Source organism: Haliotis cracherodii, unplaced genomic scaffold (assembly GCF_022045235.1).
Source record: "Haliotis cracherodii isolate W230 unplaced genomic scaffold, xgHalCrac1.p SCAF_1, whole genome shotgun sequence".
Classification (NCBI taxonomy): Eukaryota; Metazoa; Mollusca; class Gastropoda; order Lepetellida; family Haliotidae; genus Haliotis; species Haliotis cracherodii.
The window spans coordinates 7,295,620-7,415,580 of record NW_027266264.1 but is presented as its reverse complement, the minus strand read 5'-3'; the positions used below and the strand labels follow the sequence as shown (position 1 = coordinate 7,415,580).

General features: G+C 39.4%; 1 protein-coding gene across 1 annotated transcript; it reads right to left on the bottom strand.

Annotated features, from left to right (window-relative positions):
- Positions 1 to 651: 651 nt before the first annotated feature.
- Positions 652 to 119,577, bottom strand: LOC139453994 (uncharacterized). The gene is made up of 4 exons (XM_071235471.1): positions 119,493 to 119,577; positions 103,852 to 105,291; positions 878 to 1,048; positions 652 to 677 (listed from the first exon to the last, which is right to left on the bottom strand). The coding sequence occupies exons 1-4, from the start codon at positions 119,575 to 119,577 to the stop codon at positions 652 to 654; spliced, it is 1,722 nt and encodes a 573-aa protein (XP_071091572.1).
- Between the last annotated feature and the right edge of the window lie 384 nt (positions 119,578 to 119,961).

The following is a 119,961-nucleotide window of genomic DNA, read 5'->3' as shown; positions in this document are numbered from 1 at the left end:
CTCATTTCTACTTAGCTTAAACCACAGAAAGAATAGATCCAATCTATCTCTCCTCATTTATCCTATATGTACTTCTTCCTCTAAATCTGTCAATCCACACATTCATCTCCTACAGATTTCAGTATATTATCCTATTTTTTAACACATCTCATCTCCATGCAATCTTCAGCCACAGACGCACAAAAGTTGAAAAAGCTTTTTTCAATCCCTAAAAGAATTGTGCACGAATGTGCCGTAAGAAAAGAATTTGAGTGTATGCAATTGAGAGCTCAAATAGCACTGTCAGAATATCCGATAATTACTCACACGAATAAATGTGCCACACATAACTAGCCGATCATAAATTCATTCACACTACATAAAATGCCTTTAGGAAATAAATCTGTCTTTTACACAAACCATCTGTTCCTGAATTACAGCAAACGCCTTTAGAACTGACTAAGCATAAAATTCAAAACATAAATCAACATCGAAAAGAAGCATGTTTGGTTATTATGTTAACTGCATCAATGATAAACAATTTTGAAAAAATATTTCTCCCTAAAGAACACGAATGAGCTGTTGGCAAATAGGCTTTCTTCAAAGAATTGCCTTAGGCAAAGTTCTAGTTTGATTTCAGTGCTGAATAACTTACACATGATCAATCAAATACTAGGAGGAAGCCTCCTCACGGCCGACTGAAACATCTTGCAGAAATGAGACTGTTCTTATCAAAACCTGAATAGATATCTGCTGGTATAGATTTGGTTAGGTCTTGTTGGGAGCAAGACAATAAAAGTGTTCAAATTGTATTAAGCCGGGTGTGAAATGAGTTCAATATACTACACTACTTTTTATAGAGATATTTCATAATTATTCCCTGACACACCAAACTGACAACTATCTAATTCCTGGGCTGTATCCAGCCTTGACTTGGAGAACAACTGAGACTCAGAGAACAACTGGGACTCAGAGAACAAGTGGGACTCGGAGAACAACTGGGACTCAGAGAACAACTGGGACTCAGAGAACAACTGGGACTCTTGAAGGACATCTGCTGCTGCTGCTGCTGAAGGTGTTTTTATTTGCTCACTCCTCACACCACAGGCACAGGAAATACTAGAAGCACTGATATTGTAACATTCATCAATGTCCTTCCATTGCTTCAATACATCGATCGACCTTATGGGTAATCACATTTTCCTGAGGCAAGAGAGTTAACTGACTTTAAAAGTCCAGTATCCACCCTTGCCGAACCTGAGGCTGGAACGTGGGGCCACCAGTGGCTATAGCGAGTTATGTCCCTTCTATGCCTCTCCTATGGACCAATCAGAATCTACCCCTTGTATCACATGCATTTGCTTCAAACAAAATGGCGGTGTCCAGTCAAGACGATCTCATCGATAATCAAGATCTATATTGTGATAAAAACAATCTTACATCCCAAAGTGCATCAAATCACGTGAGTACCTTGATCAAAAGCATGAAAAGATTTGGAAAATATCTGTTGACACTGAGTTGGCGGTGCACATGCTTTGGTTTAAATCCTACAATCGACTGAAATCTGCATGGTGCAGACATTTTACGAACTGGATTTTTATTTCATTGCGCAATTTTGATTGAACTATGCTTAGACTCGTTATTCAGCCAAAATCTAACTCCATAATACCAGCCTAGTTCAGCAAGGGTGGAAACTGGACTATTATAGTCAGTTAATTCCCTTGCCTCGGGAAGATGAAGTAATAAAAACAACTGCATAAGATCCAACATTTACTTAAATCACTTGACTGTACAGTTGAAAGTGCAACTGTAACTAGCAATGAATGATACCACCATGTTTCACAATAACGTACATGACCTTGGCCTTTGGTAGCCATCAACATTTTAGGCAGTAGGATATGTAAAAATACATGCAAATACAAAGTTTCATGCCTGTTGAGGTAAACATGCCTCAGAAACTAACAATGATGTATGTTATATAAAACCCTGAATGCAGACCTTGACCTTGACCTTTGACCATGACCTTTTCAAAGCAGGGTCCCAACCCAGAGAAGGAATACCTAACAAGTGAGTGTGAGTGAGTTAAAGTTTAACGTCACATCGGCAATATATCAGCCATATCGTGACGAATACCTAAGAAGTCTCATGATAAATCCATTCATACCTTGTGACCTTGACCTTGGACCTTTACATGACATATGCCAAAAGAATTCTGTTGTACCATGTGGAAGATTTCACTGGACGAATAATGTCTAATCTCAATAATCTTTGTGTAGAAGACAGTGGGAATCTTCAGGATTAATCACTCATATATATCTGCATTCTCCTAATTAGGTGCCAAAGTACTCAAACCGAAACCTAGACTTAGAGTGGCATGCCTTTGCATGTGTTTGTGATGGGTGCCACTGCTGGGGCAGGATACGCTCACCTTTTCACAAACACTTGGTATTATCACTATTTGATTGTGACTCATAAACACATGCTTATGATATAGTTGGAATCATACTGTCGACTCTGCTTTATGCAGAGAATGCTATTGGATATGGAAAGGGGTTTTGTCACTTTTTTGACAATTCAATCTAGTGCATGATTTCAGTTGAAAAATACGGAAATTTTGGCATAACAGTTTTAACTTCCTGTTTCCAAACAATGGTCTTCCAGATAGATGTTTTGCAGAGCTTCTAAAAGAACATGTTTAAAATATTCTCAAATGTCAGTTCTGTCCTTTTTCACTCAAAAATGAATTCGTGACCTTAAATAGCAAATATGTGAAACGTAATCTTTTCTTGACATTTTACATAATAGCTTGGTTTTTTTATTTACAATAAGAATGCATGTACACAAATGGCTGACAAAACGTGCATTAATGGCTTTGTAAAGTGCACATGGAAATTAATGAAAAAAACCTGTTTTGCTGGATTTAATAATTGACACAAAGCATTACGTAGATGTAAATATGAAATAACAAAACAACTGCAAAAGTACTAGTCTGGATTTGCTAGTTTTATCTCAGTGCTCAATACAAAATGTACTTTACAGGAGGTAATTTGTAGGCACTTTCAACAAGTCCAAATTGACATGGCGGAAACAGGCTAGAGGCATTATGCAAATTAGCCTGGCAAAAAGTTATCAAAACAATAATAATAATAACAGCTATGTAACAGTTGTTGTCTGAGAAGGAAATATGTTACTTTTACGTTCTGATATTTTGACGATGATTCACTATCCCACAATGCCACTCACAAATCACTAACCACTGACAAATCACATGCACGTGGGTTTCAAGCACCTGTTTTCACCTGTCGTCAAGGTGTCATAGGTCATGGATATTCACCTTGATCTACTAACACCTGATTATGCTCAGTTTCACAATAGTCTGTTTTGTTCATATTTTTACACACTTTTACCTTTGATATGCTGTATTTGTGCCAAGGCCCAATTAGTACTAATTGAGTTGTTTGAAAATTTATATATTTTGTTTATTAACTGCATTTATTTAGAATCTGAGACAGTTTTTTTTCATTTCTGTGAGTACTTTAGTACTTAATCTTCTTCATGATTTACCGAAAATGGATTGATAGCCATTGAACATAATGTCCTCATATAGCCCCTTTGTATCTGTGCATCATCTTAAAGCCATATATACCTAATATTACATAAGACAGGAGCATGGGTGGTCCAGTAGTTGTGCAGAGCTGCGTCTCTTCAGAAACCATTGATCATGGGTTCAAATCCCGATTATGTTTCTAAGTTCATCAGCACTATAACCATCCTCATGGGTTTCACCAAAGTGGTAAACATCTTGGACCTGCATCACTTAAGGTTTTCCTCTCACATTAAGCTGACATGCCGTGAGATAATTGATTTACTGTTCATACTGGCACTAAACACAACTCACTCACTCACTCACTCACTGACATAAAAGATAAAGATTCAAGCTGATGAATATCATAGCTTCATGTCAGTGCTTCTCTTATTTTAGTAAATGTTTCAAAAAACAAAAAATCCAACCAATTTTTTCTCCTAGCATCATTAGTAGAATAATTCACATATTTAGTGATGGAAGCCATGCCAGCCATTTTGAAAGCTGAATTTGAACAAGAATTAGAGCAGATCCAGGATGTCATCATTAGGTGGGAACATGCATGTGAAAGTACAGCTTCATCATTCCTCTGCTTTCTGAGATGATGTTTCTGGTGGTAGGAAATGCATTTTGAGAGAATTTAGGAGCGTAGTCAAAGTGTAGAGGTCAAATAAAGATCTAAATTTAAACTATTGCAAAAAAACAGAAAATAGGTATTGAGCCCTGTGACTATAACTTTTAAAAACTTCAAAGTCATTTTTCTAATCGGCCTCAAGTCTGCAGAAAATGTCAGTAAAATTTCCAAAATTTGAATAAAACATTTCCCAGTTCACAAGTTGTAGGGTTTCATAGAGGTGATTCACTGATAACATTACTGCTTAGTTTAACATTACTGCACTGAATGCAGAGCTGAAATTCAATGTTAAAATACCTCTGAATTTAGGAAAATACAAACTTTTAAAAAAATCCCAATATTGAACAAAATAATGATTGTATCTCAATTTGCCTGCCAAGGGCACTTAGTTTGGAATCCTAGAAAAATCCCTGTTATAGGTCATGCTTCATTTGGGTAGGAGAAATTAACCAACTTTAAACAAAACCAATGGGGAAACCAATATTATTGCAGTGACATTTAGCTATCTAATTCTTTATTCATGGACATGTGTAGGCCAGCGGCCCATGGTACAATATTTGGTCCATCATTAACATTTATAGGCTTAGTGTTTGGAGTCTGTCATTCATAGCATGGTATATAAAAGTTGCAACATTTCTAATAACAGTTTCATTGTTTACCGCCATAAGCATATTGAATTTAGCAAGAGTAGGATGTACAAAATACTTCTGTGGTAAATACTGAAAACGAAGTTCATCATAAGCATTACAAATTAATAAAAATTTATATTCATTCTCGACATATCTTTGGTTGCAACTATTGCACAATCTCTGCTCTCGTGGAGTATTAACGTATCTACCAGTATCAATGTGGAGAGTGTGGGAGCTACAGTGAAATTGGGCTAGTGCAACACGAAATTTGTTGACAGTGATAGCAGACAAATACAACTCTAGACTAAATGAATTTTTGAAAAGTGTATAATGGAACATTTTAGAACTATTTGCTAAAGACCAATGCCAATCCTGTTTGTAGGCTATTTAGCTATCCTTTGCCTATACATAAAACATAACACATTGACAACTGTTTTTATTCCACAAAACAATTATTTGAATTAAAATATCCAGAAACACTGATATTATGTTATATATAATATGCAAACTATGGACATTTTTCTTATTTAATTTATACCTACCTACCTACCTACCTACCTACCTACCTTCTTACCTACCTACCTACCTACCTACCCACCCATCCACCCACCCACCTACCTACCTACCTACCTACCTTCTTACCTACCTACCTACCTACCCACCCACCCACCCACCTACCTACCTACCTTCTTACCTACCTACCTACCTACCTACCTACCTTCTTACCTACCTACCTACCCACCCACCCATCCACCCACCCACCCACCCACCTACCTACCTACCTACCTACCTACCTACCTACCTACCTACCTACCTACCTACCTATTCTTTCAACCTTCAGAAGCTAGCAAATAAACCTGTTTCTTGTATGTAGGAAAGAGATTTAGCTGTCAAACTAAAGCCTGCCTTGTTTAAGCCATGCCCTGGTTCCAGGAAAATCCATAGACTCTCAACTGTGGAATCAGTCACCACTGGCAAAACTGCCTACTTTCTTTTTGACAAACATTTCGGATAGGTTACATCTATGTGCTCAGATGCCAGAAAGCCGTGTCTCATCATCAGAAACTCTTACATGTAGACCATGGGTTATTTACTCAGTCAAATAACAATTGAGTAACAAGATGACATCCAGTGTAAAGCTAGCAAGAGTTTTTATGCATCCATAAAAAAAACTCCCCCATAAGTAAACATTTCATATATTTTTGAGCCAAATATCAACCAAATACTCATACCATTTTATTTACTTAATAGATCCCCAAATGGTTTGGCTTTGTGACTTGGTTGACTGCATGTCATATCCCCACGGAATGTTGCTCACATCCTTAACCACTGGTATGTTTATCAGATTCAGTTAATTACAGGTTGCGATCACCAAGATTTATCGTTTGTATGTTTATTTGTTGTTTAACACCACACCCAGCAATATTCCAGCTGATTGACATCATTAGACAGACAATCCAGAGATTGACGTCATTAGCACAGATCCACGTAATTGGGATACAATGACATGCATGAACCAAGTCAGCGAGCCTGACCATCCGATCCTGTTAGTCACCTCTTATGACAAGCATAGTCGCCTCTTATGACAAGCATAGTCACCTCTTATGACAAGCATAGTCGCCTCTTATGACAAGCATAGTCAGTCGCCTCTTCACAGATCTCACCTAGACTTACAACCCCTTGGTGACATCATCACAATTTTCAAAACATTTTTTTTTTTAGCAAATATTTGGACTCAAGTTGGGAGATTTTATGTATTGGTTCACGATCAAGTATGAGGTATTTCTTTAATAGACTTATCTCCTGGGTCTTACTATTCCCACTAAGACCAAATCTGAGGTCATGAACTGACTTATAAACCCACATCTAGTTTGGTATACACAATAATCAAATATTTTGTATTTATTTGAAAAACCTTTTCCCCTGCAAAACCTGCTATCAGGTTCTGCAGGGAAAGTAAGATCTTCAAATGTATATTCAAAGTGCTCCTGTCTTTCAACTTGAATGAGTCCAATTTCTGAAAGGAAAAAATACCTAAAAGAAGAATGGGATGATGTCACTGGAGGTTTATAATTTCCCTGTAAGACCTGTATCCTCTCAGGTCATACTATTCCCAGCAAGACCTCATTCTTGGTCATGAACCTTCACGTAACTACCAGCCTATACACGCATGTCAAACTGAATGTATCACCCTGCAAAAGGTTTCATTGAAAAACCACAACAGTATTGATGTAAGCCTCAAACAAAGTATACACCTTGTTTGGATTAGTCTGGCTTTAAAAAATGTAGTAAAAACATCAGACCCTCCCAAACACATACTACTCCAGTGCATCGTGAATATTTAGGAGATTCTTGAGATAGAGACTTTTAATGTCTACCATCATGCACACTGGCTTTCAGGAGTGCTGTGAGGTAACCTAGGTGGATGGATGGATGGATGGATGGATGGATGGATGGATGGGTGGATGGATGGGTGGGCAGATGGATGGGTGGATGGATGGATGGATGGATGGATAAAGGGATGGATGGATGGATGGGTGGGCAGATGGATGGGTGGATGGATGGATGGATAGAGGGATGGATGGATGGGTGGATGGATGGATGGGCAGATGGATGGGTGGATGGATGGATAGAGTGATGGATGGATGGGTGGATGGGTGGTAGATGGATGGATGGATGGGTGGGTGGTTGGGTAGATGGATGGGCAGGTGGATGGGTGGATGAATGGATGGATGGATGGATGGATGGATGGATGGGTGGACAGTTGGATGGGTGGGTGAAGGGGTTGGTGGGTGGTTGGTGGGGCGGCGATGAGTTAGTGAAAGTTGTTTAATGCCTCAGTCAGCAATATTCCAGCTATACATGCTGTTCTGTAATTAATCAAGACTGGACCAGCGGAACCAGTGGTTGAAAACATGAGCAACAGTCAACACCATTGAGGCAGTGTGAATGCTGGTGAAGTGAAATGGGGTTTAACATCACATTTAAGATTATTGTACATATAGTGGGACAAATATATGCACACATATAGTGTGTGCATGCGTGTATATGCGTTCTTGTACTACTACGAAAAAACTCCTATTATATAGTGCTAGCCCACTGACATACCGTGCCACAGTTTAACATGGATACCCCCCACACAGTATACTGACTGTGCTAGCCAGTCCTGACTTATCCCCTCAATGCTGATGGACAGGCACTATAACAAGTACCATTTCTTAACACTTTTCCTATGATGCAGCTGGAGATCAACACAATGAGTGAGTGAGTTTGGTTAAACACTGCTTTAAACAATATCACAGTCATATTCAGCCAGTCAGCCAAATGTGGAGGAATGCCAAAAGTGATGCAGGTCTTGACATTACCGCTTTGGTGAAACTGACAAGCATGGTGATGGTGCTGACAAACTTAAAAGCACAATAAGCACAAATCTGGGATTCTGGTTTCTGGACTTGTCTAAGGGACAGTACTCTGCACAGAGAACTGTGGTTCCCTAACATCATGATGACATGCAGTCTGCCCACCTGATCCTAAATATTCTCCTCATATGACAAGTAATGTGCTCGGGACTTGTGTCGACCCACAGTGACCTTGACGTACATACACTGGCCAATAGCCTTCCTTAACAACATTAGAGAGATATGTCATGAGTCAATTGCCTGATATCCACACACTACAGTCCTTGAAGCCGAAATACATCGAACATCAAACAATGAATATTTAATTTCTAATCTCATAACAGCATTAATTGTATTATCACAATTTGACAGGAATAACTTCATGTGTACGTAATATAAAGTTTCTGAAGGTGAAACTGTCATATCCCAATTAGAGTTTTAGTGTAGAACACAAAGGTTAACTGACTACAGAGTGAGCGAATGACATTGATCGTGTGAGTGAAAGAGTTGGGTTTAAAGTCGCTTTTATCAGTATTCCAGTTATATCACAGCGTGTCAGCTTGATGTGGAAGGAAAGCCCGAAGTGACACAAGCCTCAAAACTAGGGGAGAAATTCAGGTACATGTGCTACGATCATACTTGTTTTTCAGTTTCAAATGATGGAATATCAAAGCGTCTAGTGTATAAAGTCTGTTCTTTGAGAGATGTTTTCTCTCCCTGTCATACTAGCCAAGGGAACAATGTAATGTATTGGATTGGATTGGACTTGGGAATCAACAAACAGCCCAGTGGAAATTAAAACTATTAAACCATGCAGCGCCAAGAAGGTGAAACAATTTGACTGATATGTACTTTTTTCTCTATGTCAAATTGCAGCAGCATAGTGTACTAACTACTTTAAAACATGTTTTGTTTGTTTATTTTTGTTTTTGTTAAATGCTGCACTCAGCAATATTCCAGCTTGATGATGGCATTCTCTAAATAATCGAGTCTGGAACAGACAATCTTTTGATTGACATCATGAGCATCGATCAAAGCAATTGGGATACAATGACATGCTCGAACCAAGTCAGCGAGCCTGACCACCCGATCCCGTTAGTCACCTCTTACCACAAGCATAGTCACCTTTTATGACAAGTATGGGTTGCTGAAGACCTATTCTACCCCAGATCTTCACGGGTAACTTTAAACATGTATATCAATATATGTGTATGTGATTATTCACTTTGTGGGCATGAGTTCACATGCAAAATCAGGACATTTGGGTACATAAATCATAGTAATAATATCTTCAAAACCAAACCAAAACTTCATTTGTTTGTTCAGGTGATCATTTGACTTGCCTTTGCATGTGTTTGTGATGGTGCCACTGGTGAGGCAGGATCATACTCAGCTTTATGCGAACACCTCGTACCATCCCTGATCAATAGTGATGATCTTCATAAAAATATGCTTATGATATGGTAGGAACCGTACAATGTTCTTTGCTATACGCAGAGATTTCTTATGACCATAGAAAGGATTTGTTGGTTTTCATTAAAACAAATCAATATAATCTTAAATGCAAATTGTACATTCAAACAAGAGTCAACAGAAGATGACAAATAGCAAATGCACCACTTCATCCCATGGTTAGAACATGTACCAAGTTTGGTTGAAAAGCATTTCTCAGTTCTCAAGTTATATGCTCCAGAAACGAAATATGGACAGATGGACGGATGGAGAGCTGGACTGACGGACAGACAGGCCAGACGATGACTATATCCCGCATTATATGCCGAGGGCACAAAAATTACACAATTAGTTTTATTCTTGTTCTGATACATTTATTATATGTACACTATTAGTGTGAGTAAGTGAGTATGTTTCATGCTCCATTTTACCAACATGTCAGCCATATCAAGGTGGAAACACCAAGAACATGATGAATGGATTTTACAAACTGTATCCAATATGGGAAGTCACAAACACTGTAACTACCTTCCCTCCCTCTCTTTGTGGCATTAACATGGTACTTGTATGGCTAAAAACAAAGTTTCATTGACATTACTTTATGGCTAAAAATGACCATATGTGTAGGTCATTCAGAAGCTAGAATAAACCGTGTGATCTCAATGAAGAAACGGATACAAAACCTCCACTCATCTTGATATTGTCTCTGGGAATGAAATGTGCTATTCCGTTTCAGGACCGACATGCCAAATGCCAGATTTAAGACCACAGAGATTGAAATTCAATAATCTTTGGAACAGGAAGAGTGAGTGAACTCCTAAATCACAATGAAACTTTAACACAATCTGAAACACTGTGGATTTGTCGAGACACATGAAAGATACCAGACAATTTAGATAGCTTTTTTGGAATTCTATAGTTAGCCAGGATTTACACACATTGGTAGTTAGGAGGCTTTAAGTTTTGTTTTGAGAAAGTAGTACCAGTAAGAATGGCATCAACTAACAAGAGCATCTCATCCCTGCTGATGGGACTCAGGTTCTAGCTGAAAGCATGGTACAGGGAAAATAAGCCACAATCACGAGTCTCACTTCACAATCAAGTCTTAACTGCTTCCCATGTAAGGAGGTGAGACAAAGCCCATCCCTGTGACTGACTGGGCACTATGGGAAATGAGTTGACATTTAGTTGTTGAACATAAGACAGGTACAAAGCAGCTTCTGGAACTGTACAGAGAATGTCTTGATACCTTGCTTCCGATGTCTCGAGAGTTTGACACCGTTTGCTGTATAGGTAACACGCCAAGTCTTTGGAGTAATCAAATCACATAGAGACCTAACGGTGAAGATCCGGATTGGAACTGGTCTTCAGCAACCCAGCTTGTCGTAAGAGGCGACTAATGGGATCGGGTGGTCAGGCTCGCTGACTTAGTTGAAGCATACCATCGTATCCCAATTGCGTGGATCGATGCTCATGATGACAATCACTGGATTGTCTGGTCCAGACTCCATTATTTACAGACTGCCATCATATAGCTGGAATATTGCTGAGTGTGGCATTAAACAACAAACAAACAAACAAACAATCAAACAAACAAACAAACAAACTTAGACAGCATTATTCCATAGACATGATAATAGCTGTTTCATGACCTTGACCTTCTCTCATCATGGATGATACTTATCCATGGTATCATCACTTCCTTCAAATTGTTTTCTGAAGGGTAGGTCTTTGTTTTGTCTCTTCCCATATCAGATGGAGGCAGGTCCTTTACTTGTTAGGCAGTAGTCATCAATTTTACTGCAGCCTATAACAATCATGCCAGGACCATACATACCAGCGACTGTAAGCATGAGCTACAATCCATACATTCCAGCATGACAACATGTAAGACACAAAGCCAGACTTCCTGATTCGTCAACTCATTCAACGAGTATAGGTGACTTGATATTTAGATATTTAGATTCAAAACCCTGTTGAACACCTGAATGAACATTTCGTATTTTCTAAAGAAGAAGGAACAGACAAAGTGATGCAAGTGAAGAGTTCGTTTGTTGTTTAATGCCAGACCTAGAAATATTCCAGCTGTATAATGGCAGTCTGTAAATAATCGAGGCTGGACCAGACAATCCAGTGATTAACATCATGAGCATCAATGTACACAATTGGGATACGTAAATAAGCAGTTGCATCCTCAAGTGTACACCCTGGTACTGAGGCACACAACTCTACACAGTGACCTCCAGTGTATACCAGGGTACTGAGGTACACAGTGACCTCCAGTGTGTACTATGGTACTAAGGTACACAACTCTACGGTGACCTCCAGTGTACACCATGGTACTGAGGTACACAACTCTACACAGTGACCTCCAGTGTGTACCATGGTACTAAGGTACACAACTCTACACAGTGACCTCCAGTGTATACCATGGTACTGAGGCACACAACTCTACACAGTGACCTCCAGTGTATGCCATGGTACTGAGGTACACAGTGACCTCCAGTGTGTACCATGGTACTAAGGTACACAACTCTACACAGTGACCTCCAGTGTATGCCATGGTACTGAGGCACACAACTCTACACAGTGACCTCCAGTGTATACCAGGGTACTGAGGTACACAACTCTACACAGTGACCTCCAGTGTATGCTATGGTACTAAGGTACACAACTCTATACAGTGACCTCCAGTGTGTACTATGGTACTGAGGCACACAACTCTACACAGTTACCTCCAGTGTATACCATAGTACTGAGGCACACAACTCCAAACAGTGACCTCCAGTGTATGCCATGGTACTGAGGCACACAACTCTACACAGTGACCTCTAGTGTGTACCATGGTACTAAGGTACACAACTCTACACAGTGACCTCCAGTGTATACCATGGTACTGAGGTACACAGTGACCTCCAGTGCGTACCATGGTACTAAGGTACACAACTCTACACAGTGACCTCCAGTGTATGCCATGGTACTGAGGTACACAACCCTAGATGCTGACCTCTATTGCATCTCTTGGCCAACAGGTTCTCCCATTGTCCCCAAACATGAAGATGATTGGCCTCAGGTAATTGCATCTTTCCCGCTACTCCACAATGAAATACATTATCTTATACATTGAATCCCTTTGTTTCCCTGGATCCTGTATGACATATCTTGTTAAACAGATCCCAGCATTAATGATGTCTCTACAGTTTCACAAAGTGGTCTATAATAATACAAAAACAATAACTCTTCTAAAATTTCAAACGATGCTAGACATTTTGGATTAATTCCTTGAAAACTAATAATTAAATATTTTGAAACAAAACATGAATCATCTGATGTTTTCCTAGTTTGGATTCATCATTAATGACTGTAAACATGTAATGATGATAACTGCCAGAGAAACTTTCCGTGAATATCATCTTCTCATTTCCTATAGACAGGAATGGTTTCCAACACAGTTTCCTTGAAGGTGAATCAAGTACTCACTACAAACCAGGAGCGACTCCTAAACGATGACAGTGGTTCAATATCAGGAGAAGGATAATGAGTTTGTTTCTTCAAAGCAACAAAATCCACAAATGATTCTCTCAAAATATTGAAGTGTTGATTCAGTGCCTTTAAATACAGACTGTGATTATAGCTTGGTGTTACACTCAGTGGAAGAGCAACACTATTGAAGCAATTCAGTTATTTTCAAATGTAATGTAATTTGTAAATGTGTGTGATGAAATCTAAATAATGTTGATTGAAGTCCATACTTTTTTAGGCTTTATTTCAACATATGAGTATGTCTCTTGACAATTTCTTTTTCTCAGTCCTACACTTGAACAAAAGCATGTCAATATCATATTCATTCAAGATCCAGTTTTATTAATATTTGTCTTTGTCTCTTCATTCTGCTTTTCTGCATTGGTTTTCAAGGAAGCAAATAATATTCAATGAGTGGTGTCAAGTGTGCCTACAGCTGTTTGATGGCACTGAAAAAAGGACAAAAGGACAATAATGTTTTACAATTACAATGTTGATACACATAACGCGATTTCATATTCTCATAGCTAGAATATTGCTGAGTGCGGCGTTAAACAACAAACAAACATCATAGCTCACTCTATGAATCACTGGATTGCATGACATCACACTCCGATGGCATCTTGTTCATAATATCAACCACTAGATTGTCTGGCCCATAGTTTATTATTTACAGACTCCCTTGCAATAGCTGGGATACTGGATTCAGCTTAAAAACACAATCACTTCCCACTCCTTGCCTAAAGAATCACAAATTACTGTAATACCAATAACTTTTTACAAAGAACTGGAACCACTTGCATGGAGAGCGTTAGGTTCATGTCCCATATTCATCATACTACAAACATAATCACATATTCAGAGAGGAAACAAATCCATCTGCATCTACAATGGGACACAGTTGCTGTAACCCATCCTTTACGCCCATGCCCAATCTAACACAAAGCAGATAAACACAGCAAAAAGCCACGGTGTCTTCGGCACATTGTAGAGAGTCAGCAAGTCAATTTAGATCGAAATAAATTCTGGACCCTGACCTACAAATAATGCAATCTTCCTGGATCAATTTATAAGTGAATTTCCTATATTACACACACAACTTCTGCAGTTAGAACAGAATGTCTATTTTCCCAGAAATCAATCTGATTGATGGGCTTTGATGCTGACACACATCTACACTTCGATCAGTTGCTGGGAAATAAATTCTTGAGAATTAAAATTGAAGAAAGGACTGATCCTTTCACTGAGGCCTGGCGTCCTGATTAAGTGCTACCACTGGTTTCAGATATATGTCTCTCAGACAAAACCAGTTGAGTCAGGTTGGCACCAGACCATGAACTACATTGCAATACTTGAGAAATAATAAGAACTGGTACATTTCAGACTGCAGTTATACTCATGGTGTAAAATTCATGGTCTGGGAGTCAAATTGCTTAATCAGGGAATTTTTCATGTTTCATCACTTAAAAAGGTTGAGCAAAGTCAATATATTGACAATGCATTGAACAATTTCATAAGCTTGTAAAACATGGTGGATATATTTTCCGTATTGAAATATTAGACTTTGAAATTGTCACAGTACACATTTTATGTTGAAACTGTAGCTCAAATAATAACTTGATTTAGAGATGACAAAAAGAACCATTAGAAATATCATAAGGAAAAGAAAGATTTAAGCATCATGTTTGCAAAGCTATATTGCAATAGTCAGACTTTATTTGTTTGTTTATTGTTTAACGCTGTACTCAGCAATATTCCAGCTATATGGCGGTGGCCTGTAAGTAATCAAGTCTGGATCAGACAATCCAGTGATTAACATCATGAGCATCGATTCACGCAACTGGGATCCGATGACATACATCAACAAAGTCAGCGAGCCTGACCACCCGATCCCCTTAGTCGCCTCTTACGACAAGCTAAGTCGCCTTTTACGGCAAGTATGGGTTGAAAAGAAAATCTCCAAACAATCTTTATGCTATTGCATATAGTTAGCTTATAATTAAGAAATTGGTTTGGGTACCAATTTATTATTAGCATGCAGGGTTTGATGCAGTCACTTCAGTCTGCTAGGTTTGAGGAACTGGATTACTAGCTAATGTTACGAAGGGTATGCCAGAAAAGCAGTCCTTGTAGTCCCTCCAGGTTTTACAACACATGGTATGTACCTCTAGGCAAGTTCCAGAACCAATTTAAGCATTAGAATAAAAATCGTACGTCTTTGTAAGATATATAGAGGTTATCAAGTGAGTGTGTTTGGGGATGGCAAATATCCTGTATTTGGAATAAAACTGTGGAGCTAAATACATTGTGTTTATTCCTAATGCAGAATATTTGACATCCCCCAAAACACACAAGCATGATAACCTTTTTGTCATAATATTATGTCATTCTTAAATTCTTTCACGAAAAGAAGTATTTTTATCTCCCACAAAAGTTGCAAGTTTTAGTCAGGGATTAGTGAGTGAGTGAGTGAGAATGGTTTTATGCCGCTTTTAGCAATATTCCAGCAATATCACGGCAGGGGACACCAGAAATGGGCTTCACACATTGTACCCATGTTGGGAATCGAACCTGGGTCTTCGTCGTGACGAGCGAATGCTTTAACCGCTAGGCTACCCGACTGCCCCTTGTCAGGGATTAATAAGACAGTGACGACAGTCAATATAGTTCCAACTGAAACATGTCCTATAGATAGTGGCTTAATTAACTTATCGGAAAAAGGACAATTGCCTACAGATATTTTTTTCAAATTTACCAGTGATTGCCTTTCACAGCAATCTACCAATTCACCCGCTAGAGTAATTGCCCTTTATCAAAGGGTAACTACTCTTGTCACATTGGTTCTGAGTCTGCCTGCCTTGTCAACACACTAATGGGACTTAAAAATGTAAGATATCCCACACAACAACAATTCTGACTTGTTCGCCAACAGATGACGCCTTTTTTCTGAAAGTAGTTCCTACTTTTTTATCCATAAATAAACGCCAACACACAAAGTCAGCGATCTAACCTGCTCAGCCACTGAGGCTTCCACAAAAATGAAAGTCTGACAACTGGTAGGAGGGTCAGAGGGGTATTCAAAGTACGTGTTCTAGAATACCAGTTATCAGACTTTCATTTTTGTGGAAACCTCGGTGGCTGAGTGGGTTAGATCGCTGACTTTGTGTGCTGGCAATTAGGTGCCTCACTCTTGCAAGTGTGAGCTCGAATCCCGGATGAGACTCAACCCCAAAAAGTACAAGAATCTGTACTTTACTAAGAAAGTGTTATCCCAAATATAACATTTGTTATACATGTATCAGATCAATGTAGTGGCTTCTTTATTAACAGTTTATACATTAAGCCATCCAAACATTGACTAAATGGATGAGCCGTTTCAGAAAAGGTGCCCAAAATAACTTGATGGCAGATATCCCCAAAGCACTACATAAATGAATGCTGTGATAAGTGTCTCCCTCCTGGCAACAGCCATTCTGACAGAATCTCTTCACAATGATAGTTTCTGTTCCATGAAGTTCTGCACTGGTAAAATCATTTCTCTTACACATGCTTCCATGAAAGTGATCGTAGCTTTTTCTAAAGGATATACGGCCTCCATTCAAACATGGACAGTTTAATCAAAATCTAAATGACATAAAAAAATCAATTCGGACATTTCTGAATGAACTTACAGCAGGATTACATGTCATCGGCAGAAAGAAAACAGATAGCAAGTGAGCAATGTGGCATCAACAATTCTTTTCTTCAAATAGCCAAACAAAAAGAGTAATCAATGAGCCAACTCCGCCACAATCTCTTCAAATTGCATGTGTGTGTGTACCTCCATCATGAAGTCACCACTAATTCAAAGGAAGCATATTCCAAAAACCTTTTCCACTATTTGTTGCTTTTCACACATAAAACCAGCTTCTTCGTCTTTTCCAGATTAACGAGTAAAGTTTTCCTGAGCTCTTGCCGAAAACATTCATCTCAGACCTGGACTTGGTAGATGAAGGAGATTACATCTGAAGAATGATATGAAATGGGACAGCGCCACTGTTCAAACACCATCTTCTCAGTAAGCCATAGAGAGAAAAACTCCATTCCATTTGGATTCCATATATATACCTTCAGTCTTTGAAGTTAATCCATGGCAGTTGACTGTGTTTACCTTAAAGTACAGTGGTTCTGTGCTACAAGACTTCCAGAGAACACCTTCCATGATTGGGTTCCAATCATTGTTGCTTCTTCCACTTGTGGATCATATCAGAAAAAACGTCCACAAACATGGTTTTGTATCCCTCGGAGTATCACATATAGGAAGGTTGGTGGGTGCAGATGTTTTGAAGCTATCATGTAGACTTCTCAGGCTTTGATCTTAGGAAATGTTGTACTGTATTAATTCATTGGAATGTTATCAGGGGAAACATTAACAGAACAGAACCTTTGAAGAGAGATTGAATACTTCAATCTCCTATCATGAAATGGGTGACAATGGTTCTGATATATGTTTGGGTTAATTGGACAGACTGAGTATACGGGTGAATTTTGTTTCAAAATATGAAAAAATGGATGTAGGCAAAAGCATATGCTTAATTTGAACAGACAAAAGACAATTCTTTAAGATTCAATTTTCTATGCAGTAAAACCTTTTTAACCTGAGAAGATCCATAAACTAGAAATATCACTGTGTCAGATGAAGCACCAGTCTGGTTCTGGCAGTACACTTAATGGCCCTTTATGGTAATATCTGCCTTCAGATAACTTCACATATATAGCTTATGTTCCTGATGCTTTGAACTAACAAGAATTTTGTGATACAGTCAGAATCATACAATCTACTCTGCTTTTGGCAGAGAATCTCTCACCGCCTCCATGGTCTTCTGGTAGAGCATCTGCCCAGAACAGTAAAAGGTTATGTTGTTCAGCTGTGTCATACCAAAAGACATTACAAAATGGTACTTGGTGTTACCCTGCCTGGCATTCGGCATTAAGGGGCTATAACAAGGACTGGTCAGCTTGAAGTCGGAATACTGTGTCTGAGTGGGGTAGTCATGTTAAACTGCATGGTATCTCGGTGGGCTAGCAGTATCAAATCGGCATTAGTCCTGACTAGTACAATAATCCACACACACATGCATGTATGTCGCCATATACATGTAATAATCTTGAACGCGATGTTAAACCCCATTTGAGTTCACCTTGTAGCTTACTCATGGTTATGGGAAGGGTTTTGTCGCAAGCAGAGTTAAATGCTGCTCTGAATACAATTATTCTGTATCGCAAGATGTCAGCCTCATCTGAGAGTAAAACCCGAAGTGATGCCAGTGATATATACAAACAGGAAGAATTTGTTTTTAAACAGTTCATGTCATCAGAAATGACCAATTCAAAATTTTAAGTTATTAAATTGTCTGTATCTCTTTATTATTGCAGCATAATAAGCAAGCATGAATCTCAGCTGTGTAACATACATATCAGTGCTGGTTTTCTATGATGCAGAACCAAGGATGACATGAAAAACATCATGAATGTTGATCACAAGAATGAATAACATTCATTTAAAGGGACTCTCACAAAAACATCACTGTGACCTTAACCTTTCACATATGTCAGGTGTATCTGAATAGTACCTGCTGCTATAAGGCCACATACTTAATATGATGTGCCTGAGACAATTTTCTTTATGGTTTAATGTGGCGGCATCGAAACCAATAAGCAAGTTCCAACCAAACTGTAAAGTAACCCTTCGTTAGCAGTGCTGCTGTATAGCTCTATGACTACAAATATGGCAATGTGGGATGCATCTCATGTTATCTTACTATCAGAATGATTTTCTCACTGCATGCATTATTTATACAGATCATGAACAATCCATCTTAACACAATACCATAATCTGATCAAAGCATGGCAACAGTATTATGTTACAAAAGAATTGGATCATGGTAGTTCCACTTGCATCACTCACTGCAGCAATGAAAACATAATCCAAGCAACAAATGCTGAAAGATGCAACATGACTGGAACATTTAAATATCAATTCGTCACCTACCTGACATGCAAAAACAAGGAAATTAATTACACCCATAGGATAAAAAATGGGTGCAATTTCAAAAGAAAATATGATTCTATCAGCTTGTCATTTATGAAGTCATCCATATCTCAGAAACATTCTACTCCTAAAAGGTTTTAGTCTGAATTGTCTCCTGTGACCTGAACAATTACATTACAGTGTTTGTCATCTTAACCATTCCATTCCATATGATTGCTAAGCCATTTGTCAAATACACTGATGCAACGCAATCAAAGGACCAGACACATCAAGGGACCTCACAAATCTAGCACAACTCTTGCGATGCAAATTTCTGGAAATTGACCCATGTTAGACAACGCATCAACGAATTTCACAATAGGAGAAGCCCAAAGTTTATAATTCATTACACTATTCGGTTATTGCAGATATGTGAAGCAATGAAAGAGTATGAGGATGAATCAAAGACTGCAGATAAGGACTGCACACACATCCTGTATCTCTTTTCCTGGCAGAGCTTGCTGAGTTGAGATGCATTATATCCTGAAACATCTGCACATACTGTATCAAATAGCCATTATCAGGAACACTCTTGGTACCCCTTGATTCACTCCGGTCATTACATGGGGTCAATATATGTCCATTACTATCAGACCCTTGACCAAATAGACATGTCTACAGCAACATGACACCTGTTATCTTACAGTTGAAAGGACTGGGGGGACATGAACTTTACTTCAGTGAGTGGGTAGTTGATGAAGGGATGGATGGTAGGACAAGTCTAAATTTACTACCTGGGTACCCAACCCCCTAAGATCCTACCCTACCCGGGTACCCAATGTAGGTTTCATAAGATGGGTACAATATGTCCGATTGGGACTTCCCCCGCCGTGATATTGCTGGAATATTGCTAAAAGCGGCTTAAAACCATACTCACTCACTCACTCACTCCGATTGGGACTAGTTTGACCATAGCCCCATCAATATGTCCTTAGATACTCATATAGAATGATCTGATCATGCATACACTGAAGTTGACCGAAGCTTTATCTTAATTCAAACACATGAAAGTAAAAAGGGATGTGTGCATAGTGAGAAAGAAATGCGAACATTAGTGACTTGTAGTGTAACCATGGAGTTCTAGATAACTTTTCTCGTTAAACAATATACCACATGACTAACAACGGGTCCTGGTATAGTCCTGTGGGTACCCGGGTCCTACTCAGTACCCATCCGACCCGAGTACCTGAGTTACCTGTCCCATCCGTAGGTGTTAGGTGGTTGGTTGAAGAGGAGGAGGTTAGGTGGTTGGTTGAAGAGGGACTTGGATGGTTGGCTGAAGAGTGTTGGGTGGTTGGTTGAATAGTGTTGGGTAGTTGGTTGAAGAATGTTGGTTGAAGAGGTGGTTAGGTGGTTGGTTGAAGAGGGTCTTGGATGTTTGGCTGAAGAGTGTTGGGTGGTTGGTTGGAGAGTGTGTTGGGTAGTTGGTTGAATAGTGTTGGTTGTGGAGGTGGTTAGGTGGTTGGTTGAAGAGGGACTTGGATGGTTGGCTGAAGAGTGCTGGGTAGTTGGTTGAGTGGGTGGTTAAGTATTTGGTTGAAGAGTGTTGGGTAGTTGGTTGAGTGGGTGGTTAAGTATTTGGTTGAAGAGTGTTGGGTAGTTGGTTGAGTGGGTGGTTAAGTATTTGGCTGAAGAGTGTTGGGTAGTTGGTTGAGTGGGTGGTTAAGTATTTGGTTGAAGAGTGTTGGGTAGTTGGTTGAGTGGGTGGTTAGGTATTTGGTTGAAGAGTGTTGGGTAGTTGGTTGAAGTATGTTGGGTAGTTGGTTGAGTGGGTGGTCTAGTATTTGGTTGAAGAGTGTTGGGTAGTTGGTTGAGTGGGTGGTCTAGTATTTGGTTGAAGAGTGTTGGGTAGTTGGTTGAGTGGGTGGTTAAGTATTTGGCTGAAGAGTGTTGGTTAGTTGGTTGAAGAGTGTTGGGTAGTTGGTTGAGTGGGTGGTTAAGTATTTGGCTGAAGAGTGTTGGGTAGTTGGTTGAGTGGGTGGTTAAGTATTTGGTTGAAGAGTGTTGGGTAGTTGGTTGAGTGGGTGGTTAGGTATTTGGTTGAAGAGTGTTGGGTAGTTGGTTGAAGTATGTTGGGTAGTTGGTTGAGTGGGTGGTCTAGTATTTGGTTGAAGAGTGTTGGGTAGTTGGTTGAGTGGGTGGTCTAGTATTTGGTTGAAGAGTGTTGGGTAGTTGGCTGAGGGGTGTTGCGTAGTTGGCTGAGGGGTCAGGGTGCATGGATGGATAGTTCAGAGGGTGAATTAATGTACTGTGCCTCTTTAACAATATTGCAACAATGTGCTTGGGCTCCACAAATTGTACAGATCTTAGAAATTAAACACAGGTCTCTGTTGTGACGAGTAAAGGCATAAACCACGGGACTTCCTGTGTTGAAGCTGTTATAACACTAGTAAACTAAATCCATAGCATAATACTTTCTCTGCATCAACATGTGTGCACACTTGACTTCATGAACATTAAGAAAAGGTTGCATATACATGTTTGAAAATGTTTTTGCTGAAGATACATAGATTTCTAATGGTGTATGAATTTATGAATGATTATGTTTGTGTGTTGTTTAACGCCTCTTATATAACAGCAGCCTGTAATTGAGTGGAAGATTTGTATGAATTAGTGTGTGCGTAAATAAATGGCTCCTAACTTGAAATGTGTTCTTATGTTATTACTTCATAAATGAACTTTATCTTACAGGGACCAATTTGGTGTCGCACCGTGTAAACACAAAATGGAAGCGTGTGCTGGAGTTGCACACTCGACATATCATCGTAGAAAAAACGCAGATAAACACGCTATAATTGCAAATATAAAGTTAGTGTGTGCGCTGGTGATGTGCTTCATTCAAGGTTGATTTATAAATGGGGTATATGGCTTCGGGTCGATTTTGAAGGTGTGTTCGCACAGTTGGGGGTCGCATTATAGGTGGCAATATAAGGTAGCCATTTTTAACATCTGTTTCCCCTACTACTGGGGTCTGCTGAGTGTAACAAGTAAACTGGTGGCAAACTGCATGTGTGGGGTAGCCTAGTCGTTAAAGTGTTCGCTCATTACACCAAAGCCCCGGGTACGAGTCATGTGCTCAGGCAGTGATAACACTGATATCTCTGACAGTACATCCTTCCTAGAGATCCCCAATCAGAATACCACACATATACAACAGCTATAGGCAAACTGATCTCCATTTTATTTAAACCCAAGCATGAGAAGACCTGGGTTCCATTACACAAAGTGGTAATAGTTTAACAAAGACTTGCAACAGTTGTAGCGCTAAGATTGCTTCATGAACCAGGGCCCTGTTCTGTCCCGTGTATCGGAGAGAGAAGATGGCCCAGATGATGATTGGCACAGCACTTACATCCTGGCAGCTCATCTCTGCTTCACAAATAGGTACCAATTCTAGACACTGCCAACCACTCAACATTGTCATTAGCATTATAACCGACACACAACTATGGGACAGATTTGTTGAATTGTTTGGATGAGTGACAATAAGGATTGTCTGCAATCCTATTTAGACATGTCATAATGATTTTGTCACCCTCAAGGTGACACAGAACAAAGTGTTCTGTTCTACTGTCTCGACAGCAGATATTGCTTGTGACTATATTGAGATCACCAATAGCTAGTTCTCCTGCATCAATCTACAAGGAGTTTCTTCTACTGAAAGATATTCTTCCATTGTTGACATATCTAGCTGTTTCTTTTTGAATAGTTTAGCTATTTTGAATAAATAATTTATTTTAAAACAATCATTTTAATAAGCTTTGTACATGTTCAAACAGTAGTCCTTTGTCCGGTCTGTGAGCTCTCACATGATTCTCACTGTTGGTAATCGTGCGACACAAGACACACAACCCACCTAGTCTGGGTGCCCCTTGATAACACTCTCTGTCAGTAACCAGCTGGTGAACAGGGGATATAGACTTCACATACTTATCAAGATGTCACCATGGTATTAGGGGTGAAACGATACATCAGTGCACAGGTGCATCGTGATTTTTTATGTAACAATTCGATACATGATACATCTTTTTCTGTATGAATACAAGAGGATACTAGGACTGGGACGGGTAACTCCGGTAACTCGGGTACCCGGGTCGGGTGGGTACTGAGTAGGACCTGGGTAACTCTGGTTACACTAAAGTCACTAATGTTCGCATTTCTTTCTGACTATGCACCCATTCCTTCTGATTTTTCATATGGTTGAATATAAACATCTAACTTTATTCAACTTCAGTGTATGAATGACCAGATTGTTTAATACATGTATCTAGATACGTTTTGCCAGGGCTATGCTAAAAATGTTCCCAATAGGGCATTTTGAGACATCTCCTGAGACCTACAGTGGGTACCCGGGTAGGGTCGCGTAATAGGGTGGTGGGTACCAGGGTAGTAAATTTGGACTTGTCCCAGCCCTAGATCTAGAGGAGCCACTTGTTAAAATGAATTAAACTCAATTAATGATTACCACCACCACCCCAGAGTTCTCGTTTTTGCAAAATGCTATAAGTAGCTTTCAACTTCAATACTAAAAAAGCCGCTACAAACATATGTCTACAGTTAGCTTTCCCTTTTGAACAGCTAAATATTTATGGTCAAGAAGTTTCAATGTGATTTGACGTAAATATGCATATATCGCATAACGTGTCCTGTACATCGTGATGTGTATCACATCTTGATCTTGCTGTATCATTTCACCCCAACACAACATACATGTAAATACTCATACTTATACATATCTATGTCAATCGACTATGACTTTGACAGTAGCCATTTCGTCCTTAAGTTTGTCGTTTGTCACATGATCTCCTTCATCTCCTTGAGTAAATGCATGCATGCATGCAAACATACAATACAAAACAATCATTTCATAAGACACTGTTACTGAAGCACAGACATTTTGTGATCTTGCAGATAGTGAAATGTGAAATAATGTTCCCAAAGGATATCAAATGGCCGCCAAGGTCTAATGGCATCCCACTGTTTCATACATCTCTCAGCTTCAGAAGAAGTGCCCATTTCATAGTGTTATCACAATTCATAAAGAGGTTATCAAAACTTAAACGTGAAACTGGGATCAACAATTGACATGTCCATTTCATCATACTACACATGGAGAAAAGCATTATAACAAATCTCGGTGCAATAGTCGAGAAAGGGATTTTCAACTTGAGCAAACTGGAGACACATGATCGTCCATGCACAGTTTCAGTTCCGTGTGTTCCCATGGTTTCAGAGGGGATGTTTAAGATGGATGTAAGGGCATTAGACACAGGACATCACTGCCACTGTGACAGACTAACTTGTGACAAAGTAGACACAATTTATGGATAACAACTTCTATAATACTGTAAAGGCGATGTTTCGGCATAGATCCTTACACTGTTGTCAAGCATTCTTGCTTAACAACGGTAATAAAGATCTATACCGAAACGTTGCCTTTACAGTATTAAAGATACTGTTAGCAGTCTTGCTTGACAACAGTAATAAGGATCTATACGGAAACGTTGCCTTTCCGTATTAAAGATACTGTTAGCAGTCTTGCTTGACAACAGTAATAAGGATCTATACGGAAACGTCTCCTTTAAGTATTAAAGATACTGTTAGCAGTCTTGCTTGACAATGGTAATAAGGATCTATACCAAAACGTCGCCTTTACAGTATTAAAGATACTGCTAGCAGTCTTGCTTGACAATGGTAATAAGGATCTATACCAAAACATAGCTTTTACAGTACATATTAATGATACTGTTAGCAGTCTTGATTGACAATGGTAATAAGGATCTATATAGAAAAGTCGCCTTTACAGTATTATAGATACTGTTAGCAGTCTTGCTTAACAACGGGAATAAGGATCTATACCAAAATGTCACCTTTATAGTATTATAGATACTGTTAGCAGTCTTGCTTGACAATGGTAATAAGGATCTGTATGGAAACGTCGCCTTTACAGTACATATTAAAGATACTGTTAGCAGTCTTGCTTGACAATGGTAATAAGGATCTATACCAAAACGTAGCCTTTACAGTACATATTAATGATACTGTTAGCAGTCTTGATTGACAATGGTAATAAGGATCTATATAGAAAAGTCGCCTTTACAGTATTATAGATACTGTTAGCAGTCTTGCTTGACAATGGTAAAAAGGATCTGTATGGAACGTTGCCTTTACAGTACATATTAAAGATACTGTTAGCAGTCTTGCTTGACAATGGTAATAAGGATCTAAATAGAAAAGTCGCCTTTACAGTATTATAGATACTGTTAGCAGTCTTGCTTTACAACGGGAATAAGGATCTGTACGGAAACGTCGCCTCTACAGTATTAAAGAAGTTGTTATCCATAAATTGTGTGTACTTTGTCATCCGTCAACTTCTAAGTAATGCCTATCAAACAATTCAGATTAACTGGTGTTTAGAAATGTGCAACATTTGCAGTATCACAAAGCTAGCAACAACATAAATGAAGTGAAATTGGTGGTTCATAGAGAAATTAATTCACCCTGTGATGTTTAAGTGAAACTTTAAAAATCTTGCAGCTGTTTGAAGTTTTAATCAGTTCTAGTTTTTCACAATTGTTTGGGTATCAAATTACAATTGCTGTACACGGTCGTAATTTTCTATGCTTCTGTTGAAAATCTATACTATTAATTACATTCACATAATCAACTTGTTTCTTGTGAGTTAAAGATTGCAAAGCTCTTTGTTCATGTTTTTACATTAAGATGGTAGAAAATGACATTTCGCCAAAATTAGACACAGATGATTTCCCTCATGTGGAAATTAAGATATTCCTGAAAGGCATATTTTTACTGATTTCATCAATTCTTTGCTTCATGTAAAAACATGGGCATTTAAGAAATCTCACAGGATTAATAAAGTTTGCTGAGATTGAAAGACAAAGCCCAAATGAATAACCCTAGACCGCATTTAAATGAAAACATAAAGATGAAATGATGCAAATGAACCAGTATCTTGTGTATAATATGTTTGTAAAAATGGCATGTTAAGTAACCAAGTTCCCAAACTGAGGTAGAAGTAAGTTTTATTATCATCCAAGATAATGTAAAAGATCATAATGTTTTGGGGGACTTTTTTTTGCAGTGAAGATTGAGCACACAATTTTATAAAACATTCCGAAATATATTCCTTATCCCTAACTTTTTCAGTTTAGCATATATTTTCATAAATTTCACAAGTTTGTTTCATTTGAATATATAAATATGTATTTTGTCTGGATAGAAATAAAGCTTGAATCAGTACTCATCAATTGAATCTACATACAGTAAAGTACATTTATAATGAACCCACTCATGACGGACAGATATAACAAACTGTTTTGTCGGTCCTGGACATTTTCTGTATATTTTATCATATCAAATTGATGGATATAACAATACGCTTATAACAAAACAGATATAGCAACAACACTTTGTGGTACCGTGTGTACTCTGTCAATAACAATGTTGATGTTTGTAACAAACTGTTAATCCCTAAGTTGGTCAGGAGTCACCAATCAGTCTATCAAAACATCCAGCTGTTCAAAGCAACAATAAATCATTTGTCGGCAAGAGATTAACTGTATTAAGTACTGACCCCTTCCCCTTAATTAACAATAGAAAACAGTGATTTAGTATAGCCTTTGCAGTGGATAGATTCTGTCTTTAAAACGCAATGATCAGATTCAGGAAATTTAGTTGAAATGCTTATAATGAACTGAAATTGGTGGCCCATTTGAGTTTGTTATGACCATAGTTTACTGTAAATCCACACAAGACATCTTTTGGTCACTGGCCAGAATATTTTTTACATTTTTTTACCCTATTTGACTGAACATTCAACATAATCCATTACACAGATATGAAATAACTATACTTCCATCAAGTCATGCAACACTGGGACAATAGATTCCTGGATTTGGTCATGTGATATGAAACATTAGCTTAGTAACTCCTAAATCTTCTGTACTGGGCAAAATGATAATCTAGCTGGGACCTTGGATACAAAACCTTCTTGAAAAAAGCTGATTAATTGATATTTAGTTTGTTTTATGAAGGTGGTTACCAGGTTGTGCGCAATTCTTCAAATTTCCTGAAAACACAATGACTGGGACCCTGGTGGAGTCGACAGAACAGTTTGGAAGTACAGGTTCCTGGGAATATTCAGATATAAGGCTTCCTTTGATAAAGACAAGATTTGTAGTTTGGTGAACTGTTTCCTGAGTAAGGCTATGACTATACAGTGTGTTTGTTACAGGAATTATTGGATTCTAAGGAGAAGATATGGACAGCCTCTATCTGCTGCAGCCTACACTTGTAATTTTGGCTTAACACCCAAAGATTGAAATATAAAAAGTCAAAGCAATCCTCTTGCAAATTGGTCTCTTCCTCTCGTGAGCCATGTATTCCAATCTCTAAAAATGAGACATTTCAAAGGATATCATTCCTGGACCAATTCAGGATTTCTTTATCAAGCATTCACTGAAAATTACCAAACAAAAAATTATCATCCCCCATTGTGCTTCCTGAAGATCCAGATGTGAAGAATCCTTGAATACCGAGATTGCATCTGGACTTCAGAGGAAGGAATGACAGTTAGTTTCAGTATTGTGACAGTCGTATCACATATACTGATGGCTGAAAGTGAAGCCAGATGTACAGTTGTATATTTTGTACATACAAACTGCCAATCAGCCAGTAACATTCAAATCAACGTTAACAAATTGTCATGAAGTCATTTAGTCTATAATACTATCTACACAAAAAGTAATTATAGTCAACAGGATCTTCTATGGAAGCTGTTTTTTACTACCTACACAAATTGTCATTCAGTCCACATGAACAACCTTCACCAGTTGACACTAAAACACCACAACCTTTTCCATTATCATAAGAAATGTCCGCAAAAAGCAGAGTCCATTTTACCCTCCGACTATATTTCATAAGATATGAAACGACAACGCCAGAGAAAAATCAGTCTTGATTATCTACCGAAACAGATTCCATTAGGCATAAAGGGCAAATTGGCAGTCAAAATCATATTTTCCAGTAAAGCATGTCTTTATGAATCACTATCAAATAGTGATGACCACCTTCTATACAAACTAGGTAGATTGCAAGCAATTGAATAAATGTCAATTTGTGTAGAATCTCGAGGTCATTCAAACTACCTGCAATCTTGAAAAGCCCATATGAAGTCTTGCTAAAGCCATAATATGATCAGTTGATTCCATTAAGTTTATTTTAGATTTGTCCTCTATGATGCCAGTTCTGATGATAGCAAGGATGTGAAACACACTGAACAGACATTACTGGCTTGATACAGGTGATTATTTTCCTGCACTCAGTATTTGTTATCTATTGTCTAGTTATAATGACATTTTACAAACACACCCTGTAAAACTAACTGCAATGTGACTTGCCTGATTCAAAACAAATAGCTTTTCCAGCTGCTTAAGTTAATGTTAAGCTGGCAGACCCACGCAGTGTATTGTACCTATTAGCATATGCATATTGACAGGCATCAACATGGATAATGACCAAATAGTATTACATCACCCCTGACCTGTGCATATCTGGGTTAGAATCGGTCTTCAGCAATGCATGCTTGACTTCAGAGACGACCATACTTGTTATAAGAGGCGACTAACGGGATCGGGTGAACAGGCTTGCTGTCTTGGCTGATCGCATCCCAATTGCAGAGATCAATGCTCATGATGTCCGTAACTGGATTGTCTGGTCCAGGATTGATTATTTACAGACCAGCGTCATATAGCTGGAATATTGCTGAGATAAACAACAAACAAACAAACCAGCAACTTAATGGATTGGTAATGTTCAGGGAAACGAGATTCTATAAGAGATTTTCATTGATAAATAACGTTTATTCCTAAAACACAATAATATTAGAGCAATATCAATAGTAATCAAAACATTTTGCCGGAACAAGTTCCATGTATCATTATGCAGAGATGTATTTATATGGTGAAAGCACTCACTTCATAATGGTCGCGCCATACCAAAAGACATGAAAAGATCGTACTTGTACTTGTTGTTACCCAGTCTGGTGCTCGGCATTATAAGCGGCTAAAAGAACGACTGGTCAACTCGGAGTCAGTATACTGTGTCTGAGTGGGGTATTCATGTTAAACTGCGGCATGGTTTCTCAGTGAGATAGCACTATAAATCGGCATGAGTCCGGACTAGCGCAGGCACACACACACACACACACACACACACACACACACACACACACACGCTGCAATAATCTTGGACGCATCGTTTAACCCAATTTCCCCTCACATCGCTTTATAATGTGCAAAATTGGCTGCACTGGAAGCACTCATAAAATTGTCAAATGTATTTTGGTATTTTTTACAAACATGTGAGTGTGCAAAACAATAAAAACTAAAAGATCGACAATGGCAGTTTTGAGAAATTTATCATTCAGCTAGCAAGGCAACACACATGACAAAACATACAATAAAACATAAAATAAGGGTCTTACCAAACATTACTTTTTGAAATATGAACACAATAACAAAAACGTTTACTGCTTATATAGGACTGTATGTTAATGTCACATTATTAAATAATCTCTGTCCTAAAGGTGTTTTTGTCATCACTGATATTCCTTTCTTACACTAAGACCTCTTATAGCTAAAAGGGATAGAATTATTATTAAACCGCCCGCATGTTATCAGAAATCAGCGGGCCACTGTAACTTGATAATGCCCTCATATTGCTTGACAACGGGCCATTATCTCGCCCGTTGTTAGGTGACGTCATAGGATAAGGATAGGTGACATCACGTTCAATAATGGCGTCATCTGGTTTGTTCTATGACGTTTCCATGTTTGTAAAAGTGGATCTGTGACATTCGTGTTGATTGCAGTAAATGTTTCAAAACCTATATTGTTGTTTCCTTTTATTTGACAACAAATTCCATCCATCTTAACTATAATAACAGTAACTCTATTTTTCATGGCATTATCATTTGCAGAAGCCCTCAGTCTTTTCAACTGCCCTCCTTTGTCGGGCAGTTAATGGAAGACCTCGGGCTTCTGCAAATGATAATGCCCTGAAAAATAGTGTTACCCTTATACAAACATCCATGGAGTCCTGACAAAGACATGCACTATCAGCCTATCAGCTAGACACCATACAGCCACAATGAAACCAAATTTTTATCTCCAATTCCGAAACACATGGTAGTGTTCCCTGGGTTGTATAAGCAAATGTTACCTTTAAAGTTACACAATACTTTTTCTTGATATGTAAATGTTCTTATTCTCTGTCCAAATCTAAATCATTTGAAATTCGGGCTTAAGAGAATTGCTAATGAGAGCTATCAACAATTTACAGATTTTTGTTCCAAGGGGAAAAATCTGTTCCATATTTCATGAGATCATGGCTCGGCTATCTTGAAGTGAGCCCATGAGGAAAGCCACTCTGTCCCTGATAATATATGCAGAGTTGTTGTTGAGACTGGAAGGTGTGAATGTGCTTCTCAGAACACTGATTTCACTGATACATATTTGATAAATTTTGCACAGACTAATCATGTAGGCTGAATACTGATGTAGACAATACATGTTAAAAGGATTGTGTTCAGCCATTGTCATAGCCTGGTCTTGTTATGAGGAACTTGCAGAGACCAGGATCGATATAACGATATATGAATTTCTGATAATGCATATTAATTCTCACACTTTGAGATGATGGTGATGATTATGATTTTGCTTGTTTGTTGTCTAATGCCGCACTGTAAATAATCCAGTCTGGACCAGACGATAAAGTGATTGATGTCATGTGTATCGATCCACACTATTGGGATATGATGACATGCATCAACCAAGTCAGCGAGCCTGACCACCCGATCCCGTTTGTCATCTCTTAAGACAAGCATATAGTCACCTTTTACGGCAAGCTTGGGTTGTTGAAGACCTATTGTTCATGGGTAGTGATGATGATGATGATGATGATGATGATGATGATGATGAGTGCGTGCATGCGTGCACGTTTGTCTGGACTTTTAGTTTTAATTGTTTTGCACACTCACTTGTTTGTAAAAAATACCAAAATACATTTGACAATTTTATGAGTGCTTCCAGTGCAGCCAATTTCGCACATTATAAAGTGAGGTGTGAGGAAACTGGGTTTAACGATGCATCCAAGATTACTGCAGTGTGTGTGTGTGTGTGTGTGTGTGTGTGGGTGTGGGTGCTTGTAGTAGTCCGGACTGATGCCGATTCATAGTGCTAGCTCTCTGAGATACCATGCCACAGTGTAACATGAATACCCCACTCAGACAGAGTATACAGCCTCCGACTCCGAGTGAGTTGGGTTTAACCCCGCTTTTAACAGTATTCCAGTTATATCGCGGCGTGTCAGCTTAATGTGTGAGGAAAGCCTGAAGTGATGCAAGTCTCAGACGTTAACCACTTCGGTGAAAACCACGAGCACAGGTATGGTGCTGACAAACCTAGATACATAATCGGGGCGAAAAGGGATTCGAACCCACAATCATAGGTTTGCTGGAGTGCCCAAGGGATGCAACTGCATACAGCAAATCGCGGCACCTTGGACGACTAGACCTCCAGCTCACCTGAAGTTAGAAAGAATAATGGTGGCCATGTTTGAAATTTGTCAAGATTCTATCACCATAGCTGGGATCAATCATACAATGGTTCAGCTCAATGGGCCATGTAGTTTCAGGGGAGTTTATTTGGCTGTTGGTTGTCTATAACTAATCCTGTCTAGACCAGACAATCCAGTGATTGATATCATGAGCATTGATCTACACAATTGGGATACGATGACATACATCAACAAAGTGAGAGACCCTGAGACCATTAGTCACCTCTAATACCACAAGCCTCTTACGACAAGCAATGGTTGCTGAAGACATATCCTAACCCAGATCTTCATAGCTCATTTCAGAGGAGACGTAGAAAAGATAGTTACGCTTTTGTATGAAGGTCAACGGCACTAGATTGATCAAATATCCAAATGTGCTGAAAAATATATATACCAGATATCAGATGCTTATGACAAATTTCAAATTTCATGAGTTCTAGTCAGGTGAGTTAAAGAGTGATTCAAAGCTGAAACTCTTAAAATGTCAACAAACATTTTTGTGTTGTTGACATACCAATATGGGCAAATCTGGACTTCAAAGCTATCAAATAAATTTTAGGTGGACAACTGCAATATACACCATTCACATACGAAATGTGGCTTCAAATCTGATATGGATGTCATATTGAATGTCACATGAGAAAATCTTAAACTTAAGTGCAACAACCGGTTTGTGGGACGATGTAGGCAATGACTAAGCATCATTGGTCCAGCTGTGTCAGGAGACAAGCTATTTCCAGATTGCATTTCAAAGGACACTGGAAGCATTGCCGAAGCGCAAAGCTCAAGTGGACATAAGGCCCAGCTAGGTGGGCTGAAAAGTATTAAAGAAAGATAAATTTCAATGAAGGCTAAGAAGAAAACATTTATCACTCTGAATAAATTCATTGGTCCAACTATTATCCATCAGCCATGAAAAAATCATTACCCAAGTACATTCATGATGTACTCCAGTGCATTTGGGACACACGTAAAGCCACTCACATGGAGGTCAATCAAGTGAGCCCCAAAACTCATTATCATACAACACACTTCTACAGCAGCAATAAATCTTTACAGTTCAATAAGGCTAATTCTTGTATACTCTTTGGGGAAATATGAACTTTGACAAAGGTCCAATATGTACTGGTTGATGGTCCCAATGTGAGAGGGTATCTTTATTCATATGCATAAAATTGAGCAGGGTGGTCTAAGATGATGAGCCATTGTTCTTTGTCATTAAAGTTAATATGAAAACAGACTCTTATAGGAGTCAGGATAAATAGAGTTATCGCAGCACTGGATAAACATGCTTGTTCCATAGAACCAGCTCAGCATGGATGGAATTGTTGTAAACCTCATGGCTTTCTATTTTTTATTATTCATTGATCACGTTTTTGCAATTTCTTCATCTTTTACATCGCTGATATAGTGATCCTTTCATATAATAATCATCACTATTTTGCCATTTACGCCCAGTGGAATCTGTTTTGGCAGATAATTGAGACTGATTAGTCTCTGGTGTTGATGTTATAACATATTTTCTCTGAAGGTTTCTTATTTTGTTCTTAAAAAGTGGATTCCACACAGGTCACTATGTTATGGCTGAAATACTGCAGTCTGCATCTTAACACCCCATGTATTTTGTCACTCATTCAGTTTCAGCTTCCAAAAACATGTGCACATCTATCTTGAACACACAACGTGCTAAGAGACATGCGTAACTAAACAACCATCTCAGTCATCAATGACATCCAAAACTTTCTGGTAAAGTAATACAGTTGTAACATGTAATATGTAAGATGTAATATTCCTCCAGACAGTCCTCCGGTCTTCACCATGCAACATGCATGTGCTGTCCAGTATGTGTTCTATGAAGGAGTACAATGTGTCCTATGCATGACCTCCATGGTAAAGGAATGGCAACATGCTGCAGCAGTTACTATCAGACAGTCAGCTCTTACAAGTGACTGTAACATTCCACTAATGTCTTCATGGTAGCTGCAGCCCAGACATGCAGAGAATGAGACCGAACTTGGCACCATTTCTGCCATGCATGGGTTTCACTGAAAGTCTATACCTCACTGCTGCCAAACAGTATCCACTTACCAGAAAAACAAGAAAACACTTCCGTGGTATAAGCTGATACACAAAAACATTTTATTACCTCAGTTAAAGGTCACTGAGTATTCATTGAATCTTACATCCTTTGGTTGAACTTACCAAATGCCATTGGTACCGGGAGAATTTAACTTTATTACCTAAGTGCCATAGGGGTTTAATTTGGGAAAGACATTTATTTCAAAATGGAATAACTAAGTTGTATGTTGTTCAAACTTCAGCATGGACTGATGTTATCATACTGCTTGAAGGTGTGGGAATTATGGACATGTGGGAATTCGTTTCAGCAAGTGTGTAATAAAATCAATGTCATACAATTACCTGTAACTGGATTAGGAGGACAAAAAGGCAAAGAAATATTCAAAGATTATATTAAGAACTGTAATAACATGCAAAAACTGTGAAGGTAATCAAAACGTGGGCAATGTTTTTCTCCCTAGGTCTCAATTTGTTTGTTTTACATGTGTACTAGAGCATACTGACACTTTGCTGTGATGCATGGAGAGGCAGTGAGGGCAGATGGGACGTACTGTGACAGAAGTGCGAGACCAAAGGATGAGGCTTCAGAATAGAATGTGAGAAAGTGGTTATGTTTGGTGGGGGTTGAGTTGGGGTTTGGGTGGCGGGTTGGAGTTGGGGTGCTTGTTGGGGATTGTGGGTTGAGTTTGGGGGATTGGGATGAGTTTGTTGATGAGGTTTGGGTTGGGGTTTTGGTGTTGGGTTTGGAGGTAATTGGGTTTGGGTAAGGGTTTGGGTTGGGTTTGTCATTGGGGTTGAGGTTGGTATAAGACACTGAATTATGGAACTGCATGGTTGCAAGATGTTGAAGAAAATGATGCAACAGGATGAACTGACCTCTTCTATCAGTTTGTAAGTAAAATTGACATGTGAAGTTGGTTATGAATGAATGTTGTTTTACACCATAGTAACAGCTAGTATCAGAGACCACACATCAGTATATGACCACCTTTAATATTTGAACTATAGCATAGCATGCATGATAAATTCTGTAACCTGCTAAAGCAATAGTAGATTGCATAAGCAACACTGGAAGCAATCAGGATATGATGAAACACATCAGCAAGATCCCACATTAATCATCCAGTCCTCAGTTTCATTGGTATTTGGTACTTGAGGGCCATTTTGACCCATTTTCAAAGGTATTGGTGAAGTAACAAAAATCTTGGTTTGTTCTCATAATGATAACTTAACACTCTACATCAAATGTTCCCATGCAAGACAACAACTCACTCGTAGTTCAACCTTACTTATAACCTCAACCACAACCTTAAAAATAATTTACCAAAGGTGACAGAATTTTGTGATTCATAAACAACAGTTATACAAACCAGATGTCTTCAAAGAACGACTTTATTGATCTACAGGTGTCATAAACACTGTTCTCTCCATTGACTGTCAAGACAAGGACCTGCCCTGACATACACAATAGCTTTGCACCCAGTGAGTATTTTTATGACAGGCAGTGTTCGGTGCACCTGTTGAGAAGAGGAAGACGACATAGAAAAATGAGAACACCTGCTGATGTACCGGTACTAATTAGTTCTTGACAATTACTCTTGGACAATATACATAACATGACACAGGGATGAAGAAGGGGGGGGGGGGGGGGGGGGGGATTTGGTTTTGTTATGATGCTGTCAAATCAGGGCCAGATGGTGTCACAGAATATCTGTTCCCGTTGGGAGATTGTTCTGTTGTACAATTTTTTCTAGGGGAATTATTCCCATGGAACAGTGTTTTACTGGGAAAATCGTCCCATGATACAGTATAACTCACAATATTTGTTCCGGATAGAACTAATTCCAAGAGGAACTCATCATCATTGCAAAATGTCGGAGGAGTGATCAATGGTGACACATCAGACCATTTTGACCATCTGATCCACATTACGTATGTGGAATTGCCATAAGGGAATCAAACCCAGACATTGATGTGATCAATGCTTTATAATTAACTACTAGGCTACATCTCTCTTTGCAACATGTCCTACAAGAGATACAGTCTGAGCATCAATCATTGACCCAGCTCCCTGTTGCATGTAGTTTTGGTACTGTCAATCTGCAATCTCTAATGCAGGTTTAAAAACTACAGGTGTCAACTTCACTGCTGGACCTTTGGCCCATGTCCTGCAGAAATGGCAGAGGGCCTGCTAAGATTTAGTCAGTGGCCTGGTGGACCAGTATACATAGCATATCTACACACAAACATTGGAGTATATTGTAACAATAATATATATAATTCTGCCAATAAACAAACATCTAGGCTTGTTTTGTAGTATAAAATTTTGTGTCATGTCAGTTCAAGATCTGTTCAACATAAAACAACCCTACAGGTTAGAAAATTGATTTGAAATTATTCTATACCCCTGAAATGGTACAACAGACTGTATCTGCATATAATTTCTGTGTGAGCCAGGCACCACCCATAGTGGGTACCCCTTTTTGCGAACACCTGGTGTCATCACTGATTTTCAGTGATTCATTCATATAATTTTCACTTTAATTGTGCCTTTGATGCCCAATGGAATCTGTTTCAGTTGATAATCAAGACTGGTTACTCTCTGGCGTTGATGTTTCACATCTTGTAATATGATGAATTCATGCAAAAACAAATCCAATTAAAATTTTACAAAACATGTGTTATTAATTAGAGCCCTTTATGTATTTCCAAATCATAAGCAAAAATATCTCATTCAGTCTCAAGTATGCTACTTAAACATAAAACATGTCAAAGATAATATAACTCAGGATAATAGCATAATTCCCCTACTCAAACTATAAGCTGTACAAACAATCTGTAATTACTCAACTGGTTAAAATAACAACCATCCATAAAATTTCGTTTTTCTTCAACTTTACCACAGGCAGGGTTTCCAAAAAACAAGATAATGACATAACCAGAATTATCTCTGTTTCTGCTTTGTTACCCATCAAACATGAACTCTGCACTCTCAAAATTCCCCAACATGCCTGCGTTGATGGAAGCTGTCATCGCTGACTTTCACACATCAAATATATTCAGCTATGATCTTACGATAGACCCCTCTGCCCAGAATACTGCTCTTATCTCACTAGCCAGTCTGTGCTATAAACCCTCAAACAATAGAGACGTCTTTTTGCCCTAGCGGAACAATAAAAACATGGTTTCCGCTAACACAACTGCTCTTATCTTGTCTTTCATCGGAATTGTTGACCCCTGATTCCCTTTTTGTCTAATGATAACATTTCAGCTTCTGGTTCTTGAGGAGATGTGCAAATTCTGATCAATCAGCCCAAAGTACTTTTTTAACCTTTGTTCAAAATAGTTACATTTTTTATGCTATTGTTTTGATCTGTGCTGAAATCTAATCTACCAATTTTGGTGAAATGTACAACAAAAAGTAGAAATGACTACTTGAGACATTTTTTGTAAACGTCTTAACAGATTATTTTACATTTTTTCTGTGGAACGTATTGCAATAAAAAAGAGAAAATGTGATTGATCAAGTCTCTGTTCATAGTTCCAATTGGTAGGACATTTAAGATCCCGACATGACTTTTCTACTTAGCAAACTAGATTAAAAGTTCCTTGTGAATGGCTGTGAGAATCTGTCTGGAATAGCAAATATTTTTCATCTTTGATATCTCATACGATATGTCAAAAGATTTCCCATTTACATAGGATATGATGATAAAAGGAAAAGCAGTTGAATCAGATGTTATCACATATATCTCATTTACAGGATTCCACAGAAATCAATAATTCTCTCAAATAAATCTATTGATTAAGAATGAAACCGAAAGCCTATACCTCCTTTTTGCATTTATTTCACAAATATATAGTTCAATAATCTGTTTTCCAAAATGATGAATTTTGTATCTGTCTAAATATAGGCCTATGATGTACCGATAACCCTTTTTTCCTGCCTATTATAATCAATAACACACACGATGATACAGAGTAACGGCATTGCCATACCACCAAATTCTTTATAAAATAGCTTATTCAGAATCCTTTTTAAGAAATATATGAAGATATCCAAATTTTGTCTTCACTTAAAGAGAAGGTATGGGTCGCTTGTCAGGGCCAGCAAGTTTGTTTTAAGTCATTTAAACCCTGCTTTGAATGTCTGCTGACTAATTTCTCTATGTACATCAATCAAGCAGTTAATGACATCCTCGTTACACAGAGTCGATGTTTCACTTTCACACGGAACAGTAATTACAATGTCTAGATCTACAGACAGGAAATGGACAACAGATTGTCGAGCATTGTCATTCTACAAAGGGAACAATGCTTGGGCTAATTGACGGTCCTGGAAGCTTTCTTAAATCATTCAAAGCCCACTTAATTTGTCTACATATTCTAATTGTATGATGTACTAGTTAATGGTTATTTCTCAGTTTGACATATGTAATTGACTATTTTACTATGTTTAGACACTGAAAATAAACCATAGTCTAGACCTTCTTTAAGTTTTGTCAGCAATATTCCTGCTATGAGATAACGGTCTGTAAATAATCAAGTCAGGTCCAGACAATCCAGTGATTGGCATCATGAGCATCGATCTACGCAATTAGGATACAATGACATGCATCAAACCAAGTCAATGAGCCTAACCACCCGATCCCATTAGTCGCCTCTTTCGACAAGCATGGGTTGCTAAAGACCTATTCTCTATACAGATCTTCACGGGTTGTCTTCTTTAAGACTTTTCCTGCCGCCTACAATTAAATATATGCTTTCAGTATGTTTGACACTCTATATTTTGCCATATTCTTTTAAGGGTGAAACGATACACCGATATTCTGTTGCATCGCAATACTTGACCCACGATACGATATACGATAAACGTGGGCCCATATATCGCTACGCCACGATACGGAAGTCAAATCTCAAGTACAGCGTTTCCTTGGTATTGTGCCTTTCAATAAACCGCTAACTTAGTTATAGCGTGCTAACGCTTGGCTCCCAAAAACGTACTTACATTTTTAATAAGCTCAGGTTTTACACCGACAGATGTTTTTCCCCATCTCATAAAACATTATCAACTGATCACCGCAAGCACATAACACCGAAAATACCAGTCAGCAAATCCGAACTGAAGTACGCAATTCAATACCATTATTATACTATCTTGTTATTACAACGTGTTCATTGTATATCTGGACTTGTGTTTGTAATATATTTTATTAATTTTATTCAAAATTTCATTTAATATTGTTTTCCTTAAGTTATGTGAAATTGTGTGTGAAGAGATACAACAACCACGGTCAGATTACCGGTTTTTGACGCATTGAATCGAACTTTAGTTGCTAGAGAATGGATACATATATTAAAAATGCCATACTTTGACTCTTTAAAAGTCATATTTGTGGCAATTTGGCTAATATATGTCAACATAACGTTATCGCAATCGAAATACATGTAGCACAGGAAGTCCCTAGGGTGACTGGTCAAATTGTTCCATACGTAAAAATATCCTGCAACAGCAATCACCAGTACCAAAATGCTACACTTGTGGTTCTTATAATTATAAATATATGATTATATAGTAAAAGCTGCAACTAAGGTAACACGATATTGGAATAAATTATTCCTGATAAAACAATAATTTCAGATACAATTTCTTCGACCATTGCATCAAATTCTTTGAAGTTGTATCACTGGTGGAGTACATGAATTATTTTCTGGTGTTTGAACTTTGAATTGTTTTGAAGGAAAGTTGAACAACTTCAGTAGTCTTGTTATTATAAAATCTTGACATGCTTTAAGTCTTGGTTTTTTCATCATTGCGTATCGAGATACGTATGGTATCGTGACCAGAATATCGAGATACGTATGGTATCGTGACCTTCCTGTATCACTGCAGCCCTATATTCTTTCCATCTACACCATCTTAGTCTTAATAAATTAATTTCTTGTTTCTCATGGCTATAGAACTGACCCTGTCCCCAAGGGTTATTTACTTATAAGAATTTCTTAAAATGAAACATCAACAGCAGACAAGAAATAACCAGGATCCATTTTCCAACAAAACTGATTCCATTGGGCGTAGAAGGAAAATTGAGGTGATAATTATATGAATGGATCACTGAAAATCATAGGTGAAACATTTGTCAACTCAATTTTAATTTTGAACCAGACCCTGAGTTTTTGTTCATGTCATGACATTCATACATAGTGTATCAGAAGGGGAACCCAGGTGTTGTGCCCATGGGAACGGTGCTGTCACCTCATACTACAACCCAGCTGTTGGTGCCTGATAATGGCCAAAACAATGGTCACATGCAGAGTATTAGAATCCAGTTGTGTATTTTTAAGGATTTGGAATCTTCAAAGAAATAAAATACAAAAATAATTTTTTCTCCCCTACTCATGATGGCTTTGAGAATATAGTGCCATGGCACTGTAGCTCACCTAGATATGTAGTCAACAGATTGAAATGTCAAGAAAAACAGCTACTCAATATGTAAATATTTTCTGCATAGATATTGAAGAGTCAAAAATAAAATGTAGTGTTTTGAATAAAATATGCCATCATAAGAAAAAATAAACTTGCCAAAGTTCAGCTCTGTTAACCTGGCTTTTTAAACATGGTCTGGAGAGACGTTTACAGAGCCAAATATGCCTTTTGGGAGAATTTAAGAGCAAGGTCAAAACAAAGTTTAAAAATTGAATATAGAATATGTGTTGAATCATGAAGCTAACTAAACAAACACCAAATTTCATTAATTACACTGTAGCTCACCCGGATATATAGTCAATAGTTAAAAATGTCAACCCAAATCGCATCTTATTAAAAATTACTGTCAGCTTCTGCATAAATAATGCAGACAAAAGTATTAATAAATAAAAAACGAGTAACTAAAGTCCCACAATGAACCCAAATCTGCAAGAATAATGAACTTTTTGATACAATTGTTGCAAAGTACAATTGCACAAAGATGTCCAGCAGTTAAGTTTACTTTACACTAAGTTTTGATTCCCAGACTTTTAACGAGAATCTATGTTTTAGTCATACAAGTTTTCCTATCGTTTCACTAAAACCCACTAAAATCCTAATGATTCTGTGCAAAATATGATGTCATCATGCGGGGACTCATACATGGCAAAGTTAAGCACCCCAGGCAGCAATTTCAGAGGAAAAGACACAAACATCCATTTTGGCAGAATTTATGAGCATGACATTACATTTTCAGCATTAAGCACTTTTTTTTCATTAGAAGTGATCATCAACGGGTTTTCAACTATAACTGCCTTCACAAATCTTCAACATCTGACTGATCTCTTAAACAAATTCTTGTGTCATCATTGGTGTGAATAAATATTTGAAGGTTCATTTCATTGGTCTAGTTGTTTCTGAGGAAATGTTTACAATGGATGGCGCACACCAGACAAACAGGCCACAACATACTCACTTGTCTTTCAGTCAGGTGAGCTAAATATGATTTGGTAATTACTAGTCCTTTCAATATGGCTGCCATGGTGGCCATATTCAAAATCTGATTCGAATCTTTGGAGCAAATTGAGGTTTCATCATTGGTGGGAACAAGCTTTATTGGTCCAGGTGTCGATAGACGCCAGACAGGCAGGTCATGACATAAGCTCACATGATTTTCAGTCAGGTGAGCTAAAACATAATGGCAAAAAAAGAATAATTTCTTTTTACCTGGCCTAACCTTATATAAACCATGATCATGTTTCAGGAGTTTGAATTCGAAAAATCAATGTCAGCAAAATGTCTCTTGCTTCAACAAAATTTATACATAGTGATGTGGCAACCTTTTTCTTTTTCCTTAAGTATTGCCCCTTTTTCCTTAAGTATCGTCCACAGAGTAAAAACATTGATGTCACTGTAGTATTTACATGTAATTAATGTACTGCAGTTGGCATATTCCGAAAACATGGGATAAAAAAGACTAATGCAGCATTTGATAAATGTCACAGGTGAATAATGGAAACAAAATGTTTTTGCCTCAAACAGACACAGAAATGTTGTTGAACTCTTTAGTCATGAACTTGTCCAACCATAAAATGGGGGTTTGGTTTCAACAGAATCTGGGTCCAGCCACCAGTGGTTGATGAACAATGATTCATGCAGTCCAGTATGTCTACAAACTATCATGAGGTTCTCCAGGACCATCTGAATCTCCATAAAGTCCTTATCTAGATGGCTTTGAAACAAACTACCCTAATTCCTATGGTTTCAATATTGCTCCATATACAGCAGGTGGTAAGTTTGTTGGTCGTGCCATGTGAGTGAGTGAGTGAGTGAGTATGGTTTTACGTCGCTTTTAGCAATATCCCAGCAATATCACGGCGGGGGACACCAGAAATGGGCTTCACACATTGTACCCATTTCGGGAATCGAACCCGGGTCTTCGGTGTGACGAGTGAATGCTTAAACCACTAGGCTACCCGACCGCCCCTCATGCCATGTGAAGAATCATAGGATTACTGAATCAACTAAATTCTTTATTTTCCCTTATTTTTTCACTGTTGTTTTCCATATGAAAGTGAAGTTGATAGTATTTTTCTAACTCCACCCTTCCCTCCACAGCTGGTGTCGTACAGGCGTGCATCACAGTCAGGGTGCTTCCTGTTCCTCAGAGACAAGCTAGTACCTACCAGATTACAGACATAGCGTCAAATCATTAATCTCTTATATTCATTTTATCCAAGCCATTCCTCATATCAGTGATGCTGAAATTTCCTCAGAGGACAATGCCAAATAGACAATGGATGCTTATATACACACCCTAGGCAGTTTATTTGTGTATGGAAATTATATAATGGCCAAGAATGGCTCCAGTGGCCTAAATTGTTTTCCAATCAAAATGCCATGAATATTCATGTGTGTGAACTACCTAAACTATATATTTTAAGATGTATTTGCCTTGTGGTTTTTTGACAAGATGATTTTAGAACAGCAAATATGGCAAGTATCAAAAATGATAAAAAGTTAAGGGAAGATGATAACTTGATCTGAATGTCTTCAAAACTAATCTCAAGTCCCTACAGGCTAGCTCGCTATAACATGAAAGGCACTACAGGAAGACAGACAGGGACCCAGTATGTATCTTACGGTTATTGTTCAAAGAGCAAAGATTTGGTGAATGTTTGTACAGTGGATTTATTGCACTATTGCTGGCATCTGTGGTGCTAATGTTTTTCACATGATCCGTTTGTTAATTAAGAAAAATGAACGAACTTGTGAACGAAAAGTGTTGACTGTTTCACCAGAACATGCGGTACTGCTGTACAAATTCAGTATTTCTTTCTTTGACAGACCATGCATGACCCTGGATAGATTAACTCTGAAACAAATGAGATCATATGCATTAAAACAATTCTCACAGAATCAAATAGAGTCTGATCCTGTTGTCTCGAACTCCTAAGCACTACGGAAATAGTTCCATTAATCCGGGCTCGACACATTCAACATGGCCTTTAATATACCATCAGGACTAGCCATCGGAGAACAGAAAGCAATCGCATGAAATGTTTGTGGTATTAAACTTGACTTAAATTCTAAAATGTGCAAAGTCATGTTTCTCAAAGTAATTTCCGGTAGTTCGACCTATCAGTTTTATCTTATTTCTAATTTTTGGGTCTATATTGAATTGAAAACAACCAGGAATTCGACAATCCAGTGCAACACATGTCGATCAAGGTAGTATAAATAAAGTAAGAGTTTGCATGAATCGGACTGCGAGATCAGGGAAACTGTACATCAGCATGATCATGGTGCAACCGTCACACCATGTGAAAGGAAAATTCAAAGTGACGCAGGTGAAACTAATAAGCACAGGTAACATGCAAAGAAATCAAGTATCAAGAATCTGGGAAATGAACCCAAGCCAACACATCCTGGCATGGATAAGGGAGACAATGCTGCAAAGAGAATTGCAATGCCATTGAGCACTGAACCACCTGACCCCTGCACTTGATATAGATTTGTTTGTTTGTTGTTTAACGCCCCACTCAGCAATATTCCAGCTATATGATGGCGGTCTGTAAATAATCGAGTCTGGACCAGACAATCCAGTGATTGACATCATGAGCATCAATCCACACAATTGGGATACAATAACATGCATCAACCAAGTCAGCGATCCTGGCCACCTGATCCTGTTAGTGAACTCTTATGCCAAGTCGCCTTTTACGGCACGCATTGGTTTCTGAAGACCTATTCTATCCCGGATCTTCACAGGTCACTTGATATAGAACATACATTTATCTCTAAGTGGAATACTACTGTTGGTTCAACAGGCATTCCTTAAGTAAGTTAGATATTAGTAATACATACAACTTGGACATCAGTCATAGCCTTGCTCCAAGGCTGTACTGAAGGGGAAAAGATGTCATTGTGCTTAGTGTATGGTAATAGATAGCAAGTCTTGAGATATACAAACAAGGATACAAATCTGTTATAGGACTAAAATAAATTGATACATTTCTATATATTTAACTTAATTTTTAATCTAATATATACTGAACCACAAAAGAAAAGTCACCCCAAGTAACATTGCATGAAAAGTTGTCATTTAAATATCTGGGTATTTTTTGGCAAAGTTGTCCGAAAAAATGAAATTTGATGACAAAAAAACAAAGTAGATGACAATAAAACCAATAGCCCAAATGCATCACAGCAACCTCATGCACATGAGTTCCGTGCAATGTGAAATGCACATGCGTTCCCCCATTTCTTGCCCTATAAAAATCCATGCATATTGGATAAATTTCATTTGTTAATGAATTGCTGCCACATGCCAAGATTGACAAGAAATCAGTGACACCAAGCCCTTGGACCATTGCAAGCTGGACAAACCGACCTGCAAATAGCCAATGCATTTCAAGTCCAAGTAAGGACCATTTATAGGCTCCAGCAACGGTACCAGACAACCAACACTACAAATGACTGACCACGTAGCGGGAGAACAAGGGTCACCACCAGACATCAGGATCGTCAGATTGTGCGACAGCATGTTCGCTTTGTTACTGCTGCAGAAACTGCTATGGGGACACACCAGCGACACATTAGTGCGGACACCATGCATCAACAATTGACGAGCAGACCACACCAAGGACCCATTCTGAAACCATGTCTTTGCCTGGACCATCTTCAGTGGGCAACACAGCACCAACATTGGCGCCACCAGCAGTGGAGAAGAGTCCTCTTCTCAGACGAGAGCTGTTACAGTATCTCAACAGCAGATGGCAAAGAGAGAGTCTGGCGATGCCGTGGGGAACGCTATTCGGATGCTTGTGTTGTTGAGGGAGACACGAGGGGTGGTCTGAGCATCATGGTGTGGGGTGGAATTGGTCTTGCACAGAGGGTCGGCCCTGTGGTCTTCTAGAACATCGGTCCAGAGCGAGGCAATGGTGTCACAGCAGCTCGGTACATTGATCAAATCTTGAGACCACACGCCATACCTCATTTGGCATGTCGCCGCAACCATGAGTTTTAGCATGAAGTCATCAATGCACATGGCAGACACACAAGATACTGACTTGTTATGCCATTTTCTCAGAGACTAGTGTTGTGTTTCCCTTTAAGAACATTTGACACTTTAATTTCAACCTTGATAAACAGTTTTGCCAAGTTTCATCTTTTTAATATGTCCGAAAGTATGTTTTGACTTTTGAAAAATACCAATATATTCCTTCTACAGATAAAGACGTTAAGAGGGTTTTAGATTGGTAATATAGACAACCAGAAAATGAACATACATTGTGGAAGTCATTCTTGAAGGTAGTTCTCGAACATGTCCACAGAGATTATTGGAAATGTGATATACCACAGCCCATGCAGACAAATGTCAATACTCTCCAATGATAAAGTCTTCATTTCCTTGAGGGATTGTGTCTTATTTTATTGTCAGTAATCACTATAAATAGAAGATAGTAATTGACATAGAGTATTTCATTTTCATTAAATCAATTAATTGTCATATTTTTGGGTCCAGAAAACAAGAAAGGAAATTGTTTATTTTTATATGAAATAATGTTGTACAATTGTTCAAAATATTTGTTCAAATCAAAAATTAATTACAATCAGTGAAACAGTTCAAAATGCGCTTATGTAGAATTCATATCAAAGCATATATATATCATATCATACTGTCACTTCCCTTTAACCAAAACATATAATACCATTAACCAATTATCTATGTTTAAATTTCTCATTATCATAACTCCAGTATGAATGTCCCTGCATTTAATCTGAATCACACATTTGTCATAGTAATAAGAGCTATTAATGACAGCCAACAGTCATGTGGATGCTTTGGCGGTCAAGTTTATCTGCACAGGATGACAGTAAAAAATGTTCTATTTATAGGGACTAAACTGACTGTATCTGTATTTGTGATCAGTTCTACTGCAAATCAGAATAGAAAAGAGGCTAAGTGTTCCAGGGTCATTCTGTTAATCAGGGCCCCAGTATAATGGCTACAGAATGAGTATTATTGAATTAGATTATAATTAATATTATGTTATACACTGTTCACTGGACTATTTGTTAAAGAATCTCTAATCAACTAAAGTTTGATTTGTTTGTTGTTTCATACTCAATTCAGCTATATTTTCAGCTATATATATATATATATATATATATATATTGGGCTGTACATAATTCAGCCTGGACCAGACAATTCCATACCAATTGGATACACAATTAACCAAGTCTCCATTAGGTTGAAAACAATTCTATTTGGCAATCTCCACAAGGTTAATGCACCAATGACTGCCTTAACATCTTATCAAAGTTTCAAAATGAAAAAATAATTTATTTATTTCATAAATTAAATTGTGATTGAAAGTCACCAAGAAAACAGAATAAATTCTAAACAATGGACACATTTCAATTAAATCATACCCATGGGTACCCTGCAACCAAATCAATAAATACTTTATCAAAGTATAAAAGTACCTTTATCCCATGAAATCAAATCCTTTAACATCATACTTATCATTTAGTCTTCTGACAAGTAGTATCTTGTAGAAATACCATTGTTATCAAAATGTGGAAGTGAGATTGGCACCACAATGAGCATCTGGAGACCTAATGTAAGATGCCGTGAGTTCCATCAGTACTTACCATCATGGTATTGAGGACAATGATGGGTCCCTTGGCGCTTGATACTCAGACAAAACAAAGCCAATCTCTTTACACTGAACTCATATCTATAGCAAACATAATTGCATTCTCCTTACTATATAGTAGTCGCATCACATGGGACAAGGGGCACTGATTCACTTCTTCAATTCATTGTTGCTGTCTGTGCATTTTTCAACCCTCAGCAAATCTATAATTTGGTGCTTAGGGAATGTCTGATACAAGGTAGTAATAAAATGTATGCAATTAGACTTAGCATTAAGACTAACAGAGGGTAGGTTGCAATATATAGGGCTAAAACCACTTTCTCCAGCCGAGCATAGTGAATCATTCTTCAGATTCGATTAAGATCCATGAATCCTAGATGGCTTCTTTACAGTGCTGTATTTGAATACCTGTCCACACGCCTTAAGTGCTGGCTTTCATAGCATTAATGCAACAATATAAGCAAGTTGTACACTTGTAGCCCTAACATGGCTTCATGGAATAATGTCCTCACAAGTATTGTTTCAAGATTGTAATTTTGACATGGCCTGTTCTTCTGCGAAAGTGAAAGAGCAGATTTAGACTTGCAGTACATTCATCACTTCATGGACCCATCTTAGTGCGTTGATACACTTAACTTTAACACCAAATGCTTGATGTAGACATACATCACTTCATGGACCCACCTTAGTGCTTTGATAGCTTTAACTTTAACACCAAATGCTTGATGTAGAAATACATCACTTCATGGACCCATCTTAGTGCTTTGATAGTTTTAACTTTAACACCAAATGCTTGATGTAGAAATACATCACTTCATGGACCCATCTTAGTGCTTTGATAGCTTTAACTTTAACACCAAATGCTTGATGTAGACATACATCACTTCATGGACCCATCTTAGTGCTTTGATAGCTTTAACTTTAACACCAAATGCTGGATGTAGAAATACATCACTTCATGGACCATCGTAGTGCTTTGATAGCTTTAACTTTAACACCAAATGCTGGATGTAGAAATACATCACTTCATGGACCCATCTTAGTGCTTTGATAGCTTTAACTTTAACACCAAATGCTTGATGTAGACATACATCACTTCATGGACCCATCTTAGTGCTTTGATAGCTTTAACTTTAACACCAAATGCTTGATGTAGACATACATCACTTCATGGACCCATCTTAGTGCTTTGATAGTTTTAACTTTAACACCAAATGCTTGATGTAGAAATACATCACTTCATGGACCCATCTTAGTGCTTTGATAGCTTTAACTTTAACACCAAATGCTTGATGTAGACATACATCACTTCATGGACAAATCTTAGTGCTTTGATAGCTTTAACTTTAACACCAAATGCTTGATGTAGAAATACATCACTTCATGGACCCATCTTAGTGCTTTGATAGCTTTAACTTTAACACCAAATGCTTGATGTAGAAATACATCACTTCATGGACCCATCTTAGTGCTTTGATAGCTTTAACTTTAACACCAAATGCTTGATGTAGACATACATCACTTCATGGACCCATCTTAGTGCTTTGATAGTTTTAACTTTAACACCAAATGCTTGATGTAGAAATACATCACTTCATGGACCCATCTTAGTGCTTTGATAGCTTTAACTTTAACACCAAATGCTTGATGTAGACATACATCACTTCATGGACCCATCTTAGTGCTTTGATAGCTTTAACTTTAACACCAAATGCTTGATGTAGACATACATCACTTCATGGACCCATCTTAGTGCTTTGATAGCTTTAACTTTAACACCAAATGCTGGATGTAGAAATACATCACTTCATGGACCCATCTTAGTGCTTTGATACACTTAACTTTAACACCAAATGCTTGATGTAGACATACATCACTTCATGGACCCATCTTAGTGCTTTGATACACTTAACTTTAACACCAAATGCTTGATGTAGACATACATCATTTCATGGACAAATCTTAGTGCTTTGATAGACTTAACTTTAACACCAAATGCTTGATGTAGACATACATCACTTCATGGACCCATCTTAGTGCTTTGATAGTTTTTTTACTTTAACACTAAATGCTTGATGTAGACTTGAAGTATTTACATCACTTCATGGACCCATCTTAGTGCTTTGATAGACTTAACTTTAACACCAAATGCTTGATGTAGAAATACATCACTTCATGGACCCATCTTAGTGCTTTGATAGTTTTTTTACTTTAACACTAAATGCTTGATGTAGACTTGAAGTATTTACATCACTTCATGGACCAATCATAGTGATTTGATAGACTTAACTTTAACACTAAATGCTTGATGTAGACTTAAAGTATTTTCATCACTTCATGGACCCATCTTAGTGCTTTGATAGCCTTAACTTTCCAACCATATGTCCCATGTATGACATGAGCCTGCAGTGTGTAGAGACCCAGTCAACACACATGTTGTAAAGACATCCCAAAGTCATCAAACTGAGTGTTCTTCTTGGGTGATCACCAATCCAATCACCATCCCATCTCATCTCTAAAAAACACCCAATTCCCATATAAATCACTTATCAAGCAAACAAGGGGTACCGAGGCATTATGAAACATGTACATTCCAATACTTGTTGGAGAATCCTGACACATTCCCTTGCTAATTTCTCTTCCACAAATCTGAGTATGTGGATGCTGTTTTAGATACTTGTCTGTAGTGTTCAGGCAAAAGTACACTGTCTGCAAAACAATCACATCTGCAATCACAGTCATACTGTGTGACAGGACAGTCAAGAGTTGCCCATCCTTCATGATGATTAACCCAGACAATATATAAAGCGTATGTTGTTTAATGCCACACTCAGCATTATTACAGCTATATGAGTCATGGTGTGAATAACCGAGTCTGGACCAGACAAGGCAATGACTGATATAGTGGCTAACGATCTATGTCAAGTTACAATCACCTGTATTCAACCAACTTACCAACCCTGATGACTTCATCCAGTTGCCTATTATGACCTGCATAAGTTGTACGGGACCTATTCCAACCCAAATACATAGGGAAAATGGAAAGTGTTTGAAGCATATGGGTCCTTGGGTCATGGGGGATTCTGGTCATAGAAGATTAATCTGAAGACCTACCATTTTTTCATCATAAGCACTCTAAGCCCTTGACTTCATCTGAGATTTCAAAAAGTATATGAAAATCTTAAGCAGACTTTGGTGGTCATTAAATCTCCATTCAGTACCCAGACATTCAGGTACTGGAGTGAGTGAGGGAGTTTGGTTTTACGATGCTTTTAACAATATTCCAGCAATATCACGGAGGGGGACACCAGAAATGGGCTTCACACATTGTACCCATGTTGGGAATCGAACCTGCGTCTTCAGCGTGACAAACGAACGCTTTAACCACTAGGCTACCCGAACGCCTCCTCCAGGTACTGCAGATAATGCATTGGAATCAAGGGCAGATCCAGGATATTTAAAAGGGAGGGGTCCAAAATAGTCTTCATCTCTCAGATACATTTACATTACATTTGGTTTTCAAAAGAGGGGATGGTGCATCTGGATCCCCTGCCCCACAATCTCCCCTACCCCCCACCCCCAACCAAGGAAGCTTATTAGACTTCACATACATATTATCCTGGACCTTTGGATGTGTGCCTTATCATATAGTGTTTTGATGGAAACCAAGAGAGAATAATTGGAAAGTGAAAACAACAGTCAGGCAAGGATGGCTTAATAATTTGTCTGCATTTTTTAACCATATGGTGCCTCCAGGTATAGAGTGAGGGAGTACAGTTTGTGGCAGAGGACACCCATGTGGGGAATCAAACCCACGCCTTTGGCATGTCAAGTGAACACTATAACCATTACATTACCCCACCTTCCACAGATTTAAGGTCACAATAAGGGTTAATCTGTAACTCAAATCTGTAATCATAGAATGAAATGACACAACACTTTACGGCTGGACCAACCATCTACCTGAGTGTTTTCAGGAATAGGGCCATGTAATAACCTATATATAAAGTTATCATTTTGCCAAAGGTCAGTTGAAATGAGGTTTAACATCACCTCCAAGATTATTGCACTTTTATAGCAATGTAATCTTTTTCTGCGGAATTATTTTTATTGCAAATGTAGGAATTGTGTTTGTGCTGGCTTCATTTCTATTCGCTTTATGGACGGGGTGTATAAATTTGCGTCGATTTTAAAGTCCTGTTCAGGAGGGGTCACCTTATACATGGGGTCACTTTATCTAAGGCAATATTACATTCCTCCAACAGACATGGATCTGGAGGTTAGGATTTCTTTTTTTTCAGTATTAATCTTGGCAAATAGGTACATATATAAAAATACTTCTGGTCACAAGTGGAATGATTGATTGTATGTGGTAACAAGAAAAAACAGGTACTTGGAGATGGGGATGGGGCATTTGTTAGAGGTTGTGGCTGCAACATAATATGTTACGTTTAAATCACCAGCTCTGATTGACACAACTCCCTAACCAATCACACATCAGTAGCAAGTGCCAGTCACATTCAAAGCTAGACAAAGCAGCTTTAAATGTTGATGGATGAGAAACAAATCACCAATCTTCCAGTGATAGCGACAGACCTAAATCTGTCTGTAGTGTCAGTGCTTATGGAAATCAACAGTATATACATGCAAACCCTTACTTATCAAACTCTGGCCTTGGTCTAACAGTAAATGTTAGCAGTTTCAGACTGAGTATGGCATGTGTTGGTTAAACAATATAATAACCATCTTATAGCCCATTTACATAATTACAACATCATAACAGTTAATGATGGTAACAACTTCAGAATCACCATATTGCATACATCTATTACACCATGCTATTATTGTCAGGCCTATGGGGGATAGCAGGGTGGATCATGTTTTGAAATCTTAATTAACTTGTGGGTGTCAGGTCAGACATGCCAGGATGGCACTGAATGCTAATACTGATAAATCTGTCTGCATTTGAATAAGACAAAGGTATTAAAGGGCAAAGTGGCAAACCCCTTGAGTATACACAATATATACATAGTGCTGTCCAGCTTCTAACTCTTGCAATGAAGGAATGTGTCTGAACAATGATATATGTGACCACTATATCTCTAAAATAGACATCTGTGCCACATAAGCCTAAAGCTTGTCACTAGGGCTCATCACACATGCAACACATTCCTTCAGTTGCTACTAGTGGACATTAATATGTTAAATGCAACTATGTATTGCTCACTGATTAGGACTCCTCATAAAAAATGCTAAAATACCAGAGAACCTTTTGTAAACCCCAATTTTTAAAATGCCACAATTAGATGTTAGTACCTAATTGTTTGTAAACTTTGAACTGGAAATAAATCATTTGAAAAGGATATCCAATGAAAAATTTGAGTTATTTAAATGACTGATGACAAAACAATCTGAGTAGATATATATTGTCATACATATAAATAATCATGGCAGATCAATACATCCACAGATCAAGCTGGATACAAAGCAGTTGTTTTCAACCTAACAGTATTCAGACTAAACTACACCAAACTGTTGTAGCATTGATTGTTCTGAGGTCCTACAGATGGATTTGAAGTAGGAAATGATTGTTGCATAAATGGTTTTATGAAGAAACGTCACCTGACATTACAAATATCCCACTATATTCACAGCCATCAATTTCCTGTTGGCTTTTATTCCTTTCTCACGCAGGATTATACCGTTAAGTGCTGTGGAAAGATTGTCAGCTGAGAAAAGATGAAAATCATTTCGGTCCTCCATGTTGACAAGCGCTAGTCTACACAAATGAACCCGTCAATATTTTTATGCTAGGATATCAGTTTGTCTGGGGTGAGATAAACTTGGGCTATTGTGGAGATGCTGAAACAGTACAGAAATAATCCTTGTCACCAATCAAGGCGAGACGGTCGTCAACAGAAATATGAGCATGTGAAATGCGTGTTGAGTTGTGTTGCCGCGCCAATGCTACAACAAGTTTCAAACTTTTCAGACACAACAGCCAGTTGATAAATTATGTCAATGTAATCATCTCTTGTAATGTATACCATGGTCATTAAATCATAAAGTCACCATGGAGCTTGATGTCGACTCGCCATCGTTCACATGTTATGATTTGGGTGTTTCTCTGACACTACATAAGCAACGTCGGAAAGAATCAGAAACGACAATACTGTATATTGATTGATCTCAACTGTCACAAATTCCCAAAACACTTACCAGCGCTTGTCAACGTTGTCGTAATCCAAAAACTGGTCTTTTCACTCAACGAACACTCGCATGATTACCGTGGGCGCTGTGACTTGTGAAAACACAGCGTGCATGAGACAACGGCACTTACAAATATGTCTACACGTTGTTTCCGAGCTTTTAGTGGAACCACGTGTTAATAGAGTATCACCGAGCCACGAAGAAAACAGAATGCCTGCTTGGCATGGCGGTGCTTGCCCAACGGTTTAGTTAACTCTTTGATAGTTCGTTTAACTCGTGCTAGACCGATCACAAATCTATCAGAGGCAATTTCGAGAAGCAGCGAGACCTAATAGCTCTCCCAGGTTCTTGTGGTTAGATGGTCAGCTACTGGCGTAACCTTTCTCCGCACAATTGATTTTAAAGTTAAAATGTTAGGTTTTAAAAAATCTAACCCACTTTCGTTTCAATTTCGCATGACACAGCCGAGTTCTTGGAGGAATTGGCCTGTGAGGTTCGCTGAAGGTAACGTTAGTCAATTCCTTCTCGGAAATAGACAACTGAACGATAACTGAACGTTATTGATGAACGATAACGTGTTTTAAAATAATATGAGACTTTGTTGTACGTTTCTGCCTCTCTGTCGTGGGATAAATTTCAAACAGCTGTTATATTTGTATTTAACTGTTGAGTCGCTGGTTGCTTGCCCCTGATTGCTGTGTTCAATAAAACATGTATATGCCCAGGAAGCCTAGGACAATTTCAGCTGAGCTGTGTCGTTTCTCGTACAGTTAAACACTAATGTTTGTATCCTGCTTGCTGTGCGTCATTGTGTAAAAAAACTATTCATATTTGATTTGTGAACAATTGATAATGGATAGATTACATTTCTAAGAGGTCAAGTGGATGGAGCATCTGCCCAGAGAGTGGAAGGTCGGATGTTCGATCGCCGGTCGGGTACGTCATACCAAATTACGTTAAAAAATGATCTTTGTTGTTACCGTGCCTGGCGCTCGGTATTAGGTGATGAGACTAGGATTGTGTCGCTCGGAGTCAATTTTAATAACACTGGCACTGGTCCGGTATAAGTACAAGATCGCACACAAGCGACAACACATGCACACACACGCACACGCACACACACACACACACGTCGCAAAATATGTGCAATAATTTTGAACGCGACGTTAAGCCCCATTTCACCACACCTCGTTGTTTTAAGAGAAGATACAATTACATAAAAACCCAAAAAGATTTGCAGGTATGCCCAAGGGAAAATGATGTGATGATGTTGATGCCGACACTTTATCCCTTTCTACATAAGTTATTTTCAACATTTACGATACAAAAAACTGTCGACCTGTGATTTATGCCCAAAACGGAATCTGTAATAAATGTTTAATTGGGAAAGAAAATACCACAACGGTTCAAGTGACAAAACATTGACATATCCTGTGTTTTTTAATGTGTTCGATGCGTCACTGAAGGGTCTTCTCATTTCAGAGTGGATGTGGGGAATCGAAGTCAACCGATATATATGACGTGACACGGGCAGCCTAGAAGTCTAAGGAGCGCCTCCGTGGTCTAGTGGTAGAGCGTCCGCCCGGAGAGCGAAAGGTCCGGGGTTCGATCCCCGGCCGCGTCATACCAAAAGACGTTAAAAGATTATACTTGTCGTTTCTCTGCCTGGCGCTAGGCATTAAAGGGCTAAAACAAGGACTGTTCGGATCGGAGCCAGTTTACTGTGTCTGAGTGGGGCATTCATGTTAAACTGCTGCATGATATCCCGGTGGGCTAGCACTGTAAAATCGGCATCGGTACAAGCACACACACACACACACACACATGTGCATGCACGTCGCTATATACTTCCAATATTCTTGGACGCGACATGAAAACCCCATTTCACATCACCAGAAGTCTAAGGTGTCGTAATTTGTTTGTTTGTCTGTTGTTTATCGCCGGATTCAGCAATACTCCAGCTAGATGACGGCGGTCTGTAAATAATCGAGTGATTGACATCATGAGTATCGATCTTCGCAACTGGGATTCGATGACATGCATCAACCAAGTCAGCGAGCCTGACAACCCGACCCCTGTAGTCCCCTAGTTCGACCTGCACAGTCGCCTTTTACGGCAAGCATGGGTTACTGAAGACCTATTCTACCCCAAATCTTCACGGGTCAGGTATCGTAGAGTTGCAGAGTTGCGTCCCTTAGATGTACCAGAATTAGGAGTGTTGGTTCGAATCTAAGATACGCCCTGTTAATGGTTCTAGCTTTGTCAACCCCATAGCTGCTCTCACCAATGGGCAACAACAGACATGCTTCACATCCATCTTACCTCCCACATTAAGCTGAAATGCCGTAAATTCGTCGTAAAACCCAACTCACTCACTCACTCACTCGTATGTGTCACAACGAACACGGCAACTAAATTGAATTGAAGTACGTAAGGTGTATACTTACATCTGTGCCATACACGTTAATTCTGTCACAACTGCGTAAAAAAGCACCAGTTTCTCATTACTGATCAACTGCGCCATTCCTTCTTATACAACATACCGTTTGGGGTATCCGGTCACAAGACCAACCGTTGATAGCTAGTCTTTTACAACAAGACGCATCGTCGTTGTCCACGACGCAAGAAAAGCTCCCAACGTGGGCGACGTGTCCAACTATGACTCCGTGCGAGTTTTATAGCCGTAACTTAAAAAAAATATGACAGAATGATTATAGACAATGCACGGTAATATAAGATCATGGATTTAGAGAATCAGCAAGACACTCTTTACTTTGCGTGTCAACATCGCCTTGCAATGAAAGCATGTAAGGGAGGCTTTTGAAAATTCTTTTCAGCGTAAAATGTTAATTAGACTAGGACATGTTATCGATACTTGGATCTCTACTTGTCTCGAGCAAGTCTGTTAAAGATTACGGAAGTGACATACGAAAGTCAATATGAAGTCTTCGGCCAGGGACTAAATATCGAACTTTTACTGGGATGGTACTCCGTGAAATCGATCAAATGTGGTTCTTGAAATATGGTTTTGGCACCTGTGTAACCATGGCAACGTGACATTTTGAGAGCCGAGAGACGTAAATTGTTCTATCTGCTGGTGCCGGTATTACTTGGCACGTATTTAACCATAGCGAATGGTGAGGTGAGGTGAAATGTGGTTTAACGTCGCGTCCAAGATTATTGCATTTATATAACGACGTGTGTGTGTGTGTGTGTGTGTGTGTGTGTGTGTGTGTGTTTTGTACTAGTCCAGGCTGATGCCGATTTATAGTGCTAGCCCACGGATATACTATGTCGCAGTTAAACATGAATATCCCTCTCAGACACAGTGTATGGACTCCGAGCCGACCAGTCCTTGTTTTAGCCCCTTAATGCCGAGCGCCAGACAGGGTAACAACAAGTACCATCTTTTAACGTCTTTTCGAACCCCTGACCTTCCAGTCTCCGGGCGGACTGGACCGTGGAGGCGGTCCTATAGCGAATGGACATTTAGCTAGCTGTTACTTGATGGTTTGGGTGTCGGTTCGATTCGCCCCGACTGTTTTCATGTAGAGTTCAACTCATATCAATGTACAGCCATTACCTTCGGTTGATAGATGTAAAGGATGACAGATGACTCACTGCCGCCTTCATTTAAGATAAAAACTGAACTGATGGACCTCTTCATTAAATCTTTTCCTTGATCTGGCTCACAATACCGTCTCTTCTGGAAAATTTAAGGAGACTGCATAAAAAGTCCATATACCTCATTGAAACTGACCAAATCCCATCCACTTAACCACATAAGCTTAGATGCCTCGAGAAATTAGGAGACAAATTCGAAATTAAACCATATCTGAAAGCAACCACCTCATAAGAAGACCGCTAAGAGGTTACAAGGCTCCCGACCTTTAAATTGGGAGAGGAAAATACTTAAACACTCCAGCAGCAGAAAGAATATGTACTTTCTGTAATATTAATGAAATAGAAGATGAGGAACATTTTCTGTTGCAATGCCCTCTCTACAAAAATGTGAAACTGGAACTAAAATCACCACCCGCCTTAGCTGTGCACCCAGTATCACTCAAAATGGTACTAAATCCACCAGCGCCTTCTGCAAAAATTATCTCATATTTCATTTACAAAATGTTCATGTGAAGAAAATATGCATCTTTCCTCTTGACCTTAAAAATATTTGTATTCCATTGTGTATATCAGTGTTTATAGCTATTCATTATAACTAGTCAATTTCATGCTTTGTACTCAGACCCTGTGGATGTTTATGTGCAATAAATCTTCATCTTCTTTGTTGATCGGTCAGTTCAGATTCAGTTTACATCCTTTAATGTTCCCAGGGGTTCACGCTTAAGGCAAAGGCTGGCTAAGACAGTGATAGGATGCAGCTTACTTGCACATTCTGCCCGTGCTGATTGAGTGTTAACTAGGCCAAGCTTTCTACACAATCATTCCACGTGATATTGAATCCTATATTCAACTGCTCGGAGTGTTTGTTTTTTTAACACCGCGTTCAGCAAAATATTCAGCTGCTCGAGTGTTTGGTTGTTGTTAAACGCCGTTCTCCGAATTATTCCAGCTATATGACGGCGGTCTGTAAATAATCGAGTATGGACCAGATAATCCAGTGATTAATATCATGAGCATCGAGCCACGCAATTGGGATAGTCAAGCATAGTCGCCTTTTACGGCAAGCATGGGTTGCTGAAGACCTATTTTCTACCCAGGATTCTTCACACGGGTCCAATAACATGTAAGGTGTCTGAGAAAAAAAGGGTTGGGGCACCCCATGCTCTCCCCCCCAGCACCCCCCCCCCCCCCCCCCCCCCCCCCCCCTAGATACTACAGTGGATCGTCATACAAACAGGTGATAATCGAATCTGAAACTCTGACAGACTGGTGGGCTCATATCGGGCTCTCACACACAACGCTGCACTATGTACACGTGTATAGTGATACGTGGTGTCTGTTGATAGTTACTCAGTTTCAGGTGTAATCCTATTTGCCCCAACGTGTAGACGAGCACAGTAAGTGTTCGGAGTTCACCGGCCTAACAAATTGGCCGCGAGACTATCCAGTCTTCATCTCTCGTCTGTTTTCACACTTAATGTTTTAAACAAATAATAAAGTAATTAGACGCGTCTCTTAATTTCGACCCCCTCACAGAAATAGATTGCTAACGCGCAGACGGGAATGCAAATGGGAATTTAGAACCTCTCTAGATTCTAAAGAAGCATTTTAAAGCCCCTGTACTGTTATCAGTCGGGTTAATTAGATCCAAATTAAACGTGAACGCAGCCAGCTACCCTCTTGCTCAGACGCTCCCACTCTGACCTATGTTCGTACCGACCACTATGAACTGACACTGAGGATACACGTGTGTTCCTTTGGGACAAGCCACAATTAACAAAGGTGGCGGCGGAGTGGTAGCGGTTGTTTTCTATCGCATCACCTGTTCACGTTACCAGGACTCCAGGGACGTGCAGATAAATCCTCCATTAAGCTAATCCTCATCAGATTTGTCTGGACATTAAAGTCTTGGTGATCTCAATTTGCAGATTATCACAGATGCCTGAATTTCAAACACGGCTTTGTTGAAGACACGCGAGAGTGGTAATTCCGAACACGCGTTAGCCTTTCCGAGATATAATCTATCATGTTTTCCCATTTTGGATTCAGAATAAGTCTGTTGTGATATCATCATCCAATCAAAGTGCTAATATTTCAAACGCGAGTATTTCCCATTCAATGGAATTAGCATGTTTGTGACGTAAAACCACAAATGGCCACATTGACAACGTATTAGTGGTGTTCCCTTTCTGCACGATTTCATTCCCATTTGGCGACAACCGCAAACATCCTAAGTCTAACTAATATACGCATACAGAAGAGGCGTTTGTGGAAACAAGATGTAAGAGCTGCATCAATGGAAAACCCTAATAGTTGTTGGTTGGGCTTTTAGGGGATGGTTTGGTTACTAAAGTAGATATTTCCATATTGTGAAACATGTTAGCATTGACATTGTGGTTAACAGTAAACCTGTCCGAGCAGACGAATGCTTCATCAACGAAGCGTTTGTCGAGAGTTATAGGTCCCTGTGCGTAGATACAAAACACTACATTACACTTTTTTTTGTGGAGGAAAGCGTGTATACAGATAAGATAATATTTATTGCAGAAACGTTCCATAACGGTACAGATGCAAGTTTAAAAGACAAGACGTTATGATTCATATATACATATATTCAGACATACATAATTTACATTCCTGTAGACACGTACAAAAACAAAATAATCAATATTACATATTTGATGATATTTTTATACATAAAATGTCAACGGTTGATTATGAAGGAGTATTTATTGTTTGAAATTATAGATATGGATACACATGCAGTTGATATTGACTGCTTCATTATTTGACAGGATGTTGACACATTTGTATTAATAATTTGTATTCATAAAACATTTGAGAGATTCTACCAGTTGTTCGCGTTGATAGATTTGTTTCAAACGGAATCTCTTTTAAACCTGACAGCCATGTTTCAGATTTAAACGGTTTCCTGGATAAAAAACGCGTACATTATTACAGTCAATAGGTGCTTCCGAAATGTATGGCCAATCAGGCCCAACTAATAGGCGAGTGTGGAATGATCAGGTTTGTTGTTTAAGGTTGCTGTCAGCCATGGTGCATCTCTACCATGGCGGGCTGTAAATAATCAAGTCTGTGTCACACGGACCCCACGCTTTCGGTGTTTCGCAGTCAACCAAGTCATCGAGCATGGCCAGCTGCTTCTAACGACAAGCACATTTTGAAATTTTACCTTCACTGGGGGTTTGCTTGACAACATACACATAAAAAGTAAAAAGAAAAAACTATACACTTGCTTTGTAGATTTTCAAAAGGCCTTTGATTCAGTTGTCAGATCACTACTCCTAACAAAGGTATTATAAAATAAAATCTCAGGAAACATATTTAAAATAATATCATCACTATACAGTGATATCTCTTATAAAGTGAAAACTGACAAGGGCATTTCACAATCCTTTAAATCCAACATTGGGGTACGACAAGGGTGCATTTTGTCTCCCACATTATTTAATATATTCCTCAATGACCTTCCACATTATATCAAATCTGATAGCAATAATATAACACTCAATGGTTTCAACATTTGACATTTGTTGTTTGCCGATGATTTAGTTCTATTTGCCGATTCCCCCCCCAAAATTACAAGTGTTACTTGATGGACTAAAGGTATTTTGTGCCACAAATAACCTAAAGATTAATATTGATAAAACAAATGTTGTAGTGTTTGGAAAATCAATTAAAACAGAAGAAAAGAATACTTGGACCATGGGTGATACAAAAATACTAGTTACAGATAGTTATAATTATTTAGGAATACGCTTCGAAGCAAATGGTAAACTTAAAAACAGTGCTAAACCTCTCTTGAAAAAAGGCCTAGGGGCCTACCACAAGCTTCAGTCCACCATTTTTAACCAAGATATACCCTTAGCTCTTGCTTGCAAACTATTTAAAACATTAATCAAACCAGTAATTTTATATAATAGTGAAATCTGGGGTGTAGAATCAATCCTCCTGAACAACTTTGATTCATTTATCCCCGAAAACTGCAGCTCCAATTTTGTAAATCCACATTAGGTGTCAACAAAACAACACACAACTGGGCAAGCCGAGCAGAACTAGGACTCTACCCTCTTATCTACACAGTATAAAATTAAAATAAAATAAAATTTGAACCCTATCTCAGTCACTGTAAAGTAAAAGAATATCGAGTTAACTTTTCTAAACTAAGATTAAGTAAACATAAATTAAATATTGAACTTGGAAGACATACAAAGCCACCAACCCCACTACATCAGAGGCTATGCTCTACATGTTCAACCATTGATGACGAAAAACACTACTTACTTCACTGTATTAAACACACTCAAGAAAGAAATACACTCTTTGAAAAATTATCGAGACAAAATGGAAATATAAATGTCCACAGTCATGAAGATAAATTATTTCACTACATCCTGTCAAATAATGAAGCAGTCAATATCAACTGCATTTGTTTCCATATCTATAATTTCAAACAATAAATACTCCTTCATAATCAACCGTTGATATTTTATGTATAAAAATATCATCAAATATGTAATATTGATTATTTTGTTTTTGTATGTGTCTACAGGAATGTAAATTATGTATGTCTGAATATATGTATATATGAATCATAATGTCTTGTCTTTTAAACTTGCATCTGTCCCGTAATGGAACGTTTCTGCAATAAATATTATCTTATCTTATCTTATCATAGAAGGTATATGTGTAACTTATACTAATTCTTGAATATTTTAAATAATGCGATAGTGTCCAAATAGTCTATGTTTAAGCTGCATTAAACCAAAGATGCTCACAAGATATGTCACGATTCAACAATGCTCCGATCCATCGATACTATTTCCAAATGATAACTTACCTGAATCGATTCATAGTTTAATCCCGTAACGTTTGACACATGGGCCCATTCATTCATATTCAATTTATGTAATTTCGGATGCTCATTTTAGGTAACTCGCGAACAGGGAATTTGCTATTTTATTTGATAACAGAAAATAGTGTTCACTTCAGTTTCATCTGTGATAAAGTATTGATTGACAATAGACTTTTTTATTTATATCAGACAAAATCTTTTGGAAATATTGAAGCATTTACAATACTGTTAATACTCTATGAAATATAAAAAAATATTCAAAATTGCCGCGAAATAAGTATCGCGATATTTATCGTATCGTGAACAAAGTATTGCGATAGGTACCGTATCGGGAGATAGTTTTACGAATGCTGGTCAAACAATTTTAAGCCTAACAAACAAAACTAACAATTGTGAAAGTTTTTATAATTTCATTTTTCAATATAATCTCCTGCTTTACATATCGATAGTGTAGCTTTTCAATTCCAGTCTGGAAGAAGTTTTCTGAAGCGACCATTCACGGCAGCTTTAAGGTCATCGTTGTCGTTATAGCGCTTTCCACGAAGTGTTCTTTCAGTTTAGGAAACAGGTGGAAAACACTTGGTGCTAATCGAGAGGTGTGAGAAGAGGCATTGTCGTGAAATAGTAGAAGCCCGGAGTCAGGATTCATTGCCGCTTTTCTTTGATTGAATCTCTCAGGCGATGAAGCAAATCAGCATAGTGGGCACCGGTAATTGTCTTTTGACTTTCCAAGTAATCAACGAGGATCACACCCTTTGCATCCCAGTATACAGTGGCTTTAACTTTCTTCACTGATCTTGAAGATTTGAATTACTTTGGTCCCGTAGAAGTGGAATTTCTGCCATTCCATGCACTGACGGTTTGACTCGAGGTCATAGTGGTAGAGCCATGTTTCATTACCCGTTACTAATCTCTTTTTTAATTTGACGAAATCCTCCTCAATTAGCTCTAAATTTTCTCTGTCAGTGTCAGTTCTGTTTTCCTTAAGGTCAGAATTTAGAAACTTTGGCACCCAACGAGCAGATATGTTATTCATCTGTAAATGTTCATGAATAGTTTCAATGGATCCATGGCTTACACCTGTGTCTTCCTCAAGTGCAGCAATGGTAATACGTTTGTTTTTTTCTATCTCCTTGATTGATGGACGTCCAGACCTAGGGTCATCATCAAGGCTTGTTCTACAACCCTTAAACATAGCTTAACAACATTTAACAGTGGAATAGCTAGGGCACTTATAGCCATACACTTGTGACATGCGGTCATGAATTTCTTAGGGAGTACTTTTCTCTAAAGTCAAAAACTTGATGACTGCTCGGTACTCACTATCACGTTCAGCCGCCTGTCACTATTATACAAACGTCCTTAACATACCAAATACACTTGCAATGAACTACTGAAACAATGTTCTACATTGACTAGTTCAATTTGTGATGGCCGACAGTTGAAAGTTAGGCTTAGAACTTTTTGACCAGCCCTCGTATCGTGATCTGTAATGCTCACTCACGAAGTGTACTGGAAAGACAATATTGGTTAATGTGTCTATTCATTTACACGTATAGACTGAAGGTGATCAGCTTACAGCTTGGACTTAGTTGAGCCAGTGTTTCAGACAATTTATAAATGCCACGATTGTCTTCAGGACACAAAGCTCCTTTGGAATTGTTGTCAAATGGCAGCTGAAAAAGGTTTGCCCTTTGATACCACTCCAGATTCCTTTTATACTATTGCAGATTAAGCTAATTAAAAAGTCAATTACTTAAAATTGTTATCTTAATTCGGATTTCTGTCATTCTCATGGGGAACAAACTACAGATAAATGTATACTGAAATAAATCCCTTACAATGCAGTACATTAGTTGTAATAATGAATTATCCAATGTGTAAAACATAATTGCATGAGCATTAAATTAAGCACCACTTAATGTTTCGGACGTGCTACATTAATAACTGATTTGTGTGATTCATTCTTGGGGACACTACAAATGAGTAGTAAACTGACAAAGAGAACGCCTGGCACTGTCGTCACACAAATAATGAAGCTGACACGATCAATAGGTACCGCTCACCCCGTGACTAACATGAAACAAGAAATGATGATTCGACTGGTATCATAGCTATGTTTTGGACTTTTAGTTTTCAGTGTTTCAGTCCAATAACGTTTTGATAAGGTTTTTAAGTTAACGATTAGTTGGTGATTTCTTGGTCAAATCAAATTTTCAAGTGTACAATTCTTTTACTCAACAGTTCATTACCTCATAAATAGAGCAGTGTTACCTTTTCAATCTCCCTTGTTGGCCCATATCGTCATTATGTCCGACTTAAGGGGTTCGGGTAGTCATCCCAGCTGACTTTGGGTATTGGTGACATTGTGCTCTGAATGTGTGGATCGTAGCCTACTATGCTTTACCATGGAATTCTGAATACGTACATGCCTCCACGGTATCGTTGAACCATTGTTATTTATAGTCATCTCCTTTTAGTTTGATTACTTAAGTAAATACTAAAATTAAATACTCAAGTTATAACAATTAGAGGGCGGTCAGGTAGCCTAGTGGTTAAAGCGTTCGCGCGTCACGCCGAAGATCCGGGTTTGATTCCCGACATGGGTACAATGTGTGTGATTTCTTGTGTCCCCCGCCGCGATATTGCTGGAATATTGCTAAAACCTTACTCACTCACTATAACAATTAGATTAACATAACGCTACAACCAAGCAGATGGCAAACCGCTTGTATGGCCACCGCTGTTGGCAATGGTGAAGGATTGACAATCGTCGACATCCTATGCATCTAGAACATCCCTGTTTCACACTGCATGAAATAATTAGGTATGACACGTAAGCATCCTAGTGACATCCCAACAATATTGAGTTTAGGGTTGACTGTGAATTCTTTTCGTTTATAGCCGATTCTAACAAACGTGTGCACATCGATTGTTCTATCCTTACCTCAATAAACCCCAAAATAGTCCTCAGTCAATATTTATAATTAAATGTTCAACAACGAAAACATGTGTTATCTACAATAGTTTAATGAACAACAATTTTATATATCAGAGCCTTACAGAAATGACGAGATTGATAAACATTAAAGGTGTAGGAATACATGTTGGGGCGTGACATGAATCAGGTATAATTTATGCACATAAGATGCACACGCGCCCACAAAGTCAGTAGCTAATCAACGAAGAGTAGGATTAAAACAAAGTTCACATGACCTGTCAATCAAGGCAAAAGGCGAGAGGAAGCGCAACAGTCAGACTGGAACGAACCAGAACAAATATGTCCGGGAGAAGGCGGTTGTTTGAAATGACATGGTCAGCTACCGCCAGATTCGAACATTAGTTGGAAAAATGAGGGTTAGAAATGAAACCCGAAGACATGAAATTTGTGGAATCCAGGCGAGCGGAGTACACACAGGTGAGCGAGCCTGCACGTTTGCAGTCGGCCGTCGGTCTCAAATGGTAGTTTGGACAATGAATATGCATCAATTTCGCTAAATGTCCTGTACATGACGATACTTGTGAGCAAAGGGAATTTCCTCGACTGTAATATTGGAAGAAAATTTCCGTAGAAATAAAGGTAGTCCGCTTCAGTGGGAGTGGCTTAATTTTTTACATTGATTAGGAAATAAATGCAATAACATTGGACCAAATTAGCTAACCTGAATGCAGGAATTACAATGAACACAACGAAAGTTAATTATGAAAGGATAAAACACAAGGCTGAGGTTTTGGTTGGGATTGTTCACTCTTGAGGTAGCAGAGAAAGGGTTTGTAAAACCTTATCCCCCCCCCCCTCCCCCCCCCCCAATTGACCACCGGAAAAATGCCATACGATCATGCAAACGAGTTTTTTAAGATAAATGACTATGTTAGAAGCTCGTGTGTAACTGACAAGCTATAACATATGGAAAAAGGTTGGCACCCTAGCGTATTCTGTCATTGTTAATGCAAGCACTCTAGCATATTCTGTCATTGTTAATGCAAGCACCCTAGCGTATCCTGTCATTGTAAATGCAAGCACCCTAGCGTATTCTGTCATTTTAAATGCAAGCACCCTAGCGTATTCTGTCATTGTAAATGCAAGCACCCTAGCACATTCTGTCATTGTAAATGCAAGCACCCTAGCGTATTCTGTCATTGTTAATGCAAGCACCCTAGCGTATTCTGTCATTGTAAATGCAAGCACCCTAGCGTATTCTGTCATTGTTAATACAAATAGTAATACCCTCTGTATACCCCTAAGCCACCTGACTGAGATTTAACGACCTTACGGGCTTATGCAATGTTTGTACTCATAGGTACCGGTGCGAGAGCCTCTACCGACGGCATGAGTGAAAAGGGTTTATCAGTGTTCCAGCAATACCCGTAGAGGGGAATGTCCGAGTAACTCTCCATTCCATTAGAATAATGAAGCAGAGATCCCGCACGGGCCGAGGCCCATTATACTTAAGGAATGGGGAGTTACGAGGATATTCCTCTACTTAAAACATATTCCTGCTTTTGCACCTTTACAAAATATTCTTTCGTGGAAAATATTTGAAAAATAAACCAGAACTCTTTGTTTTCTCTGTTCATACTGCTGAGTCGCCCTAGCGTGATGCACGTGGACAAGAGGAAACATGGAGCCCCGAACAAGGATTTGTGTTTTTCACGTCAAAGGTTCATCTGATTATTATAAAGATGAACATTGCTATAGCCATAGGTAAACTGCTCTAACTCAGCTTTAATTACTTTTATTTTTGGTGCTCTAAGCATTATTCAAAATTATGAAAATATTTAAATCTGTATAACTGACAAACAACTTTCCATTCCTGAAAAATAAATCGAAAGCGACAGTGACCCGGCTGTTAGCCTTACTGGTGAAACCCACGAGCACCTGCAGGTGAACGGGCGAGAATTCACAGACCAAGGGTCATATTGGGGCTGAATCTTGTATTCGAACCACAGAGACAGCTAACGGATCCCCTGTCTCTCCTTAGTGTGGGGACAGCCGTTAAGATCCGGGGTAGAATAGGTCTTCAGCAACCCATGCTTGCCGTAAAAGGTTGTGCTTAACCTTTGTAGTGATGGAAAATATTTTCCTAATCGATTTATAACTCTTCGTTGACACTCGAGTCACATCAATTAATTCTGCTGTTTGTTTAGATATATTTTGTGGCATAGTTTTAACTTGGACCATTACATTAGTTTTCTCAATCAACGAAAATGAGTAATTGTTTAATAAATGCGTGCATGAAGTAGTTCCAATCAGTTACTGGTGATTCTGAATTCGAAATATGAGTTTGATGTTGTTTATCGACACCATCAGAAGGAGGTGACTGTGTCGTAAGAGGCGACAAACGGGACCGGGTGGTCAAGCTAGCTGACTTGGTTGATGCAGGCCATCGATCCCATTTGCGTGGATCGATGCTCATGATGTCAATCACTGGATTGTCTGGTTCAGACTCGATTATTTACAGACCGTCGTCATATAGCTGGAATATTGCTGAGTGCGGCGTAAAACATCCAACCAACCAACCAACCTCATTGTGGTGCGACCAACTGGATTCCCCATGCCTATTGTCATGTTTATAAACACTTTAACACTGCGTCTTTTACGATGACATAACATAGGGGTTTGTGTTACCCGAAGTTGATCTTGTACCGTGAATATAGAGCAATTTGAGGGTTTCATTGCATCGATTCTTCATAACTCATAATCAATACAAATTAATATCGTAAGCGAAAACATTATTGGTTATAAACCTAAGTGCTATTTTTTCATAGCTGTTTTTGTATTTTTTATCACATTTATGTCATAATTTTGCCTCGCTGAAAATACTTTTCCGGAATTACAACTTGGAGAATTTCAAGGCAAATGAAACAGTTTATTCGACTCGTCAATGCACTCGCTACTTGAATCGGTTTAATGGTTGCGGCGGAAGCGTGATAAGATCCATTGAATGATGTGGTCATATACTGAAAATATTAAAAACGTATACGAAATCTGGTTCATTTTCATAATAAGGTTTGGGACTCACAAATTCAGTGGCTCTATTGTCGCTTATTCTGCGTTACAGTTCGGATGATTTATTTTTGAGAGCTGAATTGGCAAAAAGACGACAGCGTTATTCAAATATTAAACCCGAGACGCTATCCGTTCACACTGTGATATGCTTCATAAAATACTTTGCCAAGTCTATCGTACAAACCTTGAAAGAAATCGACATTATCGTCATTTTTACACAATGTTCTCCGGAAACTAACGATAAAGCCACGACTCATCGCTTGATGTTTTACCTTTGAGCTGAAGTAACGAATGCACTGACCGAGTAAAAAACCAGTTATACTTTGAAATGGTAGAATATAACGGTTGGTGATTACTCAGAGTACCCAAAGCAAAATAATACATATTTCAAAGTTGTTTTTTGAATTACGTGCAACGTTAGTCTCTTGGCAGACGAGACAGATTGGCACCTTGGTGTAACGTCGTAGGAAAATACATAGCAAACAATTTAAGACTGTGATAAAACTGCCATGGTCAACGACTTCCCATCAAAATTAGCCATTTTCTTTAAAGGATTAATGCTGGTAGTTCTCTCCCTTGGGGGATTGCTGGTGGCGTTACTTTCCTACGTCGATAATCAATCGTGGAAAATAACAAGGCGTGGGAAATATTCGAATGATATATAAAGAATGGCGTTTGAATTTTGTAAGAACGTATTGTATAATGTTGTATTTTGTAAGCACCAGTCCAACTACTGCTAAAAATACTTAGGAAAAATCACGACCTGACAACTGAACCCATGTATCTGCATAATCCGTGCATCCATAACACCAAGATGGTGGAATGTTTCAGAGGCCGATCCAGGATTTTGAAAAAAGAGCGGTGCCAGAATACCCAAATCACGAAGTGACTTGCAGTTAACATGCAAGGTGTCTATTGGATACGCCAGTGGGTCTACTCGTAAGCTACAGCGTGTCGAGTCTATCAAGATCAAAACTCCAGCCAGGTCCCCTGATTATTTGATCTTCTTCTAGACACTGAACGTTTACTCTTCAGTTCAGTCCGATTTTTCTTAAGTTTGTTTAGCAGTATACTCAATATGCTGATAAATAGCGAAACACAGTTTGATAGATGTACTCATTCAGTTAGACGTTCATACCTTCTAGCTTTCTTTTACATCACCGTTCGGGGATCACCCACAGGGACTGCGCAGTAATATCGTTTCATACATTCTTTGTTCTCAGCCCTTTCACTTCAAAACTTTCCATTATGGCACTTACACGTTAAAAAATGAATGCTTATAGCATAAACTACGTTTGAGAGACTGTAAAAGAAATGCACAATTTTCTTTCAAATTCTGGCTTTTTCTATTTTCGCAAGATCGAGTCATAATCAATGTGGTAAGAATCGGTGGCAGATCTGCTGTCTCCACAAGACATACATATAAAGAAATCCGATAGCTAAATGTGCAGAATTTCAAAGATGCATTCAATCATGTGAATAACATATACTAGATATTTGAGTAATCGAGGACACAGGCGTACGGGTTTCTGAAGGGATATGTACCTCGGGTCAATAGGCTCGCATGCAAATTTGTTTCAAGTCATTCAAGACAACTCGGTTTGGCTGCTGACTCAAATTGTAAAGAGGAACATCGGTTGAGGTTGAGTTGGTTGTGTGAATTTATGGGGGACAGTTATGCGAGTGGGTTTATTTGGGGCAGTAGAGCGAGTGGGTTTATTTGGGGACAGTAGAGCGAGTGGGTTTATTTGGGGACAGTAGAGCGAGTGGGTTTATTTGGGGACAGTAGAGCGAGTGGGTTTATTTGGGGACAGTAGAGCGAGTGGGTTTATTGGGGACAGTAGAGCGAGTGGGTTTATTTGGGGACAGTAGAGCGAGTGGGTTTATTGGGGACAGTAGAGTTAGTGGGTTTATTGGGGACAGTGGAGTTAGTGGGTTTATTGGGGACAGTAGAGTAAGTGGGTTTATTGGGGACAGTAGAGTTAGTGGGTTTATTGGGGACAGTAGAGTTAGTGGGTTTATTGGGGACAGTAGAGTTAGTGGGTTTATTGGGGACAGTAGAGTTAGTGGGTTTATTGAGGACAGTAGAGTAAGTGGGTTTATTGGGGACAGTGGAGCTAGTGGGTTTATTGGGGACAGTAGAGTTAGTGGGTTTATTGGGGACAGTAGAGTTAGTGGGTTTATTGGGGGCAGTAGAGTAAGTGGGTTTATTGGGGACAGTGGAGTTAGTGGGTTTATTGGGGACAGTAGAGTTAGTGGGTTTATTGGGGACAGTAGAGCTAGTGGGTTTATTGGGGAGTGTAGGGCGAGTGGGTTTATTGGGGACAGTGAAGCGAGTGGGTTTATTTGGGACAGTAGAGCGAGTGGGTTTATTGGGGAGTGTAGGGCGAGTGGGTTTATTGGGGACAGTAGAGTAAGTGGGTTTATTGGGGACAGTAGAGCGAGTGGGTTTATTGGGGACAGTAGAGTAAGTGGGTTTATTGGGGACAGTAGAGTTAATGGTTTTATTGGGGACAGTAGAGCGAGTGGTTTTATTGGGGACAGTGGAGCGAGTGGTTTTATTGGGGACAGTAGAGTAAGTGGGTTTATTGGGGACAGTAGAGCGAGTGGGTTTATTGGGGACAGTAGAGTAAGTGGGGTTATTGGGGACAGTAGAGCGAGTGGGTTTATTGGGGACAGTAGAGTTAGTGGGTTTATTTGGGGCAGTAGAATAAGTGGGTTTATTGGGGACAGTAGAGTTAGTGGGTTTATTGGGGACAGTAGAGCGAGTGGGTTTATTGGGGACAGTAGAGTAAGTGGGGTTATTGGGGACAGTAGAGCGAGTGGGTTTATTGGGGACAGTAGAGTTAGTGGGTTTATTTGGGGCAGTAGAATAAGTGGGTTTATTGGGGACAGTAGAGTTAGTGGTTTTATTGGGGACAGTAGAGCGAGTGGTTTTATTGGGGACAGTGGAGCGAGTGGTTTTATTGGGGACAGTAGAGCGTGGGTTTCATTGGGGACAGTAGAGCTAGTGGGTTTATTGGGGACAGTAGAGCTAGTGGGTTTATTGGGGAGTGTAGGGCGTGTGGGTTTATTGGAGATAGTGGAGCGAGTGGTTTTATTGGGGACAGTAGAGCGAGTGGGTTTATTAGGGACAGTAGAGCGAGTGGGTTTATTTGGGAGTGTAGGGCGAGTGGGTTTATTGGGGACAGTAGAGCGAGTGGGTTTATTGGGGACAGTAGAGTAAGTGGGTTTATTGGGGACAGTAGAGTTAGTGGTTTTATTGGGGACAGTGGAGCGAGTGGTTTTATTGGGGACAGTGGGGCGAGTGTTTTTATTGGGGACATTAGAGTTAGTGGGTTTATTGGGGACAGTAGAGCGAGTGGGTTTATTGGGGACAGTGGAGTTAGTGGGTTTATTGGGGACAGTAGAGCTAGTGAGTTTATTGGGGAGTGTAGGGCGAGTGGTTTTATTGGGGACAGTAGAGCGAGTGGGATTACTGGGGACAGTGGAGCGAGTGGGTTTATTGGGGACAGTGGAGCTTGTGGGTTTATTGGGGACATTAGAGTAAGTTGGTTTATTGGGGAGTGCAGGGCGAGTGGGTTTATTGGGGACAGTAGAGTTAGTGGGTTTATTGGGGACAGTAGAGTAAGTGGGTTTATTAGGGACAGTAGAGCGAGTGGGTTTATTGGGGACAGTAGAGCGAGTGGGTTTATTGGGGACAGTAGAGCGATTGGGTTTATTGGGGACAGTGGAGCTAGTGGGTTTATTTGGGACAGTAGAGCGAGTGGGTTTATTAGGGACAGTATGGCGAGTGTTTGGGGAGCAATGGGGCGAGAGGATTTAAAGGGGACAGTAGGGCTATTTGGCTTTTTTGGGCAATAGGGCGAGTGGTTTTATAGGGGACAGTAGGGCGAGTGGGCTTATGGGCGCGAGAGGGTTTATTGGGGACAGTAGAGCGAGTGGGCTTATGTGGGCAATAAGGCGAGTGGGTTTATGTGTGAGGGTGGGACGAATGGTGTTTATGTGTGAGGCTGGGACGCATGGTGTTAATATGTAAGGTTGTGACGAATAGTGTTTATGTGTGAGGGTTGGGTGCCGAATGGTGTTTATGTGTGAGGTTGGGACGAATAGCGTTTATGTGTGAAGATGGGACGAATAGTGTTTAGCTGTGAAGGTGAGACAAATGAGGTTTATGTGTGAGAGTGGGACGAACGGTGTTTATGTGTGAGAGTGGGACGAACGGGGTTCATGTGTGAAGGTGGGACGAATGGGGTTTATGTGTGAGAGTTGGACGAATGATGTTTATGTGTGAAGGTGGGACGAATGAGGTTTATGTTTGAGAGTAAGAAGAATTGGGTTTATGTGTGAGAGTGGGATGAGAAAGGTTTATGTTTGAGGAGGGTGAGTGAGGTTAAAATGTGACAGCAGGCTGTTCGGGTCTATTTGTGAAAGTGGGGATAAGGTGTCTGCTAAACTTAACCCAACACAATTATGGATGTGGAGAATCAACATCTTTTCATCATGACGAAATAAATCATTAATACCATTTTGTATCCCTATTTTCACGATCACCCGCACAAAGCGATCACATTAGCCATGCCGACCGAAAATCCAATACTTTAACCTAGGCACACAGTTGTCGTAGTTATAAGACTTCATATAAGAAATATATGTTTATTGCGCTCGTGTACAGAAAATAAGTATGTCCTGTTATGACCACATCTATGTTTTCCTTCCAGGATTAAATGGTTAAGGTCAATTTAAGTGTAACCATCTATCCTAAAAATATATATAATTAAAGACAGAGTTTTGTGAAGAGTATTTGGTCTACACTAAATGCACCTTCGACATTCAAGCATATGCATTCTTGGGTTCATCTTATGTTTTTCTGTCGGTAAGTGTAACCGCTACTGACATATGATATAAACCAGACATGATGCACATAATGGTGTCTAGTCAACATCTGAAAGACGGATACTTTACTCCATATATAGTGTAATCATTCCTACAGATACCTGGGAACTATTCAATAATATAGGGTCTTGCGTCCAAGCACCTGACTCCAAGGACGTTCTTCCAAACAATGAGGCTTGACGTCCTTGAGCTCTTATACATACATTCATTGGCGGCAAAGCTCAGGTGAATATTATCCTGTTTTATTTATTACCCTCGTTGTCAACATCTGGAGACACCCCGAGCGATGGTGTCTTCATGATTATTTGTGTGTGTGTAATAGTGTAATAAATAACTCAAGTCACCGAAGGTTTACAGCTGACACACGTCAAACCTGGCTGCGAAAGTCTGTTTGATAAAGACGCAGGTTTCTAAAGAACCAGGAAGATTGTTCCACTATATCACGGCATATTGTACAGCATTGGTAGTGAGTTACTTTCATTTAACGCCGCTTTGAACAGTATTCCATTTAATTTACGGCATGTCAGCTTGAAGGGGAGGAAAGCCTGAAAGGATGCAGGTCTTACACGTACCAGTTTGGTGAAGCTAGACTTGCACAAGTCTCTTAGGCAATGCGAATAAGTTTCAATAATAATTTCTAGATAATATAAATAATAAGAACAAGTTGTCCCTTTGAGAGACTGGCGTCCATGTGTTCGCTTATCTAGACTTGCCTAATAGTATTATAAGTATAACATTACTATACACCCATTGACTTATCATTCAGTACAACCTTGGAGCAAGGCTATGGTGAAACCTACATGCACGGGTATGGTGCTGACAAACCTATAAACATAATGGGGTGAACCTGGACTTAAACCTACGTTCATAGTTTCCCGGCGCGCTCAAGGGACGCAACTCTGCACTGAGAACACACTGTACGCGTTTGTTCGTGTATGCGCGAGTTGTTGCTGCTTGTACAAGTCCAGACTAATGCCGGTTTTTATTGTCCAAGCCCACTGAGATATCAAGTCACAGTTTTCACACGGATACTTCACTCAGACACGTTATACTGAGTCCGAGTTGACCAGTCCTTGTTATTCCGTTCATGACGAACCTTAGACAGGGTAAAAACATGTACCATCTTTTAACATCTTTTTGTATGACGCGGCCAGGGGATCGAACCACCGTCGTGACTGTCTCCAGGCAGATGCGTTATCCACCAGACCACGGAGGTGGTCTCCAACTTTTACAGAAAAGACTCACTTCATATGATGAACAACCAAGAGCGTATTAACCAAGGTTCCCCGGCTAATGTTGCAATGCAGGTCGGCCCAGGATGAATGCGGATGGCCCTTTATGCATAGTTTTAACGAAGACGTCAGGAGCAATGAACAAGAAGCGTATTGACCATAGTTTCGCGGCAACTGTTTGGCAATCATGGTTCTGAAGGTCAGTAGAGGAGTCTCAGTGATGAATGCCCCCCGCCCAACAGTAAAAGGCCACGTGAACAGATACCATTTATCTTGTCAGCTTCCATCTGAGAGGGAGTCCATATATTAGGCGTTCAATAGGGAGGTACGTTACCATATCCAACAGCGCGAACATCTTGATGGTCGGGCTGTGTGTTTGCAACTGCAGACAGAGTCTACTTGGAAAACAATACGTCTTGATCGTGGAATATTTAACGGCCTAACACAGAAGCGGTGTAGATAGACTGTGGTTTTAGACACGCTTAATTTCTAATTATTTAGTCCACGTATTTGTTTCGAACGTAGCATATGTTTTTGTCCAAATCCTTTTCAGACGAATTATTACTGATTTTAATAAACACACTAATTTGATCCACACTACCAAAATTGTGATTAGAATCGAAACACCAACCTGAAAACATGTTCCTTGTCCCATAGTTTTAGGATCTAAGCATGTTGAGGATTTTGTTGTACAGCTGAACGTGTATAGGGTTATTTTGGGTAAAAACCGTACATGCTAAACGCATTTCTTACAGTGTATGAGTTGGAGACAATATTTATTTCCTTTACATATCTACCTCATCATCACATATACCCAAGCTTGCTTCTGATTTCAGTCTGAACTTCAGTTAACCGTTTGTTGGATTGTCTGGGTTCGGTCCCCCACATTGGTATAAGATATGAAGCCAACCCTTGATGTCTCCACCGTCATTAATATGTACTTCAGCTGAAACCCTCACTCAGCTGGCCGAGTCTCACCTCTGTACACATGTACGTAACGTTAGACCATCAGACAAACTCTGTCATGATTGTGGGTGAAATCTTTCAACGTTAACACCTAGCACAAAGAGTTATCAATGAGACCAGTGATTAATGACATGTTTACTACGTATCCAGTGCGTTCTTTAGAAGATGTATATCCCCGTTGTTGATTAGTGTTATTTATTTGTTTTCTTAAACTTCAGTTTAAATTGAAAAACAAATCAACGCTCAACACGTACCAGACTTTTTAAGTGCCCTACGTTATTCTCAAGCTCATTTTAAGGTGTTTAGCAGTTTATCTAATCGAATGCACCAAACATAGGCGAAGCAGTCAAGCCACGCGAGATTACACGAGATTAGTCGTGATAGGAAGCCACACGCAACCCCACTGCCCTATCACAACCGTTGAAGTGTAAAAGCGTCATCATTTTTGTTTAATCTCGCATTTGAATTCACTCGGAGATAAGATACAACTATATTAACTTCCTAGCAAGCCTCTTCACCTGCTAAAAGAAGCTCGTAAACTCTCGAATCGTTGAATGGGACCGATTCAGCTTAAGGGAACACGAGTTTGCCAAACGCTATCTACAATGTACCAACCACCATCCTGTCAGATTGGGTTACCATATTTTCTGCCAATCTTGATCGACACCGAATCAATTCTTTGGGACCCCCTGAAGCACGTTTCATTGAAATTTTAGAAATAGTTGGACCACCTTGGGTCAAATCAATGCGGAAACCCATTGCTCTCACACATCCCTTTTCTAATCTGCACAAGGGTAGAGAAGAGAGGAGCTTCATCTCTTTACCCACCCCTCAGTCGTGTGCACATCTCCAGAAATATGATAGTGAAGTAGACGCACAGTGTCGAAAGGTCGGGAAATTAGTTATGGATCGTGTCAATCTGAATCCGAGGTATTAACAGTTTTCATAATATTTTGCCAGGACTGCTTCTTTCGTTTTCCTAAAATTAGATTCCCAGTAATTTAAATCATGTGCTTTGGTGTATGATGTATATCTTTCAAACGTATCAGTATCGAATTTATTTATTTCTGTTAGAAAACTAACAATATTATTTACCAGCACTTGAGGGTTATGTTGTTAATATGCGAACCCCAGCACTAAGTCAGAATACCCTAGCTACAGCTGGCCTTACGTTAATTAAATTAACAATATTTTCAACGCCGTGTTGATCAATTTCGGGATGAATGAGACCCCACATGTGAACTAATAGTTTATACACTTTATGATCGATATTGGCAATATTGGTATGGATAATGTTCGAATCGTTAAGTAGGTTGATTATCCATGAATACTTGGCTGAAACTGAAATAATTGTACGTCATATACCGGAACAAAATCTACGTGATGACGTCGTCATTTATTGCTAAAGAGTTGTCTTAACCATAATGTACTTCTACCAACTGGGATAGCCTGAGTCGAATTTGAGAATACTTTCTCTTTGCTGCACCTTTAGATGCTACAAACGGAAGGACAACAAGAACAGCACTTTGCAAAGGCGCTGTGGAAAACCCGGTTGCTCTGCTAGTACAACCACAACCTCTGATGGCCAGTTTACCAGTTAAAGATCCCAATAAACAAAGAGTGGTCACAGTGGGAATTTTCACCGTAACCAATAAAAACACGGTGGTCACACTGGGAGCGCCACACTGGGAATCAATCATTATTATCCATGGCCTATACGTAACCTGTATACATACAAATCACTTTTGTGTACTAGAAATGTTTCCAGGATAAAAACGCTGTCTAAATTTATTTGCATTGTTCATCGAAATATTAGAACTAAAATTAATGTAAAACGTAACTCCCATTGACATCATGTTTTTCATTGTTGTTTTTTATTGTTTTGTTGTTGTTATACACATATGTTGTTTTACCACCGTCGGTGGTGATTTGAGAAAAAAGAGTTGATGAAGTGTTTGCAGTGACATTTTATCATTTTGGCGTCGTCATAGAATGACCACAGCCTCAAAACACAATCGGAATATAACGAAGCGGCATATCCAACGAATAAATAATGTTTTTTGTTTATGTTCTAAGCGCTAAAAATAATAATAATAACACTCATGAAATGTACTGTCTATATTTCACAATGTTTAAGGTATATTTTCAAATTTGAAGCCTCGCAGACAAACATGATGTCCAATACAGTTCCCAATTTTGACTTGTACCCTATATAACAGTGCTTTAATTCAGGTGATACTTGATTGTCTTTGCATGTGTTTGTGACGGGTGCCATCGGATTCATAAACCCATGCTCATGATATGGTCGGTGTTGTACCGCGTCTATTTCAATGGGTCACAAACTCCTACATTTTTTAAGACACTGTTTATATATAGTAATACAGCGATTGAAGTATAAAATCCGGAACCGAGATAAAAATGGAGATAAATCCCACCGGGAGCCAAACACATTCGATCATCGCCTAGTATTGTCATGGAAATGTTATAACGTGATTTGATCTTTGTCCTCTTATACAGTAGGTAAATGAAATGCGCGTATTAAAACAAAATACAAAATATCTAATTTTGTTGAGATTCAATCACAATGAATATCAGGCAATGATAAGGGTTCGTAACCAGTTCAGTTAAGACCTTTGTAAGACGCTCCGAATATTTTTCTTTTGATTTAGAGTACTTAAAGTTTCTTAACACGAGTCGGTGTGGCGACCACTCTCTTTAGTATTTATCGACCAAGGGTTTATCATTGTTTAACACCCCGAAAGAACGGATTCGGGGAATATTTTTTAACGGCAATCACCCTAAAAAATCCCCTTTAGTTGATATGGATTGAACACTAGTTTCGAAACTGACACGGTATGTTTATTCTGCTCTGATAGAAAGTTTATGGTAATTGATGTCAAAGCGATGAGAGATGTTTTGCGACATCCATTACGAAACTTGCGTCCATTTTTGACGTGTTTGTGATTGACGCAGTTTAATTGGCAGTGCTTGTGTATCTCTATGGCAGTATTTAGGGGAACACACTCGTTCACAATGCTGAAAACGCTCTCACTCTCCGATAGCGTTTAGTAGATAGCGCTAAATCGACAGTTTTTATTTGCGGGTCCAATTTTGGAGATCTACTTGAGAGTAGAATTACTGGAGGGCATGAGGATTATGCCGCGACATCATTCACATGATAAGACGGCCTTTATGGAATCTATAGAGCAATTATTTGATATACATCACCGGCAAAAATTTGCAATGCCCAAATCCTTTTAGAGTTGTGGGTAATGGCTTGCGTTTTAAAAAATAACAGGTCTCTCCACGTCATTCATTCTTAAGGTTAAATATTGGTATTCTTGAAGGTTTGAATTTGTGTATAAATAGTTCTAATTGGTAACATGATGAGAAGTTTGAAACCATCCGAGAGTGAGTGGAGAGTTCGATACATACAAGTGTTTAGGGAAACAAGAGCATGAACAATTTCAGTTTTTTGAAATGTCAAGGAATGTGAGCTTATTAAAAAGACAAAAGCCAAAGGGATGTAGGTCGTAGGCGCTTACCAAGGTGTAGTGCTGACAAACCAAGCATCATAGGGCGCATCTGAAATTCGAACCCACGCCCACCGGATCATGGTCATGGACCATTGGGCCACTCATGATCTCAAACAGAAACACAATTGAGGTCAGGTAGCTGGACCCCAGCCAGCCCTGGTTTAGTATTGACGTCCAATGCTTGATTCTAGACACGAGCTCGTCTCCATCAACACAGTTTGGTGTCGTCAATATGCGTGAACTCAAGGTGCTTAACAACGTAAACAATACGACAAAGCTTGTCGTGAGAGAAAACCTGTTTTCGTTCACATAACACAAAGGTTTGCCTGCACCAATCCTGAATACCACGATTGTTTCAACTATTCCACACCACGTATTGTTTGTCTGATCCAGACTCGATTTTCACGGACCGCGGTCATATAGCTGGATTCTTGCTGAGTGCAGCGTTAAACAACAAATAAACAAACAAACAAACAAAGTAAACAATACGTGATGTGGAATAGTTCAAACAATCGTGGTATTGGTGCATTCAAACCTTCGTGTTATGTGAACGAAAACAGGTTGCTGCCGTATGAGCTTAATTGTTTTAGCTTTTGTTTGTTTGTTTATTTCTTTATTATTTTACGTCACATTCAGCAATATTAGACGACTCTGGACCAGACAAACCAGTGATTGACATCATATGCATCGATCTACACAATTGGGACACGATGACATGCATCAAACAAGTCAGCGAGCCTGACCACGTGCACCCGATCCTGTTAGTCGCCTCTTACGACAAGCATAGTCGCCTTTTATGGCAAGCATGGGTTGCTGAAGAATTATTCTAACTCCGATCTTCAAGGGTGTTCAGCGTCATGGTCACATCGAAATCCTGTACCCATTTTCTCTTAGAGATGTTTGTCTACATCGCGTGACCGTTGGTTTTACGCAATTATTTCCGCACAGTTATTTCCCCGCTGTTAGAAAATCGAACCTGTCACAAATACTTTCCTACAGTCTTTATCTTATTGGTGTCATGTTTCGTGTTATCCTTGCATTGAAAAAACCCAAATCCCCTGAAGGCTATTGTCATGATTCTCTATGAAATTATGTCGTATTTATCTATTGATTGTGTCAGTTAGAACAATACATAATGACAAGTGTTCAAATGTTATTAATTGCAATAACAGGATATTGTGTCAGGGCAGTATATCCACGAAAAGTTGAATCATTTGAGCAAATTGTTTCGCTGTGACAATTCAGCAAAAGAGTAGTACTTGATCATTTCTCAAGTTTGTCAATTTTCCAAAGGTCACAGCACCTTGTTTATTTTACTGACTTGTTATGGTGGAGCATTTTGCTCAGTTGACTCACGTTTTGTATGGATATATCTGTATGACATCATATAATGACCACAACACAACACTTTACTACAACGCATTCTTTCTTTGTGAGACTCAGAACTTGTAAATCAACACTCGTATATGAAGTCTTCAGAGGCATTCAGAAGTTGGAAGAACATGATTATATGACAGTCTTGGTTTGCGGCTGCGTAATATGGTGGTCCGAGATGTTCCGAAAGGGCAGATTTCATGTCAGAATGTTCAACAGAGGACCTGTGTTCTTTTATTCGCGGGGCTATGGGGAGTGAAGTCTCTCCAGTGTATTTGTGTCCACAATGACATGATGTCTCATACACACACACACAAAGTTTAGAGTGGACGTGGTGGGACCTTTACTGTTGGTGTGAAACATGTTTTTCAGGGTCCTGTCGGAAATGAAAGTCACGCCTTTGTTGGCTGTTAGTGAGCACCCTGCTGATCTGGTGAATGGTAGGGCCTTGGTATGGGTCAGAATATAGGAACTCAAGACCGCTGTTGAAACATCTGACATGAAATCTACCTTTTCGGAACATCTCATAAAAAATCCTGATCGTCATATTTCCTGGCCACAAACCAAGATTCTCCATACCAACATCAGCAATTGGGAAAAGAGGAAACTTCAAGAAAGCATCGGAATCCAAAGAAAGAAGCTGCCATTAACAGCGACCAAGGCATCTACCTACCCAGTGTGCTTATCGCTTGTGTCACAATAACCAGCACCTCGTCGTCACAACACCTCCAGTGAACTTCACAATGTGTGAAGCCCATTTCTGGTGTCCCCCGCCGTGATATTGCTGGAATATTGCTAAAAGCGGCGTAAAACCAAACTCACTCACTCACTCCAGTGAACTTCGCTGAATCTTCTCCTGTTATTCCCATTGGCTTCGTCATTATATTGTTATCGTTGTACATTCATCCCACCTTGTGTTGTGTAAACATATTATTCCTATCGATTAAAAGTTAAAACGACACGTGAAGATCCGGGGTAGAATAGGTATTCATAAACCCATTCTTGCCGTAAAAGGCGACTATGCTTGTCGTAAGAGGCGACCAAGGTGATCGGGTGGTCAGGCTCGCTGACTTGGTTGATGCATGTCATCGTATCCGAGTTGCGTGAATCAATGCTCATGGTGTCAATCAGTGGATTGTCTGATCCAGAGTCGATTATTCACAGACCGCGGTCATATAGCTGGATTCTTGCTGAGTGCGGCGTTAAACAACAATCAAACAAACAAAAAGTATGAAACATAACTCTTCCCTTACAAAATACCCTTCATCTGCATTATATGTGGGCTTATACCCACTGATGCTGCCTTTGCATCACACTGAACTGACCCGTGAAGATTCCGGGGTAGAATAGGTCTTCAGTAACCCATACTTGCCGTAAAAGGCGACTATGCTTGTCGTAAAAGGCGACTAACAGGATCGGGCTGTCAGGCTCGCTGACTTGGTTGATCCATGTCATCGATCCCAATTGCGTGGATCGATGCTCATGATGTTAATCACTGGATTGTCTGGTCCAGACTTGATTATTTACAGACCGCCGTCATACAGCTGGAATATTGCTGAGTGTGGCGTTAACCAACAAACCAACCAACCAACAACCAACCACACTGAACTATTTCAACACGTATTACCATCTATATCGCATTCAATATGCATAACATGGGCAGCTTCGTATAATAATTTTTATACCAAGTCAAAGAATAGAGCTTTAAGAAAAAGAAATAAAAACCAAAGAATGCCGAAGACTAAGAGAATATTTTCATATGGTGTTATGTTTTTTATTATCATGAACGCACTTCCTGATATCAATAATTCAAAATAAAAGGATTTGCCTACCTCCTTGGAGACGCCATAGCCAGACAAGAGTGCATCTACTCGATTTGATTACGATGCTTTAACTAAATCTATCACTTATGCTCAGATTGTGTAGAAGGGTTACGCAAAGATTAGTTGATTTCGACATTCTAATTATGTCGTACTTTCCCTTGAAGAGTGTTCAGGTACCCACACGTGGCGTAAACGGACAACTCAGGGTCTTCATTGGATCCCAACACAGACAATCTGTAAACAGCACGTACTGACCAGTCGATATGGAGTAAACATGTCCTCGAAACTTTCGGGTCTAGACTTCAGAACCCTTCCATAGGTCAACATTTCTCACAGGACTAATTCGATACGTCGACATTCTAATGACGAGCCAATAAATAGCCACAACACTGGAACATGCCTGCATACTAACCTCCGCTTAGATGTCCATTAGGAATCGTTACCGTAATGGTCTACACGTTTATGCTTTTTTTCCGATTTGAAAGGAGATTGAAACCTTTAAAGCAGGGCAGTGATATTTCCATTGCTAAAATGGTGCATGGGTCGAGTTTGGGGTGACAGAGGTTGTATCTGTGGTTGGAGGCTAATTGAGGAGCAGCATATGTGTTTGAGGAAAGGACCAGGAGGTGAGAGTTGAGCAGGGTGAGTGAGCGAAGTAATTATAGAATTCAGATGGATCTGATTAATGGGTGGACGGGTGTCTGTGTACGTCAGAGTGACTGAGGGAAATGTTAGAGGTGGAGTCTGGAGTGGGTGCGACATCCTTCCTACACCGCTTTTAACACTATTCCAGCCATATCACAGTGGGGGACACCAGAAATGGGCTTCACACATTGTATCCATGTGGGGAGTCTTCGACGTTTCCAGTCAACACTTAAATCACTAGACTACCCTAACACCACTACGGTAGAAAATAATGGGTAGCAGTGACAGACCGTTTGTTTTTCACGTTTGTTATAGCTCAATACTTCACGTTTATTATATTAGCTTTGTCGCAGTATGCAAACCGTAAACAATAGCAAGGATGGCTTCACAAACATTGTTGTTTCAGGGAATGGACCACTGAACTGACCTGTGAAACTACCTACACATTACCCTGTGAACTATGGTTGGGACAGGTGGGAGGGATACCAATTCTGAGCCTCTCTAATTGTATCTATTGTATCTTACTAACTTACATTATAGTGGTGTGTTTTTGCAGGATAAAACGCGTGGATGGTCCTTTGCAGTTAAAGAATAAAGCAAGTTCATTGTTGATAGGATTTGGAATTGCGGGAAAGTGTGTCTCTGCGGGAGAAGGCGAGTGTTTGTTTGTGAGATGTGTGACATTTGCATCTGGCTACGGACCTATCTGTTTGAAAGAAGTGTGAGTATTTTGGGCGGACGTTAATGGTCAGCGTTTGTGTTCATGATTCGAAGGTTAGGTAAAATATATTCGCCATAATAGGCCATACTAGGCCAGATAGTAGGTTGCAATACTACAGAGGAAAGAAAGCAAATACCATGCCAGACGATGTAAACATGTCCAACACACATGTAACATTTAGTTGTCATTATAAGGACACCCATCCATACAACATCAGCTGATGGAATAATTCGTAACAGAGGGGCACAGATACACTCCATTTCAGAAACTGTATGTCAATATAACCTAATTGAACATTACACAAGACGATACCCCTGGTATTACACAGACATCAGATGAAAGCTAAATATTGTCTGTAAAGGGTCACGCAAATACACCGTGGCCTCCTCCGTCCGACAGAAGTCCTTTTGTATCTGGGTGCGCCCCTTATCCCAGTGGAGGAACTACTTCAGTCTCCATCACGAATTGGTTCTGGGGGAACACTGCAATTACAACCCCTCTCTGTGGAGGACATGGTGTACTATAAACGAAAGCTCCACTCGGATTCAAAGTCAACTTATGTTGCCGAAACTAGTTTAGACTGTATTTGTGGATCCGGTTTTCATTTGTTTAGCATCAGGTCTTCTTTAGTCCAGTTCCGGATCTAGATGTAGCTGGTGTTGATTCAGGATTTGTCCTGTCAGAATCGACTTCTTGCTGGCAGCCTAAAGATGGTTATTATCGTGGAAAAAATATTTTTCTTCAGTTATACACCTGAATCTTCAATGTCAGTGTAAACAATATTGATTCACTTTTAGTAATGCCAATGTACATTGAAATGAGTGAGTCAGCCAAATGATAACGTAACAGAGTGAAGAAACACGCACGAGGCACGGGCCGGTTGGCAGGCCTGCACGTTTGATTCTGTCATTCAAAACCTCTTTTGTTAGCCACCTTTCATAATATTACAGATAGTTTCATAAATGTAAGAAATAATAACAAATTATTAAATCAAAGCGGCAACAAACATTTACCTAATCATAAGAAATCTATGATAAACCATTGGTCGATAAATACTTGAGAGTGGTCGCCACACCGACTCGTGTTAGGAAACATTAAATACTTTTTTCAAAAGAAATATATTCGGAGCGTCGTACAAAGGTCTTAACTGAACTTGTTACATACACCAAATATTGTCTGATATTTTTTTAATTGATTCTTAACAAAATTAGATATTTTTTAAATTTTCGTTTTAATACTTGTGTTTCGTTTATCTATTGTATAAGAGGACAAAGATCAAATCACATCACAACATTTCCATGATAATACTAGGCAACGGTGGAGTGTGTATGACTCCCGGTGTGATTTATTTCCCTTTTCATCTCGATTTCGGATTTCATACTTCAATCGCTGTATTACTATATATAAACAGTGCCTTTAAGGAAATGTGGGGCGCTGACTTAAACAAAGGCAAAACCGTTTCATTATCAAAAGAAAACTCAGCTTAAAGCAGAGTCTCTTATATGATTCCGACTATGCCATGGGCATGTTTATCAATAACTATGAAAAAGTCCTGCCCCACCGTTGGCACCCGTCATAAACACATGCAAAGGCAAGTCAATTGTTGAACAAACACGAGAATCATGGTACAAGTCAAAGTAGGGAATTCCATCGGACATCGTCAAACTTGCAAATGTCCTCCATATGTTTACCAGACTTTTTCAAAGCTTTGCTGAAGCCTTGAATGTTGTAGCCTTGATCAAACAACTTTTGAGCAAGAGGCCCTTTGAAATCGTCGTGAAAAGAGCATTCTTGACTGTACCCCAGACGATGTGAAATGTAGACACCAAAGTCTGGAGATGCTGGAAGCGCTGGACATAAAGGGAAAGTTGACTAGTGGAGGGTTGAAGTTATCCCTCTTGTCATACATTCTTGTGGAGAGTTTTTTTAGTCTGGTTTGAAAATGTGATAATGTCTCTCCTCAAGTAGTACCCCAATTGTAATATTTCGGGAATCGTTTTAATTTGTCTCCTATTATAGACCCTATATCAGTAGATGTTGGCATGAGCACATGTACAGTAAAGTCTAGACTAACATTAAGTCTCTGAAATATTATATTACACAATATCATTCTTGACTCTAAATATAAAATAAATTTCCCTATGCTGATTTCAGAATGTGGAATAGAGCTAGCCTGAGCTGGCTAGACTTGCTTTTGTATGCATTTCTAGATTATTATTTTTCCATAAAATAAATATATTCGACGGTCATGGTGCAGGACTAAGTAAAGTCGTGTATGTCGTGTATGTTCAGCCCAGAAACGACTGGAACTAAAAAGGGACTGAACTCCACAACCACGACTCACTATTGTCGTGTGTGTGTGTGTGCGTGTGTGTGCGTGCGTGTGTGTGTGTGTGCGTGCGTGCGTGCGTGCGTGCGTGCGTGCGTGTGCGTGCGTGCGTGCGTGCGTGCGTGTGTTTGTGTGTGTGTGTGTGTGTGTGTGTGTGTTTGCAGTCACTAGGTCCCAAGAAAGTGTTTGTACCATACACAGTGTTTGTGTGTATATACATGTATATATGCGTGTGGTAATTTAAACACTTTCTTGGGATCTGGTTTTGTCTTATTAAATTCTTAAAAGAACAACCTTGTGCTCAAGTCTATATAGTTTCAACGAATTACAATAGACGAATATTTTTATTCTAGTGAATCAAGTGCATCTAAAATCAAATCACTCCAAAGGTTCTCACACAGACAATCGATACTTATTTTCATTGCATAACGATTGCATTGAGAAACCTCTGTTTTTCACAAGTCGCACGACTCGTATCGTCTTAAGTATTTTGGTCAATGTTTAAAAGAGGAACTTGTGTTGGCAGGAAAGGGCAGGTTTATCGAGTTATGTTACTATTTATGAAACCTGGTTAGTAAGTAGTGGTGAAGACAATACGTAGCTGTCTCAAAGTGTGGCATCTACAGCCACCAGTAAACCTCTGTGGCATTTCAATCGATAAGGTTTCAATACTTCGTGCTTTTATTATATTTTTAAAGCACATATTATGTTTGCTATATATAAATTTAAGCAAAAACAGTAAATATTGTTTTCTCAACCCTTTGAAATACTGTGGAACGAGCTACATGTAAATCTCTTTCCAGTCGATAATAAGACAAAGCAACGCACAGCATGCAGAATCCTGATCGACACGAGTATGGTGTAATATCGGGCACGAGTATGGTGTAATATCGAGACTACGAGGGTGTTCTATCGGCACGAGCCTGGTGTAATATCGACACTAGTATGGTGCTTTATCGACATTAGTATGGTGTAATATCGACACTATCAGGGTGTAATATCGACATCAGTATGGTGCTATATCGACATTAGTATGGTGTAATATCGACGCTAGTAGGGTGTAATATTGCCATTAGTATGGTGTAATATCGACATTAGTATGGTGTAATATCGACACTGGTATTTTATCATATAATGGGTGTTTTTTCGACAGAATAATCCAACGGTGAAAACGGTATCTTTTGGGGTCATTGACGGATAATTACGCAAATATTACAGGTCAGGTATTAATTACTTTCTGTGTTTACAAACACACATGACGTCGCCTTTATCGTTCGGTTATCGAGTCAAAATTGACAGGCTGGGATCTGGATATATTACTGTGATGATATCATAATTAAGAATTGACTTCAATATATTTGGAGTTTATGCAAGTATATACGTTAAAAACTGTAGAAAATACTCAATCTCTGACAGCAATGAGCGCAATAATGAAACAAACCTGTGTTGACCAATGCGGCTTGGCGGTATCTTCCCGAATTTAAAACTGTTGAATTTGTCCAAAAGTGTACCTTTTTTGCCCGGTGTGGAACATTTGACTGCATACCGCAGCACTATGCCAGGCCAGGCACTCTTACAAACGTGATGTCGCACAGACTAGAGTAGCTTCCCTTTCGTAAAGGGCAATTACTCTAGCGTTCGGACCGATGTATTGCCGCGAAAGGCGATCACTGACAATGTTGAAAAATTATGTGAAGGCAATTGGCATTTCGTCTCTATGACATTTACGCCTATGTAAACAAAATTAGTTTCAGTTGGAACTATGCTGGCTGCTGCCATGTCTGACTAACGAATATCAGTGACCCAGTGCCATTGTATTTATGTGCATATTCCAGGAAAACTTGCAAATTCTAGATATGATATTGTTTATCGGAGAGGGTAATATAAATATAGTAGAAAAGATACAATATAACAATGACATTATTAATTTTGTTAATGAGGGTATCACGCTTCTGTTTTGGCAATGGAAAATATCATGTCTAAGGATTATGTCAACAAGTCGCACAAAATACAATGTGGTTTTCTAACATAGATTATTTACCATCGCAAAACACTCTCGCGTCATAACTTGTTTAACATTATGATTATCCTCGATTTGCGATATTTCACTAAATTAGCGTTTATGATAACAACCCATACATAATATGATGGTACGAGATGAGGAAGAGACTTTACATGAAAGGGGAGCAAAAGCCAAACGTGAAATAGTGAGAAATCCATTGTCACCTTTATGTACACTCCAGAGCTGGGAGTGGCATTTACGTGGTCTAGTGGATAGAGGGTCTACCTGGAGAGCGGAAGTTCGGTGATTCGATCCCCGTCACCGTCGTACCATTGGGTGTTACAAAATGGCACTTGTTAACCTTCCTGGCGCAGTCTGTATAATGTGTGTGAGTGATGTATTCACGTTGAGCTGTATTAACCTAATTTTAGAATGACGTATTTGTGCTTTCGGTGCAGGGAAATATCGATGTACTGTTTCAAACTTACCAGTGGCAGAATAAAGGTTTTTCTATTTTAGGACTGGAAACCATCTTAGATTGTAAACGTTCTTCGCCTTATGGTTACATATAATTTCTGTTCCGAGTTAAAGATGATAGTTGAATTTACGACGAATGCCAGCCACTGGAGACAGATACCTCTTGTGGCATTTCTCTGGCGGTAGTTTACCTAACATTACCAGATAAATGTAAAAATGCGACGATCTGTTCACAGAATAAATATGTGTAAAACAATTAGATTACTTCGTTGTATTATTTCTTGCTCTTGTCAGGCCCATATCGATGTCAGAACATTATTGTTTCAATGGTTGACGGACGGGTGATTTCTTTATATTGAAAACATTGCACCAATCAACCTTGCGGGTGCAGGTTAAAGTGTGCAAATGTCGTATTGGAGTAACACGCATTATATTGATTTCATTTCTTTCGTGAGTATACAAAACATATAAAAATACACATGCGACTCCCTCATGCTGATTCCTATTTCGAAAAGGCCAAAGGAACCTATGCTTGTCGTAAAAGGGCAGTGGGGAATGGATGGGATGGTCAACACGTTGACCTGATTCATAGCGTTGGTCATACTATCAATCACTGGTTTGCCTGTGGCGTTAAACAACAAACAGACAAACATCATAAATGCCTACTCCATATTCCAACGATACATTATAATTATTACACATTGAAACTGTTCTATTAAGTATAACAAGTTGAATATACAGGTATACAGCTTTACTAGTATATCGTGGGGCACGGTCGTCTAAGGCGCCGCTGTGGAGAGTTGCGTTCCTTGGGCAATCCTTGGGCAACTTGGATTCGAATCCCGGTTCACTCCGATTATGTTTCCAGGTGTGTTGGCACCATGCCAGTCATGCTGGGTTTCACCAACGAGGTAAACGTCTGAGACCTGCATCAATTTTGGCTTTCCTTCCACATTAAGCTGACAGGTCGTGATCTACATGGAATACTGTTCAAAGCGGCGTTAAACCCAACTAAACAAGAAGTAAATCGTGACTCACGCGATCACATCGTCGGTTGACAAGTAAATTATTATCCTGCTGGTTTGTTTGCTTATACCCGGTGACGTATAGCACTATGAATGAAATATAGTCTAAATCGGCCAGAACATTCTTTCGTATTTTCACTGGAAAGTACATAGGTAAATAAGGATTAGTTCAAGCGCCAACGGCTCGGATCCATTAATCAATATAACATTACTCCACTTGAAAGAACATACAGTATAAATCAAGACAAGAAAGGGAAACTTTGCGTGTTTATACATATTGTCAAAGGACGAAGAGCGGAAGAACCTTATGTATGATTGAATGTATGCTAAAGGTATAACTATTTAAGGACAATTACGTGTTAAGTGCTTGGTGGTGCATGAACGGGAACCAAAAACGAAAGACGTAAATTCGTCTTAAAGGTATATTTTATGATTGGAATAAACAATAAACAAGAAAGCTATTTTAACTTGCCTCTTTATCTTGATACCAAGCGAGCACATAGTGGTATTCAATAACAGACCAAAGAACATCCAACACTTTTGAAGACGGTGCTGGGTTGTGACCTGTGTGTCCATTATTGCTGTCTGCGAAGTATAATTATTTTGACAAAAATAAATCGATTGTTTTTATATGAGTGAGTGAGTATGGTTTTACGCCGCTTTTAGCAATATTCCAGCAATATCACGGCGGGGGACACCAGAAATGGGCTTCACACATTGTACCCATGTCGGGAATCGAACCCGGGTCTTCGGCGTGACGAGCGAACGCTTTTACCACTAGGCTCCCCGACCTCCCCTGTTTTTATATGATGTTCTGATCGCGAGTGAGCAAATGAGTGAGAAGGACCAACGTCGTTTTGAAACAAGATTTCAACTATATCAGGGCGTATCATCTAAGTGCACATTTACTGCTGAGGTGACATCACGGGGATTGTGCTTACAAACATAGGGAGATGATATCGTGGAGATTCTGGGGTTGGATTTCCCCTTCAGTAGATCGAAGCGTGGCAAAGGGACACAACTCAGGACAGCGTATTAATGTGCATCACACCACTGGGCCACTCTTTGTCCTCGAAGACCTCGAAATTCATCCATGTCATCTATTTGTAACATATATGTGGCTGCTGACTTCAGCGAGGGGCCTTCTTGAGTAATCTGTGGTTTTCCGCCTCAGGAAAACCGATCCATTAAAAATTTGGATCCATTGTTTTGAAAAAACTATCCTGTCAGAAATAAGTGATAAAATCAATAAATCAAGTCTCAAACTGAACTTAACAGAAAATCGAAAAATACATCCTAATCCGATATGGACAAAACATATCTGAGTAAAAACATACATGTATTGAAAAACCAACAACTAAATACACCTGTTTACAAGGCAATTCCCAGAACCCAGAGAAGTCCATAACTTTAATATAATAAATCCGTGACTCTCCACGAGTTACCACCGTGCTCTGTGGGATAATTAGTTTATGCATGTCGCGAGAGGCGACTGTATGGTTATAGAATATTATCGAAGAGCACCAGCTTTTTGCTTCTGAGGTCCAATTAGCCGTCACACTGCACTACCGTATTACGAGTGATGGAGCTGTAAACCTAATGTGGGAGAAACGTTGATGCGGGGCGTGGTCGTTCACCACATTTTGGAAAAATCACCTGCGTTAGAATGACCAAACATTCTTATTGGGAATTCAGGGTTCAGACCCGCAATTAGCAGATCCTGGCACGGCTGTGGAACGCGACTCTGTTGAGCGAATTGCGACGCATTTTGCAATTAGGCCACCAATGCTCTTTCTCCCCTGTACCAAGAAACGCCTTTGCGTATGTACATGTAGCATATGCACCACTATATTCCAGAGTCTCAAGCATGGGGAACCATTACTCAAGGAGTCCAGAGGACAAAATGACACATAAAGATATATATAAAGATATATGCTTACGTCGACTTCCCGGAACCCATGGCTAGAACGTCTACATATATACAAACAGATATAGGGATTACGTCTACATATACACAAACGTATAGAGATTACTACACGAGTATCTGCCAGATACCTCATATTTACAACGAGCTGTAAGATACTTGATATTTCACAGGCGCTGGTGCAGCAATCCCTTTCTTAAACTATCGTTTAGCATCGAATGGATGCATATTTTGTCTATTCTCATGATCGTGTGCCGCATTTTAATGTGGCGCACTAACAACTTTCAGGTATATCTGTGGATTGTCAAGGCGATCATAATAATAATGTAAATAAGATAACATAAAAAACATTTTGTCAAACACTCTAAAATCATAAAGTTTCGACAAAGACGTTGGTGAATTCGAGTGAAGCACGAAGAACTTATCAATGACTTACAATCAGGAAAGTAGTCCGTCATAATCAGACCTTAGGTCATCACCATGGAGTAGCCAATCACGGACCAGTAATTCAATGTTACGCATGTGTTAGGTACCAGTTATCTTAAACTGGTTTCTCACCACAGGTGTGGAAGAAATTTTATTCCTTTAAGGTGATGTAATCATTCGGATATATGTTCCGGACGATTTCAATGGGAACGCAATCTGTTGCCTACCCTCTGCCCACCATAGATGAGTGCCTTGAAAGCCTTTGACGTAGTTAACCAAAATGTTTCACAAATTTGTTCCTGCAAAGAGGGTTTTTACCAAATGCCTATAGATCCGGACTCCAAACAGCATACAGTCTTCAAATGCCATCTGGGGGCATGGGTGGCCCGGTCGTCTGAGGCGCCGCGATTCCCTTTGGCACGCCAGAAACCTATGATTGTGGGTTCGAATCCCGGTTCGTCCCGATTTAGTTTCTAGGTTTGTCAGCACCTTACCCGTGCTCGTGGATTTCTCCGAATTGGTAAACGTCTGAGACCTGCATCACTTCAGGCTTTCCTCCCACATTAAGCTGACACGCCGTGATATAACAGGAATACTGTTAAAATCGGCGTTAAACCCAACTCACTCACTTACTCACTCAAATGCCATATTGGACTGTTCCAGTTCCGCCATCTTCCAGTGGGTCTAAAGAACTCACCAGCCCTCTTCCAGAGAGTGATGGAAACAGTCGTGAACGTTTTAACATGGAAATCATGCCTCATATATCTGGATGCTTGAGGAATAACGGGTTTTTGTGGACGCACATCCAGTTGAAGAGGAAAAGGGGCTCAAATAGCGTCAGTTGTTCAAGTGAGAAGTGACAATATACATGTTGTAGGGAGCAGGTATTAACTCAGCATCGACGTGAGTGATAGTACATTGGAAAAATAAAACTGAAATGAATACTGATGTAAGGTAATGAATCTTGACCACAGACGTTGCTGCAGCCGCCAAATAAACCCCAAGTTCAGCTAACTCGTTTGGTTTTATATTTTATGGTTTGTCGCTTACCAATTTTTGTGGATAGGTCGAAATAAAGATGACAACACATTTTCGTACAAATGTAGCTCAACATTCTTTTTTTTCCTTGACATAAAATTGTTTGGGTCGATCAGACTGCTTGTTTGAAGACTTCTTGTTGAAGCACATTTTTGATAAATGTGTTACATAGACATAAATCCTACTATGACTGCTTGATTCAGACTGGCCAACATACATTAAGATCAGGTATCTAATTCGATTCGATACCTCAAAATTACAATGTCTTTTTACACACAAACGCTGCGTATGAAATCGAGAGCCTACACATCGATGCATATAACAATGACTGCCAGCAACCCATTTGAATAGTATACGTTTGATATCAGAATGATGAGTCTATTTCAGAGCAAACACACTAAAGTAAAACACTTACTAACCACTGTGTCAGGTCTAAACTATTATCGGTCTAAAAAATTGATCAGTACCTCAAACTCAAGTGACGCACAATGCTGACTCGTCTGCAGCTACACACGGCGGTATTGAGCCATTGGGTGGTTCTTTAGGCAATGGGGTTGTGCCAGCAGACTCATTTCCACCACCAACTAATTCGTGAAAATAACTTTAGTTTATAATTTTGAGAAATACATTAGTGCAGCGTTTTTTTGTGTCGCTATTTCTATAACCTGTCAACCCTACAATGGAACTGTCATGTTGATTTCCATGAAACATGGCAATTATGTAACAGGTTGCGATGAAATTGAATATTTTTCTATGGAGGGTTATATCATCAATTCTTGTTTAAAGAAAAAGATATGCTTTTTGAAACCCTTATTACGACGTATTCAAGAACATAATTACTAAATCTTGAACTTGAGTAATATTTTTGAATGTTTATCACTAACTGAAACCCAGTTTTCTGCACGTTTTAAGAAAGCTGGCCCATTAGCCCATTAGTAACTGCGCTTTCCATACATCACTGTTTTCAAAGGGCTCAAGATTGTAATGGAAATAATAAACATACTGTGTTTGAAATGCGAGATCGTATAACTGTACAATTTCAGAAGGTTTATCCCCAAATTATGTTTCCGATATCTTTACAATGTCAATAAGTGTCATGTTGCGTTTGAGCAATTATCATTTAAAATATTAACAGTTACTACTTGTTTGATCTATTCGCAATAACTTTGTTTTCTAATACAAAAAAGGTAGTGGGGCGGTCGAGTTCGATATCCGACATGGGTACAATATGTGAAGCCCATTTCTGGTGTTCCCCGCCGTGATATTGCTGGAATATTGCTGAAAACGGTGTCAAACCATACTCACTCACTCACTCGCTCACTCACTCACTCACTAACTCACTCACTCACTCACTCACTCAAAGGTAGAGCTGCTGGGCAACAATAATTCTATATAATAACTATCTTTATTTATTTTTGGATTGTGGAATTAGGTATTTGTCGGCCAAGTCCTTTATCTGAAATATACCAAATCATGTAGAGCAGTTATGTCAATGCCGTATCTTGCTTTTCTCGCTATTTGGACCTCTACTCAAGACGGTGCTACCGAAAGAGAGGGTATGTCGTATCGGCTATAGAAAAGCTGTCCTCATCACATTGCAGTGATGTGTGAATGTTCATCGTTTGCTGTCCTTAGTAGGACTGTTAATCAGGGTTCAAGAAAGAAGACACATTCACTGTCAAGTCTGACCATAGTATCGGGTTACATCTACATGAGTTTTTATAGCCAATAATAACTTATGTGCAAAATTACCAAGTCCCCTTTTCTTTCCGAACTGTCAACCCGCACTCACTTTGACCAATTCTAAAAACAACACAGCTTAGAAACCAGATAAAATCCTCCTCATGAGAGTGTTTCTGAACATGAGTAGCAGATGTTAGGAAAGGCATGACACCTGCCTCCAGAAGCAACATCGCGTGTGTCATCCTATATGAAACTGTGGAATACGTTACACATTCTACAAAGGAATATTGGAACCTCTCCATTTTATATCCAGTTTAAAAACGGTATTTCCCATTCAGTCTCCGAAAAATAACATTATGCAAACACAAAACTAAGATATGGTGGTATTAAAACATGACTTATTTCAAAACGGCTTACACGATGACCGGAAGTGCCTATGTGGACACCAATGTGCATGTAACATTTTCTGATTAGCTAGACATGAACTGATGTAGTGACCATTGTTAATTGTGACAGACACTTGTGATGTCAGTTAACATTGACTTGATGTTAGTTGGTAATACAGCTTTACCTTATCATATCAACGAAAACATCTTTAGGAATGTACATGCATGTATACATGTATATAATACAATTTGGTTTGAGTGAACTATGTTGTTGTACATACGATTCCCTATTTGTCTTCTTTTCGTTCTGTCATTTAAAGATGTATTAAGTGTAAATACATGTAAATGTATTGGGTGGTAGCAGAGGGCGATCTAAGCTGTGGTAACTGGCGCCAAATTCTTCTTATGTGAATAAAATAAGTTTAAAACTAAAAGCATATTTAATTAAATAACCTCGGACGAGATAGTGATACATTTATCATTTTCTTGCTGAAGAAGTCTGACCAAGAAAACAGAACTTTTACTCAAGAAACCAAGGTCAATAAGCATCAGCAGTTTTGAGTGTTTGTTGGGATAAATCAACTTAGTAAATGTATGTGGCAAACTCTAACGGACTTAGTTGCAGTTCGTGGTTTTTCTTTCACTCACAAACGTTTACATATCCGATAATCTACCACATAATCACACAGACCAGCACGCATGTAACTGATATAGTGTATCCAATGCTGATCCCGTAATTACATGTTAAAGACGTCGGATATCATCATTACCGTCGGTACATGCGCATTAGCACACATTGGAAACGTCTGAATGTCAATCAGCGAGCCGTTGCCATGGCCAGATACAAGTAGGAAACTGTTATTTAAAGTAAAACAAATGTATTTCTCTTTATTTATGCATGCATTTGATTTTAACCATGATGCTTTCAGAAAAGACAAGATATTTTATGAACGACAACTTCTTTATTCAATTATGATGCGACGTTTTGGTGTAGATCCTCATACCAAAACTTCTTTATTCAATTATGATGCGACGTTTTGGCATACCACAACTTCTATTTTATTATGATGTGACAGTTTGGTATAGATCTTTATATCGTTGCCAAGAAAGAGTTAAGAATAGAGAAGTTGAATAAAGAACAACAGAATCAAGAAGTCAGGTCCAGACAATTCAGTGTTTGACATCATGAGCATTGATCCTCGCCACTGGGATACGATGACATGCATCAACCAAGTCAGCGAGTCTGACCACACGACCACGTTGGTCACCTCTTACGACAACCATGGGTTTCCTAAGGCCAATTCGAACCCGGATCTTCACGCTAGACGTCTCCAGTAGCACACGGTATTTGTCATAAGAGCAAAAAAAACGGACATCACGGGGTCGGCCCTGAGACTTGCGTGTCATTGTACCCCTGCAGTGTGTATGTTTATTCCTACTTTCAGTCACGGGTTTGCCTTAATCAGACTTCATTGTATACACAGATTCGAGATATAGCTGGAATTTTGCCGACTGTGGCGTTAAAGAGATAGGCAACATTAGAAAGTTTCAGTTTGAACAAAATCTAAATAAAACACCAGTTAAAAATAAACATTACATACTTTATGTAAAGTTTGCATCCAGATTAGCTGACAATATATGACACATATGAACCCCACAATTAATTTATGTATATTGACATCCGCGAGCTCCTGATGTTTCATAATGCCTCAATGATTCCAAATCACCCTTTGTGTTTCGGAAGGGACCACTGAGATACACCAATCTGTTTTTTTAGGAATATTCACATATTTTTCACGATGATTTGAGTGACACGTGTTTGTATATTTTGACGGTGAACATAATTGAGAGAGGTAGGTCCAATATATTTCTGGATAGGTTCTAATGGATTCGTAAACAGAGGGGACTGAAAAATCTGATATCACAAATTTCTACATCGACAGCTTCACTTAATCCGATAGCTCGACCTGATCAATTATTAAATGACAACTCTTTCCATCATTCTCCAACAGACGGAAACTCGCAGACGATAGTTGGCCGAACAGACGACACGGCTAGACGAATGTGCAAATAAATAGCTATTGTGTTTCCCGAATATACTACCCAATGTCCAGCGATGTGTAGAAATCAAAGAAAGTTCAAGCCGAGAAATTGTCGGTGAATTCTTTGATGAATGAGGTGCTTAGTCGGGAGACAGACTTTTGGAGGAAGGTTTGTTGACCACGACACAGATCCAGTCAGAGTGTTCACGTGGCCAATGATTTCCGAAACCTGATTGCAAGTTCCCCAGACACACATGTCAAATCTGTTTCGCAGACTCCACCTTTTCCGACGGAGAAAAAAGAGAATGTGTTTTGGACAAACGAACAGGTTCTATTTCTGTTCTTTAAGCAAATTTACTTGAGTAGACGGGATTCATCTGTAAATTTGCTTAGGTCTAATTTGCTCATGGTAATTGTTTTTATATCACCCATCCCGGAAGCTGCATACTGGTATTTCTGCTGAAGAAACAATTGGGGAAAATAACTTGGAGCAATATACCACGGAAGCATCAATACAAGTTTCTATACAGCATGAACTTTTTATGCACATTATAAGTCCTAATACAACAAACAAAGCATACATGATTTGTGCTTGGAAAACATAGCGAAGCTACTTTAATTGGTTATGACTGTATGCTCAATTAACTGTGTTATTACTATATGACTGTATTAATCTAATATTTTTCAATTAAAGATGTTTTGTTCCAAGAGTAAAAAAGTGAATCGAGTGATTGTGACGTGTAATCTGGATGACTGTATGTCATCGTACCCGACGGTGTGATTGCTTCGCCATCGTTCAGTTACAGTCTGCAGTGACAGGTTACAGTGAAGGGCCGCCGACTGTGACGTAAAAGCCCGTCGTTGTGACCATCTCCGCATCCCTGTAAACACGTAAACTGTAACTGATTCCCATCTCCTTACCGATGGGTGCACATTACGTTAGACTGATGAAGAAACATGTAAGGCCTGTTACTACCACGTTTCGGCGTCTCAAGATAATTCCCAGTAATGGATTGGTCACAGATAAAGTGTCCCTTGTGAATGTCTAATACTTTCAAAACATGATGCATCTAGCTGTAGCATACAGGGGCAAGTATACATGCTTATGTTTTACTGATTTCGACAACTCTGTTAGCATTTACCTCCCTCGATGACGCATTCGTTAAAGGCGTATCAATGGTTCCCCGTTGGCGTACAAGGATCCTGTGATTGTGGGTTGGAATCCCACTGTCGACAGTGCTCTTTGGATATTATTCACCAACTGTAAACGTCAAGGACCTTCAGCAATTCTAGGCTTTCCTCCCATGTTCAGCTGACATGGCAATCTAACGACAGGTTGGCGTGATTTAAATAAATATTTTCTAAGATAGCGATAAGCCTACTCTCTAATTAAATAAATTTCATATAATAATGCTATGAGAGTCATTCCTATGATTCATTATTATTGGACATTTGACCTCCATCACTTAAGTAAGTTCTGCTGTTGTTCATCGTAAAATACTTCATACATTTTCTACAGACCAATTTATTAAAAACCGTAACACGAGGCTTTGCCTATAGAACACGAAGGTCACGATGACCTTCCATCTTTATGTGACACTTCACAAGTAAGTTCGCTTCCTTGTATAAGTACATCAATGCCTTTTTTTTTAATTCGGATCCAATTTGTAAATTAACGCTGAAGAGAGGACATTTCATTCCTGTTTTCTTTCTGCAGTTGTATATTCTGACGGGTATGCATGACAAGAATGAATTGCTGGAGTGTCATGGTATTTTTAAAATCAACATGATTTTTGTGCAACTGATGATCAGAACAAGACAAAATGTGCTAGGTTAATGCGCAAGCACATCATAAATCCCACAGGAAAAGTTGATAAAAGTTATCGTTAGTTGTTTAAAATGAAAGTTTCCAAAGTTTATAAGAATGGTGTCAAAGTTACAACAAGTTCTGATTTCGCATACATTTTAATGATCTCGCGCACGGTAATGGTGTGGCATATATTGCTATTTAGTGAAAGAGTTCAGTCTGTAAATAACTTTCTAACTGTATATAGTCTGAAGTTGACTACATTGATCGTGGCTCGACAGCACACAATCTCAGCCATGTACCTTGAGGTAGTGTTACCATTGTAGATGAAGTCTTGGGCGCCGACTGTGCGCCTCCCTGACATTCACGTCGGGGTCAATGAGTTATCCTTTTGTATCTGGTTTCTCGATTTCTTTTAACTAATTCCTGCTTCACCTTTGTCCTAACGCAAGTTGTCATCTAAATGCCAATAATTCAGTTGAGTGCTAAACCTCAGAAAGGTGGTTTAACACCAAACCGCTTTCTGTTTCTATGGATCTGAATTTTATGTTACTATAAGGAACGATAATTCCCTTAAAAGTTACCATCTTTCTTAAAATGATGTTCGTTTAAGGTGGCTGGATGTGATATTTATTCCAAAATGGACAATGGATATTTGCAGATTTGGAGAATAGATTATCTAAAAAAAAATTCTTAAATTATGTGATTCGTCTGTCCTTGAAAAATTGAAGGACAAATGTTGCTTAAGAGTAGTCAAGTGGTATCTCATTGGTAGCCGGGTGGTAGTCCATTACTAGTCCAATGGTCAGCAAAGTGGTAGCTCAGTGGATAGTCATGTCCTTACTTCAGTCAAGTGGTAACCCAGTGGTAGATTAGAGGTTGTCATATCATTGTCAAGCGGTATTCCAGTGGTAGCCCAGTAGTACCCTAACAGTAGTCCAGTCATAGCCTAGTGGTAGCCAAATGTTTGTCTAGTTACAGCTCAGTGGTAGCCAAGTAGTAGTCCAGTTATCGTAAAGCGGTAGCCATTGGAAGTTCATTGGTAGTCCAGTGATACAGCAGTTATGGTCCAGTGGTTTCCCAGTTAAAATTCACTGTTATCCTTGAGGTAACTTCATGGGTTCCAGTGGTATTCCTAGGCCAGAAGTCAGTTCGGATTCAATAACACACAACTCATGTTTACTGAACAACAAAAGTTCCTGTGCCATTGAATAAGATTTAATGCAAAATTATGTTTTTCACCAAATCTGAAACAATTTCGCTTTGCAACAGATAAAAGACTCCTGGAAGTCTTCAAATGGTTTAATTTGCCATACTGACTTCAGAAAATGCATGATTTCATAAATAAACATGAACATGCCAAAATGTCAATTTACAAATCAAAAGCGTGTGTGTCCACGTCTGGTTGCGATGCAAGCAACACATCTTCGTCTCATGGAATGGGCCAGGCGTCGCACAACGTCCTGTGGGATATCTGTCCATATCTGCTGGAGCATGTTTCGAAGTTCCTGGAGTGTGGAACACGTGGTTGACGTCGTAGGCGCCGATCCATCTCATCCCACATGTGCTCGATTGGTGAGAGATCAGGGGAGCGAGCCGGCCAGGGGATGACATTCACGTTGTTTTGTTGAAGAGAATCCTGAACAAGTCGAGCAATATGAGGCTGGGCGTTGTCAGGTTGAAAGGTAATACCTGGGCCATGACGACGCAAAAAATGGTAGAACAACAGGGCCGATGATCTCGTCGCGTTAGCGGTGTCTTTTGGGATTTTCCTCTACCACTATCAAACGGGTCCTCTGTCTTGCTGTAATTCCACCCCATACCATAACGCTCCCGCCCCCGAGCCGATCTTCTTCCATGACATAATGATTGACGTAACGTTCACCTCGACGTCGGTTCACTCGAATCCGTCCATCGCTGAGGCTGAGGTGAAAACGAGACTCGTCAGTGAATAGAACTTGGCCCCACTGCATGGCCGTCCAGCGTAGACGCTGTCTGCACCACTGTAGACGTGCTTGACGGTGGTTTCCTGTCAAAATGGGACGTCTGGCGGATCTTCTGGCAACAATCCCTGCATATCTGAGGCGACGACGTACGCTTTGTGAAGATATTCGAAGAAGGCCAGGGATGCTTCTTGCAGTCACTGTTGCTGGCTGGAATCGATTTCTTAGGTGTGTTGTTCGAATCCAGTTGTCTTGTCGATTATTGGTTACGCGTGGCCTGCCACTCCGAGGATGGTCTCCGACTGCATTCGTTTGTTGCCAACGTTGCCATAAACACCAAATGGTGTTTCTGTGGACGTTAAATTGTCTTGCAACATCACGTTGACTCGATCATGCTTCAAGCATACCAATGGCTCGAAGACGTTCACTTTCGGACAATCGTGGCATTTCGTAATGTTGAATAATTGCTTAATTTTGTTGTTTTTCTGAGTGGTTGTTGTCAGCACGATGTTAGACAATGCATACGGAATCCCGTTAACGCACAAGTTTTTTAATCCATTCTTGGGTAGTGAAATGCATGGGGCTTGCATAAAAGTCAACTTTTCTGCTTTTCTTTAGCAGTTGCGTTTTTGTGACTTGATTCCATACATGTACTACAATATTGAAAACCAAACTTTACTTGTTTGAAAAATTCACTAAAATATTGGTGTCACAGAAACTTTTGTTGTTGAGTATATATTTAGTATGCGTTATCGGGTTTTATTCCCATTGATAGGAATGAACACACGATGCTATTTAAATGGTGGCTTAGTGGGTTAGATCGCTGACTTTGAGTACTGACGATTAGGTGCCTTACTCTGGCGGTGTGGGTTCGAATCCCGGATGGGACTCTACCCAAAAAAGTACTAGAATCTGTACTATCCTTAGAAAGTGTTATTCCAAACATAACATTTGTTACATTGATAAAACATTTTAGAACCATTCCGGAAATGCGTTCCATCTGATGGGCTTGGGCCTTTATTTCTCCTATAAACATCTAGTGTAAACTATAAAGTGCTGGACCGCCTACGTGGTCTAATGGTAGAGCGTCCGCCCGGAGAGCGGAAAGTCCGGGGTTCGATCCCCGACCGCGTCATACCAAAAGACGTTAAAAGATGTTACTTGTTGTTACCCTGTCTGGCGCTCGGCATTAAGGGGTTAAAACAAGGACTGGTCGGCTCGGAGTCAGTATACTGTGTCTGAGTGGGGTATTCATGTTAAACTGCGGCATGGTATCTCAGTGTGCTAGCACTATAAATCGGCATCAGTCCGGACTAGTACAAGCAGCCACATACACACACATACACGTGCATGCAGGTCGCTATATAAGTGCAATAATCTTGGACGCGACGTTAAACCCAATTTCACCTCACCTATAAAGTGCTATTTAAGTGGTTTAAATCCATACTTATGATCCACGTATACGGATAGGAGGAGAGGCATTATATATCTATTCTGTATTGTATTTTTGGAACAAGTATTAATATTTTTAGAAACTGACATTTCTACAGTGTCCTTTGCATATCCAAACACTTGTCCACGTTATTCAAAGAGACATAAGTGATACTGTCGTCTTAATCAATCCTTGTTTAGTTGGTCATAGTACCAGTAACACCTAAATGTTTGTAACTGCTCAGAAAAACGAATTTCACAATGTTGCCAGAAAAAATATATACAGGGTAGTGTCATCACCAGATAATAACCAGTCTCGATTTCCCATCGAAACAAATTCAAATGGACGTAAAAGGTGAAAAAGACGTGACAATTACATGAATGTATCCCTTAAAATCATTGATAACACCAGGTGTCCGCGACAAGGGTATGATACAATACTCCGTTCTGGTCCCCGGCAACAACGACAACAACAATATCAACTTGACAGGGGTTGGCCCTTGTCATTTTAAAGTGAACATCTTGTGAGCTTGTACTTTCCAGTCCCACAAGAATGGTCAATTCGTCGTGAATATCCACCATGTCATGTCACAAACGTGTGTATTATGTTATCAAAACTTCCAACTGCACGGGGCTATTGCAGGGGAAATTGTACTGATTAATTGTCACAAACAGAAGGAAGACGTCTCTGGAAATAATTTGATGTTGAAACATGGAATTGTAGAAAAGGAGAGAATTCAACAACACAGGTTCAAGAATTTCAATCGTTTGGATTGATGAAAGTAAGACAGGATGTTTAAAGTGGATGTCGTTGCCACTTGGGAGATCAGGGCACATGGTGACCAAATGGTTTGTCAAGATTCATAGAGCAGTTGCTGAGAAGAAAGACAAAGTTTCAGATAAAAATATATTCTATTGTTTCAAGTATTTTAAACCTCCGTGATTAAGGAGGAAGAAAAATAATTATCTTTTTTCCGGAAATAATTTCCAGATGCAGTGTAGATCTTAGTTCAGGAACATGACCAGCCTGACCTGAGGTAGCACAGACACAGAGAAGTGGCAATTTACACCCCTATACCGTCTCAACTCGACCCCGACCCTCAATCGGTAACCATTACTCTCTTCAATATTGCTACGTGTTTACATATATCTTTACATCATTAGGTATCCGAGGAAATGCTTTCTACTGATTCTGTACAAAATCAACTTGTGTCCTATGATATCATTTGCTACTTTGGAAGCAGACAGTTAGGAAATAAATAAAATCTTATTATTGGGAGAAGTGATGTGTCTGCGATATGACACCGCAGTTAATAGCAACGAATTCGGCTGATTAAAGATAATAACTTTGCTGGGGACTTAAACCTTCACGTTCGCGTCTTCTAAAAGCGACGTGTAACGGATGATGTCATCGTGACCCGGGCGTCCACAAGGGAATGGGCATTTAACAGATTTCGTGCCATACTTTAATGCTGACATTTCCAACTTAAGAATTGTTATTTTGTACGTTTGCTGAATGCACATCATCTGAACAATTGCTGGTACACTGGCAATGATATCTTTGCATCAACGAGTGAGTGAGTTAGGTTTAACACCGTTTTGAACAATATCCCAGTGATGTCACGGCGTCCCCGCTTATTGTGGGAGGAAACCCAGAAGTGATGCAGGTCTCAAATGTTTACTGCATGAAAGAAGAAGGAAACGTAAAGAGGTTTCACAAACATTGCTTTAATATAAATCAACTTCTTCTATTTCTAAGCCATGTTTATGTGTGTTTTCATAACGGTGGTGTTCAAGGTTGACATGACATTTCGAAATTGCCAAATAGACCAACCCTCATGACGAACAACTGACAAGAGAGAAAAGCCTTAACTGAATGTAACGTTTCGTTAAAAGTTGAAAACTACGCATTCGTTGTTTAAAAAAGGAAAGGAAAACTATTAAATCAAACTACAAGTGTTGTTATATAGCATACGTCTTAGAACGTCTAATATCCTTTGGGAATGCGATGGGAGGCCAAGAAATGTTATTTAGTGAATTAGGTTGTCAAGTCCATTCAATCTTTAAATAACTCTTTTCTGACTGTATATAGTCTGGAGTTGACTACATTGATCGTGTATTGACAGCACACAATCTCAGCCCCGTACCTTAAGGTAGTGTTAGCATTGTAGATGAACTTTTCGGGCGCCGCCTGTGCGCTTCTCTGACATTTAAGTCAGTGCCAATGAGTTTTCCTTTTGTGTTTGGTTTCTCAAATTCTTTTAGCTAATTCCTAATTCAACCTTGCCCGAACGGAAGGTATCTACAATACCTGTCAATATTTCTGTTGTGGTACAATCGGTAAAAACGTTGATGAAAGTATCATCTGCATAGATGTAAGTATCTTCTGCATAGATGTAAGTATCTTCTGCATAGATGTAAGTATCTTCTGCATAGATGTAGGTATCATCTGCATAGATGTAGGTATCATCTGCATAGATGTAAGTATCTTCTGCATAGATGTAAGTATCATCTGCATAGATGTAAGTATCATCTGCATAGATGTAAGTATCATCTGCATAGATGTAGGTATCATCTGCATAGATGTAAGTATCTTCTGCATAGATGTAAGTATCATCTGCATAGATGTAAGTATCATCTGCATAGATGTAGGTATCATCTGCATAGATGTAAGTATCATCTGCATAGATGTAGGTATCATCTGCATAGATGTAGGTATCATCTGCATAGATGTAAGTATCTTCTGCATAGATGTAGGTATCATCTGCATAGATGTAGGTATCATCTGCATAGATGTAAGTATCTTCTGCATAGATGTAAGTATCATCTGCATAGATGTAAGTATCATCTGCATAGATGTAGGTATCATCTGCATAGATGTAGGTATCATCTGCATAGATGTAAGTATCATCTGCATAGATGTAAGTATCATCTGCATAGATGTAGGTATCATCTGCATAGATGTAGGTATCATCTGCATAGATGTAAGTATCATCTGCATAGATGTAAGTATCATCTGCATAGATGTAGGTATCATCTGCATAGATGTAAGTATCATCTGCATAGATGTAGGTATAATCTGCATAGATGTAGGTATCATCTGCATAGATGTAAGTATCTTCTGCATAGATGTAAGTATCATCTGCATAGATGTAGGTATCATCTGCATAGATGTAAGTATCATCTGCATAGATGTAAGTATCATCTGCATAGATGTAGGTATCATCTGCATAGATGTAAGTATCTTCTGCATAGATGTAGGTATCATCTGCATAGATGTAAGTATCTTCTGCATAGATGTAAGTATCTTCTGCATAGATGTAAGTATCATCTGCATAGATGTAAGTATCATCTGCATAGATGTAGGTATCATCTGCATAGATGTAGGTATCATCTGCATAGATGTAAGTATCATCTGCATAGATGTAAGTATCTTCTGCATAGATGTAAGTATCATCTGCATAGATGTAATTATCTTCTGCATAGATGTAGGTATCTTCTGCATAGATGTAAGTATCTTCTGCATAGATGTAGGTATCATCTGCATAGATGTAAGTATCATCTGCATAGATGTAAGTATCATCTGCATAGATGTAGGTATCATCTGCATAGATGTAAGTATCTTCTGCATAGATGTAAGTATCATCTGCATAGATGTAAGTATCTTCTGCATAGATGTAGGTATCATCTGCATAGATGTAAGTATCTTCTGCATAGATGTAAGTATCATTTGCATAGATGTAAGTATCATCTGCATAGATGTAAGTATCATCTGCATAGATGTAAGTATCATCTGCATAGATGTAAGTATCTTCTGCATAGATGTAAGTATCATCTGCATAGATGTAAGTATCATCTGCATAGATGTAGGTATCATCTGCATAGATGTAGGTATCATCTACGTTGATGATATGTTGCTGTTTTTAAAATGTGGCACTAATACGCTTCCACACAATCGTTGCGTTAATCTTTCTCTCTCTCTCTCTCTCTCTCTCCCCCCTTCTCTCTCTCTCTCTCTCTCTCTCTCTCTCTACATACTATATATATCTACTGACTTGATATGAGAAGGACGTGTTACAGCCAAACATTTAACACAATGTTGCTAGTCTATGGCATCAACATCAACAACAGCAGTTACAGAAATATCAAGCTGACATGGATTGGTCCTTGATATTTCATAGTAAACGGACCTAATATTAAATATTTGGAGCATATGACCCCTACTTTCAAAAGAATGGTCAGTTTGATGTTGATATCCACTGTGTCATGTCCGAACATGTACTATGTCTTTAAAACACCGTACCATACGGGGCTATTGCTGGGGAAAATGTACTGATTAACTGTCACAAACAGAAGAGAGACGTCAATTTGAGATTCATGGTCAAGCTTCCATGAATTGCAGAACAGATGTGCAGGAGACATACAACACGGGTTGACAACCCAAATCTTTGAAAAGGTAGTTTCTATTCTAGAAAAAGTATTAACAGATGCCTTGTTTCCGTTGCTCGTTCTCCGTCGTGACGGACGTTGGCGTCAATTGGAAGAGCATGGCGCGTGCGCGTGGATGGTTTGTCACGAGGGATACAACCACTGTAGATAAGAACACGACGTTTAAAGAGTAAAAGACTTTTTCGAAAGTATTTAAAATCTTTCAGGCCTAGGGAAATAACAAACTTTCCAAAGCTCACCACAGATGTAATGTTTGCAAGTTTGTTGTGAAAAAGATTAAGTGGCAAATGAAAAAATGTCATATTTCTCGATGGTTTATTGGCAAATGAAAAAGGATGTCTCTTTTATTGATGGTTAATCAAAGAAATTGAGGTGAATGTATGGAAGTTATCATTTACCTAAAAAAACAAAAGTTTGACTTTTGTTAGAACTCCCTTCGGATTGAGATTTATTTTCAGAACAGTACCGAATAAGACTGATACAACATCCATTTGCATGACACTTCACTGAGAAACGCTTATTTATTCAGGTCTTATTAACAAAATCCTGCTTTCGTCTGTAGAAACAAAGAAAATGGTGTCTTTAATTACGCATCGTGATCGATTTTTCAACTCTGAATTTAGCTCTCTTTTTGGGGTCTTGTTGAACTCTGTGGAAAATGATTTTAAATTGATGGATGTCACTTACCTACTTTGGTTAAATGAAAATACGTCCCCATATTAATTCACAAAGTGTTTTGTTATTTTACGGTTTCATTGTGAACATTGTCACCGCTAAGCCCTAAGATGGATTTTTGTAAGATTCCAAACGAAACATGTCTGAATGTTCATGTCGAGTCGTAGCCTTACTTGATAGATATTCACATTTAAGGAGTTTGTTTGGAAGAAACATAGTAGAACTCAGAAACGTGCGAGCTCTCGTATCTTTGGTAGATCTTACTATGGTCTTACTATGGACCCGTGAAGAGCCGCGTTAGAAAAGGTCTTCAGCAACCCATGCTTGCCGTAAAAGGCGACTATGCTTGTCGTAAGAGGCGACAAAACGGGGTCGGGCGGTCAGGCTCGCTGACCTGGTTCATGCATTTCATCGTAACCAAATTGCGAAGATCGATGCCCATGATGTCAATCACTGGATTGTCTGGTCCACACTCGTTTATTTACAGACCGCTGTCATATAGTGGGAATATTGCTGAGAACGGCGTTAACAACAAACAGACCAACTGTGGTCTGGCCTCGAATAAATAAGAATTTTGTTTTTGTATGAATATGTATTTTCGCTAACCCAAAAAATACAAACGACTCTGTGGAGGTAAAAATTGCAAACGCGAATGAACCACCAAACATCTTCCTGACATCCGTTAACAACAGTCAACATGAACATGACGTCACGTGTTTGTGACCTCACCTGGGACATGTTACAATGTAGTTGCACATTTTGTACCATAAAATATACAATCTACAGATACAATGCCGTGGATTCAAGGCTTACAAATGTCCACCGTTCAGCAATACCAAGCATGAATCACAACGAGACCTATTGGTAGACCAAGAATCCTAATCTTGGCGGACATGGTTTCGAACTGACGACCAGCGGATCCGGGCACGTTCCTCACTACAGCGAATTGCGGCGCCTTATACCAATAGACCAGCGATGCTGTCGGAAAACCTTAGATTTACATTAAATAACTATGGCATTACTTAAACAGGACGACTAAATTGTTATCAGATCACACAATTCTTGGTATTCTGGAAGTGAGCTGTAAATTCACTATGGCCCATTTGTCAGTTGATTCTGAATAAACTGTCTGTCTGTCTGATTAAAAGACCGTTCCCTTATTTCATACCGTTCAGATGTATGTATATATGCACACGGTCAAAACCTATTCTTACATTCAGATTAGATAGATGTAAACAGTCATATATAAATGTAGAAACTGCACTTGGTATTGATTCTGATATTTGTTCCTGGCGTCTGGTTGCAAAATTGTTTTTTTCAGAAATAAATGAATGCTTATATCAGTCAGATACATTTGGAGTGAGAGCAATATCAGCTTCACGTGCAGATGTGTACATGATGAGATATACAAGATATTCCAGGCTATATTATACCAAGATATTGACGGTTGTTAAAATGATGGTGTTTTGCACAAACCAAAAACTCAGAAACGTTTTGTTCTAATTGTGACATTGATGCTGGTGCCAATATAATGATGAATCTAAGATACGAATTTAAGATCTGCAGATCCTGGCACGGTAAAGGGACCCAACTGTGTACTGCAAATTGAATTTAATGGATTGTAAATACCCATACATTATACATATAAACATAGCTGCATTGTAGGTTAAAGAGCTACTGACAACCTGGATACCATCCTTCAAATTATTTAGTAACGATTGCATACTCTGACCTGGAACCCCGAGATATAATATGGAAAGGCTTAAGCCCGCTTGAAACGTGTGACTCGGAGTTCGAAATCCAAAATGCTTTTGGATGCTTTAAATTGGTCGGGGATACGTTCAAAGTAAATAGCTACATATAAAACTCGCAGATCACGGAATGGCATCTAAAATCAAATAACCTTGAACCCAAATGCTTATTAAAGTGATAGTAAAGACGTACTAGGCACGCAGGATAGAGGTAAAATAGGGTAGTATAACACAAGCGACCCTTGAGATGTATCTTATTTGTTGCCTAAAACTGGACCACTCTTCAGAGCACCCTTGCCTTTATGAGAGAGCACACTGTGGTTGGACTGCCGTCTGAAACTTCCATCCTTCCTTGGCAATAGCCAAGGACCTCAATCTGAACAGGGTTGAGTTTATATGCTCTCGGAGATGCAAGGGGGACGAGGGGGGCAAACGGGTCGGGAATGCAATTTGGAAACAAGGGCATCGTAGCGTAGATAGACTGTGCTGAGAATAAATTGATCGAAAAGTAATTCGCTACATGACTGTCAGGTTCGGAGGGATTGCAATGAAGTAACTATCTTTATCAAATTACTTATTTGTAATCAAGCATCTGTGTTGGAGGCGCAAATGTCAGGCCCTCCAAGAAAGCTATATCCCAACACTGGTAGTCTTACCCGTGTCGGATATTGCAATGAACGCGTGCGTGCTCAATCGAAAACACAACCCTCAAAACACTAATTTTTTTCTTGCTCAATTACCGAAAATCCATCCTCTGTACTTGATACGTCTCTGAGCTCTGTGGAATAAATCTCAGTTTAGGACATCTTCTTTGATTAGTCTGTTAAACTTCCTGGGATCCTGATTAAACCCGGACAATGCTGAACATCCGACAGGGAACAGTTGCTTTGTGTAGAGGAACCTGAAGCAAATGGGGATCAAACAAATGATCAAACCGCTAACATTCAGGTAACAATGGGGGTCTGAACCTCTCCAAGGCAAGCACGCGTACATCACTAATGTCTCTGCTTTTGACATGGTATGAAGTCATAACACACTGATTTTAAAAACTTTGATCTACCATTTTCTGTAGGAAGTCTTCCTATAATAACCATTCGGGGAGGATTCTCGTAACAATGTGTTGCCGATGGTTCTTTTGATCATAGTTGCTGTGTATTTTAGAACGTCAGTGGATTTTATGCATCAAAGTTTAATGACACAAAGTTTCTGCTCGAAATGTTATTTGTATCTAATAGTTGCGCAGTATTTACGGATCGATGAGACGGATCAGTATGCCCAGTACGATGGGATAAATTATTACTGAAGAGCAAAAGGTCACGTCTATCTTTTGGAGAAACAGGAAATAATTCTTGTCACAATAAATTTAATCGGTTTCAGAATCAGCTTAGACTGGCTGTGAAAGGCGTCATTTCTAACTCGGAAGACGTAGACATTGCAGGGCTCTAACTATACAGTTGCTTGTTCATTCGTCAGTTCTGACCGTGCGCAAAATATGCACATGTCGGAAAGCGCACGTTAAATTCCCAATTTAAGTATGTAAAGTCAGTTCTGTGTAACTTCCAGTCTATTGAAGACCTAAACAAAAACGAGCAAGTCATTTAAAATGAGAAGGCGGGCCTCATTGACCGTGAGGTGCATTCGGTGCAAAATAAATCATTGCGTCATCCCGTGACTGCGCCTCACTTTGGTTCACCTTGTGTGGTTTGGCTTTTCCCAATAAATGAGCCGGAACATGCAGTTTCATAACTAGGCTTGGGTTTCAATGGAGGGGAGTGGGTTCCAAACGAAGAAACACATACAACCTACACTCAGTTAGAGAGTATACTTTTGTGTCGCTTTTTTTTATCCCAACAAAGACACGATGGGGACATCAAACTCTACGATATATTTCTACCGTTGGGGGAATCACACCAGGGTCTTCAGCATTACAAGCTAATGATTTACGACCTGGCCACCGCTCCTCACAGGCAACCGTGCAACTGTACCCATTCATTCTGATCAACACCCGTGATGACCCGGGTTAGAATTGGTGCTCACCTACCCGTGATTGTCGTAAAAGGCGGCTGACGGGATCGGGTGGTCAGGCTCGCTGACTTGGTTAATGCATGTCATCGTATCCCAGGATGTCAATCTCTGGATTGAGCGAGTGGTCAGACTCGATTATTTACAGACCGCCGTCATATAGCTGGAATATCGCTGATTGCAGCGTTAAACAACAAACAAACTTGTATGTGTTTCACCTACAAAATGTGACAGACATGGTCAATCAGTGAGACGGGCCCAGATCATCTGACACAAGCGGACGGATTGCATAGCTAGTCGTGGCGTCGGGCAAGGCCGTCGCCTCACCAACAACAACGTGGGAGATGAAGAATCGCCTTTCGACTTCCTGCCTGTGTGTAAATGACAGAGCGGGTCTCCGCAGAGGGGACATTGCTCCCAGAGTGCGTTCTGTCAAGTGACTACTCAATGTGTACCTCGTCGCACGTTATTCCCAGTCAACAATACACATGGCCACTGTCTCCCAAAACTACAACCTTGAGCTTTGGCTTCCGTTGTCCAACCTGAATTACCACCCGAGGGCAAACGTATGCCCTTGGACAACCTATTCAATATATATAAAAACCTACTGCGTCTCGTTTACATAATAAGGGTACGTTCGTAATCGACGGTTGTATATCTCATAAAAGTTACACGTCCAATGAAATAACATATAACTCCATGCACCAAACTTCGTGAATAGTATTTCACAGTGCGGAGGACACTGGTTCTTCCCATTACAAGGAATCACCAATACTTCACCCCGTTTCAGTTACCCCCGTCACTTTTGTTTAAGGGAGACTATTCTTCACGGCATGGTTTCCGTCTTAAGTTCAGATCTCGATATTGATAGTAGTGTAATTGGCGTCCTCTAAAGCCTGTAAAAGGCGTCCAGTAGTCTGTCTTACAGACCCTTATACAAATATATATCAAATACAGCCCATGCAAGTCTGTAATGTTTGGAAAGTCGAGATTACTGCAGCATCTGAAAATGAAGAGAGTCTCTTGGTTCCCTTTTAATTTATTTTTATTGAGATAATTGAACTGGTTTTTTTCAGTACGATATGTTCATTTCATAGACTAGATGTTAGTCTAGGCGCCCAGTGACAGTAGAACTATAAAAATAGTTGACAAAAGATCTGATGTTTTACTGCGGTACTTTGCGTTGTGTTCTCTTCTCCCTGGGCAGTTTTCTTTTGTCTTTATGTTCTAGGAGGATCCCGACCGGTATACCAATTCTAATTATAGATAAAGTACAAGGAGTGAAGTTTGATTAAAAGTTTATTCAACAACAAAAAAACAACAGGGGGCAAAATCTTCCTTCACTTAATTTTAGCCTACGTATTTTCCCCCTTCCCTACCTACGTCACCCAATTCAACCTTATTACTTAAACTTGTTCTTTTAACCACCCCTCTAACTTAACTCCCAAAAGTAAAACGTCTCCAAAACAAACCTATTCAATCTCTACTCTATTTTTCCGCGTGGGCATAAGCTGCTACAGAAGGGACTACAAAGATAGGTACTATGTCAGCCGTTCAACTCCCCCTAAACTAACCTACCCACTATGTTCAAAAATATAACAATTTACCCACAATAATCTCCAGTTGACCACGTATGAAACTGAGACACTGACAATCATTGAATTGGCTTTCAGCAAACTATGACTGTCGCAAGAGGCGACCAACAGGATCGAGTGTCAGGATCGCTGTCTTGCTTGATGCATATCATCGTGTCCAAATTGCGTAGATTAATGCTCATGATGCCACTCCCTTGATCGTCTGGTCCAAGCTCGTTTTTTTACAGACAAACCAACACCAAACCTTACCTACAAGATATGTATTCTTTCGCTTGAGTTAGCTAATGACTTTTTGAACGACTTGAACCAAACACGAGGACTGCCAATGTGCCATAACTCGGTCACCTTTATCACTGGGACCCAACGGGGCTTCGATAAAGCTATATATCACATACATCCGTGATTGTAAAGACACACTGACAGACTGTGGAGGGTCATGCAACACATCATTCTCCTATCGTGATGGTGCCGCCCAGTGATGTCTCCGTGGGCATAACCCAATCACAGTCTGCTTCCTCTGCCTGTCAAGCGGTCTGGCTCACCAGTGTGAAATGTATTCCCCGTGTGACAAGAGGACATACGGATGTTGCAGCATTAATCCCCACCTGCAATGAAACACGTGTCCAAAGAGCTATACGCAGACAAAACTGATTGTAAGATGTAAACAGCGTGTCATTGACTTCCTTCTATTAACGTGTCTAGTTCTAGAAAATGGCTTAATCGTGATGTGACTGTCCAATGGTGTGTAAAACATGGATGGCAATTCTCTTATCTAAGCGCTAATCATGTGCATTGTCTCTTTCATTGTCCGTATATTCTGTCGTGGAAATGAGTGAGAGTTCTTGTCCTTCCATCATGGTAACTTGGTCCACGTTCCGACAGTCCGTCACTCACCTTCCTGACATATGGCTTTTTCATCTGGATACGCCAGTGCCAGGCTTCATTCGAGGACTTAAAATTGTCGCACATAGGCGTGAGATTTTGTCGATTGTTCCCAGTGGATGTCTGTCCTGCCGTCTGTGTTACCAGACTATGAGTTGGTGTCGGAATGTTTGCCTCCAAGGGTCCAGGTGTCCGATATGTCTTCACCAGCCAAACACTACAGCCACAATGGTCGTTAAGTCTCCGTAACACTATATCAGAACGGTCAACCCAACAGACTCCAAAAACACAGTCCGGAATGTCGGTTCCAACGAGACAGTCATCTGTTCATGTTTTATTCATAAACTTTGACACTTTTTGGCGGCAATCATGTATGAAGGCAACGTAAGCAATCGTGTTCTTTATGATGACTTCCTTGTCTGTTATGGATGCATGTATAAATAAGTGATGCCACCAGAGGCTTACATCTGTATGACATGTCTATGAAGTCGTAAATACAGATTTATCATGGGCCAAAGCACCAAGAGAATGTTTCTTAAAAATACCGTTCAGTAACCATCGTGGATATGACAAATGCCACGGAGTGAGTGTAGTTTCACGCCGCATCCAGCAAGATTAGCCAGTACATGACGGAAGCCTGTACAAACCAAGTCTGGGTCATACAACCAGCCAGATCCGACATTGTGACCATCTATGTTAGTTGGCTTAGCATGGGTGACTGTGGACCAATTCCGATATGAATCGTCAAGGGGTCCATTTCCCAGCAACGCTTAATTCTCCTGTCGCACCCACTAATGACAAAACGGATTTTAACGATGGGAACTGTTGCGTATTCATTTCGCCTATTAAGAGAGCGTGACATGGTAATCAGCGTAAATGTAAACTAACTTTAATAGATACAGAAGTAGGGAAGAGTTGTGATGAGTGAAGCGTAAGATGTTTTCTGTGAGCTGCACGTCGAAAACCGGGTTCGAATCCAGACATGGGTACACTGTGTGAAGCCCATTTCTGGTGTCCCCCGCCGTGATATTGCTGGAATATTGCTAAAAGCGGCGTAAAACCATACTCACTCACTCACGCACTCATTATGTGAGCTGCAAAGAAGCCTCTCCTAGAAACCTAACACGTCCCATTCTGTTAAGGCCAGGTTCACTCAGTGCCGATTATGGCTCCCGTTTGAGATCAGACAGCGCTACGACACGAAAAGTGAAAAAGTCGGATTACTATCCTCAATGATCTGGAATGTCCTATCATTGTCTGAACGCAGGCGTATACGTTCGTTACAGAGTCCTGCGGATCGGGAAAAGTCCAGAGAGGTATGCCAAGCACTTCTGACAGTATGGTGCGTCCCGTAACATTCGGGAAAATCGTAACTATTTCGTGACAGATTCTGCTGTATCGGATCAAAATCGTAACAATCTCCTGCGTTGTCTGGACGGTGTCCTGTAGATCGGGACGCTGTCGTGATGAACGGGCATGAATTGTTCATTGCCGTTTCTTGTCGCTTGTGTCCAGATTGCGTAAAGATTTTGCCGAATGCGAACCGTCCGATCACTGTCGGATCTCTGTCGGATCGTATTCGGGAGAATCGGGTCACTGTCGGGACAGAGTCGGCCGTTTTAATCCACGCGGAAGGTACAAATCGGATCAGATTTGGATTGAGAACTGGAGAATCGAGACGAATTCGGCTGGAAACGGCTGAATCGGGACGCTTCCTGAACAATATCTAATTGTTTGTGAATTTCCCGCCACGAACCACAGGATATTGATCAGATTTCTGAATTTTTTTATCGGGAATCAAGGACGGCAGTAAAAAACTGAATGAGTGACTGAGCCCTAACAGGTAAAAGTATGTGGAACCTACATGAGCATTTCGTCCATTTGAAGATGAACTTAAATAGCACTGACATGGGACACTGTATGCATAGATTTTTGCCCAACGTCCATGTTATGTCACAACTTCACCTCGTCAGATTATACGAGAATAGCATCCCATATCAGCGATAGGACGTAATTCGGATATTGACTGTTCGCTTGATTTCAAATTAAATAAACTGTAAAATGTCGTAATATGACCTCATTGTGAGTTTAAGCCTCATGTTTCATACCCAGACCTAGCCTGAGTGAGTATGGTTAACGCCGCTTCAAACAATATTTCAGTTATACCACGTGTAACTTGACATGCCAGGTCTTAGTCGGTTACTTATTTGGTGACAAACCAACGAGCAGGAGTATGTGACAAACCAGGAACAGATGTGTTATCAGGGCAAATATGACGGCCGCTTCCACCACCATGTCTCCGGCAAGCCACTGTGGAAACGCCACGTAGGCTGAGACAATTTGGCCTCCGTGCCTCCTCTACTACTGAATGATCGTCTTTGATATTTACACCACCATTTTGACAGTATTTCGGCGATGGTCAGTTCTATATGGGATGGAACCCAGATATTTTAACTTTGTTAAGTGAGGGAGCTAGTTGGATTTTACGCCGCTTTTCGCAATATTCCAGCAATCTGAGTGAGTGAGTATGGTTTTACGCCGCTTTTAGCAATATTCCAGCAATATCACGGCGGGGGACACGAAAGATGGGCTTCACACATTGTATCAATGTCGGGAATCGAACCCAGGTCCTCGGCGTGACGAGCGAACACTTTATCCACTAGGATACCCGACCTCCCCTCCAGCAATATCACGACGGGAGACACCAGACATGAGCTTTACACCTTGTACCAATGTTAAATTCACGAGCACGGGTATGATGCTGAAACACAAGAATATCACCTTACAAATACCATCTCCGAAACAGCTAAGGAGGCAATAATACGGAGCGACCACGTTGCCATCCAGTCTCATAATCTATCCCGGAGTAGCCTTTTATGACATACTGAAGTTAAATACTTGGATTGAGATAACATATATTAGAACCTAAACTTCCCTTCTGATAGTAAATCCATAGTTCAAGAATAAAGAAATTAATAAAAAACACAAAGTAACTTATGTTAGCGTTATGTACTGACATCATGTTATTGACAAACTGGAATATTGGAATTCCAGAATAGTTATACATGCAAAGCTGAACACACTCTAGAAACTTTAGTAATTGCCTAGCCTTTACTTAAAAATGTAACTAACCGTCTTTTTCCGTGTAATTATATTTCAAAAAGTTACTTAATTTCTTTCACGTTTTAAAATCGGAGACTTCTTGTAACTTCAAAGAGTTGAAGCCTTAAACATTAAAAACTCAGTGGTAGAGTGGCAGTATAAATGTCTATTAGAATCCAACTCTTCTTTCTTGAAAGACCTGCCGTAAAAACGTACCTGTGCGAAAACATCGACAGAACTGTTTTTACGTGAGGTTTGATAGATTTACATCACCGTTTACTTTTCAGTTTGACCAAAATGCGCGTATGCGGAATTATCTAAAGCCAGTTGTACTATGGTGTGTGTTTCCGATCTTTCGTAAATTTCCCTCGCGCTAAAACAAATATTCTTGTCCGCCCATCTCAGTATATGCGATCTCCCTCTGAACAAAATAAATGATTTTTTTCAAGTAGTTTTCTCACTATGTTGTATCGAGGTACGTGTACATAACTGTGCATACTAGCTTCGGATATTTGACGTCTTGTAATTTCTCCGCATTTTCCCATTCTTTTAAGCTAACAACAACGATGCAGCAAGCCGGTTATAACACTATAGCTAACGATATCGTGGGGTTGAAAACATGTCCTTGAGGTCATAATAGGTGTAGACCATCTTTGCATGTATCGTACTATATAACAGACAACGTATCAGTGGGTTTTGTCTTAATTTCTCACCCACTGACCACTCCATCGTTAAACATAATCATAAGAATACCACAGCCCTCCGACGACATCCTCGAAAAGGTGAGCATATCCTGGGCCACCAGTGGCACGCATCACAAACACATACAAAGGCAAGGCAATTGTTCACCTGAGATAATACGGAAAATAGGGAATTGCATCGGGCATACTTTTGACACTGATGCGTCAAATTTGGAAATGTCGTCCACATGACTACCATCATTTCTTTAAAGCCTTGAATTTTGTGACCATAATCATTCAACCCTTGACCAAGATTCGCGTGGGGCTCTTTGAAAACATCGTAGAAAGAGCATGATCGATTTTTCTCGACAGTTGTGAAATGTAGACACCAAAGGTTGGAGCTGCTGGAATATTGTTCCTCAAAAAAGTGAAGGGTGACTTATGGAAAGTTGAAGCCATCACTCTTGTCATGCACTCTGTGGAGAGGTTTTTGTCACACTGAATCTTTATGCATAGATCTTTGCATAAGCCTCTTTTATTTCTAGCTCATGTGGGTAAATCAGTGGAAAGGATATGACTTATTGAACGATATCAGATCATCGATATACCTGAAGCTTATATAATAAGTTAACAGTCTTACCAAATATTGATTTTGCCGATCAGAAAGTCTGATTCATATGAATAAGGAACCCGAATATCAAGGAAATTAGCAAATAGGAATACCTAATTGTCCTATCCTCAAATTTCACATAGATGTTATCTTTGACGAAATTGAGGATTACACATATTGTTTCAATTCAGATGCCATTTGATTACAGTTTTGTAAAATATCCTGAACCTCATCTGAACAGTTAGTGACAAATGCCTCAAAGATCAAGGAATGAAGTTTTTCCTTAAGTTTGAAGTGTGAGATAATTGATAGTGGTGTACAAAGTGTTTGACAAAGCATACCCTTCGAACTTTGAGAATCAACAAGTTCTTTGATCAAACAATTAATGTAAAGATGCTTACATATAATGATTATGTTATTTGAGGCCTTGTCAGTGGGAACAACTACAAACGTTTCATGTAGGACAGCCAGACTTCCGGTGAAAGCTTGCTGGGACAGAATGGATGTACTCTAATTCTGTTTCCCATATTTCACTTTTTGCTTTCTACCAATGACATCACCACGCGCTGACTAGGGCCGCTCTGAAAGACATTCAACATCTTCATCTTCTCTATGCAACGTCCAGATTTACACAGATACGTTTGGAACGAACAGAGTCAAGATCTGATTCTTATATTTCATATAGTTATCTAGATGATGTCATCCACACTGACCCACGTGTTCAATACCACAGTTTCTAGTCAAAACGTTTTTCAACAAGGCAAAAATAGCGTTGGTAACAACACATTAATGCGCGAAACTATGGACAATGCATAGACGATGTGCAAGTTTGTTATTCGAACATCGACAATCTTCAGGCCAGGAAACCAGCACGAAACAGTAATTTAAACATTTTGAATTATTCACAACCATGAAGTGACATTTTTAACACGCCAGACTAGTTTGTGTTGATATAACAAGAATTTAACTGCAGTTTCCCTGATTGAGGAATTGTACATATCGACTATCGCACTTCCCCAGCCAAATTCTACCAACCATTCGGAACAGAGTGCCAAGAGTAATGCAAGATACACAGAAACACAAAAACGTAGGGAAACTAAGTGTTATTATGTGTGAAAGTCACACCAAGCCGTTTTTACTATTTACACTTTAACTCGAGCAATTTTCTTACGATTTACTTAAAAGAGCGAAGATATGTAGCGTCTTCTGCTGTCGATCGAGGGCTCTCGTTTCTCCTAGATGAGAAAACAAACAACACTGGCACGGCTGATAACAACTGCACCAGTTAGGCAACTATTCAAAGGGAGATTTTTGTCAGCTTACATGTACAAGTTGTGAGACGTACACCCCAGTCTCTACAAGCTTGGATGCAGCCCAACCACAGCTACAAAACATTGTAACCATTTTTTCTCACCCAAAAATGTCTTACCGTATAGTTTGAAAGAGATGATGGCATAAAAGAGCAAATATCCTCCACGGTGGGCATTTCAAGATGAGGTCTAGACATTGTGATCAGTGGCATGTGTTAAACCGCGACATTGTCTGTGAGGGTTTATCGTGTTCAGTTACTGCTAGATTGTTCTACATAATGAAATTCGGGTAATAAGAAAACCAAATTCGGTGTTAATGATCTTAATGGCATTTGCGTAGACTGTTATAACTTGAGCCAAGTCCAACTTAAATATTTCATTAAAAGACAACCTTAAACGAAATATTGTTATGTTATGTCTGAACAAATGGCTCAGGGTCTATTTTGTCGTGGGTTCGAATAACAGATTCGCCAGGATTATGTTACTTGTTTGTCAAAACCACATCATCAACGTCAATAGATGACGTTACATGAGTTTTCTATGCCCTCTTATCGTCATTCTGGCAATATCGTGATCAAACAGTTTGGCCGGGTCTTTGGCGTCGCCTGATCTCTGTATTCAAAAACCTCAGTCACATGCCAAGGATTTGTACCGTGAGTATTGCGTAAATACAAGAATCACAGAGGAATAAATATATAGTATTCAAGCTAATTACGTATTATCCCCGGTCCGAAAACATTGCTACTTAGGACGAAGGTTGTGCTTGGAATTGAGAAAATAACATCCAATAAACATTTGTTCTGACATGTCCTTTTCGATAGGATCATGGTTTATGTCATGGTGACGTGGAGTAAAGGAACAAGTCTGATTTCAAACAAACGCCAAAGTTCTTTGTCTTGTCAGGCTGGTCGTGTTCGTCTATCTGTATTCCCAGTTGGTTCAGCAGCAGAAATGCCACCATGGTGACCGAATCAATTGCGATCCTGCTCTTTTGTTATCACCAAATCGGAGACGCTGTTCTTATCTAACGCCTTTCAAAAACGGTTGTGAACAAATCCCAAGAGTCGGATGATCGTCAAATTCCATTCAGTCTTGAATTATTGGGCACTTTGATGGTGCCATCTTCAATTTTCTGTGTTTTCAAAACTGTCCTTGAGACAACAGGCTTCTCACATACGTGTTGGAGCGGCGATCCAGCAGACAAAGCAATTGTCCTTCAGAAAGAGAATCTAAAATCTAACCAAAATTCGTTTATTTTAATATTAATGACAAAGAATACCAACTTTCACCTGCACCTCAATATCACAATGAGAGTCACTGTATTATGACCGATACGTACCTCCTT

Excerpts from the sequence above, each read along its gene's own strand:
- LOC139453994 (XM_071235471.1), bottom strand. The coding sequence starts at position 119,577 with ATGGTGGCATTTCTGCTGCTGAACCAACTGGGAATACAGATAGACGAA. Across the intron at positions 1,049-103,851 it reads CACAACAGAAATATTGACAG|CAGCAGCAGCAGCAGATGTC; the intron begins GTATTGTAGATA and ends AAACACCTTCAG. Across the intron at positions 678-877 it reads AGCCCAGGAATTAGATAGTT|TCGGCCGTGAGGAGGCTTCC; the intron begins GTCAGTTTGGTG and ends AAGATGTTTCAG.